This window comes from Fukomys damarensis, unplaced genomic scaffold, assembly GCF_012274545.1.
Source record: "Fukomys damarensis isolate Sample0158 unplaced genomic scaffold, DMR_v1.0_HiC HiC_scaffold_30, whole genome shotgun sequence".
Lineage (NCBI taxonomy): Eukaryota > Metazoa > Chordata > Mammalia > Rodentia > Bathyergidae > Fukomys > Fukomys damarensis.
This window is the reverse complement of record NW_022900942.1, coordinates 10,092,316-10,236,494: the sequence shown is the minus strand read 5'-3', so window position 1 is coordinate 10,236,494 and position 144,179 is coordinate 10,092,316.

The window sequence follows — 144,179 nt, the reverse complement described above, 5'->3', positions numbered from 1 at the left end:
GCAAGTTCTCCTCAGATGGCTTCAGTTTTCTCAGGAGAGCAAGAAACAAGGTCACTGGCTGAGAGACGAAGAGAGTGAGGAGGAGGTGTTGAAAGTTTGTGGAGAGAGGAAGGTGTGAAATAATTGTCTAGAAGACTTAATTTGCTTTTCAGTTAATGTGCAAGAGATTTTTTTTAATTACATGAAATTGAAAATAGAGTAAAGTACAGGCAATATAATAAACACCCATAATGCAATACACTAAGCATTAACAAATGCTAAAATTTTGTCATATTTGTCCCAGATCTATTTTAAGTAGTAAAAACATTAAAAATGAAATTGAGTTATCAGAACTTAAAGTTAATTACTTTTGTATCCAACATCTAAAAAAGATAAAAAAACTTAGAAAGCTTTAACTCTTAACTACCATCTTTTGTCTTTCATGATTTTGTTTTTAGTATTTTAGGTCTATCCTGTGCTTCCCTTGTTGGATTAGATATTATTTTCTATTGTTAATAATTATTTAGATTTACCAAGATGCTTACCAATCCATCTGTGTATCTTTCTTGTATGCATAACTCTTCATCATTTGGATTCAATTTCCTGTTGGTTGAAGTTCATCCTTTAGTAATTCTTTCAGTGAGGTTCTGAGTGCTAGAATCTCTAAGCATTTCCATGGGTGAAGATGTTTTGGCCTTAATTGTGTATAATATTTTCCATGGATGCAGAATTTCAAGTTGGCAGATGTCCCTATCTTTACTTCAAAAATACTTTCCATTTTCTCTGGATATGTATTACAACTAATATGTATTCTGTAAATTTGATTTGCTCTTTGATGATATTCCAATGACTTTAAACTCTTTCCTTTTTCATACCTTTATTCATATTTCCTTTTTCCTTTCTTTCTTTCTCTTCTTTTCTCTAAAATAGATTGTATTTCTGATAATCAGGCATGGGAATAGACAGGTATATAAGATTCAGTTCTTTTTCCCATTATTGGTGGTTCTAATAATGATAGCAATAATAATACAAAAGAGGAAATAATGTTTTTAACCATGTGATTTTTCTTGTATTGCCAATATCCCCCACAAATGCCAAAATTCATCAGTGAAATATTTGACTAATGTCACATATATTCTAGGCATTGTGCTGGGTACTTGGAAAAAATAATAACTGAAAAAATGCAGTTCTATTCTCACAACCCTTATAGTCTCACATGAGAAATTTACTAAACACTGAGAAAGAACCAATGCTCAACTACCTAGAAATCATGCTTATTGAACAGAAAAAAATGGAGAATGAAATGGAGACTAAGGGAATGGGAGCTGCCACTGGGTGAGTATTTACGTGGGTGTGTGGGTGGGATGGTCAGAGAGGGCTCTCAGAACCTGAAAGATGAGTAGGACTCAGGTCAGAGAAGAATTAGAAGCCATTCTAGACCTTTTGGAACTTTGACTGGAGAAATCTAGAGATCTGACTACTCAAATTATTTTATTCATAAGAAATGAGTACAGGAAGCTTTCTAAATTTCAGCTAAAAGCTCAGCATATTGGAATTTGTAGAAAAGTTTCATAAGATGCTTACTTGCTTAACACACGGAGCCTTATCCTTTTATAGAGTAAAATATACTTGAAATTAGAGCAACCTCCCAGCCAGCTCTTCACTTCTTTCCTCTCTGTCTCTGTCTCTCTCTGTCCCTCCCACCTCTCTCTCCACTTATTTTCCTAAATCCCTTGCTAAACTGCTTTCTTCCATAGTATATATATCCTCTCTTCCTCTCCAATCTGCTTCATTTCATCTCGTCCTAAATCTTTGGTTCAGATTCCTAGGACTTGACTCCTTAAACATAGGGGAAAATGAAAAGAATCTGCCTTGTCCTTGGTTTCCTCAAGATATCAGGCACACACATTTCTCTCTTCTCACCTCCTCTTTGCCCTTTTTGCTTCTCTCTTGCTTATTCATTCATTTATTATTCATGCACAGTCTATCTCCAAAAAGAATGAGGAGCAGACTCTCTTCTTATTCAATTTTTCTCCTAAACATTTTCCTCTCTCTCGTCCTTCTTTCCTAATCATTTCCTTTTCTGCAGGACAACATCAGGATAATTAAAGAACACTGGCTTCTGAGCATTTCTCTACAATTGCTGTCTACAAAATAGAACACCTTGTATATTCAATGAGATTGTTTGAGAACATAACTCATCTTAAGGCTCAGCTCTTCCAGGGTTCAGATTCAATTTGGTTATCCATCCAAAAGTTGGGTTTTTTAATAAAAGCTTTTTACAAATCCCTTGGGTATTCAAAAGTTTAATACATAACAAACAATGAAAATCATACTTAGAAATATGAGAGAGTAAAATGCTACAAATATTCATGTTCATACATAGTCTGTACTCTCTTGGACTTGGTATTGAAATTTGAGAAACATTTCAAATTTCATTAAGCATAGCATATTTTCTTGTGTCATTGTTGTCAGAGCAAAATTTGGAGAAAATTTGAATTTTTTCTATGGTTTAAATAGCTCACATGCTTCTTTGCTTTAAGATGAGTTACAAAATCTGACATTATTCTGTATCCTCTTCGATAAGGAGGACTAGTGAAGTTTTCATTCGTTTTGAAATAAGTTGTAGAGTAGCAGGATGAAATCTGGCTTAGTCTTACTTTTATCTCTGTCCCTGACTGTATCAGCCATAGTAAGCAAGCTCTTCCTTTTCTTGAGCCTCTGTTTGCTCATTTATAATATCAGAATAATGACACCTTCCTCAGTGTGTGCTGTGCTGATTAAAAGATGATGTGCACTAGAGTGCCTTACAACTTGTAGAGTTCATCTGCAGCCCTTCACTAATTATCATTTAACAAATATTTAGTGAGTGCCAAATACTCATATAGGGGGATAGGTATGCAACCACATAAGTCTAATTGAGTGTTGTGTGAAAATGCAGCATTGCATGGAGGTCATTATAATTTTAATTTTTTCTTTGTAAGTATCCTAGAATTTCTTCTGTTATCATTGTACTAGAATTTCACTGCTCTTTGTTTGCTCGTTTTTTCAACATCTACATATTGAAAACTGTGTTAAACACTATTTGTAGGCAAAGATAAAAATCCCTGCCTTGTTTGCATTTCTTTTCTAGCAGAGACAGAGGGAGAGAGAGGGAAAGGAGGGACATGGGTAATGGGAGACCAAGTATGTAAAAGATGTACATTCTGCCTTTCCTAAGGACACACATGAGGAATGCGGAGAGAAATGAAGCCTTTGAAAATAGCCAGGAAAGAGCAAGAGTCCCTGCCTCGCAGGAGACTGAGCTGGGTATGACAGCAGCAAGGTGCTTGGTATGGCTACCTTCTGTTGCCCTTGTATCATCCCTGGTGAAAACTTGGGGTAGCAGTGGGCAGTGGCACTGGACATGGGTTCCCTCTCACTTCTTGGAGTGTTGTGTCCCTGATGTGATTAGAAGCAACAACATAGTAAAACTTTCCAGAGCAATGTGTCAATTGGCTATTTTACTTCTCATGAGTGGACAGGGTACCTCATGCTAGTGGGAATTGTCAGACAGTCACTGAGAGTTAGGAAAGAAGCCCAACACCTTTCAGTGTAGTTCTTGGTACTAAACTAGCTTGATTGAAAGAAGCAAGGGTGAATAATTATTCTTGCCTAGCAGGTTTGAGATCGTGAATTCATACCAACCACACTAAGAGGTTGAACAACTTGTTCAAGGTCACACAGATGGTAAGGGTCAGAGGTGGGGGAAGAAAGCAAGTTTTCTCATTCCCATATGGCACATTTTCCTTTGCAATACCATCTTCTGAGGTCACATGAGGTTTTGTGAGTAGAAATTCACGTAACATATGGGAGTAATAGGATTTTATGATTGGCTCAAAATATTGAAATATATAATACAACTGCAGTTCTGCTCTCAATTTCAAAAGCAAATAAAGCATTTCATTCTGACCTACACAAAGCTTCCCAGGGTTTCTCCTGAATTTAGCATATCTGGTAAAGGGAAGAGAGTTCACTTTGAGTCCCTTGAGTTTGTTGCCCTATATATATTTTACGTTTTTGTGGTACCGGGAATCAAACTCAGGTCCTTGCGTTTGCGAGGCAGGCCACCGAACCGCTGAGCTAAATCCCCGGCCCCCTATATATATTTTACATAAAATGCATTGACTAGAAATCTCAACCACTCCATAATCAGATGTTTTTCTACATGAAATTATGGACTGAAGGCATCAGTCCTCTTGTTATGAGTAAGAGCAATGGTAAAGGATTGGGATAAAATAATAGTAATATTTTATTCCATGGATATATTCTTTGGCCACATTCAGAGTGATTTAGAAGATAGCATTTCTCCTCTTCTCATGGCCATAGATCTGTAGTTCAGACTATTTTTGTTAGTATTTCTGTGCTACTGAAGCACATTTTCAACTGTGCTGCCTGACTTCTATCAGCTGAAGTTCACTTGTGAATCCCTACCCATTCTGCATCGAACCTTTCAAAGAGCTGGAGGGAATCCTCCATCCTTTCTCCACTGAATGTATATTGTATGTGTGTCTTTGGAAGTCCCAGTTATTTTCTCAGTTTTAGCTCAGAACTGTCAGTTTAAAGATTTGGTGCAAGAAATAGAATCCCTGGTGGTACATACCCCTGCAGATGCAGCGCTGGACATGTATTCTGCAGTTATCATTCATTGCTCACCAGGTTAAGAGCAGAAGCTGTTGTTATAACAGGTTAAATAAAAGAGAAAACCAAAAATCTATGGTATTTTGGTCAAGTCATTGTGGTTAAGCAGAAAAGAAGCACTGTACTTAAGAGAAGAGGCTGTTGTTGAATATTCTTATGTTAGGGGCTCATAAAACTAAGGGAAAACACCTGCAATACCTTATAGGATTTATAATATACAACAGAAAAATAGGCAGTAAGTGGGGGAAATGGTGTTTTTCTTTGGTGAGCTTTGGGAATTTTATCTTTTTTTACAAAGTGTGCCCAAATCAATTATAAATAAAAAGCTATTTTTCTATTTCCAATCCAGTGTTTTATTCTGATGAGCTTTTTTTCATCATATGGAAATTACTTGCACTGATATTGTTATAAACCAGGGAGCCATAATTTGTTTTTAGTGTGGCATGGTTGTGTGTGTCTCTGTGTCAGCATCTATAAGAGCAGGTGTCCTGCTGCTTCCCTTGACAGCTCACCACAGCAGCTTTAAGTAGCTTCCAAGCCTGCAGACCAGCGAGGTGTGCTTAGGGAATCTCATGGGCATCTCACAACTTTCTTTGCTCTTTTCAAGGTTTATTGTCTTGTCACTTATTCTATGTGCTTCAGAATCCTCTATCAACATGTAGTCTAACTTGCTTATCATTTATCCTCCATGACTGCTACTGCATCTCTGAATCTACATCACCTGGGATACTTTGGGCTACCAATTAAAGGAAGCTAAGTAATAATGACATCAATTATTGTGCATAAAAATAGTCACTATGTAGTGGTTTCATGTCATCACTTGGGACCCAGGTTCTTCTGTTCTGACATTCTCAGGTTGTGGACTTGATCTCAGTATGGTTCTTGCAGATCAGGGTAACATATATAGAAAATGCTCAAGGGAATAAAAGTAGAGGGGTCTCTGCTTATGCCCACTTTTTAATGGAAGAGTAAATCTCTATGTCCTCACTCCAGCAGGGTTGTAATCAACTGGAAGGTATCAACCGCTGGGGCTGACATGTATTGCAACTAGAGATCACAAAGATTGGTTGTGCTTAAGCAAAATGTTGTATCCCTGAAGGACAGGGCTCTGGGAAAATGAGCAAAATTTGATCCTGTGGCTGGGAACTGGGAAGGAAGCCGATGCCATATGTCAAGGCTTCAGAACGTAAGTTAGAACCACTCTTTTCCTGGCCAGATTTTGTTATGCTTTAGAGGTTGCCTCTACTTTAACCCATTCTAGACTCTGCAGGTCCTGGCTCTCCAACATGCACATGTCACCTGTTAGGATGATTAGGGAGTTGCGGGATAATACTTCATTTTCCATATTGTAGAAATATCTGAAAGACAGTAGTGAAAAGAAAAATTTTCTTTTGTGTACAGTCCCTTAGCTTTTAAGTCATGGTGCTATAAACATAAGTTATACTCAGTATTTATTATACTTGGGCATATCAGTAATATTTTAGGCCTTTATCATTTAGTATATCCAGGTGGGTCAAAGGATCCACCTGGGAAAGGGTATGACATGTTACTGGGAGTCTCGTGAGAAGCAAGAATGTCTCTTCAAAGATAACCTTGACTATCACTTATTTTGATATGACACTTGTAGCAATCACTGTGGATCCTATTTAGGCAGCGTGGCTGCTACTTGAGCTGTCTCACTGGCCACATGTTAAAATAGCCCCTAATTCACCCTAAAAAGTTGCACAGTCTGGAGCTATAATCTTCATATAAATCAAACATTATTTGAATAAACTGGTTAATGAAGAAGCACATGCCAATGGTAAACTTTAGAGGAGGAACAGCAGCAGGAGATGAATAGGGGATGTTGGTGAGACAATCAGGAAATTGAAGGAAAAAGATAGTGGAAAGTGTAGGCTTAGGAGTCGGTCCTTAAGCTTTATTAAAGGCTTATCGCAGACATTTTAACTAACTGGAGCATTGACCAGAATGATCAATTAGAGGACAGAAAGGCAACAGTGAAGGCCTGGGTGACACTTGAGTATACACTGCTGCTTCCCTCAGAGGCAAATGACCTAGTGGATTAAAATAGGATGATCAGGACTATTCAGCAAGTTATTAAAGGCTCACTCTGCAGTTGTCCTGTTAATAGAATCATCCTAGAAAAATGTATCCACTAAAGTTGAATGGAAGTGACTGCGTTATGGCATACATTTCTGTCTGCTCACTCTAGGAGTGCACACACTGAAACTAGACCCTCATAATATAGCCATCTTTCTGCAATTTCTTTTATCTGAAAGCGTACATAACTTTTGAAGATGTAAATTTGTAAAACGACATGCCTTATGTATTGCTTTTTGGCATCTACTTTAGTTTTTAAGAATGGATGTTGTCTAATTATGCAGACGAGCTATGGATGAGGAAATATACTAAGTGTGCATTAAATAGACAACTTTAAATAATGGCACTTGTGCTAAGAAGTGTATTTTCTGGCAAGCAACTAATTTATAATGGTCATAGATAAATGCATTAGAGTATGAAATGCTTGTCTTTATTTATTGATTTGGAGGGGCAGTATTATATTTTTTGAATATGTCTTCTTTATTGAGCCTGCTTTCCATCTTTTACAAAATTGCTCATATTTTATGTTTATTGACATTTGTTCCACTTAAATGTTGGAAAATAAAAGCAATTTGCCAGTAAAAAAACCAACATTAATATGAGTCAATCCTTGCTTTCAGGACCAGGTGAACAGATAAAGGCAGAATCAGAGCTGTTCCTTTCCTTCTTCTCTTTTCCCTGGAAGCCCTGTGTTCCTTTTAAGTGTGCACATCAGAGATAGAGAGAATGAGATTAAATGACCAAATTTACTGCATTCTTAGTGCATAAACCACTATCCTAGATCTTTCTGAGCCAATTTAATTTTTAGCTTTATTCTTGGCCTAATGCAATGTTTTAGTTCATTGCGCTTTTGGGATGTGCAGAAGCAAAGATAATGCGTTACACTACATTCATTTAATGTTTCATCAGGCTTTTTTGGTGTATCTACCTTTTGGTTATTTTAAAATGTCTCATCCTTATCGCTTCAGTCGTGCAATGTAGATTCATTAAATGCCTGTGCTGGGTGGTCCTGGGGGCCGCCTGACTGAAGATGGAGCTCAGCTCTGTCATCACATGCTGCAGAGCTCCTTGGCTTGACAAGCTCCTCCCAACACCAACTGGGAAGATATTTCTGTTCAAAAGGACGAGTGTGTTTCTGACTAGGCCAGAAAGTGTCTAGAACTCCAGGACTTTGCTGGCCACCTCATAGACCTAAGACCAGACTGAAAACGCATGCAGGATGCACTCAGTGTGAAAAGACAATGGGCAGCTGCTCTCCTATAGTAATGACAATGCAGATTTAATCAGAGTGATAACACCTGACATATGTATGAGGCCTTAGGTCTTTAACAATACTTCCACATATATGACCGGAGTAGCTGCCTCTACCGAGTTGAATGATTACAAGAGATACACCTGTATGAACAGAATAAATCAACCTTCTGAAATAAGTTTGTGCCAAAGGAATCTTTACTTAGAGGTGGTTTACTCACCTCTCATTAACAGCTGGGGTCTGCACTGAGAAGCAGCTCCCTGCTAGTGGAAACAGGGCAAGTCGCTTGTCACCGTCAAAGACGGTGGAGCAGATTTCTGCTCCTTTGCTCAGAAAATATGTCTGGCTGAACGGTTCTCTGGCCAACGTGGTAGGAAGAGACCAAAAGCCATTTATTTCATGTGACATATTGCACCATGCAGGATAAGACATTTATTGCCCAGAGAAGTCCAGCAGTTCACATTCAGTAAAAACAAGTGTGTCCAGCTATAAATGACAACCGCAGGGCCCTATTTATCAGATATTAAATTAGCAATGTTGTAAATCAAAGGTTCTGATTGGTTTAAAGGGTAGTGAGAGCCAACCAGAGCCCCCACCTTCCTAGTTAGCATGGCAGGATGAAGAATGTTTTCAGGAATGCAGCATGAGAGTCCTTTATTTTCTTCCAAAGGCAGTCTCCAAGAGAAGCAGCTTTCTAAGGTGCACGGACAACTCTCTACAGCGTTCCATGCTTTCTGCAATAATCATACAGGAGAGACAGGTCCTGTACCAACAAGTAGCTTCAATCCAAGTCTGAATGCATCAGAGGAGATTGGAGCTATCAGGGCTACTTTGTGTCAAAGCTGTTTCTGCCTGACTGAATCCGAAAATAAACACCTTTGCTCTCTATCATTACTGTTTCATTAACACCTTGGCCAAGTTCTTTGGCAAAAGAGACTAGATTTCAGTGTGAGGCTAAATTATTCCAGGCCAGTGTGTAATAGCCCTTGATAATTTCATATCCACTGTCCCTCTCTCCCAACCAATGCATGCAGTTCCTAACACACACACACACACACACACACACACACACACACACACACACACCATATGAACAAGTACATACAAATTAGAGTTTGTCCACACAAAAAGAAAAGAAAAAAAACAGCAAAGCTATTTAGGGCACCATTCCCATTGGGTTTCTTTGCAAAGCAGTTTAACTGTAGTTAGTAAGTGTTCGGTGTAATCTAATAAAAGGCATTTTGCAATATTAAGCAAAAAACATCTGGTACCCAGAATTCCCTGATCATTTTTAACTAGATGCAATATCTCTCTCTTTCTCTTTCTCTTACAGACATGTGAAAAATAGCCTAATAAGGATCCTTGTGGTAAAATCAGATGGAAAACGAGGAGGCAGAGTCGCACGTCTCCAGCAGCTCATTCGAAGCAGCTCCTCGGAGTTGCACAATAATAATCAGTGCTGGCCTGGTGCCGCCGGATTATTTTGTATATTCATGAAGCTCCTCATCAGCCGTCAGGAGAATGTGCAGTAATCCTTGGATGAAATAAGGCCAATCAGTGGAATAATGAGGAAGGTAATATCTCCCAAGAGACCTGGAGTGGGTTTTCATCAGACCGGGCTGTAACTCTCCAACTATTTGCTTTACAAATGCAGCCTTTGATCTTTGATTTGGGGAGCAGAGGGGGAGAGACTGACCTGCTGGTATATTGTCCAGGCTGCAAGGATAACAAGCTGGCGTGGAGGAGGGCTGGGGAGGGGGGAAAAGGTGGCTTTTAAGGATCAGTCAGTTCTCGTTAACTAAAACCTCATAGTCCTTTTATTCATTGTGCCCTAATATCTATTCACTTAGCAGGCCGATTGCCACGAGGCTTTTCTCTGTCAGGCTTCCATATATTTATGCATGTGGACCATAAGCCTTCTCAAATTGGAGACACTGGACCTATATAAGCTCTGTTTTTTGCCAGAAAACAATGAAGACTTCCTAATGACCCTGAAGCTCCATTTCAGAGCTGTACCATTGTGTTAAACATAAAGTATCTCAGTTATTTTAATAACACCTTATTTCCTCCTCCTCATGGTCAAAGAGCACAAAGAGATTCAGATGAAATAAATGTTTAAAGTGTTGATATAGTTTTCTTCTTTATAAAACAAACCAAATGCAGTCAACAAGAGAGGTAAGCTATGCACATTACCTATTGGCTATATTTGTGAATCCCTGGGTTATGAAGAGATGGTTCAAATGGATCTTGAGAAAATCTGGCAGACAGATGTCCTGCTGGTTAGCACACATGCAAATAGTACCAGGGGAAGAGAATGCTTGCTTACCACCAGCAGCATCATTTTATCCCCCGCCCCCGTCCTGGCAGCCTTCCTACCATACTTTCCTTTTCCTCCTCTGTCTTTTGCTGTCATGCTCTTATCCTGCGCACAGGCATATTAAGTCTTTTCCTACTTCACACTTTTTAGTTATTTTCCCTTTCTCTCCATGCCTGAATGTAGGAATTAAAATAATAATGTTTTGAATTAATGGAAGAGACAAATAAGTTGACTATTGAATACAAGAATTGTAATGTACATCTAAATGGTACCTTTGTGGAGAAGAAAAAGAAGTCCCTTAGTCATCTGTGTTATTAGAAAAAATGCATATGAGACAAATACATGCATTTATTTACTGCAGCAGAACAGAAGTTCCATGCAAGTATCTCATAGAAAATCCCTGGCTGCTCACCCAATCCTATCACATAGTTAATATCAGGCTTCTCCAGGTAACACGACCAGGCATTTTCCATATTCTACTTAATGAGGGAAATTTTGTTTTAAAGCTTATTAGAGATTATTAAGCCTGAAGAATTTCTGTTTAAACAAGCTAATGGCATACCTGGATTATGAATGAGATAAATCTAACTTGTAAAACTACACATTTTTGTATAGTGTATCATAAGAAACATTTTATTAGTAAGGGTTGCTATTTTAAAAAGATAATATATGGGCTTTTACTAATATTAAAAAACTAATAAGAAATTGAAGAAAAAGTTCAGTATATTAAAAGCACTTCTTTGAAAATTAAGTATAATGAGGTGTACAATAAACAAGGTCAAACAAGTTAATTTGAAACGATGAAATGAGGTGAAAAGGAATTAAGGAGATTGCTGGAACAGATTTATTCACTGACTGTATGATGATGTCATTAACAAATGCTTGTGCTGCATTATGGGCAATTGACATTACCAGCAGCATAAAATGGGCTTTCAACAGAAGAGATTTCCTATTGCTCTCCTCAGTGGGTTTATTAATTGTATTTCTGAGCACCTTGAAATGAGCCAGGAGGATTTCCATGAAGAATTCAGAGCAGTGTTGCCTTTGAAGCCTGGGCTTTCAGGAAGAGGTGACTTTCGCATCCTGCCTTTGATTCCATTGGACTGGGTGTTAGAATGAGACTATTTTAGAAAATGTGAAAGGGCTAAATTTGACACTTGATTCACCCTATTCTGGGATTTTTAAACTGTGATGTAAATTACTTTGAAACTGTTCTTTCTTCCATTTTCTCTTTTCAAAATGTAATACAGTTAAATGACAGAGATTAATTACTAAAGTAATTACTGTTGGAAAGCAAAGGGACAGTTGTATGAGATAGTCTTTCTTGTGATGACCAAGTCTTTCTTGACAATTATGCTTAATTCCAACAATGATTATTCTGTGTGGCAAAATCTACTCACACAAGGGCACGGGAGCTTCAATACTTGTGACTCCCGGGAACCACGAGGACGAGGTAATTATATTTGACTGAGCTGCAGCCTCTGTTGGGGGTGGGAACTGACCCCGTTGCTTCTGGGAGTGTTTAAACCCCTACTGATGGTCACCTCCTCCTGCTTTCTGCTTCCTTTAGTGGCCTGAGCTAATACCGGATCAGCCCATGAGTGTAGAAATGTGCATATGATGGGAGATACAAAATCTTCCTACTTTCTCTTGGATACTTAGTAAATTTGATGTGTGTAAGCGCAAAAAGATATCACTAAGAAAGGCCCCAAAATGGATACCTTGGTCTTTGCTATTGGGATCTGTAAGATATATCGGAGAGAGTCACTCGAAGCACATAATAAAACTGGGATTCTAAACACTTGCACATTTCCCAATGAATTAATGTGGGTCTATCATTAAAAAAAAAAAAAACAAAAAAACAATGAATGGATGGTGCTGAAGACTAGACTCCCGATTATTGACTCAGATAATTGGCTTGCAGATCTCATGGAGTCCTTTATCACCTTTGACCCCCTCCTCATTGCTGTCTTCACTGTGACTACTTCCCAGGACAGGATTACGAGGTGCCGTTAACATTAGCCTCGTGCAATATGCGGATGATTGGCCATGCCTCTTGTAAACGGCCCACATAAACCCTGCAGGCCTGTGGCAGCTGCTCTGCAAGAGACAGCACGGCTCCATCACTCAATGCTACTGGGAACTCCACAAGGACAGGGCAGACACCAGGGCTGCAAGACCCCGGGGTGGGAGTAGAGAGGAGGAAGAGGGGGCAGTGAGGGAGAGAGTAGGAGAGCAAGGTGGAAGGGAAGGGCGTCCACTTAAGCTAGTATTTTAACTGAGAACTAAAAAGGAGCAAAACTGAAGAGCTTTACAGCGAGCTTTGGCTTGCACCAGTGCCTTTCTCTCCTGCCACGCTATACTCAGGAGATCAAACCCAGAACTTAGATTTCCTGAAGGGCACAGCCAGCAGTCACCTGAGTGAGATCAGATGGCAAAACAGAAGCATGCAGTCCTAAGGATGGATGAGGAGGGGAATGGAAAAATGGAAAGAGGGAGAAATGCGGGGAGAGAGAGCCAAGAAGAGGGAAGGAGGAGAAACTGGGGAGGACTCAGAGCGAGGGGAAGGAGCAAGAGGAAGACTTCAGGGTCTGCTGCTTCCTTCCAGGTGTTGTCGCAGGCATGATTTCATCCGTGAACCATAATCAACTTCCTTAATGAAATACGTAATTAACATATTATAATTGTGGTAAAGATGATTTTGACAGAAATCATTTTCCATATCTAATACTATGCTAATTTAATCTGTTCCTTACTCCCCGACATGACCTTTAGTGATTAAGTTTCATGGCAGAATTGTTGGGTTTTTTTTTTTTTTTGATGGATTGATTTATCCACTGTGGCTGAGACCCTCCTGTCGGCATGGCTGTCATTTTCTTTCCCTGTAAAAATCTCTCCCAGACATGCATGTCCACACACACAAGCACACAGGCACACACACACACACACACACACACACACACACACACACACACACAGGAGTAGACAAAAGAAGCCAGGGCTGACTTCTCAAGAGGCTGGCCGCCCACAGACACTTGGAAAGTGATGGTCAGATGGGCCCAAATGAAAATCATTTATTCCTCCTAACCATCTGGGTTCTGGTTCTGCTATTTTGAGTCATGTGGGTGTGGCAAACTGATCACTATAATTAAAATGAAGCAAAGCCATTGAATTATTTGGTTTTCCAAGGTATGACTGCAAGACAGAAATATGAATAGTATAGTAATCTTTAACTGGCTTTTAACATCGTGCTACTCAGTTCTGCTCCTTACTAATGTACTTGTTTTCGCAAAACACCTTTACTGTATCATTTTATAATGGTATAGTATATTTATGATATTAGAAGTGGCTGAACTCTCTTTTTCTCTTATTTTTGCCGCAAGAAAATGATTTCCTAAAGGGATCAAAAGTGTTTAACGATGATTTAAAACACATGCAAAGCCAGAGACCATGATGTTTTAGGCCAGCATTAATCAAATATTTTCACTTCAGCTCATAGTAAGAAAGATGTGCTATATAACCCTGAACAGAGATACATGAGCTTCATGAAGAATCCTTAGCATATAGGATGTACTGTGATCTATTCTGTTCAGTCCCATCCTACCCTATTAAAATGGAGGTTGAGGATAAGTAGGTGGATTTCACTACCTTCTGAGTTATTAGAGAATTTAGTAAGACACTAGACAAAGAAGTCAGCTTCCACTAGTACAGTTTTTTGCCTCTGCATACAATTCATTTCTAGCCAGCTCCTCCAGTGATAGCTAAAGGCTGTGTATTAATGGCTTTGGTACAGATAGAAAGTGATACTTAGAAGGGGCCAATGATGAGCTCATAATTATGGTTCAGTTTTGTCAATACGTACATGTACTGAATTTGTCAGGTCATTGATGTAATTTTTGTCATATTTTCTTCATGTATAAAATGGGTCCCAGATTATAAAGTTTGTGTGAGTCATATTTTAGATTCATAATTGAAGAAAAATTTTATTAAAATTTAATAAGTTGGATGTATTCTATACTGAAATGAAAAAGAACATTTTGGATTACTAGAAATTAATAATAGCTGCCAAACTTGCTCATTGTACATAATTTGGATAACATGAAATAAACCAGTTCAGATAATTATAGTAAATATAGTATTCATTGTATTCATTATTATGTATAAGAGTTATATGTGAGCAACACCTAGAAATAATTGATTTTCCTGAATATATTTAAGATAATCAAAGGTACATGTGGCCATTTTTAGCTAATATATATATGGATAATGAATGAAAAAATACATATATATATATTTTTTTGGTACAATAGCTTGAATTATATTAAAAAGCATATGAAAAGCAGCACTTGGAAGTTGGCTTCTGGCTCACTTGTCCATAAATCTGTTATGTTCAGCAGTTTTGAGATCTTGAACTCTGACTTTCAAGCAAAGAGAAGTAGGACTAACTGTAAGAAGTGATGACTATAAAAGGGAGATTATATGATCTAGTTAGTCTCCCTCAAAGGGGTCTGTTTCCCTTTGGTGTATGGAAAATGTTAGCTTAAATGTGCTTGAAAGATTTCAACAACCTTACTACTTTTCCAACAAAATGTCCTCATCTCTTAGCACTTCTACACTTATAAATATAAATCAAGTTTTGCTTTCATATTTATTTTTAAAAGAAGTCGTTTGTATTTAAACAATGTAAAATTAGAAGAACACTTTAAATCTATTGCCTGACAATCTCTACCTTTTTATTGAGGTACTTAGCCCATGCACATCTAATGTAGTTGTACATGGTTAAACACACAACAGTCATGTTAGGGTTTGCTTTTTTTTTTCCCCCTGTACCATTATCTTTTAGGGTTATTTTTGTTTTTTTGGGTTTTTTTGTAACTTCTTTACTGTTTTCTTTGGTGTTAAATATTGTTTGATCTTATGGACTTAGCTTCTCTGTTACTTTTCAAACTAATCTTTCAAATTTATTTGTTTTTCTGTTGTTTTCTTACTGTTTGCTCTAGATATTTCATTATACATCTTTTTAAATTTAATAAATAATAACTTAGTTTTTAAAAAATTTAAAAAACTATTAGTATGTGTTTGCATTCATCATGGGAAGTTCTTATATTTACATAATAAATTTTAATCCTTTCTACTTCCTCTTAATTTATCATAATCTACTTAAAGTTGTAATGACTCAATTGTGATACAACATAGTAACTTTGCTCCAGTATAGCCCATTGTTTCTTCCTTTTCAGCTAATTTTTTAATATATTGAATCTAACTAGGATATAAGGGCTGGGGATTTAGCACAGTGGTGATAGAAATTTTTTTCAGTTTTTGTTTATCTAGGAATACCTCTATTTTATCCTTCACTTTTTGGTAAAACGTGATATAGAATTTGGAGTGGACTAAAAGATTCTCTCTCACAGTATCTTGACTATATCATTCATATTCTTTGACTTTCAATTATTTATGATCATACATTAGCTGTTTTTCATATTATTGTTCTTGTGTGTCTAATAAGTCTTTTTATTGCTGCTTTCAAGATTGTTTTGTCTTTGTCTTCTACATTTGGCACTTTGGGCATGACATTTTTAGGCATAGTGTCTTTGTGTTTATTGTACTTGAGATTTGTGGAGCTTCATGGATCTATAGATTTATATTTTTCTAAATGTTGAAAGTTATCAATCATTTTTTAAAATAATGTTTTCTTTTTTTTACTCTTTATTAAATTTATTGGTACATTTTAAGTATACAGTACAGTTACATTCATTATTGGGATCTTGGACCTATACATGACTTATCAGGTTCTTATTTTTCCCCATTCCCCAGCCCTCCCTTCACCTCCTCCACCTTTCCCTGTGTACAAAGACACTGTTTCCATGTTTTTCCTTTTCACATATATTTTCTTTTCCCTTATTCCCTTTCCCCTACCCCTCCCACTTCCTCTACTCTTTTACACTTTTTTCCCATTACACAATATCAATTATATATTTTAATCCTTATTTATACTTTTACTTTTCTACACCAATGTGTAGCCACTTAGGTATAAATCTCTCTAGTTTCTCATTTGTTATGGCTAAGAAGTATTCCAATTTATTAAAACAAACAAACAAACAAACACATCTTTATCCAGTCTCCAATTGATGGGCAATTGGGCTGTTTTCAAGATTTAGCTATTAAAAACTGTGCCACTATAAACATGGGTGAACATATAACGCTGTGGTATGATTCTTCTAACTCTTTTGGGAAGATACCCATTAGAGAAATAGCTGGGTCAAATGGGACTTCTAATCCTAGTTGTTTGAGGTATCTCCCTATTGATTTCCACAGCAGTTGCACCAGTCTGCACTCCCACCAACAATGAAGAAAGGTTTCTATCTCCCCTCAACCCTGCCAGCATCTGTTATTGGTTGATTTCTTGATAGTAGCCATTCTTACTGGGGTGAGTTGGAATCTCAGTGCTGTTTTCATCTGCATCTCTCAAATGACCAGTGATGCTGAACATTTTTTATACGATTATTTGCTGCTTTTACTTCTTTGTCTGAGAAATGTGTGTTCACTTCAGATGCCCACTTTTCAATTGGGCATTTATATTTGAGGGGGTCTGATTTTTTTTAGTTCTTTATACATTCTAGATAGTAGACCTTTATCTGAAAGAACAGCTGGTAAAAATGTTTTCCCATATTGTGGGTTGTCTCTTAGCTCTGCTTCTGATTTCTCTGGCAGTGCAGCTTTATTTCCCCCCTCTTATTCTTAACCTCTGGAAGTCTCATTAGACAAATGCAGTAAGACACTGTATCATGAGGATTCGATTGATGAGTCATTTACAATATGGTGGCTCCATACGATCACACTGCCTAGTGATGATGTAGCCATCTTACTTTACATAAATATACTCTTTAATACTCACATGACAAAACTGCCTAACAGGTCACTTCTCAGAACATTATCATTATCATTGAGTGCTGCATGACTAGATTGGTATATTCTGTATCATTGATATATCTGTTAAGTTTTTATTTATTTCAGTCATTACTTTTTTTCCGTGTGCAACTCAGCTCACTTTTTCTTTAAATTAATTTTATTGGTACATTCAAGGTGTACAATATAATGACATTCATCATTGGAAGTTTTCACTTATACATAATTCATCTTGGTTCTTATTTTTTCCCATTCCCCTGCCCACCCTTCAATTCCTCCATCCCTATCTACAAAGAGTTCGTGTCCATTTTTTATTTTCTCATATTAATTCCATTCCCTTCTTCACTTTTCCCTACCCCTTCTCCTTTATACTTTACTTCTTATTTCGCATTATCTATTATAATTTTTAGTCCTTATTTACACTTTTGGTTTCTCACACTAGAGAAACTATTCAGTATTTACACATGTCTGTCCTATTTATTTCACTCAAGAGTACACGTTGGTCATTACTTTTAACTTGGCTGCTGTGGAATCGCTACTGTGTCTGAATAGTGTACTGATCAGCCAATAGTTTGGGCAGAGGCTGTAGTTTTGCATCTGATGGTTTCGTACTAACCTACTGATCTGCATATAGGTCACTCAGAATGAGTCACTTCTGCAATGTGCCTCTGCTTTTACTTTCTTCTCACTCCCTCAAGTCTCCCTTGCACATGGGCATTGTTTACAATCAGTGAAGGGCTTACTTCTGTCACTCTTTGCCCTAGGACAGCCTACTACACTCATCCTGGTCTACTTTTCACCCCTACTCGAATAGAATCCTGGCTAGAAGAGCAATGTGGGTTTTGCCTCTTTATTTCCTACCATATTTGTTATATTTACTAACAGTGTCACTTTGTGGTTTCAGCCTTCTTTCAAAGGGCATCTGTCCCCTTGCTTGGACAGTCCTGCCCTGGTAAAACTAACCCATCATAAACTGGGTTGGGACAAAATGATGAAACCAGTCTCAGGCAAAGGGGCCAGATATTCTCATGTCTTTTTTTTTTAGTAGGTTTTCATGATTAATTACTTTTCAATTTGTCATTTGAATTTGGTCCATCTCCAGAGCCCTGAAATAGTTGTTTCATGTCTGCTCATATTGCTGATGTGGGAGAGGGTTTGTCAGCCTCTGCCATTGCCATTACCAGAGTCTCTTCTATTAAACCGAATTAAAGATTTTCATGAAATGAAAAAGGAGGAAGAGGTTGAAAATCACTTATCCAACTCTCCATTATTTATTCTCTCAGGATATTCTGCCAGATTACCTTTGCACAGCAGCTTAATCATCTGCTTTGTGTATCAAAACATTTTCATGTCCTAATACCTTCCCAGTACCCTGGGAACTCATTCTTTGGAAAAATCATTTTTCACTTTCCATCAGCTTCCCCAGAAAGATTGAAACTGCCTTTCACTCAGCTCCACCCATTATACAGGAAGATAAAATAGGCCAATGTTTTTTTCTTGCTTATATGTATAGAGAAAACATAAATTATGTGGTCTTAAGGAACTGAATCACCTACTATTTTACATGAAGGATTTTATCTTCTGTCATGTTTTCCTTTTTAAAATTTTGACGATACACAAGAAGGATTAAAAAGTACTTTATGAAATATGACATCATGATGCTTATTTTGATGGTGATGTGGCAGAAGAGAAAGGAATGATAATAAGGAAGAGTTATCTTCCAAAATAGGATGAAACAGTACAGAGAGAAACAAACCATACATCATAGAATTTTATTTATTGACAAATTAATTCTCAATAAGTGTAATTCATCTGCTTAACATTAAAAGCAACTCAACTTTTATAGCTTTCCACATTAGACTTTTCATATAAGCAAATTGACAAATGAGAAAAAAATGCCTTGTTAGACTATGTATCTTGATTTTGTATTCAGATATATGGTAAATGTAACTATAGATAACACACTAGAAAGAAAAGTACTGAGAGGAACTGAGAGTTGGCAATGAACAATCTTCATTTTTCTTCTTTCCCTGGAATGTCAGAGTGAGATAAGAATAATTGAACTTTTATAAATTTGTAAAATAAATAGATTTTAGTCAAAGAAAAGGGAGAAGATAATGGCTGAGAAGATTTATGCAATCTATTTGTGTTTTATTTGACTACCCATGATTGCCTGGGTCTATGTTCACTAACATCTCACTTTCTTGAATGTAAATTTACTTGCATTTTGATAATAGTTTAGAATACTTTTATACTGTAATTATCCTTCGCAGAAGATAATTTGATTTATTCTAATCCTTTCCTAAGTATATTCTCACAGAAGTGAGTGATCTCTACCCACCCATCCCCCCCCCCAAATAAACAGAAGAACCAAGATTCCAAGATTCCAGCTCTTGGCTTTGAGATCCAAATTTTGGTCCTGAAATAGCTAAAAGCCATTGAAGTGGTGGAATATAGGAGGGGCCAGGAAAGAATCAAGATACCCCGCCTCTGTCCACCTTCCAATATTTCATGCCAATCCTCAGAGTATAAGCCCCAGAACAGTTCAAATGTTTTTAAGGATGTAGATACCATTCTTCTTACCATACCATTCCTTCCACCCTTGTGAGAACCACATTCTAAGGAAGGAAAAGATAGTGACCTTATAAAATCACTGTCATCCAGTGCAGTCTGTGCTGGAAGTCTTCTCCCAGGGGACTGAGACTGACCTTTCTGCGTTTCCATTTGCAAGCCCTTACTGGGGCCGGGAGTGAAATCCTTCCCACATTTGATGTATTTCAGATGGCTTGAGGGGGACCAGGTATTTTAATCTTTCTGCTGAGATGGGCCCACTGCTATGTATCTGGGGCCTTAGGACTGCCTCTTCGACTCATCTTACTTCATTTACTGTAGGGAAGAGAACACAAAACTAGTCAGGTAAATTCAACATTAATTCATCAGTAAGATCCTTTCCAGAACTGAAGGATAATACAACTCATTAAAAATAATGCAAGAAAATCAGCTAAAATTTTAAAAGGAAAAATATATAGTCCTATATTCCTGAGACATAAACCATATCAAGAGAACTGTGTACAAATGCCAACTAGTGTGACTTAATGGAGAGAGAGCTTGAAATTTCTCCCTTTTTAAAGTAGCTGATAGATGAGGCAAAAGAGATTTATCACTTTTTAATTAAGCTGATGTCAACTTGTGAAGTTTATTTCAGTACAAATCTGTTGACCAAAGTCTTTTTGAAGAAACTGCCCCTTGCTGAAGCTTAAGTATTCATGGGAAATTTCACAATAAGTATGGCCTGTTCCTTGGGCTTAGCTGCCACATTTCAACCAGGATCAGCCAAGCAGTTTAGTGCTTCCTAAGTGTCCTGAATATTTATGGAAATGAGTTTAAGATCAATCTTTGTTGTGCTAAAATCCCCAGCAGCTCACTGCCCAAAGGGGAAAAGAGGAATGATGACATAAATCATCTGAGACTCCATCTGACCCCAAAACCAAAACACACTGCACTCATAACCTAATTCTTACCCCAAACTTAGATTTTGGAAACCATTGAACATGAAGAAAAATATTATTGATTATACGGAAATCAAATAAAAAATGCAGATTGTAGTCCTTATTACCAGAATCCAGTAGCTTTTCTTTAATAGCAAGGACAACTTTTAATAAGGTCTAAAGATAAATGCTGTTGTGACTCTGGTGAGTTGAAGATGTTGGGAACAAAGAGAAAAGTATATTCCAAACTAGCCACCTAATTTCAGGAGTTTAGAAAGTAATTAAGAAGTATGAGGACCAGGGATTTAGCTCAGTGGTTCCGCTGCCTGCCTCTCAAGTGTAAAGACCCAAGTTTGATCCCTGGTACAAACAAACAAACCAAAAAAGAAGTATGAAATTCAGATCACAATTAAGCTAACCCAGATCCAAAATGGCTCCCACTTGCTTCTCAGTTGCATTTTGCCTTTTAAAAGGCTGATTCTACTATTATAAAAGTCCAAAAGAACAACAGGCTTAATGAGATCAACGTGTTTGGAGTTAAAGGGAGAGCGTTAGGCTTGGCATGAGCACTGGAGATAACTCTCCATGCAGTATAGGATAGTTGAATCTGGGAAGCCTAAGGGGAGTGCCAGGGTAACAAGAGCTGGCTCCAGCAGCATTATTCCACTCAACTTTCTTGAGTCCTGTCTAAGAAAGGCTTTCTCTCTCCTTCTTGAAGGTTCTGTGTATTGTGTTTGACTCCCTCTCAAGGTTCTCTGTGATTATGATCATTCTCATCCACACAGAACAAGTTTCCACAAAAGAAGCTTATCCAAGCCTCAACAATCAGAATCTAACTTTAGTTACCACGTTAAATTTCCCTGATGCTTTCTTCCTCTCCTGCTGTACTGAAACAGGTATTCTGTTGTTCAGAACAGGGCTGGTGCAGACAGGGTAGATGGAGCAAGGCAACCAGTGAGGCAATCAGTGAGGAATATGGTCATGGAAGATTCATTCAGTCTCATTTTCTTTCTCAGTCCCATAATCTCATCTAAAATGTTCTTCTGTGCATTCTTGGCCTGGTGAAAGTGGTTCTGGGACAGCACAGGAAATGGGAGGATACTGCTCTCTCTTTATCTCCTATCTCTACATTCAGCTAAGAAAACATGGTTTTGGTGTTTCTCCTCCCCTGAGAGCTCTCACTTCTGCTTTTGCGCTTCACTTCCAAACTTTATCATTGCATATTTTTAGTATGTACCTTTGTGGTCTCTTATGGGAGTGCTTCCAAAGCATTCTCACCCATCCCTGTGCAACTAGTCCTGCAATGTTCTGAGCAGACCTCCACTCTAATATACACAACCTCTCCGTGAGGGCTTTTTGCTCCCAACACAACTCCAGGCACACAGAAGCACACATATTAACATAGATGCTCACAGCTTCAGGTGCTAGAAAGGTACTATTTCTAGATTTGAGTGTTGAATACTTGCATTGAACAAAAGAGAGAGCACTGACATGAAGTGAGGAAACAGGATTGTCCAGTGTGATGTCACTGAGCAAAAGGAAGTGTCATCTGGTGCATGGAGGGTTGTGGAGTGGACAGCAGGGTCAGACTGCTAAGAAGGATGAAGTGAAGCCAGGGTTAAATGGAAGCACTGGAAATCAGGGACCAGAAGAGAGCCAATGACCTTTATGAAGGAACGTAGAGGACAATAGTGATGTTGGAATTCAGCTTGGGAGGGTTAAGGGCTGAAAAAGTAGGTCTAAAATGCTCTTCCCAAATGTGGCAAAGGGCAGAAAAACAGTGATTATGAGCAGCTCAAGCATAAAACAGGGTCCAGGGAGGATTTGAAATAATGATGACAACTATTATTATTGAGAGTCATGGGGATTGAGAGTAGCATTGCTTTGGCATTGAGTTACTTCTCCATCCATATTGTTTTTAATTTGAAGACAGTATCTTGCTAACTTACCCAGGCTAGCAGCAAACTTGCCATCTTCCTTCCTCCGTAGTTAGAGTACAAGCATGTATCATCACGATTGGCTTTATTTTCTATTAACAATCAAAAATAAAGAATTATAAACTTGCAGTTTTGGGTGCTAGGTTGGAGTTACCTGTCCCATGGTCTTTTACTCTATCCTTCATGCAGTTCCTGGGAAGCGTTGGGTTCTGGGGTCAGCACCTTACACAGGATAGCAAGTTATGACCTCATCAGTCACACTACAACAACTAAGATTTTTAAAGAAAAGCAGGAGAGTAAAAATGTCATTATTATTTCACTATGCTTTCTTTGCTCAGGAGCAGGTGGATGCTGGAACCTGGGGGCAAATGAATCCTTCCTTGTTGTTGTAATATAAAAGAGGGTTTTATTTTCAACACATTATTATGACTGAAGGCATTTCATTAAAATTGATCAGCAAGGTTTAATGCAGGATTGACTGCTGTGAATTGGTGAATTTACCTTAAAGAAAAACCAATTTGTGTCAAAAAAAATCTACCAACAAATCATTCAAGCAACTCTTAGAACATAAATTTCTGTACTGACTATGTGAGTTATTCAGAGGGATAATATTTAAGTACCCATGTTTCTTCAACTACAGCCATGTCAGCAGGGAAGGGCACAGAGGTGTGGACTGCTCCTCACCGAGAGATGACACCCTATCCTTTTGCCCACCAGTATGTCTTAGGCAAGGCTCTGCAGGAGGATGCACTTCCTGAAGGGTGTATGTATTCTGGAAAGGCAGACATTCTGAACATCTGCACTGGATGACAATATTGTGTTGTAATGTGACAGCAATTCTTTGATCCTGATAAGAAAGTTTAGTAAACGTAAAGAACCATGACGCTATTTGTTTGCATTTTGTCTTTTATTTTCATTTTTGGTTTTCAGTTTAGATCCAATTTTCATTCTGGGGGAGGTGTGATGCTCTTAGGAAGAATCTGATTTTTGAAAGAGATATGCATATCACCGAAATATCTGTGTAACCTTGTAATATCAAAGGATCTTTTAGGGTATTTCTTAGTATATTAATTTATCATAAATTCTTATATTTTCTAATCCATGCTTCTGAGACTCGAGTAAACAGGTAAACAAGTCGTCACAAACGATCATGACCTTCATTTTTTTGTATACTAATGCACAGATATGTCATTTATAATCATTTTTGCACCAAAGTAATTTTACCATATATTAGTTTTGAATTTCTCAGCATTCTAAACTTGTTTACGTTTCTTCTTATTAAGGACACTGCAAAACATGGGGATTTCTGATTACCTAAAATACAATTTGAGGGTAAATCACTTCTTGTGAAGTTAATGAAAACTTTGCGGTAAAAATAGAACCTGTGATTTTGAAAAGTGCTAGCCTGCCACACTTGCTGTCGTTATCCAACAGTTGTTAAGAACTGGAAGCAACCATGAATCCCTTGCTGTTGGAGAAGGTGGTGTAATTTTGTACAGATTGATTTTATTTTAAGGGTATTGAGCTGTTCTGACTTTGATTTTTAAATTATTTGTGTTAATATATGTTTTATAATATGCATGTAACATTAACTTATGTAAAAACACATTTATCGACTATATAATATAAATTAATATACTTAACATATGTATCACTTAATTGTATATGGATTTATATGTACATAATATATATTTAAAACATTCATAAAATCATACAGAAAATTAAATAGCTAAAAATGAATGCTTTTTAGTTTTATGGCCACTTTTCTCCAAAACTGTGTAATTACTAAGACATTACTTTGACTTAATATTTGTATTAAATGGAAATTCAGTGGTTGGCCTGATCTGCTCCCATTAGAACAATCCCCTTGTATATCCATTAACTATATGAACACTTTAATTAAAAACTTTGTTGTTTACATGTCCTTCACAGGTCACAAGAGCAATACCTTCAGCTGTCCCCTTTCCAAGTCTAGGCATCCAGCTTGTGGCGTGACTGAACAGGTCTGCAATTGCAGGAGGAACAGGCCACACTCAAGCCCCTGTGGGACACCCTGGTGAGCCTGTGCGAGCCACGAAGCTGGTGTCACTCTGTCCACTTTGGTCTAGACTGCTCATGCCATTTGTGTCTGGCTAGTGGGATTTCCCCCTAACAGAATTTTGAGAAGAGTTACTTCACTCTTGAGTCAATCAAATAGAAAATACTTGCATTTCTTTCCTGGATCATATGATGTCCGCCTGTGACTCTGCTGCTCTGCCATCCTTGGCAAGGCTTGTCACAGCCAGCACTCTGAGTGTCGCAGAACAGGGGCTGAAAGACCCTGACCCTCTGTACTTCACTGCACTGCTGGATTGGCCAGCGCAGGGCCCTCTGAGCCTGAAGTCACTTTGAGACATACCTGGCCTTGTTGTTTAAGCCAGTCTGTGCTAGGATTTTCTTCATTGAGGCTGTATTCTAATTGACACATTACTTGTTTAAAGTGGTCACAAGCAAGAATATAAACACTAGTGCCAAATTGGGAGGAGTGCTATTTAGCATTTAATGAAACTTACTAGGAGGGGAAAAATGCTCATTACTTTTATTGATAATGTCATCCACTGAGAAAAGCTATCATCTTGAATAACAGAACTTACAATTCACAATGAACTTGGTTGGAAAAAGAATTACAAGATGCAGAACCAGAGCCAAATGTCTGTGTCAGCACCTACTGGGAGCTAGCCTAGGCTACAAAGTGCACAGGAGTTAGTAGTAGTTAAGGTGCCCAATGTGGTGCTCAGGGCTGGAAACACAGGTGAGGTAAAAATCATTTAAAGCAGAGGACCAAGGTCCTGCTGGACTTGTGCTGCAAATACCACAACATGCCAAGAATAATAGACCAGCCCCTGTGGTTTAACATGCAAGGGCCTTGCAAGAGACGCTGGGTGACCCATGTTCTAGTCCAGCCACTTGCATAAGATTCAAGCATCCTTTTTGAACATATTTGTGGAGACTGTGTCCAAAAGAACACAATTGAACACATCCAGAAAGTCGGATATTAGTGGCATTTATTATGAGAAGGTTTTAAAAAGGGTAAGTTGAGAAAATACAAGGGATTGGGTTTATTTACACTGGAAGAAATACATTCTGAGCTTTCAAAAATTAAGATTTATATCCAGAAAAATAGTGATCAACAATTTTCCATCATAAGGTAAATATTTTCTCTTTCAATATGTTAAATACTTATTCTTTATAAAATAATTTTTATTCCAAAGCAGTCAATTGCAAGGTTATATCTATTCACTTTTTCATTTCTTTTCTATTTTGGTAATAGTATTATTTATCTCAAGTGCTTACAACTTCTTTATTTTAATGTTTATACACACACACACAAACACACACACACACACACACACATATATATGTATATTTGTAAAGATAAGAAAGATTATTTAAAGGCTAAATTAAAACTAAGATTTTCTGGGCCATATTAAACAGAAGTTGGATTACATGTTATAAAAAAAAAAGTAATTTCTAAGGACCAGGGATTTAGCTCAGTGGTTCTGCTGTCTGCCTCACAAGCGCAAGCACCTGAGTTTGATCTTCAGTACCCCCCCCAAAAAATGGTAATTTCTAAATATTATGAAACTACTACATGTTCATTGTAGAAAACTAGAAAATACAAAGACAAAAATTTAAAACCTATATAATCCAAAGATTATCATTGCTGACATTTTATATTGGCTCAAAATATATTTCTATGTATATTTCAGCATCACACAAATGGGTTAATGCAGTACATGGTGTTGGTAGCCCACTGTTTTACTCAACTAAGTTTCAAAAACCTTATGTGTTGTACTTCTCACGAGTAGGAAAACATTCTTTTAGTCAATCCTCTAACATTATAAATTTGCTTTTTACTAATTTTCATTTTTATTAAGCACTTTAAGTATAAAACTTGTTTCCTCATTTTGAGTTGTCAGTCCATTATTTTTGTCTACTTTTAAAATAGAAGAATTTATACTTTGTAGTAATTAATGACTTCACTATGTTCAACACAGATCATGCCTCTTCTATACCGTATAATTTAAATTTGATGGGGGCTCTATTTTAAAAGATACAGAGAAGCAGAATCATTTAATATTTTTAATGATGCTGTAACAAAGACAGTTGAGGGGTACATGTAGTATCAAAGTAAAGTACAGAAGATGCAAGGGCATGGATATTGTTTTAATTATGAAGATCTATCACATAGAAGAGAAAGCAAGTCAGAAAAGGGTGTTCCAATGATTGAAAATTTGATCTGATGCTTCTAAGTTGCCTTCTGAAATGACTTTTCAATGAAAAATAATAATTCATTCAACCTATCCTTAAGCAACATTTCCTGAGCTCTTATCATGAACCCACACTTTTCTATGCGCTAGGCATATGATGACAGGATCTCCACTCCTTAGGTCACTTCCCATCCCATTATGGCATCCATGTTCAACAGTTCCATATGTTTCATCTAAGACCATTTTAGATTCTGTGACTTAATGTGATCTTAGTTGGCTATTAGTGTTTAGCTATTTAGTTAATGGATGTTCACAGAAGTCTAAAATAGAAACAGTCCCATTTCTATTTTTCTGTGCTTTAAAACTTTTCTTTGAAAAGCATGCAGAAAACTGTATTTTAAATGGACAATTAGAGGATGCAATCTGGAATCAGGTGGTGGAGATAGATTTCCAATGGAGTCGGACAATTTAGCCAGTGTTATTTCCTCTTGAATTTTAAATTTGACCTATGGGGCTTGGGGGGATTAAAAATGCTTTCAAAGGTGTACAGTATAGAAAGTATAACTTTTGTGTGAAATGCACTTTTCTAATTCACACTTCTGTTCTTGCTTTGTACCAATGTGCATTTCTGCAAGGTCATCATTACTATTCACCACTCCAAGACAAAAGAAGGGAAAAAATAGTAGTACTTTTGATGCATGAATTTGCCTAATTTTAGTTGCAATCATTTGCGAAGGTAAAGAAAAACCCCAGTGAGAGAAACTTTATGTGATAAATCCAAAGCTTCTAATTAATCAATTTAAGCAAAGGATTTAAAAAATCCCTTTTGTACTTCCCTTCTTGCTTTAAACATATCTTCAAGAATACATAGGTGTAATAGAGAAATATATAAAAGGTTGTTAAAATGTGTTCTCTTAAAGGATGTGTATAATTTTTGCAATCTTGATTTTTTTCTTGCTTTATCTTAAATTGCACATATATCAGTAGTGATTTTTTTAAAGACAATTAGAATGATGTAGGCATCTAGAAAGGACTTTCCAGATGAGGATCTGTGTGTATTTACCTAGCATCTTAATTGAATTCTGCAAACTAAACAGAAGTGACAATTCATCAGTCTCAGAACTAAGTGTACTTTTCCTACATGCTGATGGAGACAGGAAGCCACCAAAAGCATCATAAACTCACTTCCAGTGCCGCTTTCACAGAGCAGAGGCACCTGTCTGCTTTGCTCATCACTGGCTCATACACATGATTTATTGCATTTAGTAAAGACCTTGAATCTCATCAGTGACTCTTCCTTGCACATATCTACTTTGAGGATGATTGAGGAAGGCATTGCCACAGTGGTAGGGCTACATAGTGGTGCTACGTGGCCTGCAAAAGCAAAAATTCATGTTTGTCTTGCACACTGAAAGTAGAGACAGCAGCTGTTGGCAAGGTTGTGAGGTGACTTTTATATGTATGCTTTGCCTTTCAGAAAATTAAAATGCAATTTACACACAGTAAAAGTTCAGGTTTTATAATTTTAGTTCATTGAATTTTCAAAATTTGTGTACCAGTATAACTACAAAAAAAATCCAAAACTCATAGATGAATGTTCATACTGTTCTTCCTACATGTGAAAGGACAATGTCAATACATATTGCTGGGAAAACTAGATAACCAATGCATAAGAATGTAAAATATGTTAATTGACTTTATAAAGTATTATAAGATGAATAAATTAATCTGATGCTAGAAAAATAAAGGGATTGAGGGAAGGGATAAAAAAGAAATGTACTATATATAGATACCAATTCCTTACAGTGAGTGAATCTCTACATACTGTAAAGGTAATTATAGAAGTAAAACAAATAAAAATAAAAGAATGAAATTACACTCTCATCCCATACAATATACAAAAGCTAAGTCAAGATGGATTGAAGGCTTAAATATGAGACTCCAAACAACAAAACTACTATAAGAAAACACAGGAGAGAAGTTCAAAGACATTGACTTTGGCAATGATTTTTTGGGATATGATACCTCAAGTACACACAATGAAACAAAAAATAGACAAATGAGAGGGCATTGAGCTAAAAAGCTTTTGCCCAGCAAAGAAACAACCAAAAATGCAGAAACAACATACAGAATGGGAGGATATATTTGTAAGCTCTATATTCAATGACCGATAAATTTCTAAAATATACAAGGAGTAAACTCAATAGTAAGAAAACAACCGAATTTTAAAATGAGAAAATGATTTGGATAAAATTCCTCAGAGAAAACATAGAAATGACATATATGTGCATAAAACAATTTTCAGCATCAACACCACAGTGAGATATCACCTCATACCTACTAGAATGGCTATTATCAAAAAATATGAAAGGTAAATATTACGAGGATGTGGAAAAAAGGGAAAACCTTGCACACTTTTGATGGTAATGTGAACTAGTATAGCCTCTATGGCAAACAGTATAGAGCTTCTCAATGAGCTAAAAATAGGACCATCATATGATTCACCAAACCTACTTCTGTGTATATATCCAAAGAATAAGAAATCGGTACGTTGAAGACACATCTTTACTTCCATGTTTATTGCAGTGTTCACAAATACAATAAATGAAAGAATTGTTATTATTCACAATAATCATGGATGAATGGTAAAAATGTGGTATTTATACAATGCAATATATTCAGCCTTAAGAAAGAGGAAAGCTCATCATTTATGACAACATGGATGAGTTTAAAAGACGTTAGGTACTTGAAATAAGTTAGCTATTAGTACAAAAGGACAAGTACTGCACAATCAAAATTTACATAGAACATAAAAAAGCAACCATATATAAACAAAGAGTAAAATAGGAAGTGGCTGATTATAGGGATATTGGTCAAACGACACATAATTTCAGTTAGGAAAATAAATTCAAGACAACTATATAGATAAGGCTAATTACAGTTGATAATATATTGTACATTTGATAGTTGCTAAGTAATTGGCATTGTATTCTTACCACAAAAATGATAAGATGCAAAGTCATACATACATTAAATAGCTTTATTTAGCCACCCAACAATACATAGGTCAATCAATACACCATTTTATACAAAAATAAATCCACGCATTTTTACTTGTCATTTAAAATTTTTTTTAAATATTAAAAAAATCAGTGCTTTTTTAAGCCAATAATATTACTTTATAGGAAAAAACACGTGGTTTATTTAGTCATTCTTTTGTTGATATGCATTTTGGTTACTTTTACTTTGGGATGTTTTGAACAAGATTACTATAAATTTTCATGTACAAATATTTTTGTAGAAGTACATTTTTATTTTTTTGGTACATAAGAATAGAATTACTAAGAGAGAACAGATCTATGTTTATTTTTGTGCAAAAGTCATAAAAAAGTGATTATTCTGTCTTGCATCCCTTCCAGTCATATGCTGTTTGATGCTCCCCACTCTACTTTACTGACTCTTGGGGTTACCAGTCTTTTTTATCTCACACATCTTGGTGAGTGTAATATAGTATGTCACCTTTATATTAATTTTTATTTGCTGATGACTGTGTAATGTTTTATAATATTCTTCATATATCTTTTGTTATTTAGTGTCTGCTACAGTCTTTCATTTTTATTGTTTGTCTTGCTAACAATGTGTAGGAGGTTTTTGTGTATTCTGGATGCAAGAAACTTGAGAATTATATGTAGTACAATATATTTTTATACTTGGTGGCTTACCAAATTATCTTAATTTTTACTTTGATAGAAATAGAAAATTGTAGTTTTGATCAAGTCCAAGTATAATTTTTCTTTTTTAAAAACTTAATTCTATTCATACAATTTCAGTACACATAATGGTCACTCACATTCACCAAAAGGAAATTTTACCTATGCAGAGTTTATATCTTTTTATTTATTTATTTATTTATTTATTTATTTATTTATTTATTTTTTGTACTGGGGATCAAACATCAGGACCTTGCTCTTGTGAGCCAGGCGGTGAAACCCCACCCCTGCATGGCATATCTTGATTCCTGTTTTTCTCTCAATCCCTTCCCTTCAATCCCCGCTCCCTTCTTTACTTACAAAAGCTTTGTTTCTATTTTTTCTTTCTCTCATTGTTTTCTTTTCCCTTCCTTTTTCTCCCTCCCCTTTCACAGTTTCGCTTTCATTTTGAACAATTTCTTCCTGTTTCACATTATCTATCATACATTTTGGTCCTTATTTATCCTTTCAGTTTCTTACACCAGAGAAACAGTACAATATGTACATGTGTGCCTGATTCATTTCAAAAGGTGTAGCCATTTAGCTATAAATGTCTCAAGTTTGTCTTTATCACTGAGTAGTGCTCCATTGTATAAAAAACATGCACATCCTCTTTTATCCATTCATTAGTTGATGGGCATTTGGGTTGTTTCAAAGATTTAGCTATTACAAACTGTGTTGATATAAACACAGGTGCACATATATCATTGTTCTATGATTCTTTTAATTCTTTTGAGAAGATACCCAGAAGGGAGATAGCTGGGTCAAATGGAACCTCTCTGTAATCCTAGGGTTTTTTTTATTGAGTTTATTGTTACATTTTAGGTATACGGTACAGTTACATTCATTATTGGGATCTTGTACCTTTACATGACAGGTGGTCTTGGTTCTCATTTTTTCCCCTTGTCCCTGCCCTCCCTTCAGCCCCTCTTCCCTCCCCATTTACAAAAGCTTCATTTCCATTTTTTTATTTTCTCATATTTTTTTTCTTATTACCTTTCTCCTACCCTTCCAACTTTCCCTACACCTTTAGCCCTTTTCTTCTCATTTCACAGTGTCAGTTATCTCATTAGGATCTTATATACTATTACAGCTTATCCCAGTTTTTTTAAGGAAATTCCATGCTGATTTCCACAGCAGTTACACCACTCTACAAACACCAACAGTGGAGCAGGAGTCCCCACAGCCCGCCAGCATTTGTTGTTGGTTGATTTCTTGATCTTAGCCCATTTTTGGGGGATGGGGGGAAGCTCAGTGTTGTTTTACTTGGATGTCTCTTGGATGACCAATGATGTTGAACATTTTTTATATATTTATTTGCCATTTGTATTTCTTCATCTAAGAAGTGTTATTTATTTCAGATGCTCATTAGGATGACCAAATGTTGAACATTTTTTATATATTTATTTGCCATTTGTATTTCTTCATCTAAGAAGTGTTATTTATTTCAGATGCTCATTTCTGCATTGGGTCTTTAAATTTGGGAGGCCTGATTTGTTCTAATTCTTTTATGGTCTAGATATTATTCCTTTATCTGAGGGACTACTGGCTAAAGTTTTTTTTCCCCACTCTATGGGGTTGTTTCTTCACTCTGTTGGTGATTACCTTTAAAGTGCAAAAACTCTTAATAGGATGAGATCTTGGATGTTGATTGTTTGGAAACAAGAAACAACCCTGTGTCCAGCACTGATCTTACTACAGATCTAGTGGGACTGCACAGTGCATCTATGGGCTCTGTCTCATACAATAACACAGAATTTTGGACACCAGATGAATTTTACTATATTATCTTTCTTTTTCCATGTTTTCTTGATTTTTTTTCTTTTTTCACTCTGGTTGGGTTTTAGTGGGGTTTTCTTGGTCATGTTTCTTATTTTTTAATGCTGTTAGTATTATTCCTAAGAAATATTTGCCCAATTTAAGGTTGCAAACGTATTTCATGTTTTTTTAGAAGCCTTGTGATTCTAGCTTTTATGTTGAGCTATACAGTTTATCAATAATTCATTATTTTAGTTCAGAGTATGTAAAACTTAGGGTTCACTTTTTCCATGTAGAGATTCAGTTGTTCTGGCATTATTTGTTTAAATGACTTTCTCTTCCCAATGAAGTGGCTGGCTATCTTGAGGAAAAAATGTGTGTGTGTGTGTGTGTGTGTGTGTGTGTGTCTACTTTGAGACTATCTTCCTTTTCATTGATATGCTTTTCTATGATTAAATACATACTGTACTCTCCTGCCATTGTGACATTATAGGCCTGGAGTGGATACTGGAGTTACAGGGAAATCTCATTGTGGTGGCCTCCCATGCCACGGACCTTCTGTTACACTGATCTGTGGGTGAAGAAGAAAGGGAGTGGTTGTCCTCCAACCACTACAGACTCTCTCTGTTTGTAACATACAGTTAATGATTTTTTTGAAATCACTATTTCTTCATTTGTTATATATAATTTTTCCTTAATATTTTTAGATTTTGCCACTTAAATGGTTCATTTCAGGGGAGATCTGATGGATTCCTTCCTCTATCGTTGCAGAAATCCTACCTCCAAACTCATTTTTTCTGCATGAAACAGCTATGAGCAAGGATGTCTCTTCCTTAGCCACAGTAATTAGAAGCCCAAGCCCCACGGGGAACAGTGGAGCGGGATCACCAGGCTCCCAGCCTTCCTTTAGCCAAAGCTCACCTACTTCAGGGCTTCCCAGCTGCCCCCTCTCCGCTGTTCATGACTTGGGGCATGAATGGCATGTACAAGGCTGTCATGTTTCAATGGGAGCATTCTGGAATATGTCAGTGACGTTCAACAACTGTCTTTCTCAACTCCAAATCACGCTGCTCACTGAAGGGATCCGCTCAGGATCAGATTCCCTAAGCTCTTACACAGCAGGCAGTTCACTGGACCTACAGCTGAATTGGTGCCAATGTGCCAATGGAGAAAGCCTGGAGGAACCCTGTATCACTCTCTTCCCTTCCAGGTAGCTAATGTTCCTCCAAATATTAGGTGTTGAGTAATGACATTCCCATATTTATAGTCATAGATGATGGTTTCTAAATCCTTGTGAATATGATAAGAAAAGAGAACAATGATGTGAAATTATAAGAGTTTTCCTGAGACTAAGTTAATGCATCCAAGGATTATGGTTTTTTTTTTCTCTCTCTCATTAAAAATGACCTTTCTGTAATAAAATGTTGGTTGTAGTAGATGGTAGTTTTGCTCCATTCAACTTTAACATTATTAGTTGGTTCCCTGTTTTGTATATGTTAATAGATATGCTTGGTAAAATTCACTGCTCCCCAAGTCAGGGGGCTGTCGCTCTAACCCATTGTGACTACATATCAGATCAAACTAAAGACAAGTGTTGTTCTACCAAACTCATCGAAGAAGGCACTGGGGACCATACAGAGTTTTTCTCCATCACCTGAATCTGTGTATCTGACTGAGCACTTCATAGTCGTTTCTATTAGAGAAGTGAAGGCAAGCAGTTAGAATTCATTTGGCATATTATCTTTTGTTAATACATATGTCCTGTTTCAAACTAGTCTTCCTCTTGACTCAGCATTTATTTCTTCTCTCATTGTCTCAAATACCAGGTTTGTTTGTTTTGGTGGTACTGGGATTGAATCCAGGGCTTTTGCGCTGAGCTACATTTCCAGACTTTTTTTTTTTGAGACAGGATCTCCTAAGTGGCTAAGTTGCCTAAGCTGGGATTGAATTTATAATTACCTGGCTTACCCTTCTAGAATGCTGGAATTACAGGCGTGTTATATCACACCTTATTTGGATATAGAAGAAAATCTAATTAATTTTCTCTTCACATAGGAAAGATTTGGTATTTTTCAGCACCATAGTAATTTCCAGGAATTATAGTGATTGTTGTTATTAAGGAATAGTCTATCAATTCAAATAAAGTCTAAAACCATGTTAAACAGAATAGTCGAAGGGCAAGGGATTTAGCTCAGTTGGTGCTGCCATCTGCCTCACAAGTGCAAAGTCCTTAGAGCCCCAGTACCAAAAAAAAAAAAAAAAAAAAAAAAAAAAGAATAGTTGCAAAAGCTAGTTATGTAACTGTTTAACTTTCCAGATTTCATAATTTTGATATATTTGTTCTATAATGACAAATCTGTCAATAAAATCCACATTATTATGCCATATTAATTGATTGAGAAAGATTTGGTCAAATACATATTTTTAACTATGTAAAATGGGCACATCTTTACTAAATTCATTTTCCATGAAATGTAACATGCATAGATCTAATATACCTACCTTATTCCCTCATTCTGGGGTAAATTTATGTTTCTATTAGTCATCTGATTTTATTCATATCTTACGTATAGAATCCAGCTGGATTGAGAATGCTATGTGGCCACAAGTTACTATCTGAGCAAAAGGAGAAACAAAAGAACTCCTTTGGTCTGGGTTTTGATTATTTCATTTCTCCCTTATCTTCAGCTTTTCTAGTTCCACATGACTTTCTTTTGCACTGACAGACAGCAACTAACATCAGGAAATTTGAGCCCCATTTGACCACTGTACAAATGAAGAGCCACATCTGTCGAATTATTCAAGAATTTCTTTCCTGGTGGTGATGATGAAGGTGGTTACTCCTCATGGCCAGACTCTGCTATAAGCACTTTACATGTATTAAGCATTTAATCCTTATGATAACCCTATGGGTTTTTAAGAACAGAAGAATTTGTGTTTTCAGATAACTCACATGGAACAGCTGAATCACTTGAGAAATTCATCTGCCAGAGCAAAGTTCTCAGCCTGAATGCATATTGACTCATGCATGAAGATGGGGCTTTAAAAAGTACAGTGCCCCAGAGGTTCTGACTTAATTAGTTTACAGTGAGATCCAGATATTGATACACATGTTAAAAAGCACCTGATGAGGTTCCGCTGTGCTGCCAAGGGGGAATGCTAAGGTTCTGGTCTTTCATGCAGCATCTGTGTGTCTCAGAGTAATTACCAAACCTCTCTGAGCATTATTCAGAAATTAAGAAAGAGAATGACCCAAATTGTGTGTGTTCCAAGAAAATAATTAATTATTGCTGGTTTACTTTAGAAACACAATCATGAATACTTAAAACAATACAAGGTTAAAATGAGAAAGAGGTATAAGGATAAAGAACTTGCTAGTTTGACATTATGTTTTCTGCAAGCCTACCCCTGTAAGATGCATGGAGAAATAATCTTGCAGTTACTTTTGCTCTACACAATGAAATTCACTGAAAGTGCTGCAGAAGGCTAGTGCAGTAGTTTAATACATCTCCTAAGAATGAAACACATCATTAGTTTCTTGGATGTTAGAGATTCACAGTGCAAAACTTTTTCTTTATCCCATCCTAAGCCATCTATGTTGTTCTGGGAATGGGCCCAGAAGACATAAATTCAAATACAAAAGAATATATGCATAAGATAATGGTACAGCTGCCAACAAAAAATATATTTCCAGGACAGAGCCCAGCTACATGCCCAATTTCATAGCACAAAGTAATCATAATAACGTGGACTGTCAGGATGGGAGAAATCAGAAAAAAATAGGATAACCTTTTACTTCGCATTAGTTACTAAAACTTTAGTGGCATTTTATTTTTGAATAGGCATTTTTGAATAGGCAGCTATGAACCTGGTTGTTTGGAATAATTATTATTTAAATAGTTAAATTTAAATTATACTGTCTTCATGCTGCCCCTTCAAAACTCTAGAATTTGATTAGGATTTGGCATGCTTGGTAGAACTACCTGGCTTTTCATAAGTTTCAAGAAATATCAGGCAACAACCAAACCTCAGAACTACTTTTATGGCCAGTAGGAGTCATCTGGGGTTGGTTTAAGACTTCAGGATTTAAAACGGGAAGGGTAGGGGAAAGGTAATAAGGGATAAGGAAAAAAATGAGAAAATGAAAAAATGGAAATAAAGTCTTTGTCAATAGGGAAGGGAGGAGGGAGTGAAGGGAGGGCAGGGGTGTGGGGAAAAAATGAGAACCAAGACCTGTCATGTAAAGGTACAAGATCCCAATGATGAGTGCAACTGTATTGTATACCTAAAATGTACCAATAAATTCAATGAGAAAAAAAAAGTCACAAAACCCATGAAGCCAAGATATCACAATTTCTAATTACTATTCTTCCTAACAGCCCAAAATTTAACAGATTTTTCTACTTTGATTTAGTGTGTAACCCCATATCAATATTCATATATAAAAGAAAGGGGAAGAAAATCACCTTAGTTGCTCTTGGAAAGGGCGATAGGAGGGCTGAGCCACTTTGAAGAGCTATTCCCAGAGAGCATACTTCTTGCCCTCAAATTCAGACTCAAGTACATTCACAAGGCAGAGCACAAGGAAAACATTTTCTTTCCATTTAAATATGTTTATAAATTTCACAATATGATTCAAGCTTGTACCATTCCTTCAGCAAACATTGGCAGATACAGATTTTTGTCACATAAATCAGGGATAGTCAGAGCCAAAGACATTTCCTTTCTCTCTCTCTCGCACATATTTGACAGCTGTGTATACAAGAGCTAAACAATGCCAAGGCTAATATTGTTTTAAATAGATATATGCTACATTTTAAAAGGAAGGGAAATAAATGTCAAGTGGGCTTGTTGCATCACAAATAAGTAAAGCTGCACTCATGGGAAGGAATGTCATGCTAGTGCTCTGATCCATTTCACACCCTGATTGATAACTATTGACTTTCTAATTAGCCTTTTAGATGGGTTAAAAAAAATCCATCAGCCCCCATTTTTTCCACACTGCCTCATTTCCACTGGTAACTTCTCTTGTTCTTGTGCCTGAGTGAAGACGCTATCTCTGTTCAATGCTGTTGATCTGGATCAGCCACACTCCCAACTCCTGTCCTTGATAGCTTCCCTTATGTCCTGCCACCTGCTTCCTTTTCTGTTGGTCCTTCTCTAACCTCTGCTCTTCCTATCCATACAAGTGGCTGGGTGATTTCATGACTGTTCAAAGTTTCAGGTATCTTCTGTAGTATCTCTCAAGGCTCTGGCTGCAACAAAACAGTGCATACTACTCTGGTGATTCCAAACACCAGAATCTTTTGCAGTCCTGGAGGCCAGAATTCTGGAATTAAACTATCAAAAGAATCTTGCTCCCACTGGGCCTCTGGGAAGACACTTCCTTGGCTCTTCCAGATTTTGTGTTTCTCTGTGGTCCTTGGTCACATCACTCCAGGCTCTGCCTCTGTCTGTCCACGTTATGCTCCCATGTGCCTTGACATTTTCTTATAAGGACACAAATTACCTTGAATTAGGGTCTGATCTACTCCAGTACAATCTCATGTTAAGCGATTACCCCTGGAATAACCAACCCTCTTTCCAAATGAAGTCTCATTCTGAGATATTTCGGATTAGGACTGTAGCATATTTTTATGAGACACAAATTAACTTATAACACCATCTTTATGCAGCAGACCCCCAACACTCCAGTGGGGACCTCCTTCTGCCCTGAATTTTAGGCTGTTGAGATCATTCATGTTTGGTGGTTATGTCAAACTGGATGGTTTGCAGATCTGTGGAAGCTAGTAGGACTAGGTTGGATTACATTACTTCCCTTCATTTTTGCTTACTTTTAGAGCCCCTAACCCGGTTAGTTGTGTATCTAGGTATCCAGTCCAGAATGGAAGAATGACAGGTGTCTGCCTCTATACTACCTACTGTGATATGTCTGCTGGAAACTCCTCTAGGTGGAAGCATTCACTTCCTGAGCTACTTGAACATTTGCTACAGATATTCTAGAATTAACTGTTGTCTTCAGAAATTCCCCTAAGGGTGAAGAAAGAAGCTTTGCCTAGAGTATCAACTTGAGACCACTGATTGTAGGTGGCCCAATCTCCTTGCCCCAACTTGGGAACAACTTGCACCAAGCAGCCTGCATGTTGCTGCTCACCTCAGGTTGAGGCCTTTGTGAAGCAGTCACTGCAGCCAGAGCTCTCCTCTGCTCTTGGTGGATCTAGAGTCTCCTTCTCTGTCTCCTGAACTTTCACCTAAGCTGGTTCGTCCACTAGCCAATGTGTTGGCTGCCTTTGATTGTAGGTGAGGAAGGGATGGTTCCTGTAGACAAGGTGCCACTGAAATAACTTCCACAAATGCTTCAACTGGATGGATATAGTGTTGGGGGAGATGAAGACAATACTCAGTGTGGTTATTAAAATAAGTCCACAAAGACTTCATTTGTGTGTGCTTTGTTGTTGTTGTTTGGTCATCCATAGGATCGCAGTTATTAGAAGAAGCAGAATTACTAGATTAAAAAGTAGAAATACCTTGTCTCTTTAATTTCATATTTAATATGTAAAATGTTTACATGGTTTGTAAATAAAGCATATGTGCTCCTGTGGTCTCAATCCACCCATCTTCATTCACACCATGGCAGTCGTTTTAATTTCTGATTTATCCTTTTGTATCATTTTTGAGATGAAATAAATATATATGGTTATTTCCCATTTTCCTTACATAAATGTAGTAGATACACACACACTTCTGCATCTTGTTAATTTTACATTTTGCAAATACTTTCTTCATTTTCTTATAGCAGCATGATATCCTGTTACACAGCTGTATCATAATTTATTCAACTTTTATTACCCTATTGCTGCTCATTTGGATTAAGTCTGTCTTTTGCCTTATAGATAATGGTAGAATAAATTGTCTTGGATCTTGTTCTTAAGTATTGTTTTATATTGGATATGCAGAATCCTCAGAGAAGATTACCCGATTCCTAGAAATAAGATGACTAGGCCCAATACATACATGTAATTTTTTTCAAATCCTCTTCCTTAGAGTTTATAATTTTTTTCCATATGAGAGTTCCAGTTTCCCCACAGCTTCGCCAACAGAATTTTTTAATTTATTTAACAAAATTTATTTCCCCAAAGCTGCCAGTTTGTATCCTTATGGCCTGATGAATAAGAACTGCCACATTGACATTCTCAACGCCTTCTGGGGAGAGTGACAAAAATGATAAACTATCATGTCCGGTGAGGAATAGAGTCCACTTGGGACTTTTATAATCTGGGACTGACTGTTTTTGCAGGAAGTTTAATGGCCATGACTCCTGTCCGATATGTCATTCAAACTGTGGACACCCCTATACATTTCTATTTAGGGTCTTAGGACTTTTAGGAGACATGAAAAGGGACCAAATCCAAAATAAAAGAAGAAGAAGCCCAGAAAACATATGGTCACTGTCTAAAAATATTGAAAAATGACAGATGTCAAATGCAAAAGGAAAGGAGATAGACATGTCCTGGCAACAAATTTGTTTTAGCTCAATAGAATAATTTTACCAAACCATGATTTGCTGCTGTTTGAGTAAGCTTTCTGATAGTATGATGTTCCCTACCATGAGACGTTTAAGTGAGAACTCAGTGGCCATCACCATGTTTATGGAATACTTCAAAAAATCATCACAGAAGATGACATATTGGAGTGGATTATTCTTTTGGGGGGATAGTTTTTGCATAGAAAAAATTCTTTTCACTATTCCCTGAAGTTTTTGGGGTTAGGCTGTTCGCCTTGCTCTGCTTTCCTTACTGAAGTGTAGATTTTTCTCCACTTGGATTTTAAAACTTGTTATTTGACTAAATATTGAATTTTCCAAGAATAAATTTCAATTTCCTCACACCTAATAAAAAACTGCTGTAGTTTGGGATATTTCTATTAACTAAAGCTATAAATCAAACTTAAAAAAAAAAACACTAAACTATCTTCTGTGCAAAGATCACCTGAGACATGTCCTCTGAGAACACAGCTACCTTACCGATATACTTTCTATAAGTAAAGCTGTCCCTCTAGACCTAGGATTTTGTGTACGCCACTGAATTCCGACCTGGTAGGTGATGCATAGCAGATGATAGAATTTCTGCACCAAGCCTGGAAGGACAAGCTTTCAATCTAGGCTCCAGCTTCAACGCACTAATCCTACACTTAGATGGAATCAGGTATTTCGCTTGCACTTGGGTGCTTTCTTCCGTTGCCATCAAAATAAAAAATGGAGCAATTAAAAAGAAACTAAAACATTGCAAGCACTTAGTCTTTTGCATGTGAGGGGGTTGTTTCATTTTATTTCATTACTTTTTATTTAAAATATAACATAAGCCCCAAATTAATTACAGCAATTACATAAATTATTTGAAAATGCATAATTCCAATAATTTCAGTGGTTGTATATTTAATGAACCCATATTGTCCACATGTTCTTTATCACCCGTTACGTAGGGCAGGGAGTGGGGAGAAGCAATAAAACCCAGTCAGATAGAATGAGCATCTGCTTCAGCTTTTAGCCAGTCTCTCTTAACCTCTTATAGTGAGAGGGTCCTTTACCTGAATTATTTTAAGATACTGGGAAATGAGGCGAGTGAAAATCCAAATAGCCAGGTTTATGGCAAAAGAAAGTGCCATTATATTGTAACAAGAAAAGATCAGTCTACCAAGACATCTGGTCACAAAAAGTCAAATTTCAACAAAAGTGGGAACATTAATTGTAGATCAAGAAGGAGTAAGAAGAAGCCAGGACAATTTCCTCAATTCCTGATGCCAACCACACAATGATAAGACTTTCTTTATTGTGCTTGTAATGATTTGCTTTTGTAAAATGAGGAGGCCTCTTCCATAACCAAGACTCCATGATTTTATGATATATTTGTCTGCAGATTGGACTCAAAGACCATATTTTTTAAAAGTGAAAAGGTCAGCTAAAAACAGAAACAACTTTAACAAAGTAAGAATTTAGACATGAGCTAAATGAAGAATTCCTTATTCCTTTTTTTGCCATTCACCCATTAACATATTTTTTTCCAGGATGGCCATTTGAGAAGACAGCCACTTAGATTCACCCATGCTTCAGGGAAACAACTTGGGGGTTTTGTAACAGCAATGAAAGCACTGACTGGTGAGGAGCTGGGGTCCCTTGTGAGTTTGGCTTCTACACATTTTATCTCTAGTTATTGATGTTTAATCTTATTCCCTTTTCATAGAAGGTGCCCCTGTTTTGTTTTTAATCTTTCTTGTTTTATCTTCCAACTATCTTCCCAAAGCTTAAAGGTTATTTATGAAAAGAAAGGAAGGAACCTGGCTTCAATTTTGTTAGTGCCCTTCACCCATTTCATCTTTTTTTGCCACACACTAGTGCATCATATGTAGCATGAAATATCAAAATAGAAGGTGAGAAATACATAACTTTGAATAATAACACAGCATTGGAAATGATTTTTATGTGTAGGTTTGAGATATTTGACAAAAATTTGACTTCAATGAGCTTGTGTCTGTTAAACCAGTGCCTTTTGTCTGTCTGCATAAGTACTCCAAAATGTAAACCTTTTTCCACACCCACTAGCCAAATATTTATTGGTAGCAAGTATGCAGCAAATACTTGACTAGATATTGCAAATACAGGTGAGAAAATGACACTAACATATATCTAACAATGTAGAATCTAAAATGATTTACTAATGTAGTACAGTGAAGAACATCATATGTATGAAATCTCTAAGAAAAGACCAAGGTTGTTGAAGAGAGCATAACTTCTTTTACATCAGCAAATAAACTTTTTCTTTGATTCAAACATGTTTCAAAGTCCCATAGGATCAATTTGATCAATAATGGACCCTGAGAAGCTAAAGACTGACTTAATATTTAGTAACTTGAGAGAGATCAGCACAAGACTCCAGACATCATTGGAGGTAGTTCAGACCACCAAAGGAATGGTGGAACATCTCCCAAGATGCCTAATCTTTGCCTTAGATGTTTGCATTCTCAGTTGTTTTAGCAGATCCGCCCTTGGCCAAGAGGATTCAGTGTGTGTGTGTTCCACTACAGCAAAGAGGAGCTGGGAAAGAAGTAGGCCATATTGGAGGGAGACCCATAAATTGGAAAAATCAAAGGGAGACCTGGAGCTGTTGGCGAATGCAGTGTTAGACGGTGTGCAGAATGGGGAAGAGGATCAAAGAGGTCCTCTAGCAGAAAATTGTAACTTGAAGGCTTCAAGGCTGAATATATATAATATACATGTATATATTATGTATTCAGAGTTATTCAATATATTCAATATTGGAGGGAGACCCATAAATTGGAAAAATCAAAGGGAGACCTGGAGCTGTTGGCGAATGCAGTGTTAGACGGTGTGCAGAATGGGGAAGAGGATCAAAGAGGTCCTCTAGCAGAAAATTGTAACTTGAAGGCTTCAAGGCTGAATATATATAATATACATGTATATATTATGTATTCAGAGTTATTCAATATATTCAGAATTTATATATATATATATCATTTTGTAGGGCAATTTATTCTTCATCAGCTTCTTAGAGAAAGATGTATAAGCATGTGGCAGAGTGAATTTAAAATCTTGGATAAAGTATGCCATCCACACCTGAGAATGTTCCTGAGAATCCTAGACTGTAGGATCTCAAAGGGGATCCAGAAATGATTCACCATTCCTTTATTTTGGGGTTGAAGAAAAAAAAAAGCCACAGTGAGGTTTTGATTCTTTCATGGGGTAAGAAACCCAGGAGCAGATGTTAACATCTCTTGTTTCCATGAGTCCTAAGGAACAGATGCTGGTTTCAAATGCAAAGTCTCCCTTGATGTAGCAGGTTATGTCTTGGCAAAGAGTCTTAATGGGAGAAAGTAAACTGTCTTCTTTTATCAGAGCTAACTTTAGAAGTAGATGTATTTGTCCATTGTTATGTCTAGTTTAAGCCACTTGCAGAATGATATGAGATTATTTGAAGAAAAATTTCAGAATCAATGTTTAGATTGAAAATATTTCTAGATCTGGGTGAATTCAAAGTCCCTATCAGTTGTCCAACTAGTACAACCATTATGGAAATCAGTATGGAGACATCTCAAAGAACTCAAATTAGAAATTCTATATCTGTCCTCCTGCTAGGTATTTTCTCCAAAGAGCTTAAGACACAGCAATACATGAATTCCAGCACAATTTGTAATACCTAAATCCTGGAGGCAGCCTGTATACCCATTAATAGATGATAAAGAAAATGTGGTATCTCTATTTAATGGAATACAACTCAGCTATAAAGAATGACAAATTTGAGACATTTGTAGGAAAATGGGTGCACCTGTCAAATATGCTGAGTGAAAGAAACCAGACACATAAGCTTCAATACTGTATGGTAACTCTCATTTGAATTAGACAATGTACGAACAAAGAAAATGATAAAGGATGGATGGAAAGGTATAAAGGGATGGATAACTTACAATAGGGATGTGTTTCAAGGAAACAAGGGCAAGGGGTGAGTAGGAGGGGAAAGGGAAGTAAGAGGAATATTGATGTGCCAAGTACAGGACCTTAAAAGGCTCTATTAAAGAAAATATTATAGGCCATAATATGAGATCAGACAAATAACAATAGGAATGAAAAATGGAACAGGGGAACTGGAGAAAGAGGGAGGGAAGGGGAGGACAAGAGAATAGGAAGAGGATTTTAAAAAAAGAGAAAGGAACATGCTGCAATATGTACATTTAACCATTCCCCAAGACAATTGTAAACTACATGAGCTGCAAACATGTATAAATGAAATAAAAAGAATGACTGTTGCTACAGGAAAATGAAATATTAAAATAAGAAGGAAAAGCACTGATACTTCTAACAACTTTTATTTATCCATTCATTCAGTTATCACATAGCCTGCTAAGAAAGTTTTATAAGCGAAGACATACAACATATTCTGTGACTGCCGATACCATTTCTGGGGTGTGCCTCTTTAAACCTGAGCTTTTCATCTTGTGAATCATCTGTGATAGATGACAAAGACCATCCCAGAGTCGGTTTTCTCTAGCTCTGGTTTCCAAATATATCATTCAATGTTCGAGGCAAGGCTTTCATCACCAAATCCGCATAATTGCTTAGAATTTGAGCATGGCTTCCACCACCTGGAACACAATACAGAAGTGATGGATAGGTGTTCATTGACAGACCTACAGATCAAGCATTTTCTATGTTAATTAATTATTTGATCTACATTTTGTCTCTGTACAATTATGTAAAAAAAATCTAGTCCCCCCCAAATGATTTTAAAATATTAGAATTTAACATTCTTCACATTCTTTGTACTGTGACTTAGCAACAGCTCCTATTATTTTCTGGGCTGAAAAATCATCATATTTCTGTTTCTATTCAAAGCAGTGCTTTTACAAAGATCTCCACTCTCATCAGCAGCAGACCTCCTTTGTGTAGTAAGGCCACTATGAAACCTTAGTCAATAAGTGTTTAATGTAAATATTGACAATGGCTTATGGGGTACTGATTCATAAAGAACCAGAGCTAACAGAATGGAGCCCTTTCATGATTTGCATTCCCAATCATTCAGTAAGTAAAAGCATTTGTCTAAAGAGAAAGCCTGAAAGTTAAGGGCAAACACAGTGGATCCTCAGGAAAGGTAGGTAATTAAGTATGAAAATGAACAGAATGGTAGAGGAGATTTATATCATCTTGAAAGGCCCTAGCCTAAACAGAAGAAAAAGGAGAAATGCAAATAATAGAAAATTTGTGCTGGTTTAAAAGTCATGTGCTGACAGACGCGATCTTTAACCCTGCATGTAATTTCCAGAGAAAGCTCCAAAATTACATTACATTGTTTTTTTTTTTCCTGAGGGTTCCGTAATGAATTAGAGAAATAGATCTTATAATAGTGTCCTTTAAACTTGATTTGTAGCTAGAAAGGGAATTTATGCAAAAACATCCTGAAATGTAAACCAACTTAAGTCAGAAGAGAGGGGATAGAGTCTCAAGTTTTTTCATTTTATATAAACTGCAGGAGGTTGTTCTATTTTTTTCCCTACTTTCTCCCTTCTCATCCAAGTTAACAAAATAACATATTTCTTCTTAAAGGCTATTTATTAACTTTTGAAAATAATATAACTGAATTTCGAAGTACTTGGGAAATGGTAAGGCCCAAGCTCTGTGTCCATTCCAAATCTTTATACTATCAATGTGCACATTCATTTCTTCACAAATTAAGATGATGCTGGAAGTTTTTTTTAAAAAAAAATAAAACCATTGTATTTATTTCAAATTCAAGAAGGAGGGTATTAAAACAAGAAAATCACATGAAGACTGCAATCCTAGTATCTCCTTGTACAAACTAAGAAAAGACACATTGGGTCCAGACATTGCTTAATTACCAAATATAGACAAGCCTATGGTGTTCAGATAGAAATAAATAATATGCTGTGCAAAGAAAGAATGAAGGAAAAATTACATGGTGTACACAAAGCAACTCATGATTAAACAAAAAGTAAAGCAAGCGTAGAAACTTGGAAAATCTTGATCTTGCCAAGGTATCCATCCCTATGTTTGTGAATTGAAACTGTTGATGTTCAGGACATGCACAGGTGTCCATATGTGCTTTAACATCTTTGATCACCTGCTGACTAGATGCTCTGAAATGGACCCAAGAGTTCTTCTGGGGACTCTGCCTTCGGTGTATCTGCATAAAAAATGAAACTGACACATTTTGAGAGACATTCTGCTATTGTTTTTGTGCTAATTTGCTATTTGACCTTTTCCTTTGTAAAGCAAGAATATGTAGTGCTCACAAACATTTAGGAATAAAATATTTTAGAAGCAGATCAAAATCTATCCTAAGGTTATTTTGTTCTGGCAAAAGAACAAGCAGACAAACAAACCACAACACCAAAAAGCCTTGGAGTCTGGCATAGAAGTCCATAGAAATTTCAGTTAGCTAAACATGTGGAGTAGTAAAAGTCTCCATTAAGTAAAACAAGAGCTTATTCAAATACTCATGGGAGTTCTTTTTTAAAAGAAACATCAACATGGTAATTTTGTATGACTACATTACATTATCTCATTTGAATTTTTTCACCATAATAATTATTTAATAAACTTTTGTGAACTTTCTGGAAATCACCTTAACCTAGATAAACGAGGGAAAGAAAATTACCTTAAATGGCAGACTTGGTTATGTTCTTATCAAGACAGAAACTATACACTAAAATCACAAATATTGAAAATATATCCAACAGAATGATCAAATGAATGGACAATCATAACTACCAAAGCATAACTACATTATGCTTATGTAATGATAACTACATTATCAAAGTTGACCCATTATCTGGGGAATCAGTGAAACTTTTAGTTTTAGATATTTGCACCTAGCACATCAAGGTCAAAACAAGATTTTAAGTTAAAAATTCACTTAACTTCAGTCTATTTAATGGGAAATTTACTAAATTTTAAAATTGGAATTTGGCTACGTGATTTCTAAAGTTCACTAAATGATGACAAATCTGGAAGTTTGGATATGTAATTAGGTTAAAGTAAAACAAACACACAAGAAACTGTGGTCAAAAGAAGACAGGCTAGAGACAGCTGCCCAGAGCTGAAGGAATGAACTTTTCTGCTGGAGAGAGACTGGCAGCCCAAAGAACCAAAACTAAGAGTAACATTGCAGTAATATCAAGAGGAACTTAGGCTCACCCTGAAAATCAAAGGGCCAAGCATGAACGGATACTGGGTCATCTGTAGCTTCTGCCATAGCTGAGATCAGAGTCACAAGACTGAGACATCTGGACAAAATAATGCCTGTTGGAAGAAGCAGCCCCCCATCTCAGGAAGAAGGCAAGTGCCCAGGTGGCCAGTCAGTGGCAAGGCCAGACAGGACCCCAGTACAGTGTGGAAGTCAGAGGATTAGGGAAGGATGGAGAGGAGGGCAGAAGAGACACAGGTGGAAAACTTGAAGGAATTTGACAGGCAAGTGAGGTAATCAGCTTTGAGTGGATAGTGTAGAAATATGAAGACTTGACCATCATTCATGCATTCCCTAGCTGAATGCATTTATACACTCAGTAACTCGGAGGACAAGGTGGAATAATACTGACTTTCTCCAACCCTGCCATCTCCAAGAATGGAGAAAAATGTGACATAATTTTTTGTTGAGTTGCTCATTTGTTTCATTGTTCAATTTTTCTGTACCTACAAAGTGTTTCCAGGGAGGCCTGAACTCGTCCTTGTTAACGTCTACCTCCAGGGTTGAGTTGTGCCCCAAGGTAAGTTTCTGTTGCAAAGTGAGGTTTGAGGATGCTTCACCAGGGAGGCTCTCCATGCTACACTGTCTTTCCTTGTGCTCATCAGGACTCTCTTAGTAACACTGATGCTTTGGGAAGTCAGCATCCTAATCTGAACAAGGGAATGCTGATTCCTGTTTTCTGACTTGGTGTGTGAACTGAGCACTGGTACATGGGAAAGTACCTGACACACATCAGCGACTTTGCACCTGTACCTTCCTTCCTTTTCACCCCATGAATCAGCTTGACTTAGTTTATTACTCATTAGTGGACTAAAGAAAAGGTGAGAGAATGAGTCTGTCACCAAATAACACCCACTTGATGGCCAGACAGACTCATATTTGCCTCTTCCTTCTGCCAATTTGATGGTTGTATGGGCTGAAGTGTTCAAAGAAGCCTTCATAGACTCAGTGTTCTCAACTGTAAATTGAAGCAAGATGTTATGAGACTTAGAGGTGATATAATGACACAGCAGGAAAGTATCAGAGTAAAACATTAGATTGTGAATAACTTGTTCTGGGAGTATTCACAAGATCAACAAACATTTCTAATACAGTTTAACTTTATAAATTCTCTCTCTTTTTTTTTTTTTTTTTTTTTTTTTTTTGGTAATGGGGATTGAACTCAGGTCCTTGTGCTTGCAAGGCAGGCCACTGAACCACTGAGCTAAATCCCCGGCCCTAACTTTATAAATTCTCAATGTCTTGCAATATGAGTAGTACATGATGCCAAATGTCACATGATCACAACTGAGCCAAAGGTTCTGGTCTCTCTTGCCACAGGATTGTGGGTGATGGTTTCCCAACAGCCAAGAGATTGTGGAGGAGAACTCATCTGCAGCGGAAGAGAAGCAAAAGGTGAAGGAGTCCCTCTGTTCATTTCAGATGTGGGAGATGTGTAAAATGTGAGAAACAGTGCAAAATTTTCTAGAAAAGCATCACTCAAATATGGTTATAGCAATGCAAGTGGTGAATCTGTCCCACAACAATGCAATATCACACTGCGTCTAGGATTGTGAAATCCTCAAAAGGAGACAAAAGCAAGTGTCATTGGATAGGTCCCTTCTTAAAGTTTCACAAAAAGTAAAAGGTTTAATTGAGCAATAGATAATAGTGATTCTGTTAGCAATAGTGCAAGTTGTCCCACACAGGATGATATGATGACTCTCCTCTCTCATCTCTCTCTCTCACCACTCATGAAGTTTTTCAAAGGTAAGTGCAGGTTTATTTGTATATTTTCCTTTATGTTTTATATTTTCTTCATTATTTTGTATTACATTACAGAATTGTGATAATTTTATGTGAATACTTTTTGAATTGTGGCATGTGTCATCTGATTTTCTATTACTAAATTCACTTTGATATACAAATGCTTCAGATTACAACCATGTTTCCAGAACAAATTATGCTTGCAAACTAAGGTTTTACCTTACATTCATGCTGGCATTAATTACAAGATTGACCCCTTATCATTATGTAGACTTGGACATGACAGTGGCCAATAATAATAATCATCGTTATTATTATTAATAATCCACAAAATGGACAATGTCTAGTAATGTCCAGTGCCACTCCAGGGTGTACATTCAGTGCTCATCACCATGTAACAGTTCTTTGAGGGAGGCAAGGGGGAAGCACTGTGCTTTCAGATGCCTGTCACCATAATAAAAGATAGTATATCACACAGTTAATTATTATTCAGCAGTGAAAAGGTATGAAGTTCTGAGACACTCCACAATATGGCTAAATCTCCATCGTGAAAGAAGCCAGCTACAAAGTATGATATATTGGGAGAGTATATTTATACGAAGTGCCCAGAAAAGGCAAAGGAAAACTAGGGCTGGGGATGAGAATGGGAATTAACTGTCAAGGGAGTACAGTCCCTTTTCAAGTTGGTGAACATATTCTCAAATTATACTGTGGAGATTATTTAGCAACAATAATTGTATTAAATGTCACTGAGTTGGATATTGAAAATGGTGCCTTTTGTAGAACATGAACTAAACCTCAGTAAAAATATTTTTAAAAGAGAGTGATCAATATTAGCATGAGATGACACTGCTGAGGAGTGAGAATCACTGAGACCTGGACCCAACTTGTGACTCTGAGTCTCTTTATCTGCATAGAAACTTTTCTCCCAGGGTAACCTACTCAGTTTGTGTCACTACCCTCCATGAAGTGGACTGGCCCAATGGCTTCTCAGTCCTCACGTCCCATTCCTATTCACATTTATTCTTCCCAGGTATGCTGTTGCATAGGTGATTCTAGCCAGTACCCTAGTCTATTAGCGCTTACTACCCACCCCTGGTTCAGTCTGGGACCCTCTTCATGGGTCTCTGACTTTTCATGTCCTTTGATTCTGCTAAAGCACCTCTTTACCTGAATGGTCCTCTCCCACCACCCATCTGAAGCAGCCTCAAGCACTCCATCCCAAGCACTCTCCATCGTTCCTGGCTTAATGGTTTCTCTTAGCACTGACCGGTACAAACGTGCTTGCTTTCCTCTTATCTCAGGTTTCTTGCTATCTCACCAGCATCTGAACCTCTGCTCACTGAGAGAAGAGGGGAGAAGAGCAGAGAGGAGGCCAGCAAGCCTAGGGCACTGATAATGTTGGAGTGGAGACAAGAGGACAGCTATGGCATGGAAGGAAAGATGCTCCTGTTCCCCCAGGGACAGCCCTGGTCCCCTGATGCTCCCAGTTAGCTCCCAGGAAAGCAGGGATGTCTGCAGCCTCTCAGACTTGGCAAGAGAGTAGAACAAACAAAACTCAATAAAAGCAATAAAATGAAAGCAGTCTCAGGTCATTTTGCAGCATTTGCAGGTGAACACATCTCTTGCTCTCTTTTTTTTATCATGGAGATACTGCTTATATCCTTCAGTACATTTTTAAATTACAAATGACTTGTTTGTTTGGAGGTATTGGTGAAGGCCTTTCTCTTATAATCTACAAATTAAAATGTTGAAGAAATGAGTTTCTATTAGTAGTCAAAGAGCTCCATATGCAGACATACAGAGAGAGCTGCAGAGCAGGAAAGAAGCTGGGAATGTAAGCTACCCTTGTATCCTTGTGTTATTTCTCTGTAGATGTTAAAACTTAATCGTGGATGCAATGGCAAGGAGTAAGCCATGGACACAAAAGCATGTGGACCGTCGCAAATACATCCTCCTTGTTTCCACACCTCGATGCCCACACCACCTTAGGTGAGCCCCTGTTTCCCATGAATGGATGGTATGGGATGTACTGTTCTCCCACTCCACACTAGTGCCTGCTTCTTCAAACTCCTGCTGTCTCCTAATGGATTCCAGAACAGGACTGTTAAGCACACAGATGTTGCTTAGGAGGTCTGTGAAGGAGGAAATCAGTGGAGAGAGTCAGTCCTTGCCAGAGTTCTTGCCTTCCGGCAGTGCTTTCTGGATAAGAATGGACTTCTGTCTCCAAGCTCGTGCTACATTATAGGTATGCAGAGGCCTCTTCTGTGTCTCTCACACAGATTCTGCTGCTATGGGAGAGAACCTCCTCTCCCTCTTGTCTTTCTTGAGAGTCCCCTTCTTTTGTAACAATTCTGTAAAATAAGCAGTTTTTCTCTTCACTTTATAGACTTATAGAGGCCGAAAAACTTGCAAAGCTGCAATCTAGTAGGTAGTCATGGCATGAAACTGTCTCATTTGAGGATATTAGCAAGCCTGGAAGCCTTTTTTGGCGATGTACTGTCAAGGCAAATGTAATTCATGTGTGTGATGTTTCTTCTAGGTTTATTCCATCTTTACCACTATTTAGAGTCTTCCAGTGCTGCCTAGTACTGTAATAATTGAGACAAAATGTCTGTTTTCCTAGAAATCCCTAAGTGGTGACATTGACCGTGAAAAGTAACACCATAAATGTCCACCAGAGGCTGGTATATCACTGGCCTTTCAAAACCCCAGAACCTCTGGGCAATGTCACCACATTCTTCCTTCCAAAGAAGCTCTGACCTGATGAGTTGTGGAAACAATTGTGTGGGTTGAGGTTGATGCTGTACTTTTAATAAAAATAAAGAAAAACTATTAGGGAATATAGAAGGATATACTAAAAATACCAAAGATTGAAAAGCATAAGTAAACTTCAATTTCATTTGATTTTACATATAAGTATGTAAAATGACATAAAATGTACTTCCAACCTGGGATTGTATTAGAAAACCAGGCTGAGAAGTTCAGAATATTCTCTCTTAGACAAGGGATTTAACAAAAGGGTGAGTAGGGGTCAGGGATTTAGCTCAGTTTTTCCACTGCCTGCCTCACAAGTGCAGGGTCCCGAGTTCGATCCACAGTACAAAAAAGGAGGGGGGACCGTGCTATAGTCTGGATGTTGACTGTTCCCCAAAGGTTTGTATATCAAGAAGTGTTAATCCTTAGACACTATGAGAGGGTAATAGAAACCTTGGAAGGAACCTAATGGGAGAACCTTATTGTAGGTAACCTTCAAATATGGTAATGTGACCCCACCTCTTTCACTTTTCTCCTTTAGAAGTTGTATTAGAAAACCAGGCTGAGAAATTCAGAATATTCTCTCTTAGACAAGGGGTTTAACAAAAGGGTGAGTAGGGGTCAGGGATTTAGCTCAGTTTTTCCACTGCCTGCCTCACAAGTGCAGGGTCCCGAGTTCGATCCACAGTACAAAAAAGGAGGGGGGACCGTGCTATAGTCTGGATGTTGACTGTTCCCCAAAGGTTTGTATATCAAGAAGTGTTAATCCTTAGACACTATGAGAGGGTAATAGAAACCTTGGAAGGAACCTAATGGGAGAACCTTATTGTAGGTAACCTTCAAATATGGTAATGTGACCCCACCTCTTTCACTTTTCTCCTTTAGATTATGATGTAAGCCTTTTTGTTCTGCCACGTACTCCTGCCATGATGTGTTGCCTTGGCACAGGCCCAAGGAAATGGGGCTGATCATGGATTAAAACCTCTAAAATGGTAAGTCAAAATAAGACTGTTCTCTTTATAAGTTAACTATCCCAGGTATTTTGTTACAGTGACAGAAGGATGACCATCCTAAAGTGCTTAACGAACATATTGCTATTAATGATTCATTCACACTTTAACTCAGGAAATTATAGAGAAAAGGTATCAGCAAAGTCAGGGAATTGTAGAGGCTTTGGAAGAACCTAGAATTATTTCAAGGTAAAATAAAGAATGACATACTAATCCGTGCATGCCATAGCTTTAATACATGAAATTTGTAGAAGTGAAATATTCATGAGCAAATTTTGTATTTGAGACTTGTTTTGCTTTCCATCCATGTGCTCCCCAGGCTACTAATTATTAATAAGCAGAAGATAAGATATGTGGAGTGAAAGGGAAGGAGTCTGCTTCTAATAAACAAGCAGGGATAAAACACCACAGGCTACATCTTTCCTGATCTCAGGCCTCACTGCCCAAAATGAACTTCATTGCTGGTCTACACAACTTGTAGCTATGACTGCAGCCTCAGTGTAGACATAGGACTTAGAAGAGAATTCTTCACCTGTGAGTCACTGGAGCATCATTCCCAGTCCAAAAGAGACACTGCGTCATGGAAAAGTGGTGCTGGCCACTTAGAGAAAGCTGCTGCATGGTTTCCTAACACAACTTTTTCTTTGGATTTCTTCTAAAATCCTCATCACTGAGTGGTGTTATTTCCTTGTGACCTCATCTAATGGAGAGGCTCATCTGCTCTATATTGTCTCACTCGGGTGGACTGGGTAAACCATATGCTGATAGGAAAAAAATGAGGGAAAGGAAAAGAGCTCATCTTCTTGTAGCTGTCATGGATGTAAAATTTCTGGCAGCAAAGTGGGACTTGTGGTAATAATTGTGACACAATAGATTTTGACAAGACAGGCTGTTGATATGTTCATTTGCATACTGATGTGAGGCACCCCCTCTTCACTTTGTACACCGTGGGCCCACCATGAAGGCCTAAACAGGCCTGCAGAAAGAGATGCAGCTGTATCACTGGAGTCCAAAGCACTCTGCCTGCTGAAAGGGGCAACTGTGTTTCTGAAACAAGAATTTATTAAAGATAAACAATGGAAAGACAAATATAAGACAAGTTCATGAGTAGTAGTACATCTCCTTCTTGGGAAACATGGGCAATCTTTCGAGCTTATGTAGCAATGACCTTGACTGGGTGCCATAAGAACACATGGCTAACCATCAAGAGCTGATTTCCTCATAAAACTCTAGCAATGCTCAGGTCATTCCTAGTGGCATCTGGATATTAAAGAGAAAGAACAGGGAGGTGTATCCATCATTCTTGGCCTGCAATTACTATCTTCCTAAAGACACAAGTTTAATTTTGGAGTTCTTTTGTGCTGTATTAAGTTTTTCTTCCAAAGAAATGTGCTCTAGCTGCAACTGAGTGAATTCAAGCATCTTAGAGACAGGGGAACTGCTCACCTGAATTCCACAACTAGACTTGCACATTGGAGACCCATCTGGTGACATCTGAATATTGTTATATATTAATCTGAAAAACTGTGAAAGGAAATTCAACACAAGAAAGGTGACAAGGGTGAATAACTTTATAACCAGTAGGTTAAGAGCATAGTGACACATGCACTTGATGTACCATCCACAAGGAAGCTTGTGATATCAGGTGACTAGGAATCTAATGAGAGCAGATGCTTAAGACCTGCATGGGGCTAGCAGTAGGTAGATAGTAATTACTGGGAATCAGAAGGGTTTCTACCCATGGAACATAAGATTTGGGAGCCCAAAAGTTCAGTTTTTAAAGGACAGCAACTACGCTCATCACATTAAGTTTTCCCTCAGTTCTTCACACTTCCAGTGACCAGACCACACCAGTTGCCTGACGAATAATTGGGCTCTTTGGTCTTGGGCATAGGTTGAGCTCTAGAAATATTCTTGGGGAAAAAATCTTAACACAACATCAAGCTATCACCTATCTGTTAAAAACAGTATTGTGTTAGTAGAATTCTCTATTTCTGACTAAAGTATTTTCTAGAACATCTGGTTAGTTGCAGTTTACATAAATTAACAGACTGTCATCCCCTCTTGACAGTTACCTGTTTACTTTCACTTCATTAAATGCCACTTTTCAGAAATAACACAAGATATACGAAACATGTAATTAAGCAAAACAATACAAATAAATATAAATACTCAAAGAGAGAATAATATGGAAAAAATCCACTAGAGCATAAAACTGGGAACTTGCCTATTGCCTGGCTTTTGCATGTGAGTGAACTCAATGATGACTGTGCATAACATTTGATAACAGATTAAAAAGTCTTGTCTTTTAAATTGACTCAAGGTAGAGCTGAAACCTCATTGTTTACTATAGAAAAATCCAGGCCTAAAGACATTGAACATTAGGGAATACCTTGCTAAGACAAAGACAGAGGGGACCATCCCGTGTGCACCACAATTGGGGATGTCAGAGAAGGATGGGGGGTTAGAGCCCCTCAAAGCCTGGGATCTCACAAGTCCCACAGTCTCCAGTCAGAGACCCTGACTCTGTGTCCCATTTGGGGCAAAAATTTGGAATGGAGAAACTCACATTTCTCAGCCTCAGTGCAGGGTCCCTACTCTTTGATAAAATTACATTATGTCCATTTCTATCCTAACCAACTTTACTTATAGGAAAGTTTGCTTTCTATAAATTTCCACACCATTTCTAGTGATGGGCTGAAATGCTTGAGTTTTATTTTTAAATTTGACTTTCCTTTAAAAAATTTTATTCTATATCTATCTACCTATTGCTCTCCTCCATTATTTTTCAATGTGATCTCTGGGCAACCAGAAAGGAAAACAAAATAAACCTATTGTATCCTATAAGCAGCAAGACCTATTGGCTTTCTGTTACTATTCAAATTAAAATCACATTTAATTTATTTAACTTTACCTGTGTTAAATATACATTACTCTCAACAGAATCTAACATTTTTCTCATAATATACATAGTATCATCTCATGTCTCTCTCAACCTATTGTCATTATTCTGCTAAGTATATCAATCATATGTCTTCCACAACTCCTTGTCCATGGGCCAATATTTCTGAGACATGTGGTGGGAGGAGAAATGAGTTTGGAGAGAGATGAGGCACCGCAGATACTATGACTTTTTATTCCAGAAAGTGAGAGTACAGTGTTAGGCAAAATCCACCCAAACTTAAAATTATTTAACTCTATTAGAAAGTGAAAAATTTACACTTGATATTTTCTGGTCTATTTTCACTTTCCAGATGAACTTTTTCCCCCCAATAACAGTCTTAATAGACTTGCCAGATTTGATACATAAAGGTTGTTAAATGAGAAAAGGAAAAACAAATCCAACTAAAACAAATGTGACTATTTCTCAGCAGTCAAAATATATGGTTGACTTTAGAAGAGAATGACAACTTTATGGTCTTTAAAATACCAGTAAGCCTTTGGCAAACTAACTTGGTTGGAAAAGACATGTAAATTAAATACTTAATGTGGGTGAAGGAAAAAAAAAACTGGGCATTTTCAACGCACAAAGATTAAACCTTTTTGTGTGTGGCAAAAAATGATAAACAGAATTCAAAGGAGAACCAGAAAACTGTAAAAATAGTTTTAACACATATGACAAAAGGTTGCCTTGCCTCATACATAAGGATCTCCTGAAATGGATTAAAACATTACAAATAATATAAGAAAATTGCTAAGATGAACAGGCAATCACTGGGGCCAATAAGAAGCAATACGTAAAATTTTACTGAGAGTCAAAGAAGTGGGAATTAAATCAACAACGAAGTCAGACTGGCAAAAAATTCAGAAAAATAACATCTAAGACATAAAGGGAAAAGATACTCACAATGACCAAAGTTGCTGGTGTGATAGAAAGGGCCAGATTTCCAAAATAAATTTGGAACTATTTCTTAAAATTAAAAATATAAATGCCATTGAACTCAACTATTGCATTTTAGAAGTCTATCCTGTAAAATTAAAAACAGCGGTAGCTTGTAAAGATACAATCTCAAGATCCACAACCACGACATTGCTCATGGTGGGGAAAAGACCTGGCATCAAGACAAAAGTGGCTGCATCTACTAACCTCTAGCCAATCAAAGGGGCACAGTTAGGAATACCGGGTTAGTGTCAGACCTACGTGACAATATTGTGCTCCTCTCATAGAATGAATCACTGTTATTCCAATGCAGTTAGCTATGGAGTATTATGCATGCTATTATAACACTTCTGAAACAGGAGAGGAACCAAATTGCAGATGTTGGTTGTGGTAAGGCTGAGTGGTTACAGAAGTAGAGCAGTGCCTGCAGCATATTACCTTCTCTTTTGTATTACTTCATTGGATTAATCTATAAACAAAATATAAATAAAATATATGAGTAAAATATAACTTTTACAGTCCAAAAGTTAAAGAGTAAAATAAATTTAATGTGGAAGAGGAAATGACCACTGATGCTTAAAAAGCAAGCTACTTTGTTACATAATGTGAACATTTCACCTTTGTTAGGGAGACAGACGAATGTAGCTTCCGAGTCTAGTAGTCATGTAGTTTTGTCCACTGCAACTACATGAGGTAGATGTGGAAAATAATGGGCAAAAGTTTAGGCACCCAGGAGAGGTTGATCTTTAGGGTTAGGTGCATCTAGGAGGCTGGGATGCCAGAGAGGCAAACATGCTAGGATTGTTTGTAAAATGAACAAAGCCATCTCCTGAGAAGTGGATGGATTTGAGGCAAGGAGAGGAAGGTCTCCCGTAGAGGCAGGTGATGAGGCATGGAGAGGGAGAGGGGTAGCCTCTGGATACATGGGAGGACATCTTCACTAAGAGTGTCTGGCCCACCCACCTAGTGTAGTCTAGATCCTCTAGTCTAAAGCCTTGTCTCTGAGTAAGGATGTTGAACACAATGGACATTGCAAGGTTGGGTCAGGAAGCGCTCTGCCAGGAGAGGACAGCCGTGACTCACAGCTGGAGGAAAGCAGGCTGGGTCTTGGGACATATGCCTTTGTCAGGTACAAAGTCAGGGCTTTGCTGATACATCACCCTCCTCAGACCTGGGGTGGGGGTGGGTATGGTAACAGAGGACCAATTGGACCCCCCATGGAGCAGGGCAGGAGGGGAGCAGTATGATCAACTCCATAGGGATAAAGAGACCCTCATTCCATCAGGGCTTGGAGAGGAGCTTGGATTGCAGCTCCACGCCAGGATTAGACTGGCCGTGACTATGCTTAGTTTGATATCTCTGGAAACCCATGTGCCAGAAACTTCCTTCCTATAGACACCCTTTAATTCCTCAGTTTGGATATTCTCCTTCAATGTGAAATTTGTCCAATTTGAAATCATTGTGAGTAAAGGGATAACAAGTAAAAAGCCCAGAAGAAAAGGGTGTTGGAGGTACACGTTCTGAGATTTGGCGTTAAGTATGTTTGGATCACATTTCTTTTAAGTCTAGATCCTTTAAGGGGAGAAACTGTGTGCCGGAGTCATTTCCTCAGCATAGAGTGTATTATGACTTCTTCATAAACAGCAGGGATGGGAATACTGCCACACCCACTTTCTTGCCAGCGTCTTAGTTACTACTTTTGGCTTATGAGCAAAGCAAGATCAGAAGGGTGGGTGGACACAGCAGAAGCCAGGGATGTGCAGTCTTCTGGAGGGGAAGCTTATGAAATCCTGATTGAAGCTTATGAAATCTAACTAACAGTGAATAGCTCACATCCTTTCATTTGCCAGTTTAGCTCATTTTAAATGTTTACCTGTTCAGGGGTCAACTGTAGCTCAGCATCTAGGGAGTATCCTAGGGAGTATCCGTGTCACCGGACACAATTGCACACAAAAGGTTGTTGCCAGCCCCTGATCCCCAGATTCCCACAAGGGGTATTGGCATCTCTCACCTCTGCTTCTATCAGACACATTTTACATCTTTGTGGCCTGCATGTGCCTAAAGGGTGTGACTTTCTCTGAAGTTTGTTGGGAGATGCAGGATCCCATTCTTTTCCATCCCATTTTTACCAGCCCCCCTTTAATGACCAGCCTCACTGACTGCTCCTTCCTGACTTTTGACAGCCAGGTTGGATGGAATGAGAGCTGGGTATGGATAGAGGCCTTTGTGCCAAATAAAATGTAAATGATTCTAGGGACCATGGTAGGACCCTTGTACTGACTGCTTAGCTGACAGACTGGAAACCTCCACTGTTCTCCAGCCCATTAGAAAATGACAGACCAGCCAGATCCCTGAAATACTCATTTGACTGCCTTGATTTTTACACTGAGGCTGAGGTTACAGCTTCTTTGTGGATTTGATTGGTAGCTTTGGAATTGTATAGAGCACCACAAACTAGTGCAGTATTCCTGGGGCTGCTCCTGGGCAAATGCCTACCTTCCTCCCGTGTGAATGAAAAACCTGTTATTTGGAGACAGGGTGGGATGCAAATAGGAAAAATAGGGTATGAGGGTCTGTGGGAGAAAAACAAAGGCAAGTGTGTCAGTTACTCCTTCTTGCTGGAACAAAATACCCAACACCGAAAGTCAAAATGGAAGGGGTTTACTTGGCTTACAGTTCATAGAGATTTCAGTCCATAATCAGCTGGCTCCAAGGCTGGGATGGCAAACAAGCATCACAGAGGAGAAACAACACGGCACGCACAAGGCATCAAAGGTAACAAGAGAGTTTAACAGCATCTCTCTGACCCTTTTATCCTATTCAGACTACCGGGTATTAGGGCGGTGCCGAACTAATCACTCAAGTGGGTGGTTTAGTAAGCACACACCCTTGATCTCAGCATCATGAATTCCAGATTCAACCACCTCTGAAAAGGAAAGTCCCACCTCAACCACATGAGGCTTTGGGGGCACATCTAAATACAGCCATAACAGATAGATACACGACTCCAAGGGAAAGAAAAAAACAAAGAAGGGTGAGAAATCTAGACAGTTAATATCTTCGCAGCCAGGCGGTATCATCTCTCCAAACACAGCAAAAAACATCAAGAGAATTAAATTTTTAAAAATGCCATGCACTCAAATCTGCTTGTTAATAACTAAAATTATGACTGAACTCTAAGTAAAAGCACATTGAATGAATACCTATGAAAGGAACTCAATAGTTGGATGAACAACTGAAAGAAAATGTGATTTTTAAAGGATGATGATGAAGATGATGATGATGATGGTTTCAATAAGGCTAGTAAATACATTCTGGAGGACACTTTTCTAATGTCAATCATTGGATTTGAAGTTTGGCACGAGTTATTTAAAGTATTTGTTAAAACAATGCCAGCACTTCAGTCTCAGATCACTGTTTCTTGCTGAAGACTTCCTAATTTTCATGGCAGGTAAGCATGATATTGTTTGCATACTGAATTAGAATTTAGAAAGGGCTTACAAAAAATGATTATAAACATGACTGAAGAAGTGAAAATAATCTTATTGGTGATGAACTTTACTGTAGTTTTATCCCTTTTAGTTATCAAAATCTACTATTTTATTATGGGGAAGAGAAATTACTAGGTTTGGATCTTGCCCGCACCCCCGAAGCCTCTGTGTCTGATGAGGCTAGTTCCCCACTTGGTGCAAGTGGGAGGAGAACTGTGGGAGGTGAGGCCTAGCGGGAGAGCTTTGGGTCATTGTGAGTGTGCCCTCAAAGGGCCTTGGGAATCCCTGGTCTCTTCTTTTTTGGGTTCCGGCCACAGTATGAGCAGTTTTGCTTACCATATCCTGCCTGCCATCACAGCCTACCTCACAACAAGCCTAAAAGCAATGGAGTAAACTGACTATAGAATGAGACAAAACCATGAGACAAATTTCTCCTTTTTATAAATTGATCATCTCATGTATATATTACAGCAAAGGAAAGTTGACTACACAGAAGTGTATACATTGGCAAAAGGTATCCATTTATTGAATCCTAATAAGATACCATGGGAATGAGAAAATGAATTTACCCATCAAATTACAAGTGAAAATTTGAACCAAGTATGTAGAATGTTTATTAGAATACTTGGATATGAATGCACTGAAATATGTGCTGTAAAGTACAGTGTCCCTACCCTCTGCATTCAAGCCCAGTCCCACCACTTAATTCCTGCCTGAACTAGGGCACATCACTTCCATGGGACTATTTCTTCACCTATAAAGTGAAATAGATAATTGTAGTGTCTACCTCATGTGCTTGTTATGAAGACTAGCAGAATTAATAAATGTAAAGTGTTTACCTTATTACCTAGCACGGAGGGTTTAAGAAATAAATATTATCACTTAACAGCTGCTTTTTCTACATCTTTTCAAATGATCACTTAGATTTCTCCCTTTGCTATGAATAGGGTGATTTACCTGGATAGATTTTGTTTGCTTGAGAATAAAGAACTCAGCATCTTTCAAACAAACTTAAATTTCAAATAATATGTATTTTGTATATGCGATATTAAATCTGCATAAATTTTCGTAGAATATTTATAAATGGAGTGAGAATACCTGGCATAGTATTTTCTTCTTACTTTGTGAATCTATTTAGATATTAAGTTTATACCATCCTCAAAAAATAAAATGGGAATTACTTTTGTCAAATCCCTAGAACAGATTAGTGTTTCTCAAATGTTTGATAAAATTGTCCAAAGAAATGTCTCTTGTAAAGAGCATTTTAAAATATTGACTTAATTAAAAATACTATAGAGTAGGCTTTTATTTCTTGTTGTCATTTATATTTTATAAGAAATTTTTGTCCAAAAATTTTAAAATATTGATATAAAGTTGTTCATAATTTTCTCTGATTTTTAATATCCATTATTTCGTAGTCATGGCCTTCTTTCCATGCTTAATGTTATTCTCCACTATGTCCTAATGACCTTGCTAATTTTGAGCATTATATGGCTTTTTAGTGAAGTCATTCTTTGGCTTTGTTGATGATTCCATTGTGTCTTATTCTTCCTTCCTTGATTTTTTTATTAATTTAATCACCAATTTCATTGTTTTTGTTCTAATAGGGTTTAATGTCTTTTATTAGAATTGAATCAATATTCAATTTTTCTTATAAAATATAAGGTAAAAGATTATAAATTTCTCAAAAGTGGTAAACAAAATCTCACAACTTTTTTTATATGCTAGTCTTATCTTTTGCTTAGAATTATGACTAAGGTTACTCTTGGCTTTCATTAAATTTTTTTGATAGTTTTTTAAAAAATTATTTCTTTTTACTCTGAACTTTTGACTTGATTGCATTCAGTCAAAGAATGTAACCTGTACATAATCTATTCTATAAGATTTGTTAAAGCTTGTTTTATGGACTAGTAAATACTCTCTATATGTTGGAGAAGACTACTGTCTAACTTTTGAGGGAAGGAATCTATGAATATTCATATTATATATTTTTTATGTTTTTCTATACTTCTATATTTTATCTTTTTTTTTGCTTTATCTATCAATGATTAAAAAAGTTGCAATCATGGAAAGTTTCCATTATGATTATGAATTTATCAATGGCATTTAAAATTTTAATTTTTTTCTTCACGTGATTCATGCATTTCTTTAGATTTAGGGACATTTAGATTTGTTAAGTTTTCTAGCTGAGTGGACCTTTCAGTAGAAGTAGAATCTTTCATTCTCTTTAATAATGCATTTTATTTAATAATGCAGTGTTATTTTTTGATATAATCAACTTTATTTTGAAATATTTTATCATTTTACTTCTATTTTTATGTTATATATGTATATTTAGTAAATATCTATATACATATATGCACTGTCATACAAACATTTGTCTTAATTGGCAATTGTAGACCATTTATATTTATTGTTATTATAGATGTAATTCATTTTCTTTTTTAGTTTCTACTTGTCTTTTTTTTTAAATACTTCTTTTATTCTTCTGATTGGAAGTTGACCCTTGGTTTAGACATTAAGTCCTTTTATCATATTCAGATTAGTGAGTCTTTCCACGGCTAAACTTGAACTATATTGTATTTTGTTGCTTTTAATTGAGTTTATTGGTACATTTAGATATACAGTACAATTATTTTCATTATTGGGATCTTATACCTTTACATGACAGGTCTTGGTTCTCATTTTTTTCCCCTTTCGTCCCTGCCCTCCCTTCATCCCCTCTCCTCTGCCCATTTACAGACACTTTATTTCCATTTTTTCATTTTTTCATATGTTTTTCTTTTCTTTTATTACCTTTCCCCTACCCTTCCCACTTTCTCTACACCTTTAGCCCTTTTCTTCCTATTTCACATTGTCAATTATCTCATTAAGATCTTATGTACTACTACAGTTTTTCACACCAGAGAAACTATTTGGTATCTACACATGTGACTCATTTATTTCACTAAAGAGTATATCCTCAAAATGTATCCATTTTCCTATGAATGAATCTAATTTCTCATTCTTTATGGCTGAATAGTATTCCATTTTATAGAAAAACCACATTTTGTTTATCCAGTCTCCAACTGATGGACAAATGGGCTGTTTCCAAGTCTTAGCTATTACAAACTGTGCCACTATAAACATAGGTGTGCATATATCACTGTGATATGATTCTTTTAATTCTTTTGAAAAGATAGCCAGCAAAGGGATAGCTGGGTCAAATGGAACCTCTAGTCCTAGCTCTTTGAGGTCTCTCCATATTGATTTCCATAGTGGTTGCACCAGTCTGCACTCCCACCAACAATGAAGAAGGGTTCCTTTCTCCCCACAACCCCTCCAACATTTGTTATTATGTGATTTCTTGATAGTAGCCATTCTTTGTGGGGTGAGGTGGAATTTCAGTGTTGTTTTCATCTGCATCTCTAGAGTGACTAGTGATGTGGAACATTTTTTCATATATTTACTTGCTGCTTTTACTTCTCTGTCTGAGAAAGACTTTATGAACAAATCCTCAGTAGCATGGGAACTAGCAGAAAGAATCAACAACTGGGATCTCATCTTATTAAAATGCTTCTGCACTGCAAAAGAAACCATCAACAGAACTAAGAGACAACCTAGAATGTGGGAAAAAATTTTTACCAGCTGCTCCTCAGACAAAGGACTATTATCTAGAATATATAAAGAACTCAAAACAATCAGCCCTCCCAAATATAAGGACCAGATTCCAAAATGGGCATATATTATATTTTGTTTAAAAATTTTCCTGCTGATAGTTAGCATTACACTGATTTATTTGCCCTTGTCTATAGAATACCATTGTAATAAAGACTGCTTCTTTAAAATACAGTCACACCATGCTTCACAAACAATTCTGTTCAAGAATAATTTGGTTCACAAACAGACATGTTCGGCTAAATTTGGCTTCCTTCATGAACTCCACTTCACCACAGCTATCTTCTTCACACAAACATGAACACAGCCATCTTCCCCAGAATCATGGAATGAACTAAGTTTGTGAACTGAGATTTCTCTGTATATTCAATGTTTTTAACGTCTTTGTTATTAATTTTTTCAGGATGATTTTAGGTATTCTTGGATTTAATATTTCCAGATTAATTTAACTATTAGAGTGTGAAGCATAATAAAAATTTGTTTGGTATTTTTGTCTAAATCACATTGAACTTATAGAGTAATTATGGACAAATTATATTTTAAAATTTATGAATAAAAAATAAAAACTTATGAATGAATGTAATAAATACCCATATTTGTTATGTCTTTTTAAATGTTTTTAAGGAATGTTTTATAGTTTTATACATATAATCTTGTACACATATAATTTTAGATTTATTTGTTACTATTTATTAATGACTGAAATGTTTATTTACATTTGCAAATTATGTATTTATTTTTATATTGAAATCATTGATTTTTATGTATTTCCCTATAATATTGCAATTTTTTCATCCAAACTAGGTCATTTATTTTGGCTGAATTATACTTATATGGTGTTATTGCTAGAGAAAAATAACATCTCTTCATTTTCAGTCCTATGCATTTTATCTTTTTTCTTACTGCATTGGCTAAAATGTATAGTACTTTATATTGCAGAAAAGTCCTTTGGCCATTCCTATTATATTTTTAACTTTTCAAAGTTCTTGTTACTATTTCTGTTATGGTTTAGATCTAAAATGTACCCCAAACTCTCATATATATATATATGAACATATATATGTGTGTGTGTCTATCTAGTGAAAAAATTTTATCTCTTTACCTTATGAAAGTTGTAGTAGTAATAAACCCCAAATTCTTTTTGTATTTTATGAAAAAATAAAATTTCTAATGAGATAACAATAATTAATACACTATGCATCATTGTCTTCAAACTCAGAGTATAAGACATCAACAAAAAAGATTATCTCTTACAAAGAAGAAACAAACAGCTATCACAAAGTTTTCTTTCAATGAACCAAGAGAAGCTAGTAGTATAAATGAAACAAATTAGCATACATATTAAACATTTTTTTAACAATAGGTAATTTGGGAAACTATCTGAACTTTTCCCTATTTATCTATCTTCCATTTTCCTTCTCATTTGTATATGAGAAACCATGTAATATTTAAGCTTTTGTTGAGCTTCCCTTACATTCTTAGAACCTATTTAAAATGGATTATTTAAAATGTGATATATGCAACTATAAAATATTTTATTTAATTATTTACATTTATATTTGCATAGATCAGTGACATCACATTTCCCTTGTTTGAGACATGCTTTTTATATCAGGGTTATAAGGACCAAGAAATTGAGTTGTGTTGCTTTCCTATGTCTATTCTCATATATTTTATATAGCACATAAATTTTCTATCAAACAATTTATGCTATAATTCAAAATATAGATGTCTGAGTCTATGTTAATAAGTGAAATCGTAGTATTAAATTTGCTCGAAATTTTTTGTTAACATTTTATACTATATGTTTGTCAATTTTTGTAGTTTATGCTTTAGAAATTTGTTTTGTAGATAGGTTCATTGATGTAGAATTGGTAATTCTTAAGTATTTTAATCTACCAAGTATTTCTGGTTATATTGCTCTTTCTTCCTCTACTATTCTTTACTGATGACTTCTATTTTTTTATAATTGTTGCAATTTGCTTATTTCATTAGTCTTTAAGTCAAATTCATGAGCTTTCTTCATAATGCTGTCTTTTGTACATCAGTTCGTTAAAACTTTAATCTGATCACATTTTTCTTATATTTTTTTACTTCATTTCATTTTTTTCAAGTTTAAACACTTGATACTCATTCCTTTTCTTTGTAGTTGAAGACCATGTGTTTTCTCCTTATATTTGGCTTTTGTTGTTGTGGTATTTGGCTTTCTCAGATATTGACCATGACAGATTTATTATTCATTTCTAATTTGGGAAATGATCTGAACATCTCCCCACTTCTTGTTTATCTATCTTCCATTTTGCTCCTCATTTGCATATATATATGTATATTTTCATATAAGAGAAACCATATAATATTTGATCTTTTGTTGAGCTTTCTTTACATTTTTAGGAGAATCGACTTATTTGAAACATTATTCATTTAAAATATGCTATATTTACAGAGACTTCTTCTGTAATTTGTATAGGCCAAAAATAATTTTGAAATGGATATTTCAATCTCTTAACAATTACACTTTAGAGGCAAGCCTTTTAAATTGATTTCAAAGTTTCGCAGCACTATGGTTTTTGCTTCTCCAGTGTATGTTTTAATACAGTACTGGATTTTATAATACAGTGATTCTAACACAATAGTTACAGTAATTCTTATTCAGTATTGTTGAATTCAGTACATCTCTTTTCAAGAATCTGGTGATCTGGAGAAATGTTTCATCTTTGTATTTGATCTTGTAAATAATTTTTAAATTTTTTTCAAACTCTTTAAACAGGATGGATTTGGGTTAAAAAAAAAAAAAGACACGAAACATAGTCAGCTTCTATTGCACCCTGTTTAGTGCAAAGAAGAGGAGATGCAAGTGTTACACTTCTAGACTTCCCGCTTCTGGCACTGTCCTTTGTCAACAAGTTGAGAGCTAAATGCACTTCTTTTACCTGAGGAAATTAAAGGGAAAGATAGAGACATCAGTTTTACCGGCTGTTTCCTTTCAAATCATCCTCTATGATTTGCCCTTGTTTTCTGTTTCTCCCAAGTGGAGCACACCCTTGAGACCTCTGCACCTGATATAGCAGTGCAATCCTACTGTGACTGTGTAGTAGTTCATCAATGAGAAACGGAACTGCTATCTCTCTTCCAAAGACTCTCATGGTTTCTGATCTTCTGAAGAGTCCACATGACAATTTCTCATCTTTTAAAACAATTAAGGTTTTGTGTGTATTTTTGCATAGGTATTTGATTAGGAGAGTGCCCTATACCCTTGATCACATATCTTGGAGTAGAACAGTGAACTTTTTAAAACCATTCCATGTAGAATAAATACATACATTAAATATGAGAAAAGGTCTTAAATCAAAGAAAACAAACAAAAAAGAGTAAAATAAACCTATAGTGACATGAGAAAGGAAAAATAAAGAAAGACCTGGTTGGCTGAGTTCCAGGGTAGATTTCTAAATTCAAAGTGTAAAATATCTTTGCATCTACCAGAGCATATATTTTCATACCATATTTGGAAGGTTGACTTGGCATATATTTCTGAAAACTTCAACAACCACAAAATGATGGAAGTTGTCCAGCAACTGTCATGTATTCAGATGGTGCATAATTTGACAATTTGAAACAAGCTTTCAACTAATGAGTGAAGAGAAAACATGCCCTCTTAGTGCAGTTTTTCTGTTATCTTTTTATCTCAAACATAAGATGAAAGAAAAAACTGGATTAAATCTCTAACACTAAGACTATATAATACAAGTACTTTTCTTCCTTTTAAATTTATCTTTCAAGATTTTCCCAACACTTTCATATTTACACATAGAAAACACTGTGTAATGAAATGTTGAACTTTTTTTGCATTGTTCCTTAAGCATTTTCTTAGTCTCTCATTGTCATTGTTTTCAGTGTTGCATTTACTCATTATTTTCTTCTTTGAGACATTTAGTTTGCTTCTAATTTTAAGTACTGCAAATAATATTGCAATGAACATCCTTATGATGTGTTGCTATACTTCCTCTCAGATTACTCCTTTCAGATTGCTGATATTATTGGAGATTACTAAGTAAATCATCTGAAGGAAACTTATTGGGTGAAAAGGTCTAAAGAATCCTGTAGCTGTAAATGTACAAGGAAAATTATTTGTTCAGAACCATATGTGACTCTCTCTCATTGCATAATAACTGAAAATTTCCTGCTAATTATTGATAGATAACATTGAAATGCTTTCATTAATTTTGGGGTTACAAGAAAGTAGATTCCCATAGCTTGCTAAATTCATTTTTGTTTCTTCTTGTGTGACTCAGTGTCATTATTCCATTCCTAATTATCCTACTGGAAGTTTCTTATTTTTAAAATTAATTTATATCAAAATGATACTAACATATTCTTGCACTTGTTGCCCTTATTTTTTTAAATTTCAGTTCTTGATTTTTGGCCTAAGAAGAAATTTCTGCATCAATAAACTACCTTATGGGAGATGAAACTTCTTCCTTTGTCTTCATAAAGGGCTTACTCACAGCAAAACCAGTCAGTTCCACAAGAGCTATACTGTACCATAAAATAGATTGATCCGCTAGTCTCTCATTTCTGTTTTCCAAACCCCCAGATCTTTGCAGCTTCCTGGAGTGCTTCATTAGCCACTAAGCCAACCCATCAGAAACCTTCTGCTCTCTTGCACACATTTAGCTGACTATAGATTTTTTTCACTTTATGTAAAAATAAAACACAGATCCTAACGTCCTTAGTAGAACACATGCAGTGCAGTAAATTATAATTGAGAATAAAATTCTCAACTCTCAAATTTTGTATTTATCCAGTAAAATTCTCTGCATTAACATATCATGAATGATATGTTTTAGGCAACATACAGACCATGGTAGACTATTGCATTTCAGCTTTCTTCTCGAACCCAGCAACATTAAATAAACTGTTGGTAATTAATATATGTGTAAAATATGAGCAACTGTATGATATTAAGGAAAAAGACAACTCACTTTCAAAAGACTGTGTACATTAGTAGAGGTCAGATAAATTGCTCCATGTTTTCTCTTTTGTCCAACAACAAGGGTAAGTTGTGCACAGCATTCTTGAATTGCCAAGCTCACATCATTTCTCCTGTGTATCCCACAATTTAACTTTTATACATGTAGGAAAGAGTATCCTATACCCTTAATCACATATCTTGGACTAGAACAGCGAACCCTTTAAAATCATTCCATATAGAATAAATACATACATTAAACATCTTCACCATACCTCTGAGTCTTCAATATTTGGATTCTTCATGTTTTTCTCTAATCTTCAAAACTTTTATCAAAAGAGAAAAATATTTTTATAATTCCCATTGTTTTTGCAATATTATGTTAAATCTTTATGATGCTACATATTGATTGAGTGAAAAAAATAAAACTTTTACCAGCCGCATATAAAAGTATGTTAACAGATGAACCAATTTTTTTCTCTCTTCATGCACATAATTTAAGAAGACACAATTACAGATTGTTTTTAACTTGCCTGCATTGATGATCATCTGCTTTTTTTGGTTACTATTTACTTATGAGATAAACTTCCCGCAGAGAGAGCTTGAATGACTCTTACATCCAACTTCTACTCAGTACTTATTTCTAGTTCAACTAGAATTAGCTATTTCTAGTTCAACTTTTAAGCAAGTGCCTAGTCTAAATATCAGCATGGTGTTCCAACAGCTTCTAACCCAAATACAAGCTCCTATTTTGTCTCCAAAATGGATCCTTACCTTGAAGTCTTCTTCCAAATAAATTGCAAATATTGGTTCAGTTGCTCAGATCTAAATCCTGGAAGTCAGCCTTGATTTCTCTCTCCTGGGCCTGGTTTAGTCTGTCAGCAAAACACGTTCATGCTAGCTTTCATTCCAAACATATCCTCACACATTGTTTAGTCCCAACCTTGCATCCTCTCTTGCCCAAGGATTACAGAAGTGTCTGCACCTCACTCTTGCCTCATTCTATGGTATGTCTTCCATGAGGCAACCTCTAGTGTTCTTTTCCAAACTGAAAACAGGATCCATCAACATTTCAGTTCTTCATGCTTTTCTCTAATTTTCATCTTTAATGAAAAGAACATTTTAAGAATAGGCAAATGAACAGAACATGACAACATAGCTAACCTCTTTTTGAAATCTCCTCCTTGCTCACACTCTCTGTAGAAATTTGAGGGAAGGGGGAAATGTAGTAAACTTCTTCCACCTCAGGATTTTGGCTTTGATGTCCGCAGGTATTTTCTTGCTTGTTTATTTAACTTACTCCAGATGGACTTTTCCTGACCGCACAGCAAAAAGATTCTATCACCATGACTTTTTACAGCCCTAAGTAGCTTTATTCTGTTTCCTGGCATTTAAAAGATACAGAATATGTGTTGGTCTCCCTAACAAAAATGCACATTCCCAAAACATGGAGAATCTATTCATTACTTTGCCATCTTAAATGGCAAAGACAGTTCTTGTCTTACAGTGGATGCTTGATACATATTTACTGAACGATTGAACTATGGATATGATTAGTCTTACTATGACAACAGAATTACTATTTTGTGCTGCTTTTAGCTGTTACCCCAGTGCAATAAGCTACATTTGTTCATATTCCAAATGCAAGTTATAAAACGGGACTGATTCTCCATCCTTTCTCCCTTTTTTATGTAAGTTTAGAGGCACAAGTCATTTGGCCATGTGTAGTGTAATCCCTTTCTTTTTTCCCAGTAGAGGGGATACTCTGACTCGCTGGGGCTCTCTGGATAATTTAGAGTGACATGATCAGTGTTGTGGATTCACATTGGGAAAGCTGAGTTTCTCAGTGGGAAGAATCAGGTACTGCTAGCTCTCTGTCATTGTCGCCTCTTCAGTCCTCTGTAGTTGGTCCATTTGCTAGAATGAAGATTAAACTAGTTATCAAGTGTTATCTATTTCATCCTCAACACAACTTCATTGAATTTTAAAGGAAAATTAAAGAGGGAATATTTCCCCTTCTGTAATCAGCAGGTAACATTGAATTGCTTTTACTTATTGAAAAAGAAATAGCATTCCATTTGTCTCTCATTAAATACACTTAAAGATTGCCTCTTGGTTTCTCCTATTAGTTTCTCATATGGTTTCTCAGCATTGCTATTTGTTTAAAATTTAATTATAGAAGGTTTTGCTAACAGTACAAAGAAGTTTGAGTTTCCAAATACATATAGAACAGTATTTTTAAGGGATAGTAAAGTTGGAGTTTCCTTTTTCTGTCATATTGTATCATGTCTAATCATTCTTGAATTCTGGCCCTACAGTTTGCATTTGGTTGCAAATATCCCCGAAACAACTGTGTGTTAAAGTCTTGATCCCAGTTTGGTGCTATTGGAAGGTGGTAGAAACTTTTTTTTTTGAGGTAGGTTCTCCATATTTTTCCCATTTTATCAAGTTTATGTTTCCTTGATTTTGAAAAATTATTTATACGTTAAATGTTATATTATTTTGCTTATATCTCTGCTTCCCTGCTTTTTTCTCATCTTATGATTTTTTTTCTTTAATATTGCCCTATATTCATGGTTCTTCTTGAGACTACCAAGCATATATCTTCTAAATTTTTACTTACTTAGTAGATCTTTTCTAGTAATATATGATATCTTATGATATCTTATTTTTTATTCTTCTGTTGCTTCTGGGAAGGTTTCCATTTCTTAGGTCTATGTTTTTTAAGTTAATTTTTTGGTTAAATCTTCATAAACATGACTGATAAGCTCAGGCATCTACCAGGCAAACAGCATGCATGAGATGTATATGTCCGCCTTCTTTCCACTTGGAGAACAGCAGATCCCTTCTCTCAGGTTAACACAGAGTCCTGTTCTTAATCAACAGTTTTGTAAGAGTGGGATTAAGGTCAAGTGTTCCCTGCTAGAATTGCATTGAATTCTCCTACCACATTAGAGACTTCTATGCTGTGTTGATCAGGTGGGGTGGAGAGCCTCCAGTCCCACACAGGGAAGCATCTCTGGTGCCAGTCACCTTTCAGACCTAGCTACATTATATTCTGATCAAGCCTAGGGGCACTGCAAGTAAAGGCACCTTCACTTGCCTTCCCTATTACTTCCCATGTGCTGGAGAGGACAGTTTCTAAAAGGCTATGGTGGAGGAAAGCCTTGAGGAGAACAAACCGCCTAGGTGTCTTGAGAATTCATTCCTCCTGTTCTGAATTTTCCATAGTGATTTTGAACTTTTCAGACAAATTTTCCTACACCAATTTTTTTATTTGCTACAAATAAAAAATCTTCCTCTTTTAAACACTTTTTTATTTGTACCTGTTTATAGTACATGCTGTACGTTCCTTGTGTAGAATTGGTATATGCACATAGCACAACTCAATTCTTTTTTCAACATGTTTCCCTCCTCTCCTTCCCCCATTATTTTTTGTTCCACTTCCCATTTGAGAAAGATCTGTCTCCCTATTTTCTTTGTCTATCTTTTATTTTGCTCTTTATTTATATTTTGAGTTTCTCACGTAAGAGAAATTATGTGGTATTTAAGCTTGTATGTCTAGTTTATTTCGCTTAACATTATGGCCTTAGGGTGCATCCCTTTTCCTGCAAATGATTTAAGTTCATCTTTCTTTATGGCAGAGTAGTACTCTATTGTGTGTAAAAACCACCTTTTCTTTATCTATTCATTTGTTGATGGACATATAGGCTTTAGATTTAGCTATTGTGAACTGTGCTGCTATAAACATGGATACACATGTATCCCTGTAATGTGATGTCTTCACTTTCTTGAGAACATACATACCTAGAACGGGAATAGCTGGGTAAAATAGAATTTCTAGTTTTAGGTTTTTGAAGAATCTCCATATTAATTGCAATAGTGGCTCTATTAGTTTATGTTTCTTTTAACAGTGTACAAGAGTACTTTTTATCCTACAACCGCACCAGCATTTGTTATTATTTGATCTCTTCATGATAGCCAGTCACCTTGCTTAACTATCTCACTCAGATGACTAAGGATTCTGGAGCAATGGAATCTCCAGGAATCCCATTTCCAGTTGGGTCATTATATCTGCTTTTCTTGCTTGCTGAAGTTGTTAATGTGCAGAAATGTCCCCTAATATTATCAGTTATAAATTGATTTCGTCAGCTTATTTTAAGAGCTTACTCTTTGCAGGAGGCTGATAAATACTGAAATGAACAAAAACTTTTAATCACAGAATTGATGAGGGAGGATAGAACAACAGAATGAAGGAAATGAAGAAATGACATTTACATAGAGAAAGTCATTTTCTAGTGTTTGAAATTCTATTCCCTGCCAGATATGATTACATCTGCTGAAATCCAGCAGTCATCCAGCAGAGCTATTTAAGATGGTTAAACAGTACAAAATAATACTGCCATGTTTCCATTTGAAATGTATCTGGAAATATGAAGAATGTTACACTTTTTTTAATGGTAAAAGACATGTCATTAATCCCCTTAAAAATATTCTCCCTCTTGCTCCACACTTATTTATTCCATTGTTCTTATCACTTTCTGGAGCAGTTCTGGAAGTCCTCTTACATAAGGGTCTTTTTTGGGGGGGGGATCTTTCTATGTCTGCCTCGATATCTGGAATCAATTCAGCACATTTACTTCTCATGGCCATTTTGATTTTAGGGACCTGCCAGAAGTTGCACAGAGCTAGATCTGATGAAAAAGGTTCATGATGACTCACCACAGTGTTACTATAAGATGGTGTTTTTGTTGGATAACAGGCAGCAGCAGTAACACTATTTTTGATCAGATCTCATACAGACACTCAGATATGAAGACTTCCAGAACTGCTGCAGAAAATGGCAGAAATGATGGGATATGTGTGTTTGAGGTGATGGGGAGTATTTTAATGAGGATTAATTACAGCATGTCTTTCATTGTAATAAATTGTAAAAATCTAAACACCATATACTGTGATGAGCCTGTATGTACTAATGGCATTAAGCCAGTAGTACATACCTCAGAACAAAGGTGGATGGGTAGTTGGCAGTAACTAGTTAAATTTTTACTGAAAAAACCTAGAGCCAATTTGTATTCAGCACTTTTGGGCATGACCTTCCTGCCCAAGCAATGTTGTTTTTTGTTAATAATTCTAGGCAGTCGTTTGTCATGAACAGTATTTTTAAAAGATAGTAACATTGGAGTTTCTGTCATATTGTGTTGTGTCTAATTATCCTTGAATTCTGGTCCTATAGTTTGCATCTGGATGCACATGTTCCCCAAACAACCACGTGTTAAAGTCTTGGTCCCAACTTGGTGCTACTGGAAGGTGGTGGAAACTTTTTTTGTTTAAGGTAGGGTCTCCCTTTATAGTTCAGGTTGGCCCTGAACTCACTATATAGCCCAGGCTGGCCTCAAACTTGCAGCGATGCTCCTGCCTCAGCCTCCCTCCAGTGGTGGGATTATAGGCTTGAGCCACCACACCCAGCTCTGGTGGAAACTGTAAGAGGAAAGGCCTACTTTGAGGTTTCCCATCACTGGAAACATTCCTTTCCAGTGGGTCACTCTACTCTGCACCTTCTTTCCTTTCTCTTCTTGGCCATGAGGTCAGTGGCTTTGTTCTTCCACATGCTTCTACCATGACTGCTGCCATAACCCGGGCTCCAAAGCAATGGGGTGAGTCTTTCAAAGAATGGACCTTCCCAGATGTGAACTGAAAAAAAACTTTTTCCTTTGTAAGTTATCTAAGACACTTATTACAGTAATGGAAAGCTGACTCCTACACCACACTCTGTTTTATGAGTGAAGGAGGTTGGTGTTGGCCAGGACTCACTTTTGTGGAACAAGATTGCAGAGGTGTAGGGATTTGCAGAGCCAGGATACCCTGTCCCTCCCTTGATGACTCTCTCTGCATGTAAAAACAGAGGAGCTCTAATTTTCCTGGAGCCAAAATACCACTTAAATGTATCCTATCATTTTAAAGCTCACTCACATCTCCTTTTAATCTCCCCCACCTCCAACAAACTTTCAGCACCTGGAGAAGATTGATGCTTGGGACAATTGTTTGTAAACATTGCTTGGGATCATTTCAGTCTCTTCTCTCATTGGCTGACAGTATGGGAGTAGCTACAGTGGCAAGCAGATTTCTTATTGTGACAGATGGGCCACAGTTATTTCATGTTTAGTCTGTTTTGTTCAGAATCTATGTTGACAAAAAGAAAAAAAAATCAGCACCTGGAGAAGATTGATGCTTGGGACAATTGTTTGTAAACATTGCTTGGGATCATTTCAGTCTCTTCTCTCATTGGCTGACAGTATGGGAGTAGCTACAGTGGCAAGCAGATTTCTTATTGTGACAGATGGGCCACAGTTATTTCATGTTTAGTCTGTTTTGTTCAGAATCTATGTTGACAAAAAGAAAAAAAAAGAGAAAAGGAAGGAAAAGATTTCTTGGAAATGAGGAGGTGTTTGTTGTGTTTCACAAGATGCCTGAGAGGCACAAAATTTCCTTCACTTCAGTCTTGGGATGGTAACAGTGCCTGAGGCACATCAACAGCAGCGTCTGGCATCCCAGGATGCAAATCAGCCCCAGACTGACAAAGACAAGACAGAAATGGATATTCTACCAGTTTCAGAAAAATCCCAAAGTAATATTTACAAATAAGACTTTAGATGATGCCAAAAGAAAGATAGCTTTTAAAAAATAAAATAAAATAGAAAACCATATATTCTTCAATGCATAAACAAAAATGGGGTCCTCTCAATGTGACTATGTTTAGCTAAAGTCTTTTTGGTGAAATGTGCTCACTGCTCATTTGTGAGGGAAACATATATGGACCCATTGACTTGTGATAGGGGATTTCTAGGTTAAATTGGGATTGCCAATGGGAAAAATCATTTCCAGGTTCAGGGATTTAATTTGTGGTTGATAAGGCTAAGCTTATTCAAAGCATAAAGGAGAGGGAGGGGGAGTCAAGAAACAGCAAGTCATACAAATTAGTAATGTGCCTCACACAATGCTCAGTTTCTAGTTATTATTTGCAATTATTATTATTTAAAATATAAATTTCTATTGTTTATTCTTATTTTTCTTTCCTTAGATCATTTATAAGCATCTGAAATTTTGTAGAATTCTTAGAGCTTAGGATTTTTGTATAGATCTTTCTAAGGTATAGCATTTAAAAATGAAAGTCCCTTTTCTTCACTTCCTTCACTATTTTTAATTTTCAACTTGTACAATCACTTCCTTCTGAGGTGACAATCACTTCTGTCTCACCACAATTATTTGTGTTTCAGAAATTTAAATCCTTCCTACATTATGCTTCAAGGTTTCTTTTTTTCTCTCCAGAGTATTAAACTGTTAGCATAGCAAATAAAATGTATTACTTAGCAAAGTGGTTTTTTAACTTATGGCTGGATAGGTGAACTCTCCCTCACTCCCACAGGAGACCTTATCCTAAGTATGGGTTTATTTCTTCATAACCATGCTCCGTATTCCTATCTACTACAGGGTCAACATCATCACCATAGCCTCTCAGGAGCTACAGCTCATTTTCTCTCACACACTTCTCTACTGTCAGTCTGGTATTCATTTTTTTACTCAGCCATGTTTTTAAATTTTATTTTCAAAACTTTTCATTTTGAATAATTTATAGAATCCCATGCAAGTTCAAGAAATGATACAGAGAGATTCTGTACACCCTCACCTACTTTCTCCTAGTACTAAAATCTTGCAAAACTATACCTCAGTGTCACTAGCAATTAATTACATTTATATAATCCACTGGCTTGAGGCAGTTTTCACATTTTATCTGCACTCATCAGAACAAATGAACATGTGTGCGTGAAGCTCTATGCAGCTGTATTCCCATGTGTAGATCTGTGTGGACAACTCCACAGTCTTCATCACAACAATTCTGTGACATGAAATCTACACTTCCCCTCTCTCCTGCCCCCATCCCTACAACAACTAATCTGTTCTTCATCAACATGTTTTTGTAACAGATTCAACAAGGATATGAAGTCCTCAAAAAAGATGTCAGACAAAAATACCTGAAATAAACAACTATAGAATTCATGCATTGCAGAAATGACCAATGTGAAGACAGAGTGCATGATATTGTGGACATAATAGTGAATTATGTATGAGAAAGAGCACACAGAACACTAAAAGAAATGAGAACAAAAGAAGAATATCCAGCAGCTACTAGATAACAAGAAAACCATTCTGATGCTAGAGTTTCTCTAGAGTTAGAGGAAACTAGAAAATAGAACAGATGGATTCACTAATATGTTTATAGAAATCATGGAAGAAAAACTCCCCCAAATAAGGAAAGAGTTTAAAATATAAGTAAGCAAGCAATGCTTATAGAATACCAAACAATTATGATGAAAAAGAAGCTGACCTTACTAAATAACTAGATATATAGAAAATAAATAACAAAAACAGAAACAAAATCCTAGAATTTCACAAGCAGCTAGAGAAAAGCAAAAAGATCACATAACTAATTAGAATCTCAGCAGACTTCTCAACACAAAACCTAAAGGACAGAAGACCTTGGATTGAAGAATTTTAAGTCCTAAGAACAAATGACTTCCAAGCCTGATTAATTTACCCAGTAAAGCTATCCTTTACAGTAGATGGAGCAACAAGAAGACCTGCTAAGATATGTAAGTGCTAAACAAGTTCTAGAAAAAATACTTAAAAACATTACCGACAGAAACAATGAATCAGACAGAGCTAAAAATATGAGGTAACTAGTGAGGTCAATGGATAAAAAGTAACAAAAAACATCAGGAAAAGAAAAACAAAGAATACACCAACAGATACAGAAGGTAATGATAATAAATAACAAACACATCTCAGTAATATCTCTCAATGTTAATGGCCTGAAACCTCCATTTGAAAAACATAGACTGGCAGACTGAATCAAAAAAGAATCCAACAATCTGTTACATTCAAGAAACTCATCTAATCCAAAAGGATATCTACAGACTAAAAATGAAAGCATGGAAAACAATATTTCTTGCACAAGGACACCCAAAATAAGCAGAGGTAGCAATTCTAATACCAGACATAGTAAACAGCAAGCTAAAACTGATTCAAAGAGACACAGAGGGTCACTACACACTAGTTAAAAGAATAATCCAACAAGAAGAGGCAACATTGATAAATGTATACACAATAAATACTGAAACTTTTATAAAACTTTTATAAAACAAAATCTACTAAAATTAAAAGATCAAATAAACACTAATAACAATTATATTAGGAAATTTTAACACCCCCATTTCACAAAGGCATAGATCAAGTAAACAAAAACAAAAAATAAAGAATTTTCAGAGCTGAACCACACCCTTAAACATATGGGCTTATTGGATATATACAGAGTATTCCATCCCTCTACAATAATGTATACATTCTTTTCAACTACACTTGATACTTTTTCCAAAATAGATCACATACTAGTCCACAAAGCCTGCTTAAATATATATAACAGCAGAATAGAAACCACCTCATGCATACTAAACATTATACAATGAAAATAGAAATCAATGAGAGTAGACATTTCAGAAAAGACAAAAGCTCCTGGAAAATTAATAACATGTACCTAAACAAACAGTGTATCACAGAAGAAATAAAAGAAGAAATTTAAAAATTTCTAGAAGCTAATAACAATGATGGTACAACTCACTAAAACTTCTGAGATACTATGGAAACAGTTCTAAGAGGAAAATTCATTACTGTTGATGCTCACATTAGAAAAATAGAGGAAACAAGCAGATAGTCTTATGAAAAATCTTTGGATACTTGAGAAACAATACCAAAGAACACCAAACTGAAATTAAGAAGGGAAATTATAAAGTGACAGTGGAAATCAATGAAATTGATACTAAAATAGTGAAAGAAAATCAGTGAATCAAGATTTGGTTTATTGAAAGAATAAATAAAATAGATGAGCCCCTAGCAATACATACCAAGACAAAGCAAAAAAAAAGTTATTGAAGCAGTTAGAAATGAAAAAGTTGAAGGCACAACAGACACTGTGGAAATCTAGAAGATAGTAATTACATTATAACATTATATTCCAGCAAGTTAGCAAATCTTGAAGAAATTGACATATTCCTAGAATATGAATCTAAATATTCTGTTCCTAAAATAGAAACTACCAGAACTAACCCAAGTAGACATAAATATACTTAACAATCCAAAAACAAGTAATGAAACTGAGACAGCAATAAAGAATCTACCAACCGACAAAAGTCCAAGACCTGATAGACTCACTGCTGAATTCTACAAAACCTTTAAGAATGTTACAATACTCCTCAAGCTCTTCAAAGAAATTGAAAGAGATGGAATGCTCACAAACTCATTTATGAAAGCCAGCATCACTCTGATCTCAAAACCAGATAAAGACTCAACTAAAAAAGAAAACTATAGACCAATCTCTTCAATAACATAGATCCAAAAATGTTCAACAAGATATTATCAAGTAGAATAGAGCACATTTTCCAAAAATCATATATCATGACCAAGTAGGTTTCATTCCAGAGATGCAAGGATAGTTCAACATATGTATTCCAATAAATGTAATACAACACATAAACAGAAGCAACGTAAAAATCTACATGGTCATATCAATAGATACAGAAAGGAATTTCAAAAAATTCCAACACTCATCATGATAAAAACCCTGAAGAAAACAGATATAAAACGTCCATTCCTGAATATGATAAAAAGCTGTATGACAAAAGAATGGCTGCTATCAAGAAATCACACATTAACAAATGTTGGCAGGGTTGTGGGGAGAAAGGAACCCTTCTCCATTGTTGGTGGGAGTGCAGACTGGTTCAACCACTATGGAAATCAATATGGAGATACCTCAAAGAGCTAGGACTAGAGGTTCCATTTGACCCAGCTATCCCTCTGCTGGGTATCTTTCCAAAAGAATTAAAAGAATCATATCACAGTGATATATGCATACCTATGTTTATAGCAGCACAGTTTGTGATAGCTAAGACTTGGAAACAGCCCATTTATCCATCAGCTGGAGACTGGATAAAGAAGATGTGGTTTTTAGGGCTGGGGATTTAGCTCAGTGGTTTGGTGGCCTGCCTTGCAAGCGCAAGGACCTGAGTTCAATCCCTGGTACCAAAAAACAAACAAACAAAAAAAAACCAAACAAACAAATAAAAAAGATGTGGTTTTTCTATAAAATGGAATACTACTCAGCCATAAAGAACGAGAAATTAGAGTCATTCATAGGAAAATGGATACATTTTGCAGATATACTCCTAAGTGAAATAATTAAGTCACACGTGTAAATACTGAATAGTTTCTCTGGTGTGAAAAACTATAATAGTACTCAAGATCCTAAAGGGATAATTAACAATGTGAAATAGGAAGAAAAGAGCTAAAGGAGTAGGGAAAGTGGGAAGGTTAGGGAATTAGGGAAAAGAAAAAATGTGAGAAAATGAAAAAATGGAATTAAAGTGCTTGTAAATGGGGAGGGGAGGAGGGGGTGAAAAAACTATAAGTACTCAAGATCCTAAAGGGATAATTAACAATGTGAAATAGGAAGAAAAGAGCTAAAGGAGTAGGGAAAGTGGGAAGGTTAGGGAATTAGGGAAAAGAAAAAATGTGAGAAAATGAAAAAATGGAATTATAATGCTTGTAAATGGGGAGGGGAGGAGGGGGTGAAGGGAGGGTAGGATCAAGGGGAAAAATGAGAACCAAGACCTGTCATGTAAAGGTACAAGATCCCAGTAATGAATGCAACTGTACTGTACACCTAGAATGTACCAATAAACTCAATTAAAAAATAAATAAATAAAATAGAGAAAACAATATTAAAAAAAAGCTATATGACAAACCAATAGCAAGCATCATAGTAAATGGGGAAAATCTAAAAGCATTCCCATTAAAATCATTAAGAAGACAAGGATGTCCACTATCAGCTCTTCTGTTCAACATAATTTGAAACATCAGCCATCGCAATTAGGCAAGAGAATGAAATAAAAAGAATACATATATTAAAGGAATAACTCCAATTGTCATTATTTTTAGATTACATGACGTTATTCTTAGAAAACCCAAAGAACTACACCAAAAAAACTTATATTTAATAATGAACTTCAGTAAAGTAGCAGGATATATGATCAGCACACAAAACTCATTAGCATTTGTGTGTACCAACAATGAGCAGGATGAGAAGGAAATTATGAAAATAATACCATTCATAGTAGCTTCAAGAAAAATAAAATACCTATGAGTTAACCCAATCAGGTAGTGAAAGACCTCTGCAAAGAAAGCTGCAGTACTCTGAAAAAGGATATTGAAGGGGACAACAGAAAATGTAAAGATGTCCTCCTGCTCCTGTATAGGTAGGATCAATATTGTCAAATGGCCATATTCCCAAACATGTTACACAGATTCAAAGCATTCCCAATCAAAATCCCTACAACATATTTTATAGATCTAGAAGAAATAATCCTAAAACTTATATGGAATCAGAAGAGACCCAGAGTAGCAAAAGTAATTTTAGGCAACAAGAGCAAAGCAGGAGGCATACCAGTACTTGACTTCAAGCTATACTACAAAGCAATAGTGTTAAAAATGGCAAGATGGACTTAGGTCAGTGGTGCTGTGCCTGTCACAAGCACAAGGTCCTGAGTTCAATTTCTGATACTGCAAAATAAATAATAATCAAAAAAAGATGGCAAGGTACTGGAACAGAAACAGATAATATGGATAAAAGGAATGGAATTGAGGATACAGAAGATATAAAAATATCCATACACATCCAACTATTTGGTCTTCCACAATGGAGCCAAAAGCATATTTTGGAGCAAGACAGAATATTCAACAAGTAGTGCTGGGAAAACTTGGTTATCTGTATGTAGATGATTGAAACTGGATCTTTATCTCTCACCATTTACAAAATCAAAACCAAAATCAAAGACATAAACATTAAAACAAACATTAAACCTCCTGAACATTAAATTAGGTAAAACACTTGAAAACATAGGTGTGGCAAAAGATTTTCTAAACAGAACCTCAACTGCACAAGAAATAACAGCAAGAATCAACAAATGGTGTTATATCAGACTAAAAAGGCTTCTGTACAGCAAAAAAAAAAAAAAATCAGAGTATATACAGACTCCTACAGAACAGAAAAAAATTTTTGCTAGCTACCCCTAAAAGAGAGGACTAACATACAAAATATTAAATTATCTAAAATTAAAGATCCAGTTAAGAAATGGGTAAAAGACATAGACACTTCAGAGAGGAAGATGTACAAATGCTCAACACATATATGAAAAAAGGCCCAACATGTCTTGCCACCAGAGACATTCAATTTAAAACAATGCTAAGATTCCATCTTACTCTTGAATAAATGACAGTAATCGAGAAATCAAATAATAGCAAATGCTGACAAGACTTGTGTAACAGGAACCCTCTTTCATTGTTGGTGGGAATGTAAACTAATACAAGTATTGTGGAAATCAGTTTGGAATCTTCCCTTTGTCTTCTGGGTTTGATGTGATTTAGCACCCCGAGAGCATTCTGAGACCTTCCTTAATGGTCTGCAGACCTGACTGATGCCATCTTCCCCACCTCTGTGAGGTACCTTGACAGTTCATTTATGAGATATCTTTAGATCTTCAACTCTAGCTGTGTTAAACTTTAATGACTTATAGGAACAGTCAGATTTCACAACTGGAATCCGAAGAGTTGGTTCTCAGCCACTTTCCTCTCTCATTACAATTCTTTTTTTAAAAATTTTTATTGAGTTTATTGGTACAATCTAGGTATACAATACAATTACATTCATTATTGGGATATTGTACCTTTACATGATAGGTCTTGATTCTCTTTTTCCCCTTGTCCCTGCCCTCCCTTCACCCGCTCCTCCCTTCCCCATTTACAAACACGTTATTTCCATTTTTTCAGTTTCTCATATTTTTTCCTCTCCCTTATTACCTTTCCCCCACCCTTCCCACTTTCCCTACACCTTTAGCCCTTTACTTCTCATTTCACATTGTTAATTATCTCATTAGGATCGTGTGTACTATTATAGTTTTTCACACCAGAGTTTTTCACACCAGAGAAACTATTTGGTATTTCAGCTAAATAAATCTCTATATGAACATTAAAAACAGGGAATCCTAAAATAAAACTAAAAAGGAAAGTAAAAGAGAAAAGGCAATGATGTAAAATTAAAATAATCCTTAATTCTGAAGATGAAAATGGTCCTTGAACATATTTAAGTTGTTTCTTGCTCTTGTAGTCTTATATTATTTTTTTCATTATTTAGAGAATACTTTATTAGTTTCTGTAATTAAACCCACGTAGATAAGACCTTACATATTTAATACAGTGCGTTACCCCTGTACAAATGGAAAAAAAATTAACATTTCTAGACCAATATGGCTGTTAATTTCTGTACAATGCCAATTCAACACAGTAAACTGGGATAACTTTTTCCAAAGTTGACAGCACAGTTAAAGTTTCCAAAAATTCAAATTATATATATATATATATGTGTGTGTGTGTGTGTGTGTGTGTGTGTGTGTATTTACATTTATATAAAAAGACAAATAATAGCAGTATGTTATTCATCAATAGCAGCAACAGCTTTTCCAGGTTCTGCAGTCTTCTGAACAAAATTAGACATTCAGAGCACTCCATTAAAAAAACAAAGAGAAGAACAATACCCAAAAAAAAGCAAAGTTCTGTTGCTGTTGTAGTACCTGATACCATTTTTTTTATTAGCATCTTAATCATCATCTGGAAAGAGAACATTCTAGAGTAACATCATTAAAAATAGCTCTGATAAAGCATAGTCACTACTACATATCATAAAGCAGGTACAAGATATTTTATATTCACAGAGGTATGATACAGTACTATCCCACATCTATAATACTAGAATCAGTTTTGGTTTGAAATTTACTTTGTCTGCAAATAAGATTGTTAACCCTGCCTTTTTTCTGGGCTCCTGTCACATGGAGAATTTTTTTCCATCCTTTCACTTTCAGTCTGTGGGCTTTTTTTTTTTTCAATAGGTGTGTTTCTTGTGTACAACATATTGTTGGATTTTGCTTCTTATTCCATTCTGCCAGTCTATTTCTCTTGATTGGTGAGTTGAGGCCATTGACATTGATGGTTATAACTGATATGTACTGACTTATTATTGTCCTGTTATGGCCTTTTGTTGACTCTTTTTACTTTTTCTCCTTCTCCTTTTAGCTTCTTGCCTTGCCTATTTGATTTGCTCTGTTGGGCCTCATGGTGTTGTTACCTTCATTGTCTTTTTCCTGGATATTGTTTAGAATTGCTTGTAGTGCTGGTTTGGTATTTGTGTAGTTTCTCAGGTGTTCTTTGTCTTGGAAGTATCTCATTTCCCCCATCCATTACGAAAGAGAGTTTTGCAGGATACATCAGTCTAGGTTGGAGGTTGTTCTCTTTTAGTGCTTGAAATATCTTACTCCAGGCTCTCCTTGCCCTAAGGGTTTGTATTGAGAAGTCTGCTGTGATTCTGATGAGCTTTCCTTTGCATGGGATTTGTTTCTTTTCTCTTACTGCTTGTAGTATTTTGTTTTTCTGTTGAGTTTCTGGGATCTTGATTATTACATGTCTAGGTGTAGATTTTTTTTATTGTGGCTAGTTGGGGTCCTATATGCCTCACTTATCTGAATGTCAAATTCTTCCCCTCTGTTTGGGAAGTTTTCTGTCATTAATTCTGTGAACAGCTTTTTAAAGTCAATTCTTTGGTTCTAACTCGCAAGCTTGCTGAGGATAATCTCTTGCAACTTCATATTCACTTGGACCACTTTTGACCTCCAGGTAGTGATAGAAAGCAGGCTACTTTCCAGTTTAGACAGAAAAGAGAATGAGGCCAGAAAAAAGAAGGCAGAACTGTACCATGAGCCTGAGAATAGAATAGTGACTCCATTAAACCCAGTTCCACCTCCCTGACCCAATGGAACCCACTTCTTAAAGGCTGACAATAAATCTCTCATAATGAATGGCTAAGTGTATTGTAGGGGAGTAAGACATGGTAACCTAGGGAAGAAAGATGCTATATACTAAAGTGTGTCCAGGGCTCAAAGGTATCTTTTTGAGGGGCCAGGTAAGGCTAGGCATGGATAATGACTATGGTCATAACCAAGTGAGTGAGAAGAGTATTTGAAAATGGCTCAAGTGATGGCCATAGATTATTGAGAATTTGTTGGAGAAAGTGGAGAAATTCAATATGGCTGCTGAGCTGGACAGTGAAAGTTTTAGGGGATAAATGGTTATCCAAGCAGCAGGGATTAATTGGGGAAGGTCTAATCAACTGGGGAAGGAGATGACACTTAATCATCTTGGCTGTAAAGCTTTATGACCACATTGTCAAGAAAAGAACAATTTTCTGGTCTTGAATTTTCCCTGTATTTATTATTATGGATAAGGGGGATGATGTACTACCTTGATACTCATGCTCTCTCCCTCAAGCTCTAAGAGTAAAGTAATTCCTGTATGAGTGTCCTGAAGCTGCCTTAGCAAGCACCACAGACTCTATCCCTACTTCTTCCTGATGCCTGCTTCATGTGTGGCTTTTGTGGTTTCTGTTTAATGCTGACTTTGCTCTTGTAGCTGCTGCATTTTCCTGTCAACTTCATCCTGAAGGTGCTTTGTATGCCCCTCCCTTAGATAATTCAACGAGGTTGGTCCTGCCATCCAATCTGGAATATACTTCTATGGTCAGAGCACTTGGCCAAATCACTCAACCTTCAATCAGTGCGTTTATGCCCAGGCTTTCACAAAACAAGGGGATTACAACAATGAAGCCAATCAGCAGTCATCACCTATGAGCTTACAGGGGCTCAGAAACTGCTCCAGAAGTCACTGTGGCATAGAGGCTCTTTGCTTTCTCAGTTAAGGGTGCTATCATCTTTTTGTGGCCTAGTTCTTACAGGTACCATTTGGGTACATACCATGTACTGGGCACCACTCTGGTTATGTCTATACAGCTCTCTCTTTAACACATTATCTTAATGGATAGTATGCATTACGTTCTATGATCCTCTCACAGATATTAGGCATCTTTCCTCTACATGTGCAGAGGGTGAAGAAGGGCTAGAATCTGTCACTAAACTCTGTGGTCCTTCTCAAAGAAGCCTTCCTGTGGAATGCAGCCAACCTTCTGTTTGTCAAGTCCCAAGTTCTTGCATTGCCCTATGTAACTCTTCTCCCTTCTGCTGGAAACACTTCTTTGTGCTACTCTTCCTCTAATTATTTCTGAGCATAAAAATATGCATACGTCTCCCCTATAAGATATCACATATGACCTTATGCTGAAATCTGTTTAATTCAAAAGTTAAATTTGTACTTTTCCAAATCATTCCCTGTCTTTATTGTTATTTTCTCCTTAAAACTGCTGTCATTATTTTCCCTTATTCTGTTTAATCAAATTCATAGTCATTCCTTTAAGTGTTTGTAAGATGCCTGCTGCCCACTTATGAGGCCATAGTTCAGATACTATAAGCAGTGGTCCAGAAAACTGCATGCTTTTATTTTTAATCTAGCTACACATATTCTACATCCCTTTTCCTCTTTCAAAGTCAATAAAAATAAATTTCAGGATTTTCATTCATTCTCCCATGAAGCATCAGAAATGAATAACAGTCATGCATTTGATGAATCTTGGCAGACTCTTTATCATCCTGGGAAGAAAGGACTTCTCATTATCCACATCAAGACAATGTACAATCATCTTCATACCCCTTGTAGGAAATCATAATAACTCCTATCCTAGGGTGAAACAACAGAATCTTCTGATCTCGTGGGAAACTGTGGCATTTCCCCCATTGAGGAATGTGAGATGTTAGGTCCTTGTGAAGAATGGCTTTGTTCTGTGTGGCTAAAACCTTAACAGTACCTTGTTTTGGTGAATAAGTAGTTCACCATCTGACTTCCTAGTCCCTGGAGTGCCAACATTTGTAATTTCAGGGAAAGAAACAAAGAAAGAAAAAAACCCACCATGGCTGCTCTGGGAAAACACCTACTCTAACAACCATCTACTAGAAATATGATCGTTATTTTTTGAAAATAATAAAAAAGAGCAAAAAACTACCAACAAGCCCTTGAGGTATACAAAACAGATTATCTAAGTGTATGAACCATATTGAAACTTAGAAAAGTTGTGTTTCCAGTTGATCTGAATTTTATTCCATCCTCTGGATAATACTGAGTCAGAAATTCCCTGGAAATCTGGCATAAAATAATTAGATGAGCAGCACATCATGTATCTAGTCTGGTAGGAGAAAATAGAAAGCTTTTCAGCTTTCTTTTTATTGGTCTGATTTTGAAACCCTTGGGTGTGTCAAGAGTGGAATTAAAGTAAGTGCTAGCAATGTTCTGAAAGCCCCTGTCCTTCAGCTTGTCAATTACTTCAGGGTAGTGTGGGATGGATAGAAATGTATCTGTTTGATTTTCTTGCTCTTTCTCCTGAATTTTGTGAGTTTCCAGGTTATTCAACTAAGTGCGAATTGCTGTTCATAACAGATGCACTGCCATGATTTCTGATTTGCTGGCTGTCATTCCCATTAATAACCGACCTGGCTGTCAGACTGTCACTCCTTATTGTTGTAACAATTTGTTTCATACAAAGGACTTGATTCATGAAAAGAAAAGGGAAAAATACAAGCCTATAGTTGTCCTGTTTTGTTTTGCTTCGAGTTGTTGGGACATAAGAATTATGCAAAAGCAATAGGCAGAAACACATATTTCACATGTATCCTCAAAAACTAATTGCCATTCACATAACATGGGTATTTTTTATGTCAAACATATACCTCTTGGAGCTTAAAATTTGGTGTATCTCATATCAGCTTTTGGGAATATTCCCAAGTACAATTCTCAGGTTGCCTCAACTGATATAGTCCAAAGCACAGTTCTCTGAGTCAGGAAAGAGTTTCCTCCTCACCCGCATCACACAAGCATTTTCAGAGAATACCATCTGGCAATGCCATCTCTAACCGCCCAAGAGTGGTTGGTCTGTTGGCAAGCCACTCCTACATGCTTCCTGTTCTTCCCCTCTTCCAGAGTGCCTCACTTCGGATAGCTGCCTCTCCTGCTTTATACAGGAATCCACGCTCTTTGTCTTTCTTTTCCATTCCCACGCTATCTTCACCCTTCTGGCTCTCTTTTGAGCAAAGAATCTTAGGGCTTTTATCTGAGTCTTTGAGTCCTTTCACCTGGACCCTTTGTGGACCTGCCCTTTGTGGTCAGATCAGAATAAAGATTCATGCTGAATTTCTTTACTATTGTCTTCACTCTTTATCACATTTGTGCAATCCAAATGATCATTTCCCCTTCTTTCTTCCAGGATATGGCACCACTGGATCACATTTGCTTTACAATGAACTTAGATATCCACACTGAGTACCTACTAGGAAGTAAAAAAAAAAAAAAGTCATTTGAACATTTTTGCACTATGTATCATATATCCAAATCTTATAAGTGCTTGGAATTAATTTTCTATTTCATTGAGAAATTTAGCCATGTTAGTTTCTTCTGTAGTTTTCAGTAACTTGGAAGTGTGAAAATTTAAAGACTTAGCTACTAAAAGCAATTAATGTGCGTTGAATTAGAAAATAAACTTAGATTCTAAAAATGCTGCTAGTTGGATGAAGCAAAGTAATTTCCATGTTGTCTCAAATATTAGCCTTACCTTTTCTGTCATAACATATGTAACTAATCTAGAGGCAAATGCTTTTTTGTGAAAGCAATGTGTTGTACACTTCTAGGGACATTTGTAGCAATGCCACCGTTCTGCCTCCCCTCAAAAAAAAAGCTAGAATAAAAATGAATGAAGCAACAAAGTCCTGAAAGAAAAAAAAGAAGTTATATGAAAATGTTATATGTACTGAAATCCTTTAAAAAATAAGTCCTCTGTCTTAATCTTTGGCAGGTTGATATATGTGCACCTATGTTTATAGCTGCACAGTTTGTAATAACTAAAACTTGGAAACAGCCCATTTGCCCATCAGTTGGAAACTGGGTAAAGAAGATGTGATTTTTCTATAAAGAATGAGAAATTAGATTAATTCATAGGAAAATGGATACACATTGAGGATATACTCTAAGTGAAATAAGTCACACATGTGTAAATACCAAATAGTTTCTCTGCTGTGAAAAACTATAATAGTACATAAGATGACAATGGAAAATAGGAAGAAAAGGGCTAAAGGTGTAGGGAAAGTGGGAAGGATAGGGGAAATGTAATAAGGGAAAAAAATAGGAGAAAATGAAAAAATGGAAATAAAGTGTTTGTAAATGGGGAGGGGAGAAGGGGGTGAACGGAGGTCAGGGACAAGGGGAAAAAATGAGAACCAAGACCTGTCATGTAGAGGTACATGATCCCAAAGATGAATGTAACTCTACTGTATACCTAGAATGTACCAATAAACTCAATTTTAAAAAATGAAGTCCTACTCACCAAATTCAGGGAGTTTGTTGAAGCAGATCTTCTTTACCAAAAGAAAGAAAGCAAGGAAGAAAACAGCCAGCCAGCAAGCAGAGATTTAAAGCAGAAGAAATATAAATGTAATATAAGTATAAATATAAATATAAATATAATTGAAAATGGGGCTTTAGATAAAGCAGTATTGAAATAGAAAGAATCTAAAAGGCAAGTAAAATTATTTTTCATTTATTTTTAATTGTTATATGAGAGTATTATTATGTAAAGCAAAAGCCATACAATATAGTCAAAGCATAAGTAAGGATAAAAGATATAACAGCACATGAATTGGACAACATTGGAAATATTCTGTTGTAGTGTTATATTTTATGCAAAGTGGCAAAATATTATTCAAAAGTAGACTTTGATGAATTGATGTCCACCTTTTTAAGAAAATGAGATATAAAAATAAATCAAAGGTGTAGGGAAAGTGGGAAGGGTAGGGGAAGGGGAATAAGGGAAAAGAAAAAAGTGTGAGAAAATGAAAAAATGGAAATAAAGTGTAAATGGGGAGGGGAGGAGGGGGTGACGGGAGGGTAGGGACAAGGGGAAAAAAATGAGAACCAAGACCTGTCATGTAAAGGTACAATATCCCAGTAATGAATGTAACTGTACTGTATACCTAAAATGTACCAATAAACTCAATAAAAAATAAAAGGTAAAAAAAATAAATATAAAGAGAGATCATATAAGCCAATTGACTCAAGAGAAGAAATAATTGGGAATAAGAAAACAAAAAATTAGAAAATACCTAGAAGAAAGTGTTAGCTTTTAATCCAGTCAACCACAAGGAATATGAATGACCTACTTCTCATCCATGCAAGATGGAAGAGACTTTTCTTTTTCTGCTCCTCCCAGCTAAGAGTAAACTGTGAAACTGCTGCAAGAACAAACCAAAGGAGAATTCTGAGAAGAGGAAAGAGAAGATAACTGGTTAGGGGAACAAGGATTAGAGGAGCCGTGCAAACCAGGGTGTCCTGAGATCTTCCCACCCAGCAGAAGAAGGCAATCTATGTCCAGCACTTTTCCAATGTCAAATTAACAAGCGAAGATGGTTCAGATAAAGTTCATACTTCTGATCAAAGGGAAGGCCTCAAGAGACTCAGTTATAAGAATTAAACATCAAGCTACAGGCAGGTCGAAAATGATACATCCCACAGAAGAGGTATCTTGAATAGGTAAATAAATCCCAAAACCCAACAGTCAAAAATTCAAACAATCCAATTAGAAGCTGGGCAAGACATGTGAGGGGACATTGTGCCAAAGAGGGTATACAGATGGTAAATAAGCACATGAAAAGGTGTTCAACATCATTAGCCATTAGGGAAATGCAAATTAAAAGCACAACGAACTATCTCTGCGCACCTATCAAAATGAATAAAATAAAAGATAGTGACATTACCAACTGTTGGCAAAGATGCAAAGAAACTAGATTGCTCATTCACTGGTAGTGTGTATGTAAAAATAATATAGCCACTGTGACAAACAGTTTGGGAGTTCTTTATAAAATACAAAATTGCCATACCTCCCAGAAATTGTACTCAGTCATTCTAGGAAATGAAAGCTCATGTTCACACAAAAACTCCTCATGCATGTTCACTGCAGCTATCTTAGTTTTACCTAAACACTAGAGGTAATGCAGATATTGTTCAGGGGCTGAATGGTTAAACTATGTATGGTACAAATATATCACGGAATACTACTCAGCAATAGGTAGAATGAACTATTAAGACACTCAACAACTTATATGAACCTCAAAGATTCACAAAGAAATTCCGTTCAGTGAAAACAAGGCCAATTTCCAAAGCTTAAGTACTATATGATTCCATTTATATAATTTTCTTGAAGCAACAATGGAACAAAAATGGAGACAGATTCGTGGTCAGAAAGAGTTAGGGAGGAGCCAGAAGAGAGACGGTGATATGACAGAAGGAAGACACAAGTGAGAGATCTCTGTAGATATATAAAATATCTTGACTGTGGTGTGGTCGATACATGACCTAAATATGACAAAATCACATAAAAGGAAACACACACAGAGAAATGAGTACAATTAAAAATAGAAGAAACCAACTAATATTAATGGATTGTATCAGTGTCAGTCTTAACACTCTTCCTGACATTGCATAATAGTTTTGCAGGATATTACTATCTGGGACAACTGTATAAAGGGTATAAGGGCTTTTGTATTATTTTGTAGATAAATGCATGTAAATTTTAGTAACCATGGCATTCAGTACATCTCTTGATTTTACACCTTTAAAAGTGTCCCATCAAATTTATCTGTATGTGCACTGATTACTTTGGTGATCGTTCCTTCTTGCATTCCTTCTGAGGTTATTTTCTCTCTAGTATTTCCTTTTTTAAAAATTATACTTCATCCATCATAGATATATTAGTGAAGATTCTCTCTGTTTTGTTCCATTAACTTTTCTCTTTTGTTCTTGAAATTTAGTTTAGGGTTTATAGTTCCATTTCAGACAGCTGTTTTCTTTCAGAAATTTGAAGATAATATTTTCTAATTTTTGTTTTTTTCTTGGAATTCTTATTCTGTTTTCATATATTTGTGATTTTTCTTTTCTATGATGGTTGATTTTATGACTTTTTTGTCTTTGACGATTTACAGTCTTATTAGAATGCACTAGAATAGATGTTTGTTTTCTAATTTATGCTGCTGGGTTTACACAGTGCTTCCTCCAGCAGGGGCCTCCTTTCTTTCATCATTTCTTGAAAATAGTCACCCACTTCCTTTCTGAATAATGACTCTTCTCTATTCACTCTGTTCTGTCCTCTGGGACTCCAACTGGACTGTATTCCAGCCTGTACTTTTCATAACTCTTTCATATCATCAACTTTCTTTTCTTTCTTAACTCGATTTTGATTCACTTCTTCATGTTTAACTTCCAATTCAATAATTTGCTACTTTATTAGTCTGTCTTAAAGTTTAAGCTATTGAGAGTTTTTTATCTCAATAAACATTTTATTTCTAAAAATTCTACATAGTTCTATTTCAAGAATTCTGGGGGCCGGGGATTTAGCTCAGTGGATCCACCGCCTGCCTCATAAGCACAAGGACCTGAGTTTGATCCCCGGTACCCCCCCTAAAAAAGAATTCTGTGGCATAGAATGTCGACTCAGTATTTTTTATTTAATTGTTAGTTTTTGTAATTTTTTATTCCCTACTGGTTATTTCAATATCTGAAGACTCTAAAGGTCTAAATCTGTTGAATATTGTTTGTTCTCACGTATAGTAAGATAATGCATTCATATTTTATTGCTTATAGCTTGTATAAATTCTATTTATTAGAGTTACTTTGCTCTAGAAATTTCTTTGCTTCTTCTGGGAATCAATAAATGCTATTAACTGTGGGTAACATTTGACCCCTTGGAGGGTCCTGATTTAAAAATTAAAGTGAGAACTCCAGGGTAATCCCCACTCACCCATTTTGCTGTGGACCTGAGGAATAGTTTCCTAGCAACCCATACAGTTGTCTCTAGGGAAATCTTTGAATCTTTGGATTTATTCAATTCTCATTTTTCAGGGGTTTCTATCATTTTTAATTTTTTCTCTCAGAGATGATATTTTCACAGACTTCAACAAGATATTAAAAATAATATTGCTGAAATTTACCCAGGAACTAGTTATATTATAATACAAAGGGTATTCAGATTATCCCATCAAATATAATTATACAAATGGAAATGGATCATCATTTTATAGAAAAATATAGACTTTTAGAAACAAAATGCAATAAATTATATCATATAAGTTTTCAATTTACTTAATAAATCTACTTTTCTAGTGAATGTATTGCAATAATTTACAAGTACATATTAGTTTAGATGGGTACTGGAAATATAATGGAAGTTCCCAAAATGTTATCACCTAAAACAATTCTTCCTTATCAACATCATTATCATAACTACCATTATCAATGCTATTTCCAAATATCTACTGAAACTTTTATAATGAACTATACACAAGTGGAATGCATTATTATTAGGTATACAAAGATTATTTACATGGTCAGTAAATATAAACCAATAAGGAGATGGACATGGTGGAAAGAGATTTGCATTGAGATTCCTGCCACTTGGATTTCATTTCAATGAGTCTACCATGGGATATAATGAAGTTATTCCATTTTTGTACCTCTGTTCCTTCATTTATAAAATGATGAAAGAATTTCAATTTGCATTATATTTTACACTTATATGGTTCTTTATGGTCTACAATACATATATATTTATTTGTTGCTTCTGTAAGTACTTACTATAATATCAAGTACTCACTACCTGTTATTTCCTTCCCTTGAGGAAAAGTACATTGATAAATAAGGCCATTTCTTGCTTTTGAGGTACTAATTACCAAATAGGAGAGGGATGTATGTAATAAACTGCAACAAAACACAGCCACACTGCCACTGAGTTGGGGCATCACTGGAAATAGATTGGAGAGCTGGATAAATTGAGAAACCTGTTTTGAGATGACCTTTCTGATGTGTATGTCATGTCACTTAATACAGTTCTGTGCCCCACTTTACCACTGAAATCACTGGAGTTACAAAAGTTAAATGATAAGCTCCTGAGCACATAGACAGAATGCTACAGGCTGCAACACCAAGGATCCTGTCTCTTGAATTCAGACCTTGGATTCTTCTACTTTATCATCACTGCTAGTGTTCTGTGGTTCTGTAACTCCATGAATCATTATATAAGTTACATCACCTGAGCTTCAACAGACAACATGGCAATAAAGATTGTAAAGATTCCTCGGATTCCAAGAAGGAAAACTTACTGCTGTAGGAACTTCTTAAAAGACAGAAGGCAGGGAAGTCACATGAGGAGGTAAGAAGGTTCATACACAACTTCCACACAAAGCAGGCCTGGGAGGGAGAAGGGCAAGCACTTTCCTGGTCTTAGTACTGAATGAGGAGAGAGGAAGGCCTTTGTGGGATCCATATAATTCATTTAGGAAATGGCTTAATACGGAAGTTCTAGCTCAGATCTCTAAGGCAAAACTTCTGGTTAAGTAGCCAAATCCAAATTGCTGTTAAGCCTTGGGAAGTGTGTATTTTCGCTACATGGCTTTCCACTGCAACAGGTAGGAGCTTTTTAAACTGGAAATGCTTCCCCTCTCTCAATCTACCTGCTTCATCCACCATATTTTCAAGAGAGTCTTCCAAGCCACTTTCAAATGGCAGAAATCATTGTTTTATTTTATTTTTAAAATTGTGTTTAGCCCTTCTGAGTATAGCAATGTGAAAAGCTGAAATAGAATGGGCACCATTGATGGGCTTTTGTCACTAAGGCAACAGGAAATGGCTGGAAAGAGCAAGCCCCACTGGAGAGAGAAGCATTCACATTCTGAGGCAATAAAGTATAACAAAAACCGGAAATGGACACTCATAATAAAACCTGAGAGAATCCCAGCAATCTGTTCCTTTCCTTCTACTAAGAAATAACTTTAGTTCTTGGTTGATTTTTAAAGATGTGTGCTTTTTTTTTTTTCTTCCTTCCTTCAATTTGATTTGCTTGTAACTGTTGCAGAGTTTTATCACATGAAAGGTGAATATTTCAAGAAATGACCCACATTGGTATTATATTTATTACCTCATAATGTGGCTATTGAAGTTCTGATGTTCACACTCTAAAGAGCTCACTGGGAAGATTTCCCGTCTGCCCCAGAAATATGAGTGGACCAAAGCTATCCACAGGAATCTGGCAGTATGAGGCTCAGAGAAACAGGAGGCAACAGATGTCTTCTGATTTTATGAGATTCCTTCTTTGTCTATTTCCTTCAGTAGGCAGTGTCCAGAACACTTTTATAAAGAAAACAATAGTTTAAAACTTCATGTAGTTTGGTGGTGTGGGTACTTTGGAGGTCATTATACTATTTGATTTTCATCATCTCAGGGGTAGGGTGCTATCTTCTCCTGAGAAGCTGAGGGGTTTCAGGCTAATCACCTGGATTCTTTGTTAGCAGCATCTGCTGCTTAGCTAATTGCCCTTGCAACTACAAAATGAATATATATTTTCTGTAACAAGAAAAAGGTGGGATTATATGCTAACAGGAACTTAGAGTCCTACAATGCTGTAGTGGTAAATTTTAAAAAGTAGAGCAAGAAACTTTTTCGACAGTGCTTTGTGATCTAAGCATTGATCTAGAAAATACTTTGGAGCAGAGAAGACTTCACCTCAATTAAGAGTAAGATCTTAAGAGCATGGCAATTTCAAGGTAATTCTACACCTATAAAATATGAGGATAAATGACAGCCCATGTGGAACAGCCTTCACCAGTAATTATGGGAGTCATTAGCTTTTTGTTACTCCTTAGTTCTATGCTGTGCTGAAGAAGAGAGAAAATAGCAAGAAATGCAATGAAGTGCTATTTATAGTGTTGCATTTTTAGCATTGCATGCCCCAATTGGAGCCTTGGGCCTCCATGAATGTGAGGTCCTGAGAAAGTCCCATGGAGCTATTTTGCCTAACGGTTTATTTCCATTACCTTTCCTTGCAAAGTTTAACCTTGGCCTCTTTTTTTCTTCTGTTTATAGAGAAGTGCTTCTGTCTTCCTAAGAAGCGTGAGGACTGAAAGTTTCTCCTACAGTTTAAAGATCTTCTAGCTTCAAACACCAGCTGTATGTGCAGTGAATTATGAATTCCAGAATTAACTAGCTCCAGAACTGGCTGGTTGACTAAGTAGCCTTCGGACCCTTGAGCACTCCCTGGAGTCCAAATGCTTCCAGAAATAGGTGTCCATGTCAGTATCTGGGGCAGGTGCATCCCATTCTTCTGCCACACTGACAGTCTTGTTTATTTAATATCAGCCACACACCTGATCTTGACCCTACGTTGTCCTTGCAATTTGGAAGTCAAAAAAGCTATTTACCTTACAAAGAAATAGAGTTACCGGTTTGAACTATAACAGCCACCAACAAATTATTTTTAAAGCTATGCAACCCATCATGATAATTCCAATCCTCATTCTAAATAGCTATCAGATTTTTCCCTTAGGGATCGTAAAAAACAATCTCTGTGTTTGAAGTTTTCTTATATCTCAATTACGGCAATATTCGCATTTTCTTTCCTTTGCAAGGACTTAGGATTCAAAAACCTTACGAGGAAAATGCATGTTTAAAAACAAATCTAAAAACATTTAAAATTGTACTTCTCTGTTAAAAGGCTTGAACATTTCTTTCCCTTTGATCCATGTGAGACAAATTTTAAGTGATTTCAGCATTTTTCCTGCCTTGTCTTCCTATCAATCCAGAAAAATAACCCTGGTAATAAGGACATTACCTGAATATATAAATGTCCAATGTTTGAGTGGTGCTCCATGTATATGTAATTTAAAAATATATATGCACATAGTAAAAATAATTTCAATTACATCAGTAATTAAATTTTAAAATTAACCTCCCTTCATTCCATTCACATTCTCATTCAAAACATAATGCATTTAGTTATTCCGGTAATTAGCACCATTGTTAAATGAGATGCAGTGAAAGAATATCCAATAACTCATGAACTGAAGATCCAACCTTTAATGATTTGGAGGTGAGCCCCTTGAAACATGATGAGACTTAGAGGCGATTAGGAGTGTAGGGCTCCCATGTAGGGATTAGTACCCTGATAAGAGGAAGAGATCAGACCATTTTCTCCCCGATGGACCCCACACGTAAGCACTTAAGGAGACGGTGAGAAGGTGGCTACCTCCAAGCCAGAAGAATAAGTTCTCACCCGGGACTGGGTCCTCCAGCACCCAGTGAGAAGTAAACATCTGTTGTATAAAATGTATTTATCGATGTCTCATTACATAGGATGTAGAAATTACCAACTCCAAATTGTCTCTAATCTCTTCACCTCTAAAGTTGGCTGCATTTATCACCATCTTTTTATTTAATTATTAAACTATGTGCTTTTCATTTGGCCATGGAATGTTTTTAAAGAAAATGTAATGATGTCTCTTGCAAGTTTAGTACTATATAGTTTTATATCAAATAGTGTATATTGATGAGGAAAAAATATAGACCTATTTTACTAAACCTGTGGTGCCTGAAAGAGAACATTTAAATCAAGGCCAAAGTGATTATTTTTCTTACATTTCTTAAGACACCGAAACATGAGCTGTAAGAGGAAAAACTGATAGATTTTGAGAGTTAATATATTTTTCAGTGAGGGATGCTATGCTGAATATCTTGTTTGTGTCCCTCGAAACCATTCTCCACCTTGTCCTTTCCAGCTCTGTGCCCTGTGAGGCTGATCTCCCTGGTCTACACCAGCAAGGATCTTTTTCCTCCACCAGCCATCCCAGCTCAGTGAACAAGAGGTACATGAAGCACTCAGGGAAGGGGAGGGTAAAGTGAGATTCAGGTATTCTTCCTCTAGTTTTTGCTGTGATGGACCACAGGCTGACTGGCTATTAAAAGAAAGAATGAAAACTGTACATCAACTTTATTGACACTTCTCCATGCTAAAATTCAAGGATCTTTTAAAAATGGAAGCTTCTGGAAGTTGCAAGGAATTTGATACCTAAGCATTGTATATAGACAACTGTAAATTCTTTCTTCTAAGAAACATTCCAGTGGCCAATGTCTCTTTCCACCATCATCATCCTTTTGGAAAAAATAAAAGAGGCTGTACCTGTAGGAGATGGAAAGGGTCAGCCTGTGATGGGGAAGGGCAGGGATATAAATTTAAATGAAACATAGTGAAGTATGTGTGAACATCCTCTCTTAGCTAAGTGAAAATCCCTCTGGTTTGATACATTGTTTTTTAAAACAAGAAATTATATAACTTACTTAAAATGTATAAATGAGCTAGATTTGTATTTATAGACTAAATAGGATATATCACATTCATTATTTTAAAATCAGATGTTTAGAAACAAAATTGTTTTCTATGGTCTTTTATTTTGTTCTATTAATTTTCCATCTTCCACCCCTGAGGCTGGGGTTGATACATTTCCTGCTGGCCTTCCCTACTGACCAATTAGAGACACTTGTAAAATTCTGTTGCTCTACTTTCTTTAACACAGCTCAAACATGGTCACATTTCTGTCATGTGAATGTCTCTTCTTTTTTTCAGTAGTACTTTGTAACTCTCATTTATATGAGTGTATCAACTTCTATGTTTGCCTTTTGCTCCCAACTTTTTTTCCATTGAGTTTATTGGTACATTTTAGGTATACAATACAGTTACATCTATCACTGGGAGCTTATAACTATACATGATATATTCTGGTTCTTATTTTTATCCCATTCACCTGTCCACCTTTCAAAACCCCTCTCCCACCCTCTTTACAAAGACTTTGTTTCCACTTGTTACCTTTTCTTATATTTTTTCCTTTCCCTTCTTTCCTTTCCCCTACCCCTCCCACTTCCCCTACCCCTTTTGATCTTTTCTTCCTATTTAACATTATTAACTATACATTTGGATCCTTATTTACACTTTTAGTATCTCATACCAAACTTTTCAGTATTTACACATGTGTGTCCTATTTATTTCACTTGAGAGTATGGCTTCAATATGCATCCATTTTGCTACAAATGTCTCTAGTTTCTTGATCTTTATGGCTGAGTAAAACTCCACTTTATATATTTAAAAAAATCACATTTTCTTTATCCGGTCTCGTATCGATGGGGAAATTTGTTGTTTCCCACTTTCAGCTATTAGTAATTGTGCTGCTATGAACGTGGATGCCACTATAAACATGTGTTTGTGTGTATTGATGTGGTATGATTCTTTTAATTCTTTCAGAAAGATACCCAGCAGAGGGATAGCAGGGTGCAATAGGACCTCTAATCCCAGTTTTTTGAGGTATTTCCATATTGATTAACACAGTGCTTGCACCAGTCTGCACTCTCACCAACAATGGAGAAGGTTTTCTTTCTCTCCACAGGCCCACCAACATTTATTATTGGTTGATTTCTTGATAGCAGCCATTCTTTCTGGGGTGAGGTGGAATCTCAGTGTTGTTTTCAGCTGCATCTCTCAAATGATCAGTGATGTTGAATATTTTTTCATATGATTATTTGCTGCTTTTACTGCTTTGTCTGAGAAATGTTTTTTTCATTTCAGATACCCATTTTTGAATTGGGTCTTTATATTTGAGAGGTCTTATTATTTTAAATTCTTCATATATTCTAGATGGTAGTCCTTTTTCTGAGGAGCAGCTGATAAAATTTTTTCCCACATTGTAGGTTGTCTCATCTCTGTTGGTGGTTTCTCTTGCAGTGCAGAAGCTTTTTAATAAGATGAGATCCCAGTTGTTGATTCTTTGTGCTAGTTCCCGTGCTACTGAGGTTTTCCTCATAGTTTTTTCCTATGCTAATGCTTTCAAGATTTGTACCTAACTTATCTTCCAGCAAGTTTATTGTTTCTGTCTTAACATTTAGATCTGTAATCCACTTGGATTTTAGTTTAGTGCATGGTGAAAGACAGGGGTTTAGTTTTACTCTTTGACAGGTTGAAGTCCAATTTATCCAGCACCACTTATTAAAGAAGCTATCTTTCCTCCAGTGAGGATGGTTGACTCCTTTGTCAAAGAGGAGGTAGCTTAGTATGTCTGGTGCCATTTCTACATCTTCTATCTTACTTATCCTCAGGTCTGTTTCTATGCTTTTTTATCACAGTGGCTTTGTACTATAGATTTCAGTTGAGGATTGTGATACTCCCTGTCATGTCTCTGTTGTCTAGAATTGCTTATGCTATTCTAGGTCTCTTCTGGTTCCAAATGAATTTTTGGATTGTTTTCTCTAGTTCTGTGAAATATACTATTAGGATTTGAATTGGGATTGCATTGAACCTGTATATCAATTTTGGAAGTATGGCCATTTTCACTGTGTTCGCTCTTCCTGCAAGGGATGTCTTTCCATTTTCTTGTATCTTCTTCGATCTCTTTATTCAGAGTGTTGCAGCTTTCAGTATAGAAGTCTTTTGCTTCCTTTGTTAAATTGATTCCTAGATATTTCATTTTTTTGGATGCTATTGTGAAAGTAATTATTTCCCTAGTTTCTCTCTGATGTGTCTTTTATCTGTGTACAAAAAGGTTATTGATTTCTCAGTGTTGACTTTGTATCCAGCTACTCTACTGAATCTGTCAATTAAGTCTAGAAGTCTTTTGTCAGATTTTTTTGGATTTTCTAATTAGAGTAGCATATCATTAACAAATAATGACAGTTTAACTTCTTCTTTTCCTATCTTTATTCCTTTTGTTTCTCTTGTCTAATTGCTATGGCTGATGTTTCCAGAACTATCTTGAATAGGAGTGGTAGTAGTGGACATCCTTGTCTTCTTGATTTTAGCTTGAAGGTTTTCAGTTTTTGACCAATTAGTATATTGTTAGCTGTTGATTTTTCATAGATAACCTTTATCAGGTTAAGATAAAAACCATCTATTTGATTTTCTACATGTTTTTTTTTATTATGAATGGGTGTTGAATTTTGTTGAATGTCTTTTCCGCATCAGTTGAGATGATCATATGGTTTTTGTCCTTGACTCCATCAATATAGTGTATTACATTTATTGGTTTATGTATGTTGAACCATCCTTTCATCTCTGGGATAAATCCAACTTGACCAGGGTGTATGATCTTCTTGATGACCCTCTGTATTCTGTTAGCTGGTTTGTTATTGAGGAATTTTGCATCTATGTTCATTAGGGAGATTGCCCTGTACTTCTCTTTCCTGGTTGAGTCTTTCCCCAGTTTTTGAATCAAAGTAACACTTGCTTCCTGGAATGAATTTTGGAAGTATTGCTTCCCTTTCAATTTTATTGAGAAGTTTGCAGAGTAGTAGCAATAGTTCTTCTCTAAATGTATCATACAATTCAGCAGTGAAGCCATCAGGACCTATATCACAAAGAAATTAAAAAACTGAAAGTTAAAAGATGGAAAATAGTCCTGCATGCAACAGGAACATGGAAAAAGCAGAGTAGCTATCTTAATATATATGCACCAAATACTAATGCTTTTCCCTAATGATACTAAGCACCATTTTGTGAAATTATTTTCCATTCTAACCTCTTCTTTGACATAGTATCACTCATAAAAAAGATGGAAAATAGTCCTGCATGCAACAGGAACAAGGAAAAAGCAGAGTAGCTATCTTAATATATATGCACCAAATACTAATGCTTTTCCCTAATGATACTAAGCACCATTTTGTGAAATTATTTTCCATTCTAACCTCTTCTTTGACATAGTATCACTCATATTTTTGTCACTTGATATTGAAAAATGCATTGTTAATTATTATTAAATATTGAGGATTCTTTGTATATTTTTGATGTGAATTCTGTATCTTCTATGTATTTTGCAAATATTTCTCTTAGTCTGTGGCAATTCACTTTATTAATAATATAATTTTATTAATAGTGTGATAGTTTTCATTTTATTAATAATTTTTGAGAGGTTTTTAATTTTGTGATCCTCAGTATATCAATAGTTTTAAGAATCATGTTTTTGCATCGCATTCAAATGGGTTTTCTTAAAAGTAGCAAAGAGCCTGTTTAATTCTGAAATTTTAATAATTTGGGGGTTAATTCTATGGTTTATTTTTATTTGTTTGTTTTTGGTATCAGATATCGGCCAAGGCTCATGTTTTTGTATAATGATGTCTAATTTTTATAACATTTTTTCAAAAGACTAATTGTTTTTCCATTAAGCTGCTTTCTGGATCTTTGTCAAAAATAATTTACTTGGTGTACATTGACATGTTTCTGTGTTCTATTTTGTTTCATTGATCCAGGTGTTTATCTCTCCTTAGTACTCCACTATTTTGGTTATCATAGCTTTATATTGTGCTGAAGTTGAGTCCTCAAAAGTTGTTATTGTCCAAACTGCTTTTGGTCATTATAGTTCTTTTGCTTTTTTATATATAAAATTTGAAGTAAGTTCTAGAAATAATAATGTTAGGTGTTTCACTGGAATTGCATACAAATCATTTTATTTATTTACAAGTGTTGGGAGAACTTATAATTAATAATATTTGGCTTTCCAGTCTACAGACATATCTTTGTCCATAATTTTATCTTTGATTTTTTTTTTTTTTTTTTTTGGTACGGGGGACCGAAATCAGGACCTTGCAATTATGAGGCAGGCAGTGGAACCACTGAGCTAAATTACAGGCTACATCTTTGATTTCTTTCATCATTGTTTTATAGTTTATAGCATACAGGTCCTGCTCATATTTTGTTAGATTTATAACTAAATTTTTAAAGCTTATTGCATAAGATGCTGTTCATTGCTAGGATATAATAATGTGTTGTATTTTTGTTTATTGACCATGTAGGTTGGACTTTGCTTAAATTCACTAATTAGATCTCTTCAGTTTTTGTAGTCTCTTTAGAATTTTGTAAGCACATTTTCATCTGTGAATATAAAAAGTTTTATTGCTGCCATTCCATTCTATATTCTTTATTAAAAAATTTGTTTTATCTCAGACTAACAGTTTCATGCGGAGTTGAGTCATGATCCTTCCTTTTTCCAAAATTTGGGGATGGAGTAAATATTTGGTTCTTCTGTATTAAATTTTATTTTATATGTGTCCTTCTTTATATGTGTCTTTCATCAGACTAAATTCCCTTCCTTGAGAATTACAGCTTCTATCATGAATGCATGTGAGTTTTAAAGATGGTTAGAGTGTTTTTCCTTTTCTACTGATTGAGAAAATAATACCAATTCATTTTAAAATGTTAAATCAGTCATATTTCCAGGATTAAAATTTTATTGGCCATGATGTATAGTCTTTTCTACTTACTACTGCATTCAACTAAATTTTTCTGTTGAGGATTTTTCTGTGTGTGCTCACGAGGAGGACTAGACTCTATTCTGCCTGTCTGTCTCTCTATCTCTCACCCTTTATCTGATTTTTGGTAACAAAATAATGTCAGTTTTGTAAGATGAAATGGGAAGTATTTCCTAATTATAATTTTAGATTTCAGAAGAGTTTTGTAGAAGTGGCAATTTTTTTCTGTCTCACACGGTCCGGTCGATTATGGTTTGTGTCTAGATGTTCCCTCAAATCCTCATGTGGTCCTAGGCTATATTGGAGGAGGTAGAATCTAGAGTGTGTGATTGATTCATGGTGGTGCTAGGCCCCAGGGCACTAAGATGAAGGACATAAGAGCTACCTGCCCTGAGTAGTCTGCATAAGCTAAAAGGGGAAGAAAGACACTGCTACGGTTTCTTGTTTCTTGTTGTTTTTACTACCTTGTGGGTGCAATGAACTATTTCTCCACTGAGATTCTCCTCTGCCATATGCCACTCTGCTTTGGAGCCAGCCAATTAGGGACTGATAGCTCTACAAACTGTGAGCTAAATAAACCCTTTCCCCTTTGTGTGCTGGGTTTTTTGTCTCAGCAACAAGAGAAAAGTAACTAAGAAATGGTGTGTAGAATTTATCAGTGAAAATATCTGAATCTGAATTTTTCTTTATGTATTTCATTTATTTGTGAATTCAACTTCTTTAAAGAATATGAAGTTATTTGGCTTACCCGTGGCTTCTTGACTGATCTTTGGCAGTGTGTGACTTGAAGGGATTTGGCTATTGCATCTAAATTGGATCTTTGTGAATAAAGTTGATCTGCATACTTACTTATTATTTTTTTAATGATCTCTAAGTATAGTGAAGTCCTACCTCTTATTCCTGATATTGGTAATTTATGTCTTTTCTCCTTTTTTCTTGATCAGTTTATCTATAAATTTATCAGTATTATAGATTTTCTTAAAGAATCAGCTTTTGATTATGGTGATTTTAATATTGTTCTTCTGTTTTCCATTTCACTGGTTTCTGCTCTCATCTTTATAATTTTTCTTCTATTTGCTTTAGATAAACTGACTTCAAAATATTTTTCTTCACCATTGATTTTCTGAAGTACGAGTATGATGCATCTGGATGCGTTAGTGTCATTTTGATTTTTTCTGTTTCTAATTTATTTACTATAGTCAAACTTCTTAGGCATCTCCGAGCTCTTTGGGTTTGTGGCTGGCACACTTTACTACTCCTAAGCTTATGAATGTGAAAGTTCGCATGAGCACATTCCTAAGGAGCATCTCACGCCACTCTGCTCTTGACCACCAGACACTGGTCATGACTGCCAGCTAGCCAAATGCTCCAGCACCTCTTCTCCAGGCAAGCTGACTCCAAGACCTGTATCCTGTGGATGTATTGGTCTCTCAGATTTCAAGCTGACAGTTCACTTTGCAACTAAGTTTTCTAATGGGCCCAAAGAAAGGTGTGACTTTGAATTTTATTGTTGTAAAGATAGAGTAATGACTGTCAAATTGTAGCTTCAAGAGAAATGGAAGGTCTAATTCTATTTCTTCTTTTGGGTTCTCTCAAAGTTTTTTATTCTGTTTTGTTTTGTTTTTGTATTATGAAGCCCTCTTTTTAGATGCATACACATTCAGGATTGTCATATCCTTTTGAAAAATTAATCCCTTCAACATGAGTCATTGTCCCTTTTATTTTCAGTATTTTCCTTCTATTGAAGTTACTTTAGCTGATAGTTACTTAGCCATATTTTCATTAATGTCAACATTGAATATCTTTTTTATATCTCTTTACTTTAACCCGTCTACATCAAGGCATCGGAGAATAACTTGTAGATATCTTGAGGACAGCATGCCCTGGTCTATCTTTCTTTTCCTACCTGAGAATATTTATCTTAAAATGGTACATTTAGTCTATATTTCATATAATTGTTAACATGAGATTTTTTTTTATTTTATCTCTACAGTGTACTCATAATTTAATACTTCCTAAAAATATTCTTCTGGTTGTTGTACATTTTACAATACATATCTTCACTTTCTACAATATATTTTCAAATAATAGAATATCATCACCATAAAATACAACAGTATATTTCTAGTATCTCCTAAATGTATTTAAATCATTCCCAGAGCTATTTGTCTAAATTTTTTGAGGTAAAGTTACTTCATTTCTTTCCCTGAAAATCTACTGATAGTAAATTCTTTCATATTTTATTTGCCTACAAGTCTTTGTCTTGACTTCATTTTTGAAAAGATATTTTGGCTGGGTATGAAATTTCAGTTTAACAGTTTTTATTTCTTCCCTGATCCTTTAAAGAGAGAACATTACTGGCTTCTTAATGGCATAGTTCTTACCCAGCCTTGACCTTTTGTGTCTGAGTTTGTGAGGTGAGACATTCTTATTGAACCTGATATGACACCTGTTAATCTTATCCTTGTGTCTCTGGTGGCTCTTGTTTTAAAAAGAGTTTCCCATCTTTCCCCTGAGGCCTCCCTTTTTGATGTGGGATTTAGGGCTGCAAAATGTTCCCTGCTTCTCTTCCAGGGTTGATAGGTAATTTTTTCTTATGCTTCCATACCATGCTGAGGTCTTACTTGTGAATGCAAGCAGGTGTTTACTGTCTCTTTTGCAGGAGCTTAAAAATTTTCTTCCATGCAAGAGGAAGCTTCTGTTGGGGTTTCATGCTAATGGCACACAAGTGGGTCATTGTATTCAGCAGGCCTACATTGTCAAGGGAGGCCTCTTTGATCTTTTTACCAAATATTTTTCCTGAGCATCTGTTAAACATGTGAGCAAAGGATCCTTGAATGGGTACAAAGAGCACACTGTCTGAAGCTCCTAAGGAGCCTACATCCTAACATATCATTTTAGATCACTTTTTTATACTCTTAACTAAATCCTTCCGACCTATGGACATTGAGCCTAAAATTTCTCCTTGGCTCTATGTCAGGAAATGAGCAAGAAGATGCATCTGAGCTCTCCTTGAAGAGGCCAATCTGTCGTTTGACAATGTTACTTGTTTTCCTTGTGAACTTGCCTTCCGTTGATTCAAGAAAAGTCATGCTTGGTATTATACTCATTTTCTCTTGCTGGTTATGTTCTAGTTTTTATATTCTTAGTGGAGGTATAACTGGGTAAATTTCACCCCCTGTTTATTCACTCAGATATAAATTTGTTTTAGGACAAATGGAATACTTTGTAAATCACACTACTTTAAACATAAACATTTTCTCTCTGGTTATGTTCTAGTTTTTATATTCTTAGTGGAGGTATAACTGGGTAAATTTCACCCCCTGTTTATTCACTCAGATATAAATTTGTTTTAGGACAAATGGAATACTTTGTAAATCACACTACTTTAAACACATAGCTTGGAGAATTGTACACACACACACACACACACACACACACACACACAACTGCTCTCATCTTTATAATTTTTCTTCTATTTGCTTTAGATAAACTGACTTCAAAATATTTTTCTTCACCATTGATTTTCTGAAGTACGAGTATGATGCATCTGGATGCGTTAGTGTCATTTTGATTTTTTCTGTTTCTAATTTATTTACTATAGTCAAACTTCTTAGGCATCTCCGAGCTCTTTGGGTTTGTGGCTGGCACACTTTACTACTCCTAAGCTTATGAATGTGAAAGTTCCCATGAGCACATTCCTAAGGAGCATCTCACGCCACTCTGCTCTTGACCACCAGACACTGGTCATGACTGCCAGCTAGCCAAATGCTCCAGCACCTCTTCTCCAGGCAAGCTGACTCCAAGACCTGTATCCTGTGGATGTATTGGTCTCTCAGATTTCAAGCTGACAGTTCACTTTGCAACTAAGTTTTCTAATGGGCCCAAAGAAAGGTGTGACTTTGAATTTTATTGTTGTAAAGATAGAGTAATGACTGTCAAATTGTAGCTTCAAGAGAAATGGAAGGTCTAATTCTATTTCTTCTTTTGGGTTCTCTCAAAGTTTTTTATTCTGTTTTGTTTTGTTTTTGTATTATGAAGCCCTCTTTTTAGATGCATACACATTCAGGATTGTCATATCCTTTTGAAAAATTAATCCCTTCAACATGAGTCATTGTCCCTTTTATTTTCAGTATTTTCCTTCTATTGAAGTTACTTTAGCTGATAGTTACTTAGCCATATTTTCATTAATGTCAACATTGAATATCTTTTTTATATCTCTTTACTTTAACCCGTCTACATCAAGGCATCGGAGAATAACTTGTAGATATCTTGAGGACAGCATGCCCTGGTCTATCTTTCTTTTCCTACCTGAGAATATTTATCTTAAAATGGTACATTTAGTCTATATTTCATATAATTGTTAACATGAGATTTTTTTTTATTTTATCTCTACAGTGTACTCATAATTTAATACTTCCTAAAAATATTCTTCTGGTTGTTGTACATTTTACAATACATATCTTCACTTTCTACAATATATTTTCAAATAATAGAATATCATCACCATAAAATACAACAGTATATTTCTAGTATCTCCTAAATGTATTTAAATCATTCCCAGAGCTATTTGTCTAAATTTTTTGAGGTAAAGTTACTTCATTTCTTTCCCTGAAAATCTACTGATAGTAAATTCTTTCATATTTTATTTGCCTACAAGTCTTTGTCTTGACTTCATTTTTGAAAAGATATTTTGGCTGGGTATGAAATTTCAGTTTAACAGTTTTTATTTCTTCCCTGATCCTTTAAAGAGAGAACATTACTGGCTTCTTAATGGCATAGTTCTTACCCAGCCTTGACCTTTTGTGTCTGAGTTTGTGAGGTGAGACATTCTTATTGAACCTGATATGACACCTGTGAATCTTATCCTTGTGTCTCTGGTGGCTCTTGTTTTAAAAAGAGTTTCCCATCTTTCCCCTGAGGCCTCCCTTTTTGATGTGGGATTTAGGGCTGCAAAATGTTCCCTGCTTCTCTTCCAGGGTTGATAGGTAATTTTTTCTTATGCTTCCATACCATGCTGAGGTCTTACTTGTGAATGCAAGCAGGTGTTTACTGTCTCTTTTGCAGGAGCTTAAAAATTTTCTTCCATGCAAGAGGAAGCTTCTGTTGGGGTTTCATGCTAATGGCACACAAGTGGGTCATTGTATTCAGCAGGCCTACATTGTCAAGGGAGGCCTCTTTGATCTTTTTACCAAATATTTTTCCTGAGCATCTGTTAAACATGTGAGCAAAGGATCCTTGAATGGGTACAAAGAGCACACTGTCTGAAGCTCCTAAGGAGCCTACATCCTAACATATCATTTTAGATCACTTTTTTATACTCTTAACTAAATCCTTCCGACCTATGGACATTGAGCCTAAAGTTTCTCCTTGGCTCTATGTCAGGAAATGAGCAAGAAGATGCATCTGAGCTCTCCTTGAAGAGGCCAATCTGTCGTTTGACAATGTTACTTGTTTTCCTTGTGAACTTGCCTTCCGTTGATTCAAGAAAAGTCATGCTTGGTATTATACTCATTTTCTCTTGCTGGTTATGTTCTAGTTTTTATATTCTTAGTGGAGGTATAACTGGGTAAATTTCACCCCCTGTTTATTCACTCAGATATAAATTTGTTTTAGGACAAATGGAATACTTTGTAAATCACACTACTTTAAACATAAAGCTTGGAGAATTGTACACACACACACACACACACACACACACACACACACACATCCAGGTGACCTCATTAATATTAAGATACCAAGCATTCTGGAACTCTAGATTGCTTCCTTATTTTTTATGTATCAAAACTCCTAGAGGTGATCTCTAGTCAGATTTCTAATATTATAGATTAGTTTCATCTATTACTGACCTCCATGAAGTTTATAGTATCTGCTATTAATGGCGTCACTCATTGAGTGTGGACTATTCTATCTAGCTTCCTTCACTCAGCATCATGTCTATGATATTCATTTGTGTTGTTTCAGATAGCAACTTTTCTCTTTTTTATTACTTTGTAGTATTTCCCTGCATGAATAAATTATGATCTGTTTATCTATTGTTCTGTGGTTTGACATTTGAATTGTTTTCTTTTTTGGATACTGTTAATAGAGCTATTATAAACATTTGTGTAGTGTCTCTTAGTAGCTGTGGGTACATATTTCTCTTGGATATGTACACAAGAGTGAATTTCAGGCACATGTTTAGTTTACTTGATACTGTCCAACAATTTTCCAGTCTTTGTAACAAAATATCTTTCCATCAGAAATATAGGAAAGCTTCACTTCTCCCCTGTCATCACCCATGGTTGGTATTGTAGTAGAAGCTACTATGGTTTTATTTTGGATTTTCCAGATGACTGATAATAAACAACTTCTCATAGGCTAATTTCGATAATTTTATTATGAAGTTCCTCTTGAAATATTTACTCATTTTAAATTATGTTGTTCATCTTATTAGGAATGCCTGATAGTTCTTTATATATTCTACATATGAAATCTTTGTTGGATACATGTATTACAAATATATTCCCTTGGTCTGTGGTTTGAATTTTGACTCTATTAATGATGTCTTTTGTTAGACAAAAGTTTCTAATGTCAATTAAATGCCATTTATCAATCTTTTTACAATTACTGCTTTTGTCCTGTTTAAGGTAATTTTGCCTACTTGAGAGAAGAGTAAATATTCACTGTTTTCTGTTGAGCATGGCTTCAGACAAAATTCAGGCTTTCTTATTTGTTCCTTTTTACTCTGGCTGTTTTCAAGATTTTCTTGTTTGAGTTTACCTTCACTAGTTTAGATATACAAATAGTGTGTTTGCATGTGTGTGTGTGTGTGTGTGTGTCTGTCTGTGTATTTTGTTTTGTTTTGCTTTGACTTGGAAGTCCATTATTCTGCTTTATGTTATCTGAACTTCTCCATCTGTTGTTTGATATCTATATTATTCTAAAAATTCTTTGTCATTATTTGTTCAACAACTTTTTCTTCCCCATTCTCTCTTTTTCTTCTGATATGACAGTTACAAATATTTTAGATAATTTATATTGTCTCATGGTTATTTTACATTGACCTAACTGAAGTTCATATCTCATGGTTATTTTACATTGACCTAACTGAAGTTCAATTCTTAACATGTCAGCATTGTATCCATGGAGGCATGGTTTATCTGAGTTATAGAGTTTTTATTTGTACAATTTCCATTTGATTCTTTTTGTTTTGTTTGTTTTGTTTTGTTTTTTGGTACCAGGGATTGAACTCGGGTCCTTGCACTTGCAAGGCAGGCCACCGAACTGCTTAGCTAAATTCCCAGCCCTCCATTTGATTCTTTACATTTTCAGTGGTTGAGAGGTGCTTGACTCAACAAAAAGAATATATATACACCTGACCTATGTGGTCAAATTCCCCTATTTGGACAAAGGGTCTTTGCAGATGTAGTTATGCTAGAGATCTTAGACTGAGGTCATCTTGGATTCCCCCAAAAAAGAACTACTCCAAAGATAAATGTCTTTGGAGATCCAGAAGAGGAGGAGACACAGTATAGGAAAAAGGCATATGAACAGAGAGGTGGGGACTGAAACTATTTGACAAAAACCAATGAACTTCTGAAGCCATAAAGGGTTGCAAGAGGGAAAGGACTCTCCTCTGGAGTCTCCAGAGGATGCATGCCCCTCTGACACCTGGAGTTTGGTCTTCTGGCCTACAGAATATCAAGTAGTTATGATTTGAACCAACCAGTTTGTGATAATTTGTCACGGCAGTCTTGGGAAAGCAATGCACCATCTCTCTATGGTTATTAGCCTTCTCCTATTTCCCATGGTCCACTTTTTCCATTAGTACCTTTAATATACTCTTCATCATTATTTTTTTTCAGCTTTAATTGAGTTTATTGGTACATTTTAGGGATACAGTACAGTTACATTCATTGTTGGGATCTTGTACCTCTACATGACAAGTCTTGATTCTCATTTTTTCCCCTTTGGTGATTAATCATCTGTGTTTTCTCTGGGTCTGGTTCTGATGGTTCTGCATTTTAGAGAGCATGCTTTTCTTTGCTTTTATATGTTCTTTTTTTAAGTGTTTTTTTTTTTCCTGGTGGCTAACACAGGTTGAAGTAAGCAGTTTTCATGAATGAAATGGGCACCTCACTCCTTGTCCTCATCCTTTAGCATGCAGGTCTGAGTTCATCCTATTGGGGCTTAGTGGGTTATAGGTGCTGTTTGGGTGGTTACCATATTGCAACGCCTGCTGTAAATGCCTCACACAGCATCTGCTCAGGGAGGGTTTGGTTCCACAGAGCAATGTCTCTTTGAACTTTTGTTTTTTTGTCCTCCCTGTTTACGCATTATTGTCCCATTTCTGTTTCCATTTGGCAGTGTATATGCCGTAGCTTGTTATTTGAAATTGTTATCTTGGCTAGTTGTAGGAAGACAGGTTGAATATCCTAACTTTAAGATGCAGTGCTTTTTTTTTTTCCTCATTGAGTTTATTGGTACATTTTAGGTATACAGTACAGTTACAGTCATCATTGGAATCTTGTACCTTTACATGACAGGTCTTGGTTCTCATTTTTTCCCCTTATCCCTGCCTTCCCTTCACCCCCTTCTCCCTTCCCTATTTACAAAAACTTTGTTTCCATTTTTTTTCATTTTCTTATGTTTTTTCTTTTCCCTTATTTCCTTTCCCCTACCCTTCCAAGATGCAGTGTTGAGCAAGCACTAGGTCTGTGGGCATCAAGGACTTGCCCCTCTCAGTTGTTCTTCCCTTCCCTTGGTGAGTTTTGAGGTCAAGCACATAGACCTCTGTGTATTAGTTACTTTTCAGCTCTTGTAACAAAATTATTGACATGGCAACTTAAAGAAAGAGAGATTTATTCTGGCTCACAATTTTCAGATGCTTCAGTTTAAGGTCAGCTGACTCCAAGGCAGAAACAGTATGGTAGAGGGACATGGCAGTGGAAAGCTGCTCATCCCATGGAAGCCAGGAAGCAGAGAGAGAAGCAAGAAGCTGGAACAAAAATGCACCCTTCCAAGTCACGCCCTCAGTGAACACCTCGAACCAGGCCCCCCACCTCGAACCAGGCCCCACCTCCCAACAGCACACTCAGTCATGCAGTCATCACTAGATTAATCCACTGGTGAGTATAACACCCTCATGAGCCAATCATCTTCCAAAAATCTCACCTCTGAATACATGAGGCATTGCAGATATTTTAGATCAATGATACTCTCCTGCCGCTAGAAACAATGCTTTCCTTCTTCTCCTTCCTTCTTTGAGTAAAAAGGTTTCACTAGTGTTCTAAGGGTGAGAGTGTTTGTGGTGCTAGTAGGTTTGAGTGTGTCTTCTCCAAAGTTCAGGGAACGTCACCAGCCTGCTGATTGCATTATAAGACAGGGGCATTAATAGGTGACTTGTGCATGAGGCCTCTTCCTTCAGGAATGGGATAAGGCTTTTATAAATGAGACTTCAGGCAGCTTCCTCCCTGTTGCCTTTCTGCTTCTGCCATGTGAGAACAGTGCTCCTCCCTCCCCAGGCTGCAGAGAGAAGTCCTCATCAGTCAACAGAGCCAGCCAGAGCCTCATCCTTACAATTTCCTACCCACTTATAGAACTGTGGGACATTTCTGTTCTTTATCAATTTCAAGTCATGTGTTTTAGTATAGCAATATAGACGGACTAACCAATTGTCATTCCTTCCACAGAGTAAGATTCTCTTTAACATAGGGAGTGAAGATGGTGCAAGCTGCTATTTTCTACATCCAGTGCATCATAGTGCACACCCTCCTTTTTGTGTGAAACCCAGAGGAGTTTGTGAGAAAAGAATCGGAAAGAGATTGTGGACTCCTCCCATTTCCATGTGTCCCAGGGATTTCATGTTGTCCCTCAGCCCACACAGAGCCTCATCAATTTATGTCCTAACTGAGCTCTTTTACGGTGTCTACTTATACCTGTCTCTGACACATTCATGGAAAGTCTTCCTTATCCAGTGGAGAGCATCTCTCCTGCGGTTCTGTGAGTTTTCAGCTGAGCATCTTCCATTCTCCAGTGGATTAAGAAAAAAGTTCTGAATTTGAATTTAGTTTGGATTTTTTTCAAGTCTGAAAGACTCTAGCTCAATACATTCCCACACAGAAATACTGACTTACTAACTTTTAATCTGCTTGATCGTGATGTATTCTTTCTGTTTATATACTGAGGTAAAAGATTTGCTAAAATATTATGACTTTTGCATTTTTATTTATAAGCTGTATTAGTCCACAAATTTCTTTCCTTATAATGCTTTTATCTCATTTCTGTCTAACTTTATTCCTGATTTTACAAAATGTTTTGGGAAATATTCCTTCCTCCTCTATTTTCCAGAAGATTTTTGGGGATTTATTATTATTTCTCACCTTAATGTTTAAAAGAACTTCAAGATGAAGCCATGTAAACATGGAATAGGGAATACAAAGGTAAAAATTTTAAACTTTAACTTCTTTTTAAAGATAATTAATTGGTTCTTGAGTGAGTTTGTTAACTTGCATGCTTCAAAATATTTGTTTACTTAATTTAACATGACAGACTTCTTGGCATTTTCCTAATATTCCCTTATTATTCTTTTGGTATATTCAGAATATCTGCTGATATTTCTTCTCATATTCCTAATCCTGATAATTGTTGTATTCCCTTTTAATTTATTCTTTTATTCTTTAGTTTCTATTTGACTTGTAATAATCTCTCCTTTATTTATTCCTAACATAAAAGCATCTGTCTTACTTTCTATTGCTTCTTGATTTTGTGGTATAAAAGTATATCCATTTCTTCATAGAAGCAACTTTTGGTTGGACTGTATGTGGGAGCTTATTTTCCAACTTGTTTATTTTCTCTCTTTTATTTATTTTCCTCCTCTTTATCAAATTTAATTTGCTCCTCTTTTATAAGAATTTTTAATGTGGAAACTTAGGTCATTCATTTGAGACTTTTTTATTATAAGTATTTTAATACCACAAATTTTCCTCATAGCACCATTTTGATGCATCCCCACAAATTTTGAAGTACTGGGTTTTATTTAATTCAATTTAAACTATTTTATGATTTATCCTGTAATTTCTTCTCGAGTCTATATCTATCCGGACATGTATTTCTTAAAATTTTCAAATACTTAGAGATTCTTCTACCTATCTTTTTGTAATTAGTTTCTAATTCAACTCAATTTGACCAGATAGCATGCCATGTACAATTTTGATAGAGTAAAGCTAGTTTAATCTTGGTTTTATAGCCAATATTAGCCATTTGTACTTATAGGGGAATAAATCTTACCTGAATTTCCTAGGTTGTTGAAAAAGCCCTAGATTCCAGATATTCTTTACTTACTGTGAGGCTCTTGTCTACTTAAGAAGCCATTTGTCTACTTAATTTCTCTGACTCAAAATGGTAACAATAAAAATCTGGCCTGGGATTTAGCTCAGTGGTTCGGTGGCCTGCCTTGCAAGCACAAGGACCCGAGTTCAATCTCTGGTCCAAAAAAAAAAAAAAAAAAAATCTGTACATCTTTGAGGGAGGCCAAGGAGTTACTGCCTGAAGGTTTTGAAGATTGAGTGAATCCCAGGTATTGGATATAAAACCCAAGGCTCATAGGTTGCTGCCTGGTGGTCAGATTTTCTTTATACACTGAAGAGCTGGAGTAAGTGGACTTTCGAGGAAGGATGAGCAACAATTACCCCCTTATGTGTCACAAGCAGTGAATAAGCTATCTGCTCTTGTTCTTCACCATATTAATTTTCAAACTATCACAAACTTGGTGGTGTCAAACAACATCAATTTATTCTCTTCTGGGTATTTAGGCCAGATGTCTGAAATCATGGCATGGGCAGGGCCACACCCCATTTGAACAGGGTAGGTAAAGCATGCTGGATATCTTGCCTTCTGGCTTCCCTGGGAATACTTGACATATGGTTTTGTCACTCCAGCCTCTACCTTCCTCACCATGCAGCCCTCCTTTTTGGCCTCTGCCTCTCTGTCATCATCCTTTCCTATAAGGTCACCTCATGTTGGATTAGGACCCACTCCAATGACCTTATCTCAGACCTATCTCTGCAAAGCCCCTATTTCCAAATTAGGTCACAGGAACAGATACAGAAGGTTAGAACTTCACTGTGTATCTTCCTGAGAGACAAAATTCAATCTCAGGTATTTCTTCGATATATCGAATATAAGATGTCAAAAATAAAATTCTGATCACTCCAACTGAAAATACACAATAGCAACTTTTTTCTCATTTATGTCAAGCTAACCTACCAGTTACCTGGGTCAACAATTTTGGAGCTAAACCTATAAAGAAAAGAAGTAGTGTATCTTTATTCTTTAGCTGACCTCTTGTCAACACATTCATTGTTACCACCTTGACTCAAGGCATCAAGATTACGATTGTTTTATATCAATGCATTGTATTCTTGCATCATAAAATATAATTATTATAATAATTTATTTTCCTCCCAAGTTTTCATGGATATGAAGCACTTCAATGATAATCTTATTCAGACATCTTCTACACTTAAAAAATTATTGTTTCCCAAAAGAATCCTAGAATTATCAGAGTGAATAAGCATGTTTTATATTTTGTTGCATCTCCCTTAACTGTTTTTCAGAAAAGTGCTATGAACACTTCCTTTTGAAATGATCCATAGTGTACAGCTATGGTACACTTGTTGGCTTTCTGACATGGGCCTCAACTTTTGAGAACAATTTATCTATTTGCTTCTCAGATATACTTTAATATTTGCTTACCATCAAGACACAATTCCTACACTCACAAACCTTAAATTTGATTTTAGAAGATAAACCAGAATGAATAGCTATACTAAATTGATTATATATGTGTAGAAAATCAGAATGATGCTCCCTGTGGAAACTAAACAGCAGATGAGTGAGCCAAAATGCAGGGAGGTACAGATCGGGTTTTGGAGAGGGGGGTTGGGCTGGTGTCATTTGGAAGTTGATAACTGAGAAAAGACTGAGGAGTGAAGCTAGGCCTGCTCTCTGTGAGGAGGTGTCACGGGCATAGGAAACACTTGGTCAAGTTCCTCTGAACAGGAACACCTCTGGTGGGACCAAAGAAGGGGTAGGGGACCAGGAAGGTGGGGGTAGGAGGTCTCAGCTTCAGCGCTCAGTTTTAGTGTGATTGGTGAGCCTATGAAAGGATTTTGGCTTTTTCTCTAAGTGACAGGAAGCTACTAACACATGTGGGGCAGAGTTACACCATCTGGTTTATAGTTCAGAACTGTGGGGAGGGTAGACTGGAAGCAGTGTTGAAGGCAGTTTCTAATAACGTGCTCCTCATTTCTTTCTGAGCCCTCACCAGAAGTGCCCTTAACATGTCAAGGAAATCTAGATTTTTTTTTCTACTTGCTTCTTCTCAATGTAATTCTTCCAATCTCACACACCATCCAAATGCCTAGCCAGTGCAATATTTTTTATAGGTTCACCCTACTCTCGGTACCATAATCTGTGTCAGGCAAGACAGGAGTAGAGAAATAAAATGTGTGTGTGTGGGGGGGAGATCTCAAAGAACTCAAGGACCTGGCATACACAGTTGTGCATCCAGCTGCCAGGGTGAGTGTGTAGACCCTGGAAACCAGTCCAGTGCCGGCCACCCTAGGCAGAAATGATGCTGCAGTCTGTGAGTGGAATCTCTTTCTCAGGGTTCTTCCAGCTGATCTGATGAGGCTCATTTGGGTTACGGAGAACAATCTTCCCCACTTAGAGTGAGCAGATCATAGATGTTATCATAGATGTAGGTTGGTATCACACCTACAGAACACCTTTTCATCATTTCACCTGACTAACATTGATTAAGTAGCATGATATTCAGGTAAACCCATAAGACTGATCATCACAGTAGCCTGTGAGTATTGGGGTATTTGTGCAGGAATAGTTTCATGAGTTCCAACCACGTCATCCTGGAGATAAATCCTAAAGGCAAGAAGAAAAGTCAATGCACTCATTATTTACTGAGAGGCGTTTAATCAGAAATCTGTCTCTGGTCCAGCATGCCTCATGTATAAATTAAGTATAAAATTAATAAAAATTAATATTAAAATGCCAAGTAGTCTAACAATAAAGCCATCAATTTTAAGAGAAATTTTACTAGTTTAATTAAATATTACAATTTTAAGAACAACTTCCAAAACATGCACCAGAAATGTATTGCCATAATTCAGGTGAAAGTTTCAACATCTGTTGACTGTGGATAAGCTTTGTCTGTGTCATTAACATAATGATATTTTGAATCATGTTTACCAATCAGTTATGGAAACAGTCAAATTGACCATATGATATACTTTTCGGTTCCTTATTCATGAATTTTCTTTTATTAATTTAGTATTGAGGTTCTTTTATATTTAGTTCATAGTTTCATTAAATTCTTCTATAATAGGAATCACATAAAGGTACTTGTTCCTATCTCTTGAAAATATCTTTTTCCCTCCAAGTATGTTTTCTTATATACTTTACATACTTCCTTTTGTCTCAACAACTAGCAAAGTCATTATTTTCATTCATAGATTACTTTTTTTTTAATTTTGGTCTTGAGAATATAACAATGAGGTTGGCAGACAGGCCCCCTTGAATTTTTTTTGTACCGGGGATCAAACTCAAGACCTTGCACAGTGCCACTGATCCAAACCCCTGGCCCAGTACCCTTGAATTTTCTGGAGCTTGTTTCTTGTAGTGAGAGACAATCAACCCAACAGTTATCCCCATCTGTATCTTATGCAGAAGCACACTCAGCCTGGAGTGTGTGTCCCAATCCCAAAGGGACGCATTGCAACACACATGCCCTGGAGGACACAGTTTTACCTGCTCTCCTTGGTCGTGAGAATGTCCTGAAGTTGAATAGTGACACTTTCCCCTTGAAGGATTTTGCCTCTTTGTTTCTTCCAGGGCTATCTTTTCCAAACTAAAGGCAATTGTGAGAATTCTCAGGATGTCAGAGTCTACTTTTAGGAGCAAGGGATAGAAGTAAAATGCTCACTCTGAGTGTTCAGAATATTCAACTTCTTGTCACAATCCATTTTCTTGAATGGTTGCTGCTGGTAAATTTTCACCCATTGTGGTATTTTATGCATCAATTTGGATTTTTATATGTAATCTGTGTATATGTTATTTTGTTCCTTGGTATCCACTTTTCTCTGGTGCTGCATAAGTAACATCTTATAAGCAAGCTTCATTCTGACTGAGTTCCTTATCTGAAAATCTAGCTCTTGATTTAAATAGGTTCCTTACTGCCTCCTGGGAGAAAATTTCTTGATATTTTTTAACCAGCAATTTTTCCTGTCTTCCTGTGGTGTCCATAGGCATTCAAACAGATGATCTTGTCTGTCAGCTTCACACAACCATGTCTGTAGGCTCTAAGTGAGTATCTGAAATCGATAGGGATGGAATCATGGTAATTAAATTATAGCACTTGCATATAATTACACTTATGTAAAAAATATCCACCCCTACTCAGAACTACTCCTGAATATGATAGACATAAATCTTTGTAAATGATCATTTCTCCTGGGGGGGTGGGGAGAAGAAAGAGCGTTAATCTTTAAAATTATGCCAGGAAAAATTAGGATACTGGAAGTATTTCACTTCAGAGAAACCATTTGATTCAAACTCCAGATTTAAACAGGCACTTTTCAGTAATTTTCATCTTAGAAAATTAATTTTCATGAAATTCTTTCTGCAAATCTTTCTACTGAGAGAAACTAAACCAGGCTGTTTTGCTTGAGGATGGAGATAGTTAGGTTCTGAAGTTAGGGCTGGGCTACCACACCCCATGAATCCTCAGGAACACATGTGATACTTGGCACCTCTTGAGGATATGACCAATGACCAATAAACTTAAAGGGGGTCTGAGTGCCCAAGCACCTACTGTCATAACTTAAATGACAAATAATTTCATCAGACCAGATTGATTTGCAGAAGGAGCATGTACCGCCTGGAGTATTCTCAAAGCTTGAATTGTGATGGTTTGCAAGAGGCCTGGCTTTGCAGCAGGCTGGAGAGTCAGATGATGGTAAGTCCCAGGTTGGAATAGTGCCTCTCAGCCTCCAGCTTCTCAGGTGCACAGGACACTGAGGACTCTTTGAGGATGGACGTGGACAGAATATAAAAGATTGAAGAACCTCTTAGAACTTAGCTGTTTGGTACAGTTAAAGAGCAGGGTGATCAAAGAGAACCCCTGGAAAAGATGAGGCAGAAAGTACAGGGTGTGAGGTCTTTGTCTGGAGGCTTTGTCAAAACCTCTGAGGGGAGAGTGTTTGTTAGCTATTAGACTACTATGTCCTTGAGCTATAAGGGAAAACCCTCTAAAAATATTCCCTGTTTTAGTGGCAGGTCATTTGTCTGTTTGTGATAAATTCAGTTAGCTAGTGGAAATTTAGGCCCCATTCACAGGATCGCCATAATGACTGCCAGGGCTGCTGGTGTGTCCAGTTGTGCTCACAGCAGAGAAGCCCACATTGGAGAGGGCCCAGTAGATGTGCTTCCATGTCTGTGAGGCGAACAAACACAATGTCCTGTGTAGACTGATGGAAGAAACTCGGGGAAATTCCCCCAGAGATCTGTGGACAGTGGGGAATGCCTCACGTTCTTCCAAGTGGTTGGTGTCCTAGCAGGGGACAAGTGGCCAAAGTGAATGTGTTACACCAGATAGATTAGTGAGAACAAGGAGTCTGGGAGGTCAGTTTTGGATAGAAGGCTGTTCTTTGAGCAAATTAGAGCTGCCTGGAAGAGCTGGTTCCTGGGGACCCTTTGAGCTCCTCTGGTTAGTTGGGGAGAAGATTTGAGGTTCTCAAACTCTGTACAGGGTGATCTCTGCACTGGGAGAGTGTTATCTGGATGTCAAGCGTCTATCTTCACTTCTAACTCTCATACTTTTATGTGATGTTAGCTTATTTTTCTCTTTCCAAGCGTCTTATAGAGTGTCTGTCTCATTTCCCTCTTATGCTTAAGTTTATTCCTCTCATCCTTTAACTTACTGCTTAAAATGCATTACCTCTTTCTCTTCTCCTTTTTCACATAAAAATCATATTCTATTTCAGTGAACCTGAAGAATTTTTTAGTCAAATAATGGTGCAAAAATTTAATCACTGAGCACTACCTGAGGACAAGACCTTCGCAGATCATAGATGTCAGCAGGATGGGCTGCGCTCTATCAGGATTGGAATGATTTATAGAATAAGGTGATTGCAGAGCTTTGGCTTTTCCATTTCTCTTCTAACTTCACTGCTAAAAGTCGGGAAGGAGATTGGTACAAACTTGAGAGTAGCCAGACCCACACTAGTGAAAAATAGTCCCGTGTATCTTCCAAGCACAACACAAGCCTGTCTTGATAACCTGGAACAAGCTGTCCTTGCTAGTCCCCCACTCCTTCCGATGGCTGTGTAATAGGTTCGTCCCTTCACTTTGATAATCACTCTCCTCGTGTAAGTAGCCATAAACATTTCATTCATTACATTTTCTCCTCTTAATTCAATTTTCCTGTCCAACTCTCTTCTCAGCCATTCGAACAATTTTGTTTTTTAAATCACACTCAACAACAACAACAAAAACAGTTTTTTAATGTGGACTCCAGAGGAGCACACTGCGAACACCTGGCAGAATGAGCTGCGGTGTGTGCTGCTTAGGAACCCCCAGACTCACGATCTATACAAACTACACATTTGGTCAACAGCAGCTAGACAGTGAGCTTGGAGAACACTGTCCACTGGGAAGGGGATTCCAATATGCATCTGCATTATCACTACACACAGCTAAGTTCACGACTATGCTAAGGGAAATACCCCAAGAAAACCAGAAGAACTGAGGTAGGCCGGAAAGTGTGCTGGGCCCAGGCAGCCCTGCGTGCTTCATTAGCACACTTTGCTACCAGCCTGTGATGAGAGCTTGGTTCACAGTTCTGTGCAATAGCCCTACTGAATGGCTAGCCAATGGTAGAACAAATTCTTAAATTTATTTAAAGAATCGTGTTACTACTGGCTGATTTTGTTAAATTTGAGTTAATTGGAAAGAGAAGGGCATACAAATAAGTGTTTATTTTCCTATGCGCATTCTCCTGTGCATCTTTATTCAAACCATCTCACAGAGGGCATACAATTTATTTATTTATATTTGAAATTAAATTTTGGTGTGTGTGTGTGTGTGTGTGTGTGTGTGTGTGCGCGCGCGCGCGCTCCCATGTGTGGCTTTTTGTTTTGTTTTATTTTGTTTTTTACGTACCAAGGATCGAACTCAGGACCTTGTGCTTGCGTGGGAGGGGCAGTGCCACTGAACTAAATCCCTAGCCCTGTTGTGTACTTTTATTGGTAGTAAAAATGTTACTATGGTAAAGCAGTTTAACATAACTATCATTAGTTAATCGTTTTGCCTTACATCTTTTTAGCAAGAACATTTAAAATCTATTCATTTACAATGAACTTCATATATAACACATTTTTAACCCATAGTCTTCATAGTGTATATCAGATCTCTAGCTTTGTTCACAGACATGTCAGTTACTTTGTAATATTTTATCTTTGGACCCGGATCTCCCTTTTCCTCCCCACCTCCTGCCCCTTGGTAACCACTGTTTTGTCCCTCTGGATATTTGAATTTAAAAACAATCATGCATATAAATGAGACTGGGTAATATTTTTTCTCACAACACCTGACTTATTTCACTTAGCATAATGTTCTCCAGCTTCATCCTGGTGTGACAAAGGGCAGAATTTAATCTTTGTTTTAAGGGTGGGCAATTTTCTACTGTATGTGTGTATCTCCCTTGACAGGCACCTAGGTTGCTTGTATGTCTTGGCCACCATGAATTATGCTGTAATAAATGGAGAAGTACAAATACAGACACACATATACACATATTATATATGTTTTTCATTTCTTTAGTCTACATGTCCTGTCAAGAACAGGGATTGCTGGGTCATATTTTTAATTTCTGGTTCAATTTGTTAATTTCTCTGAAATTTGCATACAGTTTTCCATAATGACTATTTCAATATGCCTTGAAACCAACAGTGCACAACAGTTCACTTTTGTCCATTTTATTATCCACTATTTCTTGTCTTCTGACTTTTTAAAAATAAGCACCCTAAGATGTGAGGTAGTATCTCTCAGTGGTCTCAGCTTACATTTCCCTGATTATTACTGGAGCTGAGCACCCTTTGCATATACTTATTGGTTCATTCTTCGGTCTCTTTTGAAGGAGTGTCTATTCAAGTCTTTGACATCTTTGTTCATAAAATCTCACATAGAGTATTATGTGATTCTTGTATAGGACACAGTTTATTGAGTACCTATTTTTTCAGGAAACACATAGGCTGATAAATGATTTGATTAGAGATGATATTAGGTATCTTTTTTCTGCCTTTGGGTATAAGAAATAGGACATTTAAAGTTTGCATTGCTGCTTATTTGGCACTTGAATGCACTCATTGACTTTGTGCATCTTTCTTATTCTGTTGGAATTTGCTGTTCCTACTTCTCATAGTGGTGACAAACCCAATGAGTATTTATGTTGATTCCAAATAATCAGTGATATGCATTTGCTAAAATGAATTTTATTCTTCTGCCTTTTTCCAGAGAGATGTGAAATGATTCGGAGGCAAAAGCAGGCATTGCAATTTTATGGGGTGAACTTGCAATCTGAATTGCCAAGAGGTACCCAAATCAGGCCAGTGCAAATGAACTAGGCCTGCTCACTAACCTCTTTAAAATTCTAGCATTCAAGTAGCCTAGGTTATGCTTTTGCCTCTGGAAATATACAGAACTATGCTCCATTTCTTTGCTGGAATAACAAAAATATTCATTTTTCTTGAAATTGAAGGATTTTTTTAGTGCATGTATAATCAAGATTTGATTTGAGGTTTTCACTAGCTGCTAGCTATAAATTGGGAATAATTCTTGCCCTGTATATCTTATGTCTATTACAAGGGAAAAAAATAGAAAACAACTTTTAAAGCATAAATTTTAAATTAATAAATAAAATGTGTATATAATAAGCTATATAAATATAAAGTATTACTTCTATAGTTACTATCATAATTAACATAATCATCATTTTTCTATTTAGTCTTATGTTAACATGAAAAATTCCATTGGTCATAAATTATAAATTTAGAATAGATTATATGCTAAAAAACAGAATCTATATATTAAAAATATAAATAATAAATAACCATAATAAAATAACCTTCTCATAGGTACAAATGTGTTGTATTATGGCTATGTCTATGTGATTCCAAAAATTTGCAACTTTCAATTATTTAAATATTTGATATTATCCAAATAAAATATTAATTTTTCATTTTCCTTCTATGAAGGCACATTATAACATTTACTGTTGCTACTTAAATAATTAAGAATTATTTCTTAACTGCTTTGTAATCATGTTGAATATTTGGACAAAATGTATAGAATCAGTCATGATTTAGTTAGAATTTCATGTCTTAAGAAACTACTGGTGTGATATAGAAAATCAAAGGCATGAAAGGTATAGCTGGTAATAAAGGTTTGTCCTGCCATGTAAGTAGATGTACATCCCATGTGTCTAACCCTAAACTTCTTGTCTGGTACCAAGAAAAACGTTATAATGGGAGGGCTGGGGATTTAGCTCAGTGGTTCTGCCACCTGCCTCACAAGCACAAGGACCCGAGTTTGATCTCCCGTACCAAAAAAAAAAAAAAAATCCCCGTTTTCCAGAGACAAAAGACAAAGAACATTAGCCTGTGATTATTTCAACCTCTACTGCTCTGTCATCTTCTAATCCAGTTTGAAGGAACTTGAAAAGTCCTATAAAGAAGTACATTTGCTTGTTGTTCTTTCAAACTCTAAATAGTCCTGCCCTGCTGTGACTTTGGCCATGTGGGTATCTAGAGACCAACCACAATGCAAATAAAACCCTTTGCAATTTTCTTACATTATAGAAATCCTGGCTCACTCTAGGGATTGTTATTAATCGTGCTCATTTTAAAGATAATTTAGTTTTAATACATTGTCAATGCAATTCTCTAGGGTACATAAAAAGTAATCTATCTTGTGCACATCTGCTGAGTTCCATTTCCTGATCCTGGAGCTGCTATGTAATATTTCTGCTTTTAGCTAAGGGAAGTGACCTGAAGTAAAAATGTATAAAGTATATCCTGATCCATGCTGCAACTTCCAAATGTCTTTGAGGTCACTGCTTAAAAATGGTGCCAGGGAGTAATGATTGCATATCATAAGCATTAGGAATCTTCCGTTTGCTTCTTTTTTAGCTCTTACCTGGCTTGTGCTGCCAGGGACTCTACTCCCATCTCCGATGAGAGGCTCAGTATTTCAGAGAACTAAATAGCCTCTTTGAGAGACTCATAAAGCTACAACTGTAAAACGGGTCTGCTATTTAAGGCACTTAACTGGTCATCCCCCCAGCTTGCTATTTGCTCAGGAATATGGAATAAAATTTATTGTTTCTAGAAACCACCATTAGTGCTTTGATATTAGATGGATCATATGAAATTGCTTTTTTGTATTTAAAAATATCCAAGATTAGTAGTTCTGTGTAGTTCTGCCTAATACATGGTAATAATTTTGTTCCTTACCCTGAATCACTTTTCCATAGGGAAAATAATGCTTGCCAATACAAAGGACATTGATATTCTGATTTGTCCACATATTTACAGGCTGGCACATCCCCTTTATATGCTAGCTATAAGCTGCCTTTTAAAAGATCTGGTCAGAATTGTTAGATTATTTCATGAATAGTCTTTAGTGATTAAAAACAAAACAACTTTTTCTCCCACTCAACAATTCAGAGCATCACTGAAGTCTGGTGAGTGAATTATTCTATTTGCTCCATTGTATGATTTGTCTGTCAAATATAAGGCCTATCTGTGGATATAAGAGAAGAATTGATATAAAGTAGAAAATTAAATACAACTATACTAAGTATATGCAGTGATTGCAAGTATTTCCATTGAGAACTGCTCTGTTCTGAGCAATGGGGGAGAATGTTGAAACTGAGGGGATCGTGCTTATCTGCTGGTTTTGGAGAATACTAGGGATTTGACATCATTCAAACCAGTGCCATTAGCATGTGTCCAATGGATTTGAAAGGCATTTTGAATAAAATTGAATTGACAAAAGAGCAACATTTGTTGGTGTTTAGGGATATTTCATATTCTTCTACTTGAGAAAAACTTTCCCTGGAATTGAAAATTGAATTATGTTGACAGAAAGTTCGATAATTTAAACTTTGAGAGCAGCTGCTATTCTCCAGTCCTTCATGGAGTGAGGGCAGAGAGTAGGCACAAAAGTGAGCATAGTTTGAAGAAAGATGCAATGAAACAAAAAGAAGCACAATGACACAGAGGGAAGAGATGGAGGGCACCAGGGGCCACCTCTTCTGCTGGAGAAGAGCTTCCCAGAAATAACAGAACCAAACAGCTGCATGAGGATTGGCTTTGTTTGGCTTCTTGATGTTCAGGTACCATGAGTGGAGAAAAAAAGGCTTTCCCTTTAAGGAGGATCCATCCAACTAGATACAAAAGTGACTGGTATGGACACTAGATGTGGGTCTATTGCATCTAAAACAATGCTATTTCTATTAACATGGCCAATTAACATTTAAAGATAAACCTTGTTTGGTTTGTTCAGCTAACTATTAATCTTTAAATTAGAAGATATGACATGACACGAGCTATGGGTGTATTTCAAATAGCAGTGAGCCCTGGTGGCTTTCCAGTTCAATTATTTAAATACAAGGTGACCGAAAATTGCATTTTTTTATTACTTTTTATAAGATAATGTAAGAGGAAATATAAAAAGACACTTTTATCAAATATATTCAATATAAGAATCTACTGGTTGAAATGACTCCTGTCCAAAAGACACTTCAGATTATATATAAACAGACACACTCCCAGAGTGACACTTGCGCTAAACTGTTAAATGAGTAAAGAGATTGAGAAAAACCTTCTTTCTTTTCTGATCAGAGGGCACCCTGCTTCTTCCAGACCTCTGGATACAAGAAAACTTCTTGTGACCTAGCCCCGCTCTTTCCAGAGGCCAAGGACAAAGAGGGTCCACCTTGCAGTGCTCCCTCTCTGTCATTCCTCTTTTTTGGCCATATCATTATCTTGGAATCATTTTACGGTGACACTTCACAAAATAAATATCACTGCAATGTTAAACAGAGGAATCTCTTTTTAACGTTTTGTGAAGTTCCAAGGATGGGAAATCGTGCCATGCTCATAAAATGATCGTTTGAATTTATTTTAAAGAAAGTATCACATGTTATTAACAATCTGTGTCTAAGTCATTAAAATAATTATTTATTTGAAAGCACTTTGAGCTGATAAAAGTCTCTTGCAGAATAGTCTGTGCTAACAGGGAAAATCTTCAGCTGCTCCAGGTATTGTCACTTGTGGTTGATTATGTATATCACCATAAACTGTGCTTATAAATTATGTTTATTGTGTCATAATTAGTAGTGCTAACAGTGCATAATATCAATAAGGTCATTAAATATGTAAATAATAAATAATAGCAATATCAATGCCACCATGCAGCATTGTAGCAGCACGTATACTCCATCAGCCCGGGTCCACATTTCTCATCATCAGGCAGACGTGGAACAGAGCCAGTCACTGGGTTATTGAACACAAAACGCAGAAGTGCAGAAGGTGTACTCAAACTGGTTTAATGGTTTGCAAGCTAAAACCTGCAAGCTGTGTTCTCAGGAAGTTTAGAAATGTGCACACTGTGACCTATATTACAAAGGAGTTGTTAAAATTTGAAAAATAGATTTGAATGGGGAAAGATCTGTCGTTATCTTTTCATTTACAATAACGTGTTAACATTTCTTATGCAGCCAACCCTATATTATTGCTAAATGCCTTCAATGGACACACAAACCTACCATTGGAACATGAACTGCCAGACAGTTTACAAGAAGAATCTTGGACCACATTTTAGGGGTTCCCAGCCACTGGGCCTTGGTTGAAGAGCACAGGTAGTAAGCAGCCCTGTTGGATGGAAACCCTGCTGACCTCCTGGGCAACTGATCAGGATGAGAAGAGAGTCACATATAGATGGTGGTCATATCTGAGCCATAGCCCATGTCTGCTGAGATCATTCCTTTATGATAAATTTAAAATTATAAGTATAGAAGAGAGAAGGGATATTCTGAATTCCAAGGGAAAGTGCAGGTTTTAATGTATATTTCTAGTAGGAAAACTTAATATTTTAACTCTTTGGTATCTTTTTAGTCCAAAAGCACAATCCTGGGATGATATTTACACAACAGGCATGGAACATGATAAAACCAGGCAGAAAGTATAGTTATTTGGATGAAGAATAAATTTGAGAAGCTATTTGAGAGGGGGGAATCATAGGAGAAAAAAACTTAAAAATGGAAGTTGGGTATGGTGAAACATGCATTTAATCCCAGCCCTTTGGGAGACTGAGACAGGGGGATTACAAGAAGTTCAAGCCCAGCCTGAGCAGTTTAGTGATCTAAGGGAAACCCTGCCTCACAATTATAAAAAAAGAAAAAAAAAATTTAAAGGGCTGCTGATGTAGCTCAACATGAAGGCCAAGGGTTCAGACTCCATTACTGTAAATCAGAAGGAAAAGTCTTATATATGACAAGATGTCTAAAGCAATGCTAAATGCTTTGGGATGGCTAAAATGATAGTATTCTGCAGAAAAATAATGAGGAGAACTGTGAAAGTTACAGTTGAGTAAACCTTCCTGGCAGAAACTAAGATGGGTCATGCGGACTGAGGGCTTGCCATGTGGTTAGGGCTCACTCTTACCCTTTTGCCATGCTCCACTCTTAAATATAAGCCAAAAACTTGAAGCTAGAAAGGCAGAAGCCAAAATGAACCCTTGGTTAGAATAATCTGGAAGAACAAAGAGATTGAGATTGAGGAAAAATATTTAAAAAGTATTGCTCTCCTCAGAGAGATAAAAAAGCTATGGTACACATGATGCAGATGCTATAAATAGGATAACTCTGAGACCAGAAAGATCCTACTGAAAATCTAAAACATAATTAAGAATGAAGAGACTGGATTGAAATATAGCATAGGTGAAATCTCAAACATGAAGACAGAGGAAACTAGGAGAGCAAAGATAGGCAAGTTAGAGCACAGTTTCAGGAGTTCCAACATCCGAGGGAAACTTTCTCACTCCTAGAATGAAGTTCCAGTAGAAAAAAATTTGAAAAACTTGGTGGAAGAAAATAAACCAAGAAACAATACAACAAAAAGTCTTTGGATTAAAAATCATCTGTTTCCAGGGTGAACTGGCTTAACAAGTGGCTAGCTTAATGGATCACATTATCTCACACCAAAACAAGGCATCATGGTGTTCAGAGAAATGGGAAGCAAAAGAATATTTTACACAATAATAAATGGGAGAAACACTTTTGAATGTTCTGGGAGATATTATTTCCAAACCAGGATTCTCTACTTACAAATATTAAACTACTAGCCAAGTATGAGATAAGAATACGAATGTTCTGGGAGATATTTCCAAACCAGGATTCTCTACTTACAAATATTAAACTACTAGCCAAGTATGAGATAAGAATAAAAATATTTTAAACCTCAGAATATCCCTAAAAGTATTGTAATAAACTCAAGAAACATTACCCATTTCAATAAAGTAATAATGTCAAAAATGCCAAAAATGTAAAACATGTGAACTAAAATAATTAGGTAAACTAATGCTCTAAGGAAGATTTTATCTGTAACCCTTCAGCACCATCAAAAACAAAGTAACTTCATGTGTATATATTCTTAAATAAGTAGGGCATGTACTCAATTTCTTTTCTAATTTACATCAAAATTACATCAAAACTATATATTTAAAACTATAATTTACATCAAAATTAGTAGAAAAAGAAATATTTCAAAACAAAGGAAAAATTCAGCAATCGTTTCACTATAAATTCAGACTCACAAATTCTACATTAAGGTTTAAGAAATAAAGTTAAACAATTACCTTTAAATAGGAATCATTCTTAACCAAGCAAGATCTATTCAAAGAATGCAAGAAACTTAATCAGAAATTACATAGACCATTAAAATTTCCAGAGTCAGACTGATAAGAGCTCTCATGATGTGTTGTAGTACATATTTCCTAATCCTTAGGATTATGTGAAGAAGAAACGCCAGATGTGTTCTATGGTGCCTGCACAGGACTCATGGGAGGGTGGACAAAACTGCAGCTGCGGATTCTTTGGATAGAGACTCTGAGAGACTATGTAGCATGCAAAGCAGTTGTGTTGGGAACTGGAACACAGCATTAATACTCACCCCAAATAAAGATTCAACCGGATAAATGTTCTTCATTTTCTGTACAATACCTCAGCCAAGTAGAGTTTGTGGCAAACACCTTTCGGGAGGCTAGGCTCCCTGTACCCACTTTTTCTCTGCTTCAGCATAAACTTAACCTGTCTGGCTCAGAGATCTGGTAGCAGAACAAACCACACAATCACTATTGCATGCAATACTACTTGAAAAAAATTTATATGTGATAAAAATACTATCACAAATTATTGCAAAAGGAACAGTGAGTGTAAGTGCATATGTATAGTTAGAATCATGTGCTAATTAACCTATCCAGAGGAAAATTAGAAGATTTATGGTTACAATTACAATGTCTTTTAGTCTTAGTTTTGGGCATAATAGACTGGTAGGTACCAGATCTATCTGCAGTATTATTTTGGTTCATGAACTTAATTCTTTCCACAATTCTGGGCCCAAACCTAATTGGACAAGAACTGAATTGAATTCAATGGTTAGGCTCAATGTTGACCTTAAGGGAAATTTGATTTGGTCCGATTCAGTTGGCAACCAGAATCACAGGAAGAATTAAGTTTGCAAACCAAGGTACCACTGTAGTAAGACTAAGCAATCAGGATTCTTAACCAAATGGCTGTAGGAAAGTACATGACAATGAGGCAGGAGACTAGGATGAGACGGGCTGGCTAGGAAAGTAGGCATGACCTGTTAATTATAAAATCCCAGGAAGCATCTACAGAACAAGTCTCACTCAAGCACGTTGATCAAAAGGAAAGCCTACTTGACAGACTGAGGAGTGGGTGATACAAAAGGGACAGTTGACATGAGCTTTTTGCTGCTGTGTTCTTTCACTACAGTAGGGTCTTTCCAGTAGAGTGCACTCATTTGTTCTACTTCATTTGTCCAAACTTACTCTGCAGAGCCTGTTTCTTTTCCCACCTTTAGTAAGTGCAAAACTTTGCTATTGTTTGCATTTGTCTTGACGAATTCTTTGCTCAGGTCAGAAAGAACTTAGAAACCACCTCTAGTAGGAGATTCCTGCACCCCAGACCCAGTAACAACGGTGCTATTTGTTTTCAGAAAAACTCCAGTTACTTTGGGGAAAAAATTCAGCAACTTTGATATTCTTTGCTCTATGCTGCAAATCATCAGTATCACCTGTTCTAGGGAGAAAGAAAAACCCTCCCATGATAATGTCAGACTTCCAATTAGGAACTGTTACAATGATCTTCCAAACAAGATTAAATGTTCTGCTATAAGGAATAGGTGAAACACATTATGAGCTGTGCTAGTATTCAAACTGTTTAAAATTTTATTTTAAAAGGGGTAATTCATTAATTTCTAATCGTAATTGATGTGCAGTTCCTATCAGGGACATCTTACAATCTGGGAGAAGGGGGTGGTTGCGAATGTGAAATTTGAAAATGAAACTTCAATATTTATATACTTGCATTTCTAAATGAAAACAAATACCTATGTTTTCTTAATACAAAGTAAAAATTGTAAAGCTTTGTGCACAGTGCTTTGCGGTATGCTGTGCTCTATGTTCTATTAAGGCACACTTTAAATCTTTTGTAAAGTTTGGTGTAGCTACTCTTGGTTGCATTTTCTATTCTTCTTAGCTCCACATTGTGTTTTCCTTATAAAGTTTATGTCCTGTCTTCCCTCATACATTTGCTTCGTCCACTCCTAACCACAAGAGAAGGGACTGAGTATCCTCAGCCAATGTTACCATTTTCATATGAGCACCCTGCTGGAAGGGAGCAGGCTGCTCAACCAACATTATGGGAATGATGCTAGAATGCCCATAGAAGGGATTGGGCTGCCAAAGCCAACGTTATAATTTTATATTGGCATCCTAATGGAAGGGGCCAAGCCACTCATCAGGTGGGCTGATGTGAGCACTTAGCTTCTAATTAAACTCCCTGTTTATTGTTCAGTCCAGTCAGAAAACATTTTGATTCTTCTTCTATGTTCCAGACATCAGGCTAATTGTTGGAGACACAAGGAGGGATAAAATTATAGAGTCTGCCCTGGGAAGTATTGATTATCTTGTTTCCAGACCACAGTATATTTGGAACAGGAAATGCTAAGGGCAGAGAGAATGTGGGCAAGTGCCTTGACCTTAGAAAGAAGCAATAAGGAAATCTCTTTAGAAGAAACACCAGCTGTCTAGTGACATCTCGTGTAGGGGCAGGTGGCTACCTTTACGGTTTCCACACATCACTGTATTCCATATGTATAACCGCCATGGACCCATGTGCTGGTCTCTTTATGTGAAGGCATTAGTGCACAGGTTCTATTTTATAAATAATTTTGCTGAAAGTTACTTTTTAAGTTCCATATATGCATACGTTTCACTTTATCAACATGTTAGCAAAGAGCACAATAAATGTTCAAACTCCCTATTATCTATGCTGATCATAAAGTTTCTGCATTATTTTAGCCTTACAAATCAACTTTCAAAAGTTTCAAAATTGTCTAGTATCATTAAAACGTACAAGCAAGCATTTTAAGGAGATACATGGGATAGATCCGCATTTTCTAGAAACACCTTTCTAATTCACAGCTTTAAACTCACTGAAAGTCTAATATATGCTGATGTTCTGAAATACAAAATGTTAGCAGAATGCAGCGACCCTGCTATATTGAATGATTATGGAATACATCTTTTGGATACTTACCTCTGAAACTCTATTTAGCGAAGTGTATCAGTTGAAAATAAGCTGCCCATAAATAGGCAAGACAACTGCTTGCCTCCACAGGGAGGAAGTGTCTGCTGGAAGCTTGAGCCACAGGATCTGGATGTAGTGTGTTGAAACTGGGAGCTTGTGAGGACCTGTGACTAACCCTACAGCAGTTCGTTATAAGTTTCTTCTTAGGCCTGCTGTTGGACACTGCTTGCACAGTGCACACCTCCTCCGGGCATACCACTCATGAGATGTTGCCCTTTTCCACAGGGAACAAACATTAACAGCATGGCAATTGTTTGAACTGGCTAAGGAGGTCATAGTTGGGATAACTGCAATGATCTGATTGATGTTCTAAGCCTCATATTCCCAGATGAATCTGTAACTAACTTTCTGTGATAGAAATATCTGACATTGTTCTTGTGTTTGCCAGCTTGCAGTGTCATAGCAGATGGCAAATATAAAAATAGCATGAAAAATTTCCCCCTGAAATGCACCCTTGGAAAGTGTTCTGTTAGCCCAATAACTGCTGTTCCAAGATGTCCCGGCATTTCAGTTCTAATGAACATAAGTGATACTCCTCCTTCTCCTCCTTAAAAAAATAAATAAATAAATAAATAAACAGATACTAAAATGCTGCGTTAGAGCAAATGGCTAGTAGTTATCAATGTCACTGGTTGCTCACTGAAGTCACAAGCTCCCATATCTCTCAGCCCTTTGGAAACAGCCGAGTGCTTCCCTCCTAAGAATCTACATCCATTAGAGGAGGTGGATCTCTAGAGCAATAGAAACATGAAGGTCTCTATTGTTAACATGAAAGTGGAACAGCTTAAATTTGATTACCTTGTTTAATGAAGTGTCGAATTTATTTACAAGATGACATGATGAATCACATTCCAGTTACCATAAATCAGCTTATAAAAGTGGACAAATAGTTCAATAAAGTGATGCATTTACAAATTTAAGATAAAGATTTGAACTCACTCTATTGTTTTCTACTACAAAAAATAGAGCTCTTTTGAGATAATCTCAGATATTTGCTTCTTAAAGTCTTCTGTGTCCTACAGCTGAACCCATTAATCCTATTTTAGCTTCAGTTTACATCTGTAGTGACTGGAAGTCTCCTTCCCCTCAACCTTCTCCACACTTGCCTGGGCAACACCTGCAAACATAGCTCCTCCATCATTACACGTGTAAAACCCTCCCAGACTCCTGGGCTTCCACATAGAAGGCAGAAAATCACCGTGATGTCTGACAACAGGACAGAAATGCCACAGGAATGGCTACATTGGTCTCAGCTCTTTTTCTTCATTTTTCTTCTTCCTTTCTTTTTCTTTCTTTCTTTCTTTCTTTCTTTCTTTCTTTCTTTTTCTTTCTTTCTTTCTTTCTTTTTTCCTTCCTTTCTTTCTCTTTCTTTCTTTCTCTTTCTTCCTTTTTTTTCTTTGTACTAGCAACTGAACCCAAGGCCTGTTTTTGAATTTTGAGAAAGGGTATCACTAAATTGCAAAATTGTCCAGTCTGGGTTTGAAATTAGGATCCTCCTGACTCAGCCTTCCAGAGTTCTAGGATTGCAGGTGTCTACCAACACACTTGGATTTTTTTTTAATTTTGCCTTGCAGAAAACTGTAAGTTAACTCTCAGATCACAGGGCAAATACCTGTTTCCACATTGGTAAATTCAAGTCCATATTCACCATTGGTTCATCTGGGGAAAGCAGAGCATTTGATGCGCTAATATGAGGCTAAGTGACAGGACAGAGTCAGAGTAAGGTTGCCTCCTGTCATTATATGATGACTTTTGGGCTCTGTTTCCTTCTCTGTCCTACCCATCTATAGATGCCGTTAATGTGCAAGGGGAAGATCCTCACTAGGCAGCACTCCTGACATTGGATTATACACTCACCAGTTGTGGACTGTAACTCCCAATGTCTTCAGGAGTGAGTTGTGGTGAGAGAGGAGGCAGTAAAAAAATGTGTCCAACCTAACCAGGTCAACAGCATTTAAATGACACTATAAATAAGGACAGAACTGCAGAGTTGATGGCATGGGACCCACACGTTTGCAACATTTTTTTTGCAACTTTTGCAACTTTTTCTTTTCGATTTATGAGAGCCATGTTTCACAAAGATGATGGAAGAAAAGTATTTTTAAAATATTCATTAGTTATCATTATTTGTTAAGCAAGGGCACAGCAAAAAGTCAATGTTTTCTTCAAAGTTTATTTTCCCACAATTGGTTATATTTCTATCAATCAGATATGTTGAAAACAGACTGAAAGTTTGTGTTACAGTCTTGGTTTCATAATCCAGCTGTATTGCTGAGTAATTATGTGGCCTTGTCAAATGAGCACTTTACTCATCTATAAATTAGGAGTATTGACCCCCAACTTTCCATGAACATTGTGAAGCTTCAGTGAGACAGAGAAAGCATGGAGGGCCTGATACAGCCAATTTCTTTTCGTTGCTTTTTTCCTTACCTCACTCTTTCTTTTTCTCTTCCCATATGGAATTACTCAATATCTCTTTTTTGCCAGAATTCTAATTGAAGGCATCATACACTCATAGACTCCCACATTTTTGCATTTAATATTCACTATTTAATGAAAATTATTCTTTGTGAATCTTAATTGACCCTACGTCTTCCACAACTTCTGGCTTGGCCTATGAGGAGGGAAAGGAGTCTCTAGGAAAAGAGTTTACAAACTCTTCCTTAAATCACAAACAGTAAATATGTGCATTTTGATTCTATCTTTCTAGATTTTCACAGTAGAGAAATAGAAAAATCTAAATTTGGGGCCTGTATGGAGGGAAAAAAAGGAAAGACAGAAATTTGAAGCTAGTTTGGCCTTTTAACTTGGACTCAAACTTAAATGTCAAGTAGCAAGTTGGGTAAGAATTTAGCAGATTGAACCTTGAGGAAGAATCAGGAAGGAATGACTTCTTAAGCTTAACAATTTTGAATATTTTACATACATTAATTACAAAAATACTAAGAGAAACATTTCAATCTCAGACTCAAGTCCCTGGTGCAGGTGGTCAGTAGGGGAGTCAGATCATCCAGGGCAATGGCCTGGGGTCATAGTTCTCACCTAACCCCTGGAACTTCCCACTCTGGACATAAGATCGCCAAGGGCTACAGCCTGCCCTATTAGCTGCTTTTACATCCACTGTGCAACTTCTTTCTTAGTAACAAGAAGTTTGAGGGTTTGTTGATCTCTTTGATAACTTTGAAGTAACCATGTGCTGAGGGCTAGAAAAGAATCCCAGACCTAGAAATTCACGCTTCAGTCTGGTGCCTGGTAGAAGAGAGAGTGCTAGGACTGGAAGGAAATTACTGAGTCAGGAGCCTAGCATTGCAGGGAATCGCTGTGCCACAGCTGCCTTGCTCCTCAGGCCCCTGCCCGCTCTCTGGCTTGCTTTGCAGATTTTCAGGAACGAACTCCCAGCACCGACACGAGCCTCGGGAGCCTGTGGCCCCCACGGGCCTCCCCTGGGGGTGGTAGAAGGAGCCCGTTTCTGTGCACAGTGCCAGGTGGGGAGGGGTGGGGAGGGTGGGGGCTGGAGGGAACCTGTGCTGCCCCTTACATCTGTAGGTAGCGCCGCTTGAGTGACAGGTGTACCTGGACGCCACATCAACTGCCAATATGTTATGAGACTATGGTAACAATCGCTCATCTCCTGGGAGCTGTGCGCTTCGTTCTTCACCATCAGACATGAAAGAAATAATTTCAGGTGCCAGAAAAGGATCTTTGATAAAAGAAAACATTTCAGCTTTCATGGCATTGGAGTTTGCCCTGAAGCCACAGCTTTGATATATTTTTTTAAGTCTCTTTCTCTATGTTTACAATTAATCCATGATTATTTACAAACAATCTTTTGGCCTATGGGGTACTAGTCGGAAAGAATCTGTTTCTTTCAGAAACATTCCTTTTGAAAAAAAAAGATTTACTTGAATATCATACAAGGGTATAATAACATTTGCTTAGTGGTACATTGCATTTCCAAAATCTTTCCCATACATATCCTAATTTTATTTCACTTAAACCTAACCACAAACATGTGAAGTAAGAATTACAAAATTATCTCCCTTCTGTGTGAATGATCCTGTTTCATTCAAAGGGATGCTGAACATGTAATTATTCACTAAAAATCATTGCCACCCTTTTTGGGGAAATTTTCCTGCCATCTAATTTGCCATCTGAGAGATGAATCTGCTGAAGAATCAGTTGGGTAGTTAGAAACAGCAGAGCTGTCTAATGTGATTTCTAAGTGCTGTCTGCAGTAACACACAAGGAAGATGTTTGGATGTGGGGCTCGGGAGTTCCCTGCTCTATTTTCCTTTCCAAACTCTTCTTTATTTGTTGAACTCTGCTTTGTGTATAAGAATCCGAGGAGAATGGAAACAAATTTACACAAAAGCAGCATCCACTTTATCTCACTTTCACTCTGCATGCAAAGTTTGACATGCAGAAGCATCACATGATGGAAAGTTTATATATGCTTATTTATGTCTCGATAGCACTACCCTCATTGAACCCTCCTTGTCCTTTGTTTATTAAAACCAGAAGCTTCAAATATGGTAGTGAAGAAAGGCATCCGGACTCCTAGCCCGGGAACACCAGGATGCAGGACCCTCCCTGGGATCAGTCACTGCTCAGGTATCGGGATAAAGCTCAGAGGCTCTGGGCACTCAGATTCTTTATGTTGGATAGCAGAGGCTATGCTGAGCACCCTGGAGCGTGGCAGCTGCAGCTCCTCGTCACTCAGTCTGTTATGAACATGCACAGAGGAAGATGGTGGCTTTGTGACATGAGCTGGGGCCTTCCCTGTAAGAGGCAAGCAGAGAAATGAAGTGGAGATAAAATCACTTCTGGTGCCTAACAGGTGTGACAGTTTCTGAGGATAGTAGCAACATATTTGCATGCAGGAAAATTGGTAGAGTCCCAAATTACCTGTACGTGAAAGTGTTAATTTCTAAAACTGATTGATTTCTGCTGTAAAATGGACATGTAATCAGCTTAAAATCCTGTGGCTCTTTATTTTGTTTGTGGATCAAAGATGAACAGGATTAAAACATTTCTGATGAATGTGGACTGGTCCTACTCTGCTTCCCCACCCCCAGCTGTTCCCTCTATGGCTCCTCATAAATGTGAAGTTTGCTGTCCCTTATCCCCCAGAGTTAAAATCTTCCACAAGGAGGCCCTTGGGTGCTCCTTGCTCCCTTTTTCCCTTAGCTCTCCCCCTGGACTCAGGTAGCTTCTGCAAGGATGCTTCTATTATTCTCACCTCTAGGACTGAGCCATCCTTTCACAGCTAGGCTTCTCTGTCTGCAAAGAGTAGGGCTGTTGAGGGCATTGGAGGTGAGTTAGAAAGTGTGGTCCATGCCTCCCCTTCCCAAGATCAAGTTCACCACTCCCAAAGACATTCTGGTATGAAGGCAGAGGAGTTGTGCAACATTTTGTGCAGCACATTTATTCTGATGTTCCTATGATGGATTCCAGTTACACCCACTTTTCACCCCATCCATGGTTCTAATCAACAGAAAGATGTGGTGTTGATGGTGAAATGAAGATAAGATGAGTGTGTGTGTTGAGCCAAGCATGGGCTCCCAGCAGCTGGCACAGGATTCTGTCGGCCTGAGAGTGGGCTTGCTTTTTCCCCCTAGCTGGAGTCAATGAAAGTCCCTATTTCCCTCAGTTCCAACTGTCCCTCTGGTCCTTGGAATTCTCTTGAGTAGATGGCAGAAAAGTAGATTTAGGTCAGCTCCTCACTGTTCCTTCTTACCCCCTGCCTACTTTGCCTCGCTATCTTTTCCTGAGGTTTTCATTATTACCCATTCTTCCATTTTCAGCCAATGTTCATGTAAACTCATAATTACTGGAGTAATAAAAAATTCAGAAAAATAAAACAGTACTTAAAAATTACTTAAAAATCTGTTTTGTCTAGTGCAGCTAGTTCAGGATAGTGGTATAGGGAAGTCTGTTAAGGAGCAAACCTTAACCTAATACCTCCTATGTGACCCTGGTCAGGTGATAGTTCTGTACCTCAGTTTCTCCCTTGTCAAATGGGACAACTGTAGCAGCCACCTCATAGGGCCACAGGGCAGCTCAGCTCCTTGCAGTGCAAATGTCCACACCTATAACTTTAGGTATTGACCTTTCTGCTAACACTGTACTCAGAAGAAATGTGAGCAAGCATTGACATTAGCCCAGTGGACTGGGCTCCAGCTGAGTTCCCATGGCGCCCACTGCAGGAATCTAAAGCTGGAGACCACAGTCTCTTACATCAATGGGCTATATGTATGAGACAAAAGAATTTTTATAAACGGGAAGCACATTATGTCAAGAAAAACAGTCCTAAATTCTAAAGGATCCAACCTTCATATTTTTTAGAATTTTGTTACTTTACATCATTTTCCCCTCTGCTGATTAATATGGCAAAAATTCAGATTTGCACACTATTTTGCTTTATTTAATTGAAAAAAAAAGAAACCACAAAGTACAAATGATCTTTCCTTTTTCTTTTTTCTTCCCTTTTTCTTACCTCTGCTAGAAACTTCCTCTCACCAAAACCCACCTGGGAAATTTCCTTTCCAGGAACATTTTATGAAGTTGCAAGAGACAAATTAGGTGATTTGAATAAGTTAACATTGTATTTGTTGCTTTGAAGATTACAATACAGGCCTTAAGTAATAAATGCTATGTGACTTGTGGGTCCTGCAAAATCTCATTAGTTGAGATTTTGCAAAAACACTTACAGATCCTTAATTAAGGGGCCATTCTAGAACAGGCAATATGGTAAGGAACATTTAGTGAAGAGCAGACATATATAACTTAAATTATCCTCTAAGTTAGTTTGTGGAGGGACACTAGACTCTATAATATAAAAATGAAAACATAACCCTGGATTATGAAATGGCATTACTGGTGTTCAGATTGCAAAATTAGACTTATTACTTCAGAGAATTTCAGCTAGACGTAGATGGGACATATTGAACTGATTTTCAAGGTGAAAATGTACATTAATTCATCTTTGTAAATTTAGCCTCACCGACCATCATTGATGATTACCAAGCTTGCTTCTGACAACAGGCAGGCATTAATTAAGCACTTTAGTGGATATCCTTGCCCTCTGTTTGTGTCACTCTCCTGGTAAACTACCTCTACCACTTATTCTTTCAGGGAGATCAGGCCTCACCTTGATTAGGAGGAAGATCTTTTCAGAACACATTTCCATCTAGATTGAATTACAAGAGCAACATCCCCTCTATCCCTTGAGACGACTTATGCACCCTGACCTGGCAAGTGGTTTAATCAAGGAGCCATTCTAGGACAGGCAATATGGTAAGGATTTCCCCAGCATATCCCAGTGGTCAATGTCTCATGGTGGCCATGGACTCATAAGAACATGGTGTTGACCCCTCTTCCCACCCTCTCCAGCAAGAGCATAAATGTGATTCTGCTTGCTAATATAAGTGCCCCATTCTTTGTCCTGACCTATAGGCACCAGAATGGAGAGCCATGCAGAAGACAACCTGGAGATTTCCATAGCAACCATGGGAATCAAAGGAGCAGAAGAACTTCACTACTCCTACCAACTGCCTCTCAGAACTTCCAGTTTCCAAAACAATACCTTACTGAAAGGCCAGTGGAGGGTCATCAGAAGCAATGTGCCATGAATTAGGAGCTCTGGAACTTCCACCTAGGTCAGCAGGATCCTACAATCTCTGGTTTCAATCCCGTGAATTGCCATGGATTACTTATAATACAGTTCACACAGGGTTGGATGACTAGATGCCTGAAAATGCTTCTGCCTTACCTACCCAAGACTCTAAATGCAAACTGGCCCTGTTCACTACTACAGACTAGGCTAGGCATCCTCTTCTTTTAGAAGTGCTCCAGGTGCTGACTGGGTGTTCATTTCCCTTTTTCTTCTCTTCTTGGAGGTGTCAGTTTTTAGGTTTTTGTCTGTCCTTCTGTTTTGACTCAGTTCTCCTAGAGGGAAGGAATCGCTCATGCCAAGGAGAACAGCTTCAGTGGTATAGCCGCCCTTCCAGGTGGACACAATTGGTCAGGTCCAGCAACAGAGAGCAATAGCAATCACTGGAGGGATTCCTCACTTCTGAATCTATGCAGAAAGGCACCTTTCTGACCCCAATCCTCTAGATGCCTTAGCTTTCTTTGTTCCTTTTGCTTCCCTCTGTCCTCATTATCTCAACACAGGGCGATACCTCTTTGCATTTGTCATTCCCTTCCTCTCTCTTTCTCCCCGCATTGCCTTCACTCTGCATCAATGTACCTCCCTTCCAGTTTTATTTTACTGTCTTTCAATCAACCAAGCAGCCATACTTTTAAAGACAGGCAGATTTATGGAAAAATAAAACCAATCAAAATATAATAACCAATAGATTGGAAGGGTGAAGGAAACATTAAGGCCCAGAGTCCAGACAGTGTTTTATGCAATTGCACCCTGACTGCTCCCTTTCTTTGACAAGTCTGGGCACAAATGTTGGAGCTCTTGTCCTTTCTCTTTCCCCCTCCCATTTTTTTCCTTTTCAAAACAGAAAACAAAATAACCCACAAAACAGATCTTCAGTGTGTATGTTTGTTCATGTTTTAGAAAGAGAAAAAAGAACCCGTGCATTGTGTGAGAGAGAGCTGCTCTGCAGCGATCGACAAGGGTTTATTATTCTGAGCAGCACTCAATCAAATGTGGCCCCTTGAACAGAGAGTAATGCTGGCGAATCATCCTGGGGGCTTTTTTTTCTGTGTGTGAGTGGTATCCATCTGTCAGCTGCCAATGCCGGTGAGAGATATACAGGGCTGTCACTTCTTCTCAACCAGCATTTGTGAAGCCTTTTGCAGCTGCTACACAACACATACTGTCCTTCCTGAAGGCCAGAGAGGAGTCTCAGAGATGATTGTGCTGGCCAGGGTGAAAGGGAGGAAAGAGATGTGAGGGTTGCTGGAGGATAACAGTGTCAACCCGTCAAAGACATAAGTACAAGCTACATGTGTTTCCATAAAGAAAAAAAAGCATTTAAAAAGTCCCCTCAGAAGGTACTGTTACTACTTTGATTGCAGAAAATCCTGTGTGGGTTTTAGGGCCTGTGAAACCCATAACAACAGAGAAAATTTATATGGCAGTAAATGAATATATTCAAGGTAGAGAAGATACATATTTTTTAAATCAACAGAATATAAAGAGAGCATACATTTTTATGTTCTCTCCTATATAAATTATATTACTGCAAAGGATATGCATATGCATAATAGTTTGTGTAATGGGATGTATATTTAATATATGTTTGCAACGCAAAAATAAACATCACAAGCCATGGAAATGTCCATTATATAATGATGCAGATGTTAAAATCTGGGTTAATTTTGATATAGAAACACTCTATTAATCATCACTCTAGTGTTCCTTTGGACATTCCAGGATATTTATTTATAGGGTGACTTTCACTTAATTGAATTATTTTAAGCTAACAGTGGTTCTGGTTTTGTGTTCCTTCTGCACAACTGCCACATGGATAGGAAGAAAGTGAAGATATGAACATGCTCCATCGATTTGTTTCCTGTTCCAAAGTGCCCCAGATTTGATTGTTTTCAGTTTACTTTATCATTAACATAGCTCTCATTAATGAGAAGTTGTATATATTTGGCTCATATATATCATAGATCTTTATTTTTTTAAATAAAATGAAAATGGATTTCCTTGGAAAATGAAGAATTAGCCAATATTAGAGTCACAGAGAATAGTGAAGAGATGCAGGAATCAGTGCTCAGAGAAGGGCTTTTTAAAGTCCTGCTGATTGCACTTATGCAACAGTACAGAGGGAGAGCAGTTAAGATCATACGTAGTAAGGAGAACAAGCTCCTCTGAGCATATCAACTGAATAGAAAACCCCTGTGCAGAGGTGCCAATCCTGCATGGGCAGTGTCCTCTTCATATAACATGGGGTTTGGGGGATGTGATCTAGGACAAAGAAGAGAAATTGGTGATCTGGCTCACCAAGTTCCTGTACATGGTGCCAGGGAACCTTCCAAATTTTAGGCACTCACCCATAGTTTCTTTATTCTAAGGGTTTTTAATCAGGTTATGAGGTCCATGTAAACATGGAACATTTGCATAAAATATGTGCTTGCAAAAGCATTCAAGCACATTTTAAGAGAAAGAAGTAATGTAGTATAATTTTAACTGAATAGGTCAGAGGCAACTTGCATCCTGTAACCTTAAGAAAGAGAGCAATCTCTTCAGACTAGACTCACAAACAAGTTCTGGATCTGGAAAGACCAGAGGGACTCGTAAAATGAGAAAAGAAAGCATTTCAGGCATGCATTTTTTCCTATTACTGATATACCAAATCACCATAAATAAAACAGAAAAATCCCATAAACATATCATCTTGAAGTTTTGGATGTCAGAATCTCTCTATCAAAATATTAGCAGGGCTGCTCATGACTCCTCCATCTTCAAAGGATCTTTAAATACCCACCTCCCTCTCTATTTTCACATCTCCTCTTCCTCTGTTTCCGTTGTCCTGTCCCTTCCCTGACTTGAACCATGCGGCTGCTTTTCCATAAGGACTCCATGATGATAATTTAGATAATCTAGAACAATCTCCCCATCGCCAGACCTTATCACACCTCTTCAGTAGCCCCTGTTTTATTAGTACAAGTTTGCAATATATACTGATTAGATGTATTGTGGTGAGTTGGCACATGTACCCAATACCTAACACATCTTAATTTTTTTCTTGTCCCCTAGTATTAACATCCCTCCCTGCTCCATCCATGGGTAGGTCCCCTACCCATTTGTACAAGCTCTTTTTCTATTTTTCTTTCAATTCCTTTTTTAACCCCTTTTTCCTCCCTTCTCTCCTTGCTCCCTCATCCCTTAACATTTGAAACAGATATCCCTACTTCCTATTACATTTTATTGTTCTCTTTATTTATACTTTGGATTTCTCATGTAAGAGAAACCATGAGTTATATAAGCTTGTGTATCTGATTTTTTTCATTTAACATTATGGTCTCAAGGTGCAACTTTTACCTACAAATGCCTCAAGTTTATCCTCAATGTCCCTTTTAACAGATAAAATGCATGTTATTTTTGTGTGGTCAGGGGCATTTTCTAGCCAACTGTAAGAATAAAAACATGGAACAAAAGCCAAGAGGACAAAGCTCATCCAAGTGCAGCAAGTCTGGCTGAAGGTAGGTCATCTGGATCTAAGGGGTGAGAAGAAAAGTGGGTTTAGAAAAGTCTGAAAAACACAGTGTCTGTTGGGCCTGTTGGATTCCAGGTATAGAATGTGCTGATCATAGGTGGTATGAACCAGCACAGTGTGGGGGAAACTTTCTCATGAAGCAATCAGTACAGTGAGGGATGGGAGGAACCATAAGATTTCTGATACCTGACATATCCAAGCACAGGTGGACAATGAGGCCTGATGTTTTAGATTGCTGACATTTTGAGATGTATTTTACTTTTATTAACACAAATCTCCTGGGGTAAATCAAGAGACATCTCTTCCTTTCTCTTTGTTTCATTGGAATGATAAAATTATTTCACGAACAGTAAAATTGTGTAGTATTCACAATGTCACTGAAGAATAAAAAGCTAGAATGTTCTAATTGTGAAAATATGTGAGCCAACTGAATGGTTTGACAGCTCTGTTTTCCTGCAATCTTGAGTGAATATTGAGCAATACCTACTATGGTTGAAATAAACTACAATCTCATCTACCATTTTGACCTTTGGGTATTTCTATTGTTAGTTTAATCAATGATTAAAACCTCCGTGAGTCCTGAAAGGGAAACTGAACAATTGTATATGTGCTGCCTAAGTTATTGGGGAAGACTCCTGAGCAGAGGTATTAACACAAGCTGCTGTGGGGTTTGCAGCCCAAGTTACAGGTGTACATAAAACCTGCATTCTGCTGGAGTAAATCCTTCAGACTCACCCTCCGGAGGAACAGCCTGCACTGTGGCCTCAGTTCCACAAAGGAAAATTGACGGGATTACAACAGATGGCCTTGTAAAAGCTACTCTTTCCTGGGGGGCATGAGAGAAATGTGCTTCTGTGGAGGTGGAAAAGAGTAGGGAGGGCCAGTGACTCGAGTTATCATGATTAAGAAACCCAGGGGGCATGGTGATCTTTATAAACTTAGTTATTCTCAAGGACAGAAAGCGACAAGTCCTGAGTAAATTGGATCTGGAGATGCCTGTTTTCCACAAGGTGCTGGAGAGAGCATTGTGTGGGCCA